Source organism: Tenrec ecaudatus, chromosome 5 (assembly GCF_050624435.1).
Source record: "Tenrec ecaudatus isolate mTenEca1 chromosome 5, mTenEca1.hap1, whole genome shotgun sequence".
NCBI lineage: Eukaryota > Metazoa > Chordata > Mammalia > Afrosoricida > Tenrecidae > Tenrec > Tenrec ecaudatus.
This window is the reverse complement of record NC_134534.1, coordinates 80,760,107-80,904,285: the sequence shown is the minus strand read 5'-3', so window position 1 is coordinate 80,904,285 and position 144,179 is coordinate 80,760,107. Positions and strand designations below refer to the sequence as shown.

The following is a 144,179-nucleotide window of genomic DNA, read 5'->3' as shown; positions in this document are numbered from 1 at the left end:
AAGATAAATGAAAGTCACAAAATAATAGAGCTTCATTCCTTTCGTAGAGAAGATAAGCACGCTCTATGGCTCTTGAAATGATCAGCGGTACAAGTTTACGGTCACGACGTCAGGAGTGCCTTCGCTGGTCAAACTCGTGAGAACGGGGAAGAAGACAAAGGAGATCATTGCCCACCTGGTTCTGCAGGGGACATGGATAGGCCAAGTTCCTTGACCTTTGTGTCAGCTCTAGTTATCCCACCTGCCCTTCCGGAAGAGAGACTGCCCTTCAAGCTCTCCTGCAGTTATCAGGGGGTTGTTCCTGGTCACAGCCTGGGGCATGCTTTCTCACAGTTTGAGCCATTCCCTTTGGCGGTTGGATGGTCAGAGTGTGTAAAGTACTCAGGGTGGTGCCTGGATTTATGTCAAGGTTCATGTTGACATAAGGGTTCTGATTGTGGCCATCGCTGTAGGTTTCAGACTCCAAAGTACCAAAAGCAATACTACTCACATCTCAGTGCGAGTAAGTACACAGGCTCTCTCAGAGGCAGGCATTCTGGCAAGTGCTTGTGTGTTTCACAGCTACAATCTCTACTTGGAACAGCATCACAGCATGTGTGGCCACAATAATAAATTCCCTTTCACCAGAGTCAACTCCAAGTACATGCGTGTTCCAGCCTTTTCTTGACATAGTAAGATCATTATTTTTGCTGCCCCCCCTAAACTTGACCAAACATTATCACTCCAAACATTAGCTGACTAAGGTTATCAAGTATCTCAACACCTGTAGAAAACATTCTCAATAAAAAGTATTAAAGTCAACAAAGAGGTCACCATATTAAACTTTGATGAAGACTGCAGAGAATTTGATTTAATATTTTAATATAAATATTAAATATTTACATGGGGCATGTAAATACATACAAATATATTTATATGGGGCATGTAAATTTATATAAGTAAATATTTATCATGACTTAAAGTAATAACTATCTTTTTTTTTCTGTGACCTTTTATTTTTTTATTGAATTTTTTTAAATTTATTTATTTATTTACATTTTATTAGGGGCTCATACAACTCTTATCACAATCCATACATATACATATACATACATCAATTGTATAAAGCACATCCGTACATTCTTTGCCCTAATCATTTTCTTTTGTTTTTTAATCTTTTTATTGGGGCTCATAAGGCTCTTATCACAATCTGTACATACATCAAATGAGCAAAGCACCCTTATACATTCGTTGCACTCATCACTCTCATAATTCACCTTCCACTTGGGTTCCTGGAATCAGCTCGGTTTCCCTTTTTTTCCCCCCATCCCCCTCCCTCCCCGATCCCACCCCTGGTCCCTTGATAATTTATAAATAATTATTATATCTTATCTTACACTCCCCGGCGTCTCCCCTCACCCGCCTCCCCCTTGACAATCTCCCAGAGAGGAGGTTACACATAGATCTCCGAGATCGGTTCTCCCTTTCTACATGCCCTTCCCTCCTGGTGTCGCCACTCCTACCGCTGGTGTTGAAGGGTTCGTCTGTCCTAGATTCCCTGTGCCTCCAGATCCCCACTGCACCGCTGTACATCCTCTGGTACAACCAGGTCCGCAAGGCAAGGTAGGATTGGGGTCATGATGATTGGGAGGGGAGGAAGCGTTCAGGAACTAGAAGAAGGTTTTGAGTTTCATTGTTGTTACACTGAACCCTGTGTGGCCCATCTCCTCCTCACTACCCCTCTGGAAGGGGTGTTCAGCTCTCTACAGGTGGGCATTGGGTCCCCATCATGCACTCCCCCTCTTTCACGGTGATGTGTTTCTCACCACCACCCCATCTTTGATGTTGGAGACCTGGTCTCCTCTGTCCTTCATGGTCACCTATGTTGGTGTGCTGCTTCCGTGTGGGCTCGGTTGCTTCTGGGCTAGATGGCCGCTTGTTTGCTTTCAAGCCTTTAAGTCCCCAGACGCTATATCTCTCAGTAGCCGGGCACCATCCACCTTCTTCACCACACTTGCTTATGCACACTTTCGTCTTCAGCCATTATGTGAGGAAGGTGATCACACAATGATTGTTTTTTTCCTTTGTATCTGCTACATGGTCCATTCAACACCTTGTGTTCGCTTAGGCCGTGTGCTTCTTCTCTGTGGGCTTTGTTGCTTCTGAGCTAGATGGCCGCTTATTTGCCTTCAAGCCTTTAAGACACCAGACGCTATATCTTTTTTTGATAGCCGGGCACCATCAGCTTTCTTCACCACATTTGCTTACACACACGGCTGTCTTCAGTGATCATGTCGGGAAGATGGGTATCCTGCAATGGCTGCTTAGCAGGGCGAGGTGCTATTGTATTGGGGGATTATGCATGAGGAGGCCCAGTGTCCATCTGCTACCCTACTACTGAACCTATAAATATATGCATATAAATCTATTGCCCCCATAAACATAAATATATTTACATATGTACATGTCTGTATTTAGGGTTCTCTGTATGCACTTTGCCCCCTACTTCTTTCCTCTATTTCCTTTCGCTTTCCTCCCGACCCATTACCATGTTTGGCCTTCATTCTGGATTCAGTAATTCCTCTCAGTTACCTTGCTCTTGGTCACTCCCTTCCAGTCCTCCCCTCCCCTCCCTCCTCTGGTTTAGAACCATTCGCTGTTCCCTTGTTCCTGTGTTGGGCGACACCTCCTCCCTTCCCCTACCTCCCACGCTCTCATGTCCCTCCAGGACCGTTGGTCCTGTTGTTTTCTTCTCTCATTATTTGTCCAGCCTATCTTGTCTAGGTGGACCTGCTGACATAGTAATATGTGCATACAAATGGATATGACTTTGACTGCACCCAAGTGGCCCATAAGAATATGGCTTTGACAGAAGCAACATCGACACGCTGATAAGCAGAAAAGCCACTATCATACAAAATTTACAAGGTAAAAAACAAAACAAATTAAAAAAGACTAAGCAAAAAGATAGCAAATATTAAAAGAAAAATTGCTAGTAGTTCAAGGTCCTTTCATTGGCCTGTAGGCCATCCTTTATACTCCCTCGGGCTCCCTTTGCTCTGCTTCCTTCCCTGCTCCATTGCACGCCCCCAGTGTTTGCCTCAGTGTGGTGGGGTCAGCTCAGTCGCCCATCCCCCATTGTGTCTCAGGTGCTGTCCCATGTAGGGCCATGTGTTGGTGCAGGATGTCGTATCTCGTAGTGTGGTCAGCTGAATGGTCCTCTCTGTATGACGGGCCCTTCTAGCTGGTCTATCGACTTTGGGCTTGGTGGACCCAGGTGTACTCCACTACGTCCTTTCTCCTTCTTTTGTTTCAGCTTCCTTCTGGATGTGGTGTGGTGGGTCAGTTCCTTTCCCACTCCAGACGATCTATTTTTGTTTTCTGTGGTATTCCCTTCGAGTGTGGGGGTCGGCCTAATTCTGGTTTGGGCCGGCTTGTCATCCAGCCTCTTTGTGTAGACCTCTGTACTTTGCGTTGCCCTCCTTGTTTGGTGTGTCGTGTTGGGGTCCGTATGCATGTTCCAGATCTGTGGGGACACAACTGATACTCTCCCCTGGGTGGGTTAGTACCCTGCCTCCCCCCCATACCATCCATTCAGATTCTCCCCCTCCCGGTTCTCCCTCTCTCTACCCCACTACTCATTCTTTATGCTGGGCTCTCATGTGCCTCCCTAGGTGTGGCCTGTCCTCCCTCCAACTATCTATGCTTCCTCCCGTTTATTGTGGGATGGATGTTTATTCTTCTATTTCTGTCATGCTGATTGTACTTACCTCAGGGGACTCATGGTGTATCTGTCCCTTTGGGTCTGGCTTACCTCACTTAACATAATTCCTTCCAGCTCTTCCCATGAAATAACGTGTTTCATGTGCTCATCGGTGCTTTTCAGTGCTGCATAATACTCCATTGTGTGTATGTGCCAAAGTTTGCTAATCCACTCGTCTATCGATGGAAACTTACGCTGTTTCCAAGTCTTTGCTATTGTGAATTGTGCTGCAATAAACATTGGAGCGCATATGACTGGTCGTGTTTTATTTGCTGCTTCAACCGGGTATATGCCCAGTAGAGGGATGGCTGGGTCGTAAGGTAGATCAATTTCCATTTTCTTTAGGTATCGCCAGATTGCTTTCCACAGTGTCTGTACAAATCTGCACGACCACCAGCAGTGGAGGAGGGTTCCTACTTCACCACAGCCCCTCCAACACTTGTTGCTCTCTGATTTACTGATCTGGGCTAGCCTCAGGGGTGTTAGGTGGTATCTCATGGTTGTTTTGATTTGCATTTCTCTTATGGCAAGGGACTTCGAGCACTTTCTCATCTATTTATTGGCCATATTGATCTCCTCTCTAGTGAAAGTTCTTCTCATTTCTTTTGCCCACTTCCTTAGGGGGTTAACTGTTTTCCTCTTTTTGCAGGTCATGATGGTGTTGTAGATTTTAGTAATGAGCCCTTTGTCTGACGTGTCATTACTAAAAATCTTCTCCCAGTCTGTGGGTTGCCTTGTCACCCTCTTGGCAAAGTCTTTCGAGGTACACAGGTGTTTTATTCTTATTAGATCCCATTTGTCGATTTCCAGATCACCTGTGTGTGTCCCCTTCCCTGTTGCAGTGAGCCTATGTGTTCCCTGGGCCAGTGCTCTGAGATTAGTCCCGATTCCCTCCTTAATGGTCCTGATGGTTTGGGGTTTGACTTCTAGATCTGTGATCCACCTTGAGTGTATTCTTGTGCATGGGGTGAGGTAGACGTCTTGTTTCAACTTTCTACATGTGGATATCCATTGTTTCCAGCACCACTTATTAAAGAGGGCAAGTAATAACTATCTTAAAATATTTTCAGATGCTAACCTTTCAGTTAGTAGTAGTCAACTACTTAACTGTTTGCACCAACCAAGGACTCTGAAACAAGCCAGTGTAAGGAAATATTGCCCTGTTCCCCCTTGGAGAATTACATTATTTTTTTAATCATTTTATTGGGGGCTCTTATCACAACTCTTATCACAATCTATAATCCATCCATTGTGTCAAGCACATTTGTACATTTGTTGCCATGATCATTGGTAAAATATTTGCTTTCTGCTTGAGCCCTTAGTATCAGCTTGGAGAATTACTTGCATGCAAAGGCTTTGATTAAACCTGGAACACTTGACAGCTTGAATGTGCCAGGAACTTGGCGCCAACACTGAGGGAAAAGGAAATTCCTTGTTGCAAGCGAAAAGAAATCCTCCCTTAGGTCAGAAGGTGTTTCTGAATGTATGTACGTGTGAGGATGTTTTGATGGTTTCAGAACATCCTGAGCCTGAAATTGTGTTCGAATATATTTCCCACATTTGAAACTTTGCACGCTTCCTCCTTTGGTATCTCAATAAAGTCAACAAGCATAGAGGCTCCAGCGGAGTTTTTTCTCTCTCCTGAGCTTCTCTCCCTTTCCCTCATGACTCAGTCTTGTGTCTTAAGTCTTTAGTCAGGTCTCAGGGAGCTCCAAGCGGCTGGGGTGCTACATATCAGTGTTAGTGAACTGTTTAAAGATATTCATTACAAACTGATTAAAGTATATGAATATATAGTAAGAAGAATGATCCTGATTATGCTATTTTAATCTTCAGAATACCAACTGCACATAATATTGTTATTATTCCTTTTTAGAAATCATTTTAATGTAATTATGTTATGGTTCTAATAGTATAAAAAGGCCAATAAACTGATAGTTCAAAAATGATAACTAACCCACGGGTTGGGTGTTAAGTGGACGTTGGCCATCAAGTCCTGAGTCCATTGCCTTGTGGGACCTTTCGCATGTATATACTTCAGTGTTCCTTTTCTGAGACTTGCCCTGTCTGCTAAGGACGCTCAGGATGCTCCACTTTCTTCATTTCACCCTCATTAAGATGTTGAGAAAGAGGAAGAAGCGATTCCACTTGTTTTATCTTCAAACATTCAAAAGATCTGTCTTGATACTATTATCTTTAATACTGTTTATTATCATATTATTATTAATTATCTTAAGTACTGCATTCTCTGACAAAACAATGTATGTTTAAGTTTTAAACAAAATGTCCTAACATTTCTTAGTTTGTAATTGTTTGTTATATTAATTATTATATTCACTGAAAAGCAAATCAAACTTACTGCCATCGAATAAATGCTGATTCATTGCGATCCCCTGTGGGTTTCTAAGACTGTAACTGTTTATAGGAGTAGAAAGCCCAGTCTTTCTCCAAAGGAGCTGCTGGTAGTAGTTCTGAACTGTCAACCATGTGGATCAGAGCCCACCATGTAACCACTACACCACGAGGGCTCCTAAACACTATCCAATTCCTTAGGTGGAAAAGAAATCCATAAGGGAGCACTAAATTTCTCTTACACTTTTCTGTTAGATTTGTTTAGATTGGTATCGGACATATAGGCTAATCTTGAATTTAGGGACTTGATTTCGACTGGGTTGGAATTTTTTTTATGTACAAGTACTCTTTATAGAAAGCTCTTTCTTTTTTTTTTTCTCTCGGGTCTTTTTATTTATTTATTTTTTAATTTTAACAATTTATTAGGGGCTCATACAATTCTTATCACAGTTCATACATATACATACATCAATTGTATAAAGCACATCTGTACAGTCCCTGCCCTAATCATTTTTTTCTCCTCTTTTCTTTTTTTACATTTTATTAGGGACCCATACAACTCTTATCACCATCCATACATATACATACATCAATTGTATAAAGCACATCCATACATTCCCTGCCCCAATCATTCTCAAAGCATTTGCTCTCCACTTAAGCCCCTTGCATCAGGTCCTCTTTTTTTTCCCCTCCCTCCCCTTTTCCCCCTCCCTCATGTGCCCTTGGTAATTTATACCTCGTTATTTTGTCATATCTTGCCCTATCCGGAGTCTCCCTTCCCCCCTTCTCTGCTGTCCCTCTCCCAGGGAAGAGGTCACATGTGGATCCTTGTAATCAGTTCCCCCCTTCCAACCCACTCACCCTCCACTCTCCCAGCATCGCCCCTCACACCCTTGGTCCTGAAGGTATCATCCACCCTGGATTCCCTGTACCTCCAGCCCTCATATGTACCAGTGTACAGCCTCTGCCCTATCCAGTCCTGCAAGGTAGAATTCGGATCATGGTAGTTGGGGGGAGGAAGCATCCAGGATCTGGGGGAAAGCTGTGTTCTTCATCGGTACTACCTCGCACCCTAATTAACCCATCTCCTCTCCTAAACCCCTCTATGAGGGGATCTCCATTGGCCGACACTTGGGCCTTGGGTCTCCACTCTGCATTTCCCCCTTCATTTAATATGGTATATATATACATATACATATACACATATATACACACACTTATATCGTTGTTGTTTTTTGCATGATGCCTTATACCTGGTCCCTTGGCACCTCGTGATCGCACTGGCCGGTGTGCTTCTTCCATGTGGGCTTTTTTGCTTCTGAGCTAGATGGCTGCTTGTTCACCTTCAAGCCTTTAAGACCCCAGACACTATCTCTTTTGATAGCCGGGCACCATCAGCTTTCTTCACCACATTTGCTTATGCACCCATTTGTCTTCAGCGATCCTATCATGGAGGTGTGCAGTCAATGATATGATTTTTTGTTCTTTGATGACTGGTAACTGATCCCTTTGGGACCACTCGATCACACAGGCTGGTGTGTTCTTCCATGTGGACTTTGTTGCTTCTGAGCTAGATGGCCGTTTGTTTATCTTCAAGCCTTTAAACCCCAGTCACTATCTCTTTTGATAGCCGGGCACCATCAGCTTTCTTCACCACATTTACTTGTTCACCCACTTTGGCTCCAGCCGTTGTGTCGGGAGAGTGAGCATCATAGAGTTCCAATTTAATAAAAGAAGGTATTCATGCATTGAGGGAGTGTTTGAGTAGAGGCCCAAGGTCCTTCCACCACCTTAATACTTGACCTATAAATATAGACACATAGATCTATTTCCCCATCTTCCTATATATATTTGCATGTACATGTCTTTGTCTAGACCTCCATGAATGCCCTTTGACTCCTAGCTCTTTCCTCCATCTCCCTTGACTTTCCTCCTGCCCTACTACCATGCTTCATTGCCACCTGGGCTAGAGTATACCTCTTCTCTAAGCAACCTTACCCTTGATCATTTCCCACCATGCCTGCCACTCCCCCTTCTCTACCATTTGGGGTCCCATGTTTTTCCCTTGTCCCTGGGTTTGTTAACCCCACTTCCTTACCCCCCCTTCCCCCCCACCCCAAGTCCCCCCGGAACTGTCGGTCCCGTTGTTTTTCATCCAGATAGTTCATCCAGCCTGTCCTATTCAGACAGACCTGTGGAGTCACTAACATGCACGAAAAAAAGACAGAGGAAAACAAAGCAACAGCATACAACCAGACAACAAAACAACAAAAACAAACCACTGAAAAAGAACAGAACAAAACAGTTCACAAGAGAAAAGCTTGTAGTTAGTTCAGGGATCGTCTGCCGGCCCCCAGGAGAGTTTTCCAGTCCAGTCTGTTGGGGCACCACGCCCTGGCCCCAAAGTCCACCCTCAGCATTTCCTGGGGACCTTGCCACTCCATTCCCCCGCTGTTCCGCTGCACTCCCCCAGTGATCTGCCTCGGTGTGGTGGGATCAGGTCGGGTGCAATTCCCACACTGTGTCTCCGGTGCTGTCCCCCGTATCGCCCCCAGTCACCGAGGGGCACCATGTCTCACAGTAGGGCCAGCCATGTTGTTCTCTCTGTGGACTGGCTGCTCTACTCAGGAACATCCTCATCACGGCCTGGTGGGCCAGGCTGTGCTCCACTCTCTCCTCCTGCCCCTTCATCTGCTCCCATGTGCTCTGATCAGATATGTCCATCTCCCGGAGCTGCAGAGTCAATGTCGTTCTTTGGAACACATTCAGAAAGCTCTTTCTTATACACATAGGAGCGCCTCTGGATTTGTTTCTCTAGTCTACCCGGAAGAACCCGGCCTGAGATCTCGTCTGATTATTTAGGAGTTATTGTTCAAAATTTAAAAAGGTGATAAACCACTAAGCACTTCAATTCTACAAGATGGGACCAGATGAATTGAAAGAAATATAAACAGGCTCAAGGATGTTCCGTATAATTCCGTGTTCTTCTCTGTGCCTGTTTGGTGAAGCACTAGCCCTCCCCCTGGCTTCTTCAGAGAAGCTCTGCTTGTGGTCCACGCAGCCCACCCACCAGCAGTCACAGGGCTCCGCCCACTGCTCTCTGGGAGACAGGCAGCACTGGGGAAAGCTCAGAGTGTCTGACTCTCTACAGCTGTATTTGTTCATAAGTAACAATGGAGAAAGCTTGTTTGGCGCTCCCTGCTAATATTAAAATAGAAGGCCTGGTTTGAGAGGTTAAAACAATCAGTGATCTGATAGATTGTTTATTTTGCTTTGATCCTAACACAAAGTAACATCTGTTTTCCCATATCATTTAAGTATCATACATTATGCCGATAAACTAATTAAAAGCGAACTCAATCCGTGCATTGATATTAATTTGCATAAATATATTATTCATTATGGTGTAATATTTTATGACATACAGAGAAAGGCTATCCTAGATTTAAATCCTGGCTCTGATACTTAGAATCTGCATAGTTCACCACAATTTGCTTAATCTCTGGAATCTCTAGAAAACTCTCTGCACCATTTAAGAGTATGCTTGGTTACATTAAAAAATATAAAATGATTCAAAAGGACAGTGGCCTAAACAAGATAAACATGTATTTCTGTCATATTTGAACTCCACAAATAAACTCAGTGGTGAAGTTTTCTTTATGTTCTTCTCACTCTCAACTTTTGAGTCTAGTGGTTTCTGTCTTTAAGATTACCTCTTGGTGTAAGATGTACCCGGAGCTACAGCCATTACTGTCATTGTTTAAAAGGCAGAAAGAATAAAAAAGCAAAATCAGCATTCCCACTAAGGCATTTTAATAATTCCAAAGCAGCCTGGAGGGCCATATCTGACCTCCTCTGACTTCCCTGCTGCCAGGAGTCAGAGGTCATACATGCCTCCCTCTCAATCCCACCTCAATCTCACCTCCATCTTTCTTGAACTCATTTGACACCAACTCTTCCACACACAACAGTTTACTCCTCAGCTGCGCTAATTAATTGGACGCGGTGGCCACACAGAACTTACAGACACCACTCACAACTTAAGGGTTTATCAGGGAATTGAACAGGTTCCGCAGGTCAGGTTAAGTAAACATGGGTCCAGAGCAATACCTCTCCTCCGCCAGTAGCCACATCTCTCTCTAGCCCTGAGCCTCTCAGCTGTGTGGTTCCTTGACCTCTGCCTCTGTGGTCCAGGAAGTAAGCCCACTGCTCTATCTCAGTCTCATCGGCCAGTCGTTGTGCTGCTCCTGTGTTCTATTTCATCATGGTCTCCTAGTTTCAGCCCTTGTCTCTGCACTGCTCCCTGGTTCTGCCTCACGGGTCCCACACTGCAGCTTCTGGCGCCTCTCGTCCCAGCCTCTGTCACTGCATACACAGATCGCAAAGGGGCTCTAATTCCGATGGTCCTGGGATTCGTCTCCAAGTCCTGCTTCTCATATGGCCCTTATACATGGGATAAGGACTTTAATGGAGGTGGGGTCATCTTTCAGCAAACCTACCTCAAGGAAACAAAGGGTGGTAAATTGCTTCACACCCTATACCAGGTGGAAACTCAATACCACCTTAATTTTGTCTAGCACCAAAGCCATGAACTCCTCCAAAAGGAGATGCTAGCCATCAGCATCGAGGGCAGCACGAACAGTACAACAGATAAAGGATTCAAGGTAGAAGGCAGTCGTATTTGACTACTTCTCAAACATCCTTCCCCGGAGTCCCAACAGCACTTTCGCTTACATGTCAGGGACGAGAATTTAGCATGCGGTATTATTTAGCTGTGAGAAGATAGAAATTTAATTTCTTTAAAGATATTGCTGGCTATAGATATAATAGTAATTATGCTCTGAAGAAGGAGAGAATGGATATTGCATGGCAGCTCTAACATTGTATTTTTAATATGTTTTGTATTTATTTGTTTTGAGATGAAAAATTATATCTGTGAAATAACCTTAGTACCTAAATAGTAACTATTACATTTTACCCTTTGAAAATGAAGATTGTCACCTAATATCCAATACCTGACCTAAACAATGTTCAGTTGACCAAGACAATAGTTGATAACCGTAAGAATCATTACTAGAACAGAATGTATGCATTCTGTATTTGATGTACCAACATGAAATTGAATTAACCGTGAGGAAACAAATGGACAAATCTGGAAATTAGGACAGTCAATGAAAAAAATAGGTCTGAGTCTGTCCCATAGTCAAAGTCATGAAAGACTAAGAAAGAGAGAGATAATCATCCACCAAGGAGACCCTGGTGAATTTAAAAATATCAGTTGCAAATCTTCTACTATCACAACAATTGGCAAGTCACCACAGTACAACAAAGTACCAGGTAGGAGATGGGGGTTGTTACTAGGCCCGAAGGGAACCTGAATGCCTGATGATAAATCATCACGTGAATTTGAAAACAAAGGTGCCTCTTATAAATAGATGATATCTGACCCACAAAGCCAAGTCAGACATGTGCTGCAGCAGTTTACTATCAAAGAGAAAATTCATTTAAGGGATCGTGTCAAAGTAGGTCTTAAAGGTATACATTATACAGCAAGGGGGATGTGGTAACCTTTACCCTACTCCTATTGCTTTGCCCCTTCACCTCAGTCCATACCATACTATAGTTTCATGGTTTAAAAAAATTAAAAGAAAATCCCATTATACTGAGTTGACTCAGACCCATAGAAACCCTATATACAATTTTTGAGGCTGTAAATATTAGTGGGAGCAGATAGCCTCGTAAGCCCTGCACAAGACCTCTTTAGAGTAAAAGTTGGGGATTGAATAAGGAACCCAATGGATGGATTTGACTTGTGGTGCTGGCGAAGGCTATTGAAATCTGCATGGACTGCTGAACGGACTGAGACCTATCTTGGAAGGAGTACAGCCATAATGCTCCTTATAGGCAGAGCCAGCAAGGCTTCACCTTACATGTTTTGGACATGTCGTCAGGAGACACCCGTCTCTGGAGGACAACATTGTGTTTGGAGAATGGAGGGGCAGCAACAAGGAAAAAGGCTCTCAGTGAGATAGCTTGGCACAGCGGCTGCCAGGATGGGTTCAGGTATAGGAACGATTGTGAGGCTGGTGCAGGCCCAAGCAATGTTTTGTTCTGTTGTGCACAGAGTTGCTTTGGGTCAGAACTGACTTGATGGCACTTAACAAGGACAATAACCACTTAGTAATAGTGTACAATCAGGTCAATGTATGCGTCTCTGTCTTCCTTGTTTTCTTATCTATAAAGTTGAGGCAATTAAAACCAGACCAAGCCCTCTCTCATGGAGCTGATGGTACCATGCATGGTCCCTGCGGCTGTCCTCGACGGAAACAGACAGCCTCATTTTCTCCTGAGGCCCTAAATCCAGTAGAATTACCTGGCAAAAGTTCACTGCAACAGATGTTTGGAAGTCACTAGGCAGCAGTGAAGAAATTCAAGATGCCTTTTCCATTATAGAAGACGATTCATCTCTGAAACATCTATTTCAGTTGATGGTGAAACGAATGACTGCTTCTCACTGAACCGCACACTCTCAGGCTAACTCAGAGTGACTCACTGTCACCATGTCTATTACAACCCCTACAGGGTGACCCTATGGGCTGATGCTTTCTAAATGCATACGGGAACAGAGAGCCTCATCGTTCTCCCTCAGACCAGCTGGTGGAACGGCTGATGTTGGTTAACAGGCCAGCGCTTACTAGCAGTGCCGAGGTAGTCATCCTGTTCTTGGGGGTGTGTTTCGCCTTTCTTCTTTGTTTCTTTGCTCTGGGAAGCTCCTGATCTTGCAGAAAGCGCATGTGATAGCAGTCACCAGTGCCAACCATACACCCTTGTCCTTCTGTAGGGCCCTACCTAAGTGGGCTTCAGTCCTTGCTGCATCCCCTTTGCAGAGATCTGATCTGTTCAACCTCTCCTGATAACTCAGCCATGCACAATTTGTCCTGAATGGATTGGGCTCCTTTCTACTGGGGCACCCATGACCACTTGCCGGGAAGCTCAAATGAGACTCCCTCCTGACCCAGGGAGCCTAGAGGATGCAGATCTCAGACCTGTTCCAAACTACCTGCAGGTATGCTAGGCTTCACCAAGGAATGCATGCTCCTGGGCCATGACAACATTCTGCCTAGCTTTCCTGACCCCATCATTTCAGGGTGTCTACTTCCTCCCATGCACATCCCCCACCACCTGCCCCCAAAAAATGCATTAAAAGGCCTAGGAAGGAAATCAGGACACTGCTGCTTTGTAGAAAGGGGTAGCAGGAAAGCCTAAGAAGGCTTTCCAATTACTTTGTGCTGTTGGAATTTTCTATTACATATATTTCCTTTACTAAATGGTAAAGATGAGTGGAATTATGAGTTGTTTTTGCTTTCTTGTGATTTGTTTTCCTACTAAACAATTGTCTCCTGGAGTGTCCAAGCAGCCCTTGTAGCATAGTGGACTACACCGTGGGCTGCAAGTTCAAGCCCAACCAGCACTCCTCGGGAGAAAGATGAGGCTTTTTGACCCTGTGGAGATTTATAGCCTTGGAAAATGAGATGGACAGTGTTCCTCTGCCCTACAGGGTCTCTGTGAGTCAAGAATGGATCAATGACAGTGAATCTGTAGTTCTATTTTGCTTGACTGTCCTTGGTGTTTGTTCTGCAGCAACCTAGGCCAGCCACTGGCCTAAAGAAGCATAAGAGAAAAACACACTGAGAAAAGTAAGACTAGTCTCTACTCCACTAATTGTGGAATTTGTCACAGGAAAACAATGGTGCAGGGTAGGAGAGAAAAGAGTGGTGCAGGTTTATATTACATGAGATGTCCTTTCAATTTATTGTACAAAATTCTAGGAAGCATTATTTATTATAAGCATTTGCATGAAAGATAATGTCGTTTAATTGGTAGAAAGCAGAATGTGGCTAGGGAGTTTGCAGACAAAAAATAAAAGAACGGACTGAATAAAAGAATTGACTAATTACCATGCATGCAGATTATCATCCTTCTTGGAGCACAAACAGAAAAAGAACTGGTTATTATTAACAAAAGTCAAATTATGATTTAAATGCATTAATTTAGTCAATCAAATGTATACATGTGATTAAAATGCAATATTGTAGTGATTATAATGCAATCAGCAAATTATTAAATGGCAATCAAAATGTAAACAAGTGTGTCTGCCAGAAGCCCCATTATGTCATTATTTTAACGGAGTCTATAAACTAGTTTTGGTAAACAAACTGCCTTATATTTCAGCTGTCACACATTTTTCCCCCTTTTAATTGTTGAACTGAAAGAAAATATCAAAGGGATAATGTTGAAGAATGTAGTAGCTCTTTCCAAGCGTAATTAAAATAAATATAAACCAGGATTTATACATATTATTGTATAAATTTTGTTCTAAATAAAATAAATTTAAATATGTCTCCCACATGTTTATAACATAAGAATTAAACAACATGTTACTGGGTGAAAAATTTAACATTATTTTCACAATTGGAAAATTGATTTACAAATAAATTTTACAAGGTAACACTATATAGATATACTTTTGACTTCAGCACTAACATCAGATGCAGCCACACTTTTAAGATATTTTAACATAGATAATTTTAGGTGGTCTAAGTATATAAAAATGTAATTGTCCAGACAACGTGTTGTATTTAAAACACAGAATCCACAGCTCTAGTTTTCTGTTCTTGAATCATATAATAGATGGGAATACTCAAATATTTCTTTGAACTAGCCCCAGTTCATATCCCTAAAAGGAAATCTAAAGTATTTTTCACCAATAATAGTCTAGGATCAGTTTTAACTTGACAGTATAGTGCCTGCTATTCCATACGAGCCGTTTTCTCTGTTTCCCAAGATTCTCGTCGTCTAAGCTTAATAAAATGTTGCACTTCATTGAAAAATCTTGCTGCAGATACTAGCTCCAGGTGTGGTGTAATAATACAGGTGGGTTGGGTTTCCTCCCAAAGGTTGAGACACAAAGAGCTATTTCATTTAAACAACATAATGGGAGTCTGGGACCTGGTTGTCTGGAGGCGATTATGGGGTTTGAGGATTTGCTTTTAAACCACCTTTTTGTTGGGAACAAGAATTGACAGCCTCTATGACTGGAAGGGCTTAGCCTCATCTGAACACTGACTGGATTGTTCAAAGGGTTGCTTGTTCTCTTTAAGGAACTTTCCTTTAAATTATAGTCTACAAGGTTTTCAGAAAGAATAAAATACAACTGTTAAAAATTAGGCTTCAGTCATCAAATATATTTTAAATTGATGTAAAATATTATGAAGTATTTATTCTATTTTGTATCATTTCATACAAAAAAATCATTAATCCACTGTGTCCCTGTTTGCTTTTCTTAAGTTGCTGATATATCTTCCTATATTCATTCATATATCCACATAAAATATTTTCCATTAAACAGTTCTGATATGTACAGTTTATTGACATTACTTAGGTTCATAATAGTGTACAATAATCACAACTATCTTCCCATCACCCTTAACAGAAAGTCAAATCCTCTTAAGCAATCATTTCCCATTTCTCCCATCCTCCCTCCCCTAGTAACTACTAATGAATGTGGGCTTGTATGCACCTATCTTTTCTAGACATTGCATGTAAGTGAGATCAGAGAAGAGTTGTCCTTTGGTGACTGATGACTCAGCAAACTTTTTTCGAGGATCATTCACCATGTAGCATTTAGTAGGACTGCTTTTTCATGTTCTAGTAATATTCCATAGTATATATATATGCCTTTAATCAGTGGTGTGTTTGTGAGAGAGAGAGAGAGAGAGACCACATCTGACATTATCTGGCTACACTGGGGAAAAGGAGAGTCTACTGCACACCAACTCAAGGCAGATTGCTATAAATCAGCTATATGTCAAAGGTCAACTAGGCCTCCACCCTCTCTCCTTTTTTCTCCCAATTCTGACACCAATCATCTCTCCCATGACACTCCACTTCTCATGATTATGAGGGTCTATTAGGGAAGTTAACCGGTTACCAAAAGTCAGGATCATAAAACATCAAGGATACTATCTCTGGTCCACAGTAACATCTCTCCTCAGGCAGGAGGCAAGTCTCTCTCTGAACCTCTGCCTCTCAACTACCTGGTCCCTTCACCTTTGCCTTGCTCCATGGGCCAGAAAACTCACTCACTTCTCTCAGACTCTCAGTCTCATGATCTCGGGTCTCAGTGCTGCGCTTCCTCTGCTCTGGGGCCTATGAAATTGAAACGCCATGGCCTCTGGCTCTTCCACCATTTCAGAAAGGGATTTCAAAAGACTGCGTCATTGCTGGCTCTTCTTCCTTGGTCTGGCATTTCCTCCCTGCTCCTGAGATGGCTGTCTTACACACAGATCAAATAACCTCCTCTTTTACTGTTTCACTTTGTTTGCATATTCCCACCTAATCATTTTGTGGGAGTTACAGAGACACGAATAGATGAACCATAATAAAAAATTCCACTTCACCTCAAGCACATTGTGTTATGTTCGTCTGTGATTGGCATTATGCCGTTTCCATCTTTTGTCTGTTATGAATCGTACTGCTATGGACATTGTTGTACAGGTATCTGCTGGTACCCCTGTTTTCAGTTTTGAAGGGCCAGTAGGCATATGCCTAGAAGTGGAATTGATAGGTCACATAGCAATTCTGTATTTAACTTTAAGGAATGATCAAAGTTGTTTCCACAGTAATTGTACCTTTTTACAATCTCTATAACAATGAATGAGTTTACCAATTGCTTGTTAACATTTGTTTTCTATTTTTTTTAATACAGCCATCCTATGTGGTGCACACTCTCAGTGTTTCGCCTCGGTGTGGTGGGGTCAGATTGGGCACAATTCCTGCACTGTGTCTCCAGTGTTGCCCCCAATAGCGCTATGGGTCAGTGAGGGTCGTTGGATCTCGTGGTGGGGCCGAGCCTATGGTCCTCTCTGGGCACTGGCTTCTCTGAGCAGAAATGTGGTCCTCAGGACTTGCTGGGCCAGGATGTGCTCCACTCTCTCTCCCTCCCCCTTCGTTTACTCCTGTGAGCTCTGATCAGACATGTCCCTCTCCCAGTATGTAAATGAATGAATGAATTAATAATAAGGACATTGGTTTCTGGCAGAAAAGGCCTTGCAGGAAAGGAAGCAGCATGTATAACCGTGTGGAAATGTAGTGCTACTGGGTCCCAGGAAAGAGAGAAAGTTTGTTGAGCATAGAAACATAAAGTGGATCAAGCTATAAAGTGCTTCCTACACTTTGTGTTGTCAGTGCCTGCCACTAGTTGAACTTCCTAGATGCAAAAGTGTGAGGGATTTTGTTGATGTAATTAATTTGCAAGCCTCCTGGGCCAGGGAACAGAACAGAGAGCAAATTGCGAGGAACAAAAGGGAAGATTCAGCTAAAGAGAACCCTCTTTCATGGGAAAAATATATATTTCAATGAATATCTTGAGATAGATGGAAAAATTCCAAAAGCATGCTCAAGAAACCAAAAGTCCTCATCACTAAATGTGGCCCTTTAAGAATATTTACTGGGCCCCTGAGAAAGAGAGGAGAAAGGAAGAGATAAGTCACTGTATCCATTGTCCACAGTGTAACCTTTCCTAAGAAGCATAAACCATCAGCAAGAGGACACATTGCTTCAGTAACTGTATCTGCTTTTTCTCTGTAAAACTCATGAAATCACTCTCACATTTGGAGCTGTACAGAGCTAGGTCTCACGGGAACAGGAATATGGCCACAGAGAAACCCTGAAATGCCACATCTCTTCTGATAGCTGCCAGTTTTGCATGTGTGATGAAATTACCAGTGTTTTGCCTATTTGGATACATTTTACAGTTTCAAAGGATTTTGAGTCACACATCTTGACAAGTTTAGAATTTGTTCTTTAAGTTGCTGTCAAAATAAGGCAAATCCAGGCGGTAGCCATCCAGAAGGTACCCTGGAAAGGAAAGATGTTTACGGCAACGTGCCCACTTAAGAGGCTCTTCAAATAATTCAGACAAGAGAGACACAATTCTAAACCACAACAAAGCCCCCAAGTGTACTCTTGGATTTTTCTTGAATGTGCATTGTTCCAAAGTTAGGCTTTTAGGAAGGCTATCACGTGTCCTAAAATGACTTGTAGTTGATATTGTTTCAGATGTTCTTTATCCTCAGGCTGCCTCATTAAAAATGTGCCACGTATTCAGCTACCGGGAGTCATTTTCGCTGCACATTTTCCATGGTTTTCTCTCTCCAACTTATTTCTAAGAGAGTAACAACTTTCTTCTCTCCCCTCACTGTGACACTTCTTGAGATCTTTTCTTCCATACACACGCCTCACTATCTCTTGCTCTCATGAACTAAACTTCTATATAGCTTTTTATTGTAATTTTGGTGAAAGTTTACAGAGAAAATTGGTTGTTCATTAAACACTTTACACATGTTTTGTTTCATGACATTGATCGCCATCCCAGAATATAACAGCCATGTCCCCACTTCCTCCCTGCATTTCCTGTTTTGAATTAACCACTGTATTGTACGATGGGTGCACCTTGGTATTAAAAAAGGAAGTATAAAGGGTATGTTATGTTACACTGGAAGCCAGAAAGACAAGTTTACTTTTGTTTATTTAGATTTTACTAAATGCCACTCATTTTCTTTAGAAAAAAAATTCTTCAAGAAAACAACTGTTGACCTTTCATTAGTGTCATATTATTCTTTATTTTCAACTAAGGTACCAATCAGACATGGTAAATTTGGGCATTTTTACAGGGTCAATTCTTTCATAATTCTATTTCCAGTACCAATATTCCTTGTATACAAACACTACTGTTCTACACACTCGAAAGTCATGACTAAGAGAGGAATGTCAAGATTTACAAGGTCATTGCTGCTGGCAGAGACAATATCCTAAATCCTCTAGTTCTGCTTCCTGTAATTCTTTTTTAGAGAACCATGATTTTTAATAGACATAATCTTTACTTTTGGCACTTCTTCTTTCTGAATTACACGAATAATTTTCTAATGTTTACACAAGGAAAAGGTTATGAATAAGCCTCAGATAAGAGTCATCTACAAGTACTATCATATTTATCAACCAAAAAGAAACAAAAACAAAGCACACTTTTTTGTTCTTTAACTTACTCTGTAGCTAAAAGAATTCATATTGTATTGCATAAACCATCATGCATTTTCCATTATTTCTGGTAGTATATAACAGGTTAAGATGTTATTGTATGTATATGATGTGTTGTAAAATGATTGAATAAAATGCCTGTATACAAATTTTACTTATTGCCTAAGGCATGTTCACCTCCTAACAAATGAACATTTTTTGAAATACCTGCGCTTGGGTTTCTAGAACCTCTAAATTGTTTCTGAGTTGTTTATAAGGCTGAAAAACGATATAGGATTCTAATGTGATATGAAGGATTAGGAAAGAAATACCAAATAAAGGGATCCTAAGATTCCTGCATGTTCCACTCAAAGAGCATGGGTTTTACCGGTAAGAATCCTGAATTGCTGTTACTTAAGACAGTCTTTTGTCCTCATTTAATCTAAAAGTATAAGAAATAAAAAATCTCCGATAGTTCATTCAATTTAAGTCACAAAGTATTTTAAAAGTTAGTAATTGGACTGCAACTTAATAAGGAACTACTCTCATGTTTCTCAAAGTGAAAAGTCTAATGTTTCTCAAAGTATAAACCTCAGGATACCTACCTGAGAATTTTATAAGATATTTATAAAAATAATTTCTTAAATGGCTTAGGGTGGATTCTCTAGAGAAGCAAAACCAGTGAAGTTTACATGTAAATGTTTTCTATACAGAAAGATTTTCCCCAAGGAAATGGCTCACATGGTTGTAGAGGCAGGTAAATTCCAAGTCCGTTTCAGGCTGCAGGTTTCTCCTGACTCACATGACTGCAGAGGCTGAGGGACCCATGATTGGCAGGTCAGCTGGCAGGCTTCTGGCTGCAAAGGCAAATGCATCCAACATTGGAGGGTAAGATGGCAGACATTGATGACTCCCAGAATCAGCAGGCCAAAAAAGCCAGGAGGCCAATGGCTCAGACCTAAGGACTGGAGGCTAGATGACACACTCAGCAAAGATATAAGATCCAGACCCAGCAAACACCAAGCAGGCTTTCCACAGTGTCCATTTATGTGGAAAGAAGCCTCTACACCCTCTTGGATTATATTAGATATCCTCACAGACATTGTGTTAAATGCCAAAGCACTGAAAATGAGGGCTCAGTCAAATTAACACAAAGCCTTACCCATCACACTCAAAGTGTAAGAAATTTCTCGATATCCTTGGACCTCCATAGCTTGGACTCCTGGGCACTGCCATGTAACAGTACGTCCTTTACTTTTGCAAATCGGGCCTTGATACACTGCTATAAAAAACATACGGTACTAATCAAACCATGGAACACCTCATTACATGCTTAGACCTGGAAACCATCATACTGAGTGATGCTAGTCAGTTGCTGCCATATAACCTTATACTAAAGTCACCCCAAATCAACAGTCCTGCAAGAATGATAAGTGAACCTTAGTGGAAATTCAAGCCAAATTGGAGGAAGAGGGCCATGTATATCAAGGAGAGGGCAATTTCATTTTTGTTGGTGGGTGTGTTAGTCCAGGTTGACTAGAGAAACAAATTCATAGACACTCGGGTGCATAAGAGAGAACTTTATATTAAAGACCAATTGTAAGTTAAGAAAACATCCCAGCTCAGTCCAGGTTAAACCCAATGTTAGCTCATATGTCTGTTACCAGTCTATAAATTCTTCTTCAGACTCATGCAGCACATGCAATGACACTGAATGCAGGAAGAAAGGTCACAGACCAGCGTACAAACTCAAGTATACAAGTGGTTTTCTCGTTTTAAAAAGGGTGAAATATCCATGGATGACAAACCTCTTTCTGGAGGTCTGTCAACTTCTGAAGCAGACGAAAACGTCAGCAAAATTCACGCACTGTTCACGAAGACTGATGACGGACCATTGAAGAAATGGGAAAGTTATTTGGACTCTCTTAGAGGTGGGTTCAGTGAATTTTAATGGAAGATTTGAGAATGAGAAGGGCTAAATTTGTGCCTTGGGTTCTGACTGACCAGCACAAAGCGCATCCAGTGGAAGCATGCCATGCTTTGAAAGAACAGCTTCAAAGCGACCCAGACCTTTGTTCCCAAGGTCATTACTGGTGTGATTCTTACAACCCTGAAAGCAAACATCAGTCAAGCCAGTGGAAGACACCATCGTCACTTCACATAAAAAAGCCTGTCAAGTGAAATAAAAAATTAAGACAATGCTCGTTTGTTCTTTTGATGTGAGGGGGGTGGTGCATTTGGAGTCTGTTCCACCAGGTCAGACTGCTAATCAAGTTTCTTATGTAGAGGTTCTGAAAAGATTGCGTAATAGTGTGTAACCAGAAAGGCTTGATTTGTGGCAGAAAGAGGGCTAGTGTTGCCACCACTCAGTCATCCCGAGTGCACCAGTTTTGGGCAAAAACCCAGCAGGCTTCTATTGCTCCACCCGCCTTACTCACCTGACCTCGCTTGTGCAATTTCTTTTTGTTTGCACAAACGCAGAGGGACATGCAAGGGCAGGTATTTGAAAATGTAGAAGAGCTGAAGAAAAAAACGAGGGAGGTGCTGTCAGTTCTCAAAAGAAGATCAGTTTGAAAAATGTTCCAAGAATGGAATTGCAGATTTGACAAGTATATTAAGTGCAATGGAAAGAACTTTGAAGGTGAGATGATTGTTTTGTTAAAAACTTTAAATACAAAGCTTTGGGGGGAAATTCTTTTTTTTGGTGCCCCTCCAGGCACCTAACAACAGAGACACATGATAAAATTGTACAGCAGCATGCACACACATTATGCAATGTGAAGTTCTAGGTTTTGATATTATGTGGCACAAAATATAATTTTAAATAGATATCAGTATGTACGAGATATCATTGTGGTCAAATGGGTGAAGGTTAAATGGAATCTCTTTATATTATCTTTACAGAGTCTGTTTATTACACAACAAAAAGTGACTTACAAAATAATTAACCTTGGCTTAAAAGAAACACTATCTCTTTAAATCTGGTTTTCTTTACAAATGGCCTTTCTTGAGTAATCTAGAGCAAAGCTTCTTAAGCTTTTTCTGCTTGTGATTCCTTTTCAACCATAAAATTTTTATGCAACTCTGGGTATGTAAGTATATAAAATAGGCATACAAATCATTTACTGATAATACATCATAAAAATTTTGTTTTAAAACTTCTATAATGCGTATAATTTTAATATTTTCCCTTCCCACCCCAACTTTAATAGTTATTAAAGATAAACAAGTATGCACACTGATGAGATTAATGTGTTTGTTTTTACATAAATCTGGCAAAATATTTGATATGTAGGACATAAAACATCTTCAATGTTTCTCAGAGTTGATTAGTATTTTGATTTTACAATACTTTGTTTTGAGAATGCCAATTAACATAAATGCATAATACAAAATGGTAGATGTATGTTTAGGACCATTTCAGAACTTGTTGGCAATTCTGTCCTGATTCCCAGCTGATATTTATTTATTTCAGAGAAACTCAAGTTTTACATTTCTGAAACTTGACAATTTCACAAATTCTTTTTAAACTTTAAGGTGGATGACTGACATTTTTTATTTCAATTGAGATGATAAGTTCACTTAGTTTTTTAGAATTAAAATTTGAAGGGATGTATTTTCTGTGTACCCATGCACTTTAATAACAAATTATAATTCTTACAATGAAATCTTTGGAAAGTTTATTTTCAATTATAAAATCATCTGTAGCTGTAAATATTTCTTTTTTACTGTTTTCAACTTTTATTATTTATTAAATTTATTTCAAAATGTTTTTATTTCGAGCAAATAGATATCATCTCTTTCCACAGTTTAATCACATCAAGCAGTATTGCATAATTGCTACCACAATTAGTTTCAAAACGATTTCTTCCTTCTTGAACTCCTTGAGATTAGCTCCCTGTAAACATTTCTAAAGAACCACTTTCCACCTTATTTGTCCATATATTACCTTTAGTAAACCATTCAATTTTATCTTTTGATATAAACATTACAATTTCCCCCTTACAGTGACAGGTTTAAATCATTGAGTTTTGTATATTTTAAAATATACAACAAATAACACAGTCTTGGAAGCCATAAGTCTTTATGAAAAAATGAACAAAAATCGGATATATGCTCAGTGAAAACTACACCAACTTAAGCTTTTTATTATTAACATCATCAGAATCAAAGAATCTTAAACCACAGTTTGCTCTTGATTTTTCCTCCCACCGTTAATTTTCTCATTTAATGACAAAGCTTTAACGGCTCTTATACTGACTTTCAGAAGTGTTTTCAGTCCCTCAGAAAGTCATCAATACCAAGAATGTGATTAAACAGGAAGACAGTTGCGAAGTAACTTTGCTATTTTATACATTTAAGCTTCACAATCTCACCAAGAAACAGTGCCATTGATACTTGGTTGTTTATCTAAACATCTGCAGTTAAGATTTGTAATCCTCATATCCTGCTCTACTCTTTTCAGTAAATTATGAAACTGCATACTCCTCTGCAGATACGAGGATATGAACAGCAAAGGAGGATGCAAAGCAGTGACCTGCACCACTTCCCAGCTGGATGGTTGATATTGGCGCAGAAGACTTCCAATGCCCCCCCCACCCCCACCCCCGCCCCTGCCCCTGCAATGATGATTAAAAGCAGGAGTCCATTGATTGCTTGGAATGCTGAGCTGAAGGCCTGTTGTCCCAGAAAGTCACCTGACAACTAAAGCTCTGCTCTGCTGAGCCACAGATTTCCTGTCAATTGTTAAAGCAGCACTAACCTATTTACATTGCTTTATTACCATGACTTGTATCAGAAGAGTGAAAGGAAAAACTATTCATGATTACATGAAGATAACAGTCATAAATTGAGACTGTTGATAAAACTAGGCTTTATAATCACCTTAAGTATGTGGTATAGAACAGTATAGGTGTTGAGAGCACATGGCCACCAGTCAGCTCTCTCTGATGTTCCTTAGCAGCGGGCTAAAATGTGACAGTTAGGACCTCAGCAGATTGTACACGTTTTAGAGAGAAAGGGATCATAGGAGCGCTATACAGTGTATGCTGTAACAAAAACTTTAGACAAACTAAAGCTATGGTTTTTTAGTCAAATTGATTTTTTTTCTCTGAGTTCCTATTCGATGAACTGCTGAGAAACTTTGAGTTATATTTTCAATTGTCCCATTCTTTTTTTAAATATCATTTTATTGGGGACTCATACAACTCCTATCACAATCCATACATATATCATTTGTGTCAAGTGCATTTGTATATTCATTGCCCTCATCATTCTTAAAACATTTGCTCTCCACTTAAGCCCCTGGCATCAGGTCCTCATTTTTCCCCTTCCCTCCCTACTCTCCCCTCCCTCATGAACCCTTGATAATTTATAAATTATTATTTTGTCATATCTTGCCCTGTCCCACATCTCCCTTCACCCACTTTTCTGTTGTCCATCCCCCAGGGAGGTCACATGTAGATCCTTGAAATCGGTTCCCCTTTTCCAGCCCACTCTCCCTAGGCCCTCCTAGTATCGCCACTCTCACCACTGGTCCTGAGGGGATAATCTGCCCTGGATTCCCTGTGTTCCAGTTCGTATCTGTACCAGTGTACTTCCTCTTCTTAAGAGGGCTCAAAGTTTCTAGGGTCTGGTATAAGGTCAAACCGTTGGGGAAGCTCTCTGTCAGTCAGGCGTTACGTTATCTGTTCAGTGTTTTTCGCTGAGGTGCTGATTGTCCCAGTTGACGCAGACGTGTCAGTGGTTCTCTGGACTCTGCTGCACATTTGGTGAAGGGGAAAATGCAGTAATCTTCTACTGAAATTACAACAAAAATGAAATAGAGTAAGTGGACTCTCACAGGAGCTAAACCCAGACGACAAACTGCAACCCAGTTTTGGTGGTTCAGTAGATTTGATGCCAGACAATGGGGACCTGAATTTTAATATTCATTTTTATTTATGTGTAATTGATTTAATTGCTTTACATAATTATTAATCCGAGGGCCACCCTTTTGAGAGTTGGTCTCAATGGTTTATAATATAAATGAAGCTACAACTTTTATATATAATTTTTAGTTCAAGTAGAAGCAATGACATTGTAATTTCAATGAAGCAGATTACTAGTTCATTTATTTGATATGCCACTTGGTGGGTTCCAACCCCCAACCTTCAGGGTAGCAGTTGAGTGAAAATTGACTGTGCCACTAAGGGACCCCGGGTATGGTTGTAAGAGAAGTAAATATAATATAGAAATAGTCATACTAGAGAATAAAAAGGATTGATTACCGTGGTCTGTATGAACTGGAGAATGAGATGTATGTTATGTGTCTATTTTCTGTCCCTTCCATTGTCTACTCTCCCTCTCATGTCTTCCTCTGCCTCCTTCCCTTTCTTCCTTCTGCCTTTTCTTCTTAGCAGAAATGTAACATCTTTCCTACAGAAAGTAATTCTGCAGGTCATAGGACATAGGAAGTGCAGCAGTGGCTGTCCTGGCAGTATTCCCCCACTCTCCTCCATTCACAGTAAGTTGCGGTGGTGCAGCGGTTACAGCATTTAGCTGAACACTGAAAGTGCCACAGTTCAAACCCACTCGTTTTCAGGACAGATAGGTGCCAGTCACTTCTCTAGAGATCTACAGTCTGAGAAATCCTGTGGTGCAGTTTGCCTCTGCCCTGTACGGTTGCTATGAGTCAGAATCAACTTGACAGCAATATGCTTAACTTTTAAGTAGTAAAAGATTTATCTTACCAAATTTGAGCATATGATCTACTAGGTTGGGCTCTATTACTACCCCTAACCAGAAGTGTCTAGTTGACATAACCTCTAACCATCAGAAACTACCCCTTGTCAACTTTAAAACTATATACAACTCTTTAACCATTCACAACCGTCAAAGACAGTAAGAAAATCATACTTGTGCCTAACATTATACAACAAATATGCATTCTATAGAAAATGCACTAACCTATTTTCATCTTATATTTTATACATGAACAAACAAAATATTTGGTGCATACATACAATTAGAAAATGCTCATAATGATTACAATACTCATTTCTACAGCTGGTCATGTTGATGTAGCTGGTATTTAGAACTACCTATACAGAATTTTCTTTGCACTTAGCAAAGTAACTCAGCTGGTGTGGTTCTTTGTCTGCTGGGGTGATCCAAACTTTCAGTGCTGAAGCGTCTCAGCTCTTAGTGGCAGTGTCAGAATTGGGGTGCTGTAGCTTGCCCTTTACTTTCATCATAGGAAGTGGAAGAGGCAAGGAATCTCATGGATTCCAGACATATTATGTTTTAACTCTATTCTGCAATACTAATCCCATTTCCTTTTGATAATAACACCACTCAATACAGCAATGCCCTGTTGAGCTAGAGGCATGAGAAATCCAAAATGTCCAGGAAGCATGCTTAGCTCCCAGTTCTAAGGAATCAGTGCTCTGTCTCTAGGTGGGAGTATTCCCTGTTTTGGAACTAAGACCTCCAGAGCAGAAGAGCAGAGGGTTACAAGAACAAGAAGCAAAAATGTGGTGAGTGGGTCACTACCAGTAATGGGGAATGGTGCCACTCTCATTTCCATCCCTTGGCTTCTGAACACATGGGTCCTGGCTATTGGAGAACCAGCACCATATATTGGCTGCTGGTTTAGACTCAGCAGGGGTCCTCAAACTTTTTAAACAGGGGGCCAGTTCACTGTCCCTCAGATCCGTTGGCGGGCTGGACTATAGTTTAAAAAAAAAAGTATGAACAAATTCCTATGCACACTGCACATATCTTATTTTGAAGTAAAAAAAAACAAAACGGGACAAAAACACCCAGCGGGCCGGATAAATGTCCTCGGTGGGCCGCATGTGGCCCACGGGCCATAGTTTGAGGACGCCTGGTTTAGAGCATATAAGGGTGCCTGGAGAATACTGCCCCAAATTTTCAAGGTGTAATCACCGTTGGCACCATACTTGTGTCTCTGGAAGGCCCTTCCATAGTTCTATAAAACCAGCTGCTTCAGGATGATGGGGAACATAGTAAGACCAGTGAATTCCATTAGCTTGGACCCATTACCATACTTCATTTGAAACGAGTCCCTTGATGCGAGGTCATAGTGTGAGGGATGAGACATTCATTCTGTAAGTCCACGAATGGTAGATTTGGCTGAAACATCGTGTGCAGAAAGCAAATCTATATCCAGACTAAGTGCCTGTTCTAGTAGGACAGAAACACTGCCCTTTCCATGAAGAAAGTGGTCCTGTGTAATCCACCTGCCACCAAGTTGCTTGTTGATCCTCCTGAGGAATGATTCCATACCTTGGACTGTATCGGTCTTTGCTGCTGGCATCTGGTGCACGGAGCAGTGGCAGCGGCCAGGTCAACCTTGGTGAGTGCAAGTCCATGTTGCTGAGCCCCGGCATAGCTTCTTTCTGGGCCACTATAGCCACATTGCTCATGAACCCACTGGGCAAGGACAGGAGTGGCTGGGGAAAGAGGATGACTGCTGGCCACATAATGTGTCATTCTATCCACTTGGTTGGTGAACCTTTGTTCTGCAGAGGCAACCCTTTGGTAACCCGTGCTTCAGCAAACCAACCCAATAAGCTATCCGATACTTTAACCTAACCTCTATAGCGGAAACACTTATGAAGAATCTGTAGTGGTCCCATATCGATAAACTCAGACTGATCAAGCTTACATTCCTTATTCCATTATCCCACATCCTTCATCATTGTTTGCACATATATTCTCCATGTTTTTCTCTATAAATATCAGAGAACTCTAGCAGTTCTTCAGGAGTATAGCATACTTCTTTTTGGGTGGTCATCTGGACTTCAACTTCACCTTTGGGGACACACTTATGTCTAGTTAGTCATAAAGGCAATAGTATGTGGGGAGGGTGTTTGCTGGGAACCTGAAGCTGTACCTTGTAAGGCACCTGCCTCAGGGAATCTCCAGATGTAATTATCAGCCTGTATAGTTGGGCTAATCTTCTCCAGTGTGGTGGTGGATGGTTTTACTGAGAGTGGAGTAATCTTTTCAGATGGGAGGGGTGGTACTCATGGCTGGGAGTGGTTCATTGGCATCTTGGGGCTCAATGTCTCCATCTTCCGTGTATAGGACTGGATCTCCCCATCCCCAATCTCAGAGTCCCACTTCTTTCCAATCAGTGCTCTCACTTTTAATATCAAACACCTTTAAACCTTCTAGGTTGAGAATTAAGCTATTTCCCAGGTCAACAGTTTGAAACCACCTGGGAGAAAGATGAGCCTTTTTATTGCTGAGGAGATTAAAGTCTTCCACAGGGGCAGTGGGAATTGAGTTTATGGGACTGTGAATTCACTAGGGTGGTGCAAGTAGTTTGTATTTTTGTGTCAGTTTAATAAGCATTTATTATATGTTGTATGCATTCAAATAACAGAGCATTTCTGTTCTGACAAGGGTTTTTCTCTTTCAGTATTGTGAACTGAGAGCTAAGCATTTCTATCATGTTTAGGGCATTTTCTGCCTAATAAGAAGAAAGGAGTTACCGTCGGTGCAGTGGGTTAAGCATTGGTCTGCTATCCACAAGGTTGGTGGTTCAAACCTACCAGCTGGAGGATGTCTTCTGCTCTTGTAGAGATTTATTGCTTCTAATCCTATGGAACAGTTCTACTCTGACCTACAAAGTATTATTTGGAATCCAGTCAACAGCAGTGGGTTGTTGTTTAGTATGAATAATTAAGATATAATTGTATATGTTAATGTTGCCAGGACTTGTCTTGCTACAGCAATGGACCATGAATTCCAGGAGTAAACGTCTAATATTAGTAAAAGCTTAGTACATGTCTGAATAATTGTAGATGTTTAAATTAAATAAAATTTAAACCATTTATTCAACAAATGCAGAGTACCAATGTTGTACTAGACATTGAAGCAGGCTCTGGACAGCATAGAAGGAAGTTGGCCACACAAGCAAATTAGAGTGAAATGTGGGCAAAATAGGAAGTGGTTGCTATGGGGCGGCTCCAGGAGTTTGAGCACATTATGAAGATAGAGAGCTGATGGCTTAGCTACTTTAATAGCACTTGGTCCTCGTTATCAATAAAGTCCTATTAAAATGATTCAATTTGAACTTTAATGTAGTGAAAAGACATCTAGAACTTTAGAATTTTCCTAGGGGAGAAAGGAGAAAGGTAAAGACCACTGCAGAAAGACCCTTACAGTTGAATGGTTTTGGTTATTTCTCATTCCCATTTCTGTTTATCTTTTATCTTGTAAAATATTTGCATGTGCACATTTGCTGCTTGGGCTAGTGTTGCTAAGAGGAGGCGCAGTTTCAGGCACCTCTACTCCTTGGTTCTTATTCTGCTTATAAGAAAGATTTTACGTAAGGGACAAAATTCAGAGGAGAGTCAGAGAAAACATGTGAACAGAAAGAGTGAGTTTATGGATGGAGGGTTGATACTTTGGAAAAGAAGTCCAAAGGACCCTTAGCTAGTCTAAACAAAAAACCAAATTCACTGCCATTGAGTCAGTGATGATTCATACCGACCCCCTTGTGGGTTTCCATTATTGTAACTGTTTATGGAAGTAGAAAGCCCATTCTTTCTCCTGAGGAGCTCCTGGTGGTGGTTTCAAACTACCAACCATGCAGCTCACAGCCGACTCATAACCACAACACTAGCAGGGCTCAGCACCAGGTAAAATGTTATGCTGGACCTTATATTGGTTAATGGTGGCCTTGACACCAGAGGCTGGCTTTCTGGCGGATCTTCTACTATTGGCTGATCCTCTGTAGCATCACCCCCCTTTCAAGTGTGCATTTTCTGGCACTCTATAAACCTAGTACCTCAGAGTTACTCAGACCAGAAACTCAAGAGTCTATTCAGTCACTGTGGGGATTGTGTGAATATTCAGTCTTTCTTCCCTGGCCAGTTCATTATCTCCCAAAAGCTCTGATCTCTTCCATTGATAAAGAAATATTTCCTATTCTGCCCTCCACTTTCTTTTGTGCTGATGAGGTGTGAGGAATCTTGTGGTGACCTCTTTTGTATTTAAAATTCCTACCCGTTTCTTTCTGCTTCCTACCTCTTCTATCCTTGCCACTTTCTGGTTAGCTAACAGATAGCAAAAGCTAAATCCTCTAAGATTGGATCCGATCAAAATTAGTACTTTTGGTTCGGGGATAAAGCCAAAGTCAAAGTTAATGACTCCATAACCCATGACCAAATTCCAGCAAGCAGGTGGATAGAGATTTTGCATCGTTCAGAGGCAAATGTACACTAGGGATGAATTCCTTCCTTAAACCTGCATATCATGACGTTGTGGACTCAACAGGCAGATAACCTTAACCGCAACTGTATTCTTTTTTCTTTCAAGCAGCAACTGTATTCTTGTTTAGAAGTTCTTAATTCGGAATTTCAACTTTGACCTCGCTGGCACTTTTTTCACCCAGATATTTAAACCATTTTTGCGTATAACTATCTAAAGTGCAAACAGTAATCTGGACACTAAGGATGGTCTCACGTTGTTTACCTTTGTTAATATGTAAGAGTAGTTGATAGTAAGTGTTAACACACTTGAAAATTGAAAACCGGACAGTATTCAAGGAATGCTGGGCGGCGGGGGAGGATAAAGAGTGAATGGGAGAGAACACGGAGACAAAAGTTATTTCGGAGGAGAAAGACTGTCTTTTACTAGGGGGCGGGTCTTGAACATATTGTTTATTGACTACCCTGTCACCTGATGCTACGACTCTCCTCTTGTCCACGTCCCGCCGGCTGGGTCCAGTTTTCACCGGAGCAGGAACTCGGAGGGTGGAAAGCCCACTTTCACAAGGTCTCGAGTCAGCCTTCGCCCTCAGGGTCTGCAGGGGCTTGAGGACCCCAGGCCCGGGACGGGCGACATCAGAAGGCGGCGCGCACACGGGCCGGGGAGGCACGATCTGCAGAGATTTTTGGTTGTTCGCACGATCTGCAGAGATTTTTGGTTGTTCAGGGTCACGAGGAATGACCCTCCGCAGAGGGCTCTGGCGAGCCGCCCACAGCACGGAGGTCGCGTCCCAGAGCAGAGCTGCCCCCGAAGCCCCTCCAGCATCGAGCCGGGCCCACTGGGCCGCCTCGGGGTCACAGAGGCGGCCCGCGGGGAGCGAGGGGCCGGGGAGTCGCGGCCCGGCCTCCGCGAGATCTCCACCCCCCGCCGCGGTCCCCAGACTCTCGTTAAGGCATCGCGTGGCTTGGGCCTGGGGGCAGAGCGAGCGCCCAGCGGGCGGAGCGGATTCGGCGCGCGGGGGGCGGGGGGGCGCCCCGGCTTGTTGACTTCGGCGGCCTCGGCCTTGTGCGCATGCCCAGTGCCCCGACGGCGCCGCAGCCGACGGTCGGGCTTCCCCGGCCGCGGGTTCCGGGCTCCGCCCCTCCGGCGTCGGCCCCCGCGGAGCGTGGTGGTTGGGCAGCCGGCGTCGTTGGGACTCGAGAGCCCGAGCGCCTGGACCTGCGCACCTCTGCGGCTGAGCCGACGGACCGCCGGGTTGCAGGTAACGTTGCCCCTCGCAGACTCCGGGTCTTGCGGGCCGGAGTGCCGGGCGCCTCGGAGCCAGAGGAACCGGGGAGCTGAGGGGGCTGAGGCCGGGGTGGGGGTGCGGGTGGGGTGGGGAGAGAAGTTGGGGGGTGGAGGGCCGGCAGCGGGGAGGGTCCGGGAACTGAGGGGGCCTGGTGGCCGGGGGTGGGGGGCAGGTCGTTGAGGGGCGACCCGAGGGCAGCGGGGGTCCCGCGGGAGTGGGGGCGGGCGAGAGCTGTGGGTCGGGGGCGCCGCGTCCGGGGACCCAGTCGGGGGCCTGTGCGACCACTGTCTTCGGGACTGTCCCCTCCGGACAGACGCCCGCAGGCCTCCGGGGGCTTTCACGTTCTCTCGGGACTTTCTGTTTTGCTTTTAAAGGACGAGATCGGATCTAGGCTGGCTGGGGACGCAAGGGGTGGGAAGAGATTTGAGGTTAGAGAGGAGCGCCAACGTTTTTCTGTTGTTGTTTGAGCGTCTACTACTGTTAGTTCTAACTGCCTTGCCTGCTCTGGTCCCACTGGTTTTTCAGAAAACGCCTTAGAGAGGACCCATGAGTAGAAACGGACGGACTCATTTTGCATAACAATTTTTTTTAACTTCCCTCTCTTGTTTTTGTATGGCCTTTGTTTGAAAAAAAAAGATAAATCATAGCCATGTCTTCTTAAAAATTACAAGTTTAATGAATTTGCGTATGGAGGGAAAGTGCGCTTCCAGCAGTTATTACACTCCCACCGGTTTTATTTTATTACTAAAGTAGTAGGTGCTCTTTAAGAAAAAGAATTGAGTCAAACAATGAAAACACCTGCCCCCGACCACTTACCTCCCCCATTTTTCCTGTTACTATCCTGGGTAACTGGGCTATAAATGTGTATAGTCATTTAGATTTGTTTTTTTTATGCATATAATGAAAATGTTTAAAAAGAAAAATTGGGATTATATTTTTATTAGTTATATATATCAACAATAATTACCATTTGGTTATGTAGCTCTTTCATTTTAAAGGCTGCATAACTATGTGCTTAATTATCTCCTTTTCTCTTTCTTGCTGAACATTATCCGAAAATTTTGAGTAATCATTAGCTTTTAAAAAGAGGTACAGACCAGAAATTTAAAACATAGTGTAACCAGACAGACAAAACAAGCCCCAAAGTATTGTAAACCTTTCAGAATGTCAAGGGCCAGATGGAAATACTTTCATATTAAGTTGAGCAATATATTTGCACAGAACCTAATGGTAATTTACATGAGACTTGGATGACTTCATAAAGCAATACATATATAATGCATTTTTCAACGTAAATTTAAATGTCCTCTTTGACCCCCAGACACGATTCCTTAAACATGGACTGGCTACTGTCATATGAAGAAAAGGTAAGGTAGAAGGCCAGTAGCCAAGAACTTTGTATTCTACAACAGCCAGGGTTTAAACACATATAAGACTTAAGTAGAAGGATGATCTTTGACTCAGAAAATTCAAACTTACTGCCATGAAATCAGACACAGTCACCATGTAGGACAGGGTAGAACTGCCCTGTTGAGTTTCCAAGACTGTAACTGTTTGGGGGAGTAGAAAGCCTCATCTTTCTCCTGTGGAGTGACTGGTTGTTTTGAACTGCTGATCTTGTGGGTAGCAGCCCAATGCAGAACCACAGTACCATCAGGACTTTTTTCTCAAAACCAAAAATCAAACTCATGCCATCCAGTTGATGCCAAATCACAGTGACCCTGTAGGACCCAGTGGAACTGCCCCTGCAAGTTTCTGAGGCTGTAACTCTGTGCTAGAATAGAAAGCTCACTTAACTACTAAGAGGAGCGCTGGTGGCGTATGAATTATGTCCCAGGCTGCTAACTACAACAAAAGCTGTTGAAAACCTTGAGCTGCTGCTTAGGAGAAAGATATTTTCTACTCCCATAAAGATTAACAGTCTCAGAAACCCACAGGGACAGTTCTACTGCCCTATAAGGTTCCTAGGAGTTAGAATCTACTTGATGACAGTTAGTTGCAAGAAGCTAGCAAATCCTCATTATACTTTATGCAGAAAAGCTGGAGGCTTTGTTGATTTAATCACTGCCCTGCACTTATTCAGAAATACTGTGTGTTCATCTGGTGGTAACTAGCCTCCAGGGAAAACAAAGCTAGTAAGATAATCACAAAGAAGAGTTTGGCTTCTAAATCTTAAGCTAGATTATATAGCATTTTATTATTTTAGGAACTGTGCTTAAAAGAACCTAGAACTATCAATGCTATTATCCTTAACAGTACCCAACCCCCCCCCCCCTCCAAAATTGTGGTGTTTTGGTTTTTAGGGCTTTTCTTTGGTTATGTGGGTTGCTGATTCAGAAAATTGCATTGGCTGGATGACATCAGCTGTAGTGTTTTAGATATGGTGGTCCATATTTTCAGCTATTAAGTTACACTAACATAATTATCATCCTGGTTTTAAATATGAGAAGAATTCAGACCCACAAATTAGAGGATAAGACAAGAAAGTGTGAGAAATACTTAAAAAAGAATTAGGTATTAAACACTTCCTAGGGAAGCGGTCTGTATAACCATAGTGGCTAATTGGTTATGCATTGAGCTGCAGAGCATAAGGCCAGTGGTTGAAACCCACCCGTCACTCTACAACTTTTAAAATATTTCAAGTTTTGTATACCTAAAGGGGGCAGTTCTTCTTTGCCCAATAGGGTTGCTCTGAGTTAGAATCTATTCGATGGCAGCAGATGTTTCTCTTTTATATGAGAGGCTGTGCAATTTAGACAGAGACTACGAATTCAATATTTCAAAGCCAGCGCCTGATGGAGAAGAGAAGAAAAGAAAAAAGAAAATTGAAATGACACATACATAGAAGTGTGACAGCAATTTAGAGTGTTGAGAGTGTAAGACTTCATAGCAATTTCCATAAAGTCTTTTGAAGCTCTAAATTTTTCTTCTTTGAATTATACAGTAAACATTTCAGGACACATTTTAATATATAGAAGTCAATGGAAATTCATGTTAAACGTTTCAGAGGTGAGGTAGACTCAAAGCTTTTTTATAAGAAAAATTCTAACTTTCAAAGAGTTGCTGTGCACAGGGGGAGATGCCATTTTATAATGAGACTGGAACATTTTAATTTTAATAAAGGAGTTTGAATTCTTGACATTACATTTTTGGTTTCAGAACGTTTGAATGCCAAAACCAAACTTACTGCCATCAAATCAATTTTGATTCCTAGTGGGCATAACAAGTTGAAGCACCAGAAAGTTGAACATGTTGAGCTATATTAACCTTATGCTATTACAGGAAATAGGAACAGGGAAGGATTTAATGCTGTGTGTGTGCGTCCATACTCAAAAATGAGAATGATTTTATTGCTGATGAGGAGAAATCGACATTTTTTGTGTTTCTAGTTTAACCTGAAACCACTTGGGAAATGCCGGAAAGAAGGGCTTGAACACATTAAGTTTTAGTCTTACAGGTTAGTGGTTTCAGAGTCTGAATTCACGGCACTAGTTTTGGGGAAGGGTTTCTCTCTATCTTGGCTGATCCTTGTCTCTTCAGCTTCTGTTTCCTGGTTTTTGAAGATGTGCATGTGGATTGACATCTCTCATATCCCATTTCTGCTACACTCACTCACTTTTAAAATCTTATTTGTATATCCAAAGAGATTGACTCAAGATACATTGCACACTAATCCTGCTTCATAACTTAACAAAGATAACACATACCCAAACGGGCATGCCACATGCCACAATTCAATCCAGAACAGAACTTCCTAGAATTAATTAGTTTCTATGCCTAAGACAAAGAGTGAGGGCTATTCTTTGAAGGGTTTTAGTTTTAAAGACTATTGTGTGTATGAAATAACTTGTATAAGTACATAAAGGAGTTCTCTGGTTTTTCTGTTTTCTTATCTTGGGATGCTCTCCTGAAGAAGGAAAAATCATCCTGCAGGTCTCAGTTCAAGCACTGTTAATTCTATGAATCTGTTTTGACTCATTTCCTTATTCCCCAATATGTCTTCTATGGTCATTATAATATTGCAGCATAGGTACTTGTGTGTTTTCTTACTTGATTTTAGTTTATTGAGGACTGAGGGCGTGCTTTTCCTGTACCCCCCCTTTTTTTTAAGTTTTATTATTTTTTTCCTGTACCCTTTTGTCTGCTAGCATGTGACTTGGGTTTTATTGGACTTATACATGCATGTATTGAAAAAACTTTGTGACTATCAAATGTATATGGAACAGTGCTAACTTTTTAGTGAAAGTACTGGTGAAAAACTGGATTAGTTTGAATATGTTCACTTTGTTCATAGGTCATATGCTTATTATCACATATCATATCCTTATCACATTTCCTTAGAGATTGTATTCAATGAGAGTATGTTACCATCACAAACTCAATCTCTACCATCAGGTTATAGTCTACTACTTGGAAAAGATCTCTGATCTATTTTAAGTTTTGTAAATATTGTGTATAAAGGTGATAATTCAAACATTATGTATTTGCCCAATTAGGGAATTATAGAAAGGAGAATTGCAGACAACCAAGATCTCTTGGCTTACTATTTAGGAGTGAAAGAAGAGAGCAGTTAGTAGAGCTGAAAGTGAAAGCAGACAATGCATTGTGACCTGACTGCATCTGCCGGAACCCACTCTACAGTGCTGTCTGATAGCATGGCTAATCAATTTTGCACTTTTATGTCAGAGGGAGGTCCCCCGAGGCTTCAGTCATGTGTGGACCATTTAGTAGATTTGGGGCTTCCAGTGTCATGTCATCCAGAGCCTTTTGCAAACTGGGATTAAGACTTCGGAAAAATCTCTTTGACCATAGACCAGGAATAGGAATAGACTTGCTCATGTAGAGTGCATTGGAAAGTAGATTATTGCAGATACAGTTAAGTTGAAATTTAACACCTTATCATTTAATCTCCCTTTTGGCCCATTTTAAAATTTGTTTTTGTTTTTGACATTTCATGTTTCCCTTTTGATTGAGGTTTTTTTCTGTCTGTTTTACTTTGTTTTGATAATAGTTTTCTGTGTATAAAATCAAGATAGGCAAATCTATAGAGCCAGCACCACTTGTGTCAGTTTATTGTTCTGTGGTGGTTTGTGTGTTAGTTACTGTGATGCGGGGTAATTAATGCCAGCAGGGTAATCCAAAGTGAACAGGTTTTAGGGGAACTTCTAGATTCACAACAGACAATGGAGATGACTCATCTTGCTACTTCAGAGGAAGAAGCAGGTAAAAACTGCAAAGCTCCGAAGCATTTTCAAATACTGAAAGCTTAAACAAAAGAAACAACATTATTGGTGACACTGCCAGCAAGTGGGGCCATCAGGTCCAACCAAGGCCACTCGAAATATGACGGCAGAAGAAATGATTTCTTAAAGGGGAGTCAGCCATGGTAATGTGAGTGCCTTAACTCCTGTGGGAGTGAAGCTCTCAGGGTCTTCGTTTGCTGAAGGGGCAAGACTCAAGGTAAAGAGAAACAGCTGCAAAAATCTTCTAATGATTGGAACTTGGAGTGTGCGAAATAGGAATTTAGGAAAATTGGAAGGGATCAAAAATGGAATGGAACACGTGAAGATTTGTGTCCTAGGCATTGGTGAACTAAAATGGACTGGTATTGACCATTTTGAATCAGAAAAGCTTGAGTTGCTATTTTGGGATTAACATAGTCAAGAGGAGTGACGTGACATTCACTATCATTAGGGGTCTTGTTAAATTCATGTTGAAGTACAATGGTGGTATAGGATCATATCTATCCACCTTCAAGGAAATCCAATTAATAACACTATTATGCACTAACCACAAGAGCTAGTGATGAGGAAATCGAAGAAGTCTACCAATAATTTCCATCAGAAATTGACCCAATATGCAATCAAAATGTATTGGTAGTTATTTGGTGATTGGAATGCAAAAGGTGGAAACAAAGAGGAAGGAGCAGTAGTTGGAAAATAAGGTGTTGGTGATAGAATGGATGCTGGAGATCAAATGACAGTATGTTGCAAAATCAGTCACTTTTTCATAGCAAATACCTTGTTTCAACAACACAAAAAGGCAACCATACATATAACCTTCCCCAGATGGAATACATAGAAATCAAATTGAATATATCTGTGAAGACAAGATAACAAAGCTCAATAACAGTAATTAAAATCAGGCCAGGGACTGACTGTGGAAGAAACCACCAGTTACTCATATACGTTTAGGATCAAGCTGAAGAAAATGAAAACATGTCCACTAGAGCCAAAGACAACCTTGAGTCTATCTCACCTGAATTTCAAGAGTATCTCAAAAACAGATTTGCTGCATAGAACACTAACGACAGAAGACTTGATGAATTGTGAGAGGGCTTTAAGACCATTTATGAAGAAAGCAAAAGGTCATTAAGAAAAAAAAAACAGGAAAGAAAAGATCAAAGTGGATGACACAAGAAAGTGAAACTTGTGGTTAAATTATAGAGTAACCAAAGCAAATGGAAGGAAGGGTGAAGTCAAAGAGTTGAATAAAAACTTTCAAAGGGCAAGACAGAACCAAATAATATAATGAAGTGTGTTGAGACTTAGAAAACCAAAGGGAAAGAACAAACATGCTCAGAATATATCTTAACCTGAAAGAACTGAAGAAAAAACTCAAGCCTCTAGTTGTAATTTTGAATGCGTCTATGGGCAAAATATTGAAGATTTCAGGAATCATGCAAAGAAGATGGAAATGCAGTTACTGTACCAAAAAGCAAAACCAAAAAAACAAGAACAAAAAACCCTAGTGTACAGTGCACCATTTCAGGAGATAACATATTAACAAGAATCAATGGTGTTGAAGGAAGTAGTTCAAATGGCCCTGAAAGCATTTGCCAAAAACAAGGCTCTAGGAATTGATGGAATACACATTTAAATGTTTGTTTCAGCAAACTTCTGATGCACTGGAAGCACTCACTCATCTATACCAGGATACTTGGAAGACAGCTAGTTGACCATCTGACTGGAAGAGATCCATACTTGTGCTCATTCCAAAGATAGGCGACCCAACAGAATGCTCAAGCTGTAGAACACTATCATTGATATTGCATGCAAGTAAAATTTTGCTGAAGGCCTTCTAATAAAGATTGAAGTAGTACATTAACAGAACTGCCAGATGTGTTCAGGCTGGATTCAGAAGAGGACATGGAATAAGGGTTATCACTGCTGATGTCTGATCATTCTTGGTTGAAAGCAAAGAATACCATAGAAAGGTGTTTGTTTATGTTTTGTTGACTATGCAAAGGCATTGCATTGTGTGAATAATAATAAACTTTGGATAACCTTGAGAAGAATGGGGATTCCAGAATATTTCACTGTGCTCATGCACAACACAAGCCAAGATGCAGTTTGTTTGAACAGAACCAGGGAATACTGCATGGTTTAAAATCAGGAGTGGTGTGTGGCAGGGTTGTGTACTCGGCTTATTTGTCCAGTTTGTATCCTGAACAAACAGAGCTACTTATATGAAGAAGAATGTGAAATCAGGACCGGGGGAAAGTTTATTAAGAACCTTTAGTATGCAGATGGCACATCCTTGCTTGTTGAAAGTGAGGAGGACTTGAAGTACTTGAAGAAGATCCAGGATTGTAGCCTTCATATGGATTATAGCTCAGTGCAAGGAAGACCGAAATCCTTACAACTGGACTAATAGGTAATCTGATATGACATGGAGAAAAGGTTGAAGTTGTTAAGGATTTTGTCTTCTTAGATCCACAATCAATGCTCATGGAAGCAGCAGTCAAGAGATCAAAAGATTAATTGCATTAGGTAAATCTGCTGAACGAGACATCTTTAGAGTATTGAACAAAGATGTTGCTTTGAGGACTAAGGTACACCTAATCCAAGCCATGTCATTCTCCTTTGAAGCATGTGCATGTGAAGTTGGACAATGAGTAAGGAAGACTGTAGAAGAATGGATGCATTCGAATTGTGCTAGAGAAGAATATTGAACATATCCTGAACTGCTAAAAGGAGTAATCAATCTATATTGGAAGAAGTAAGCAAAGAGTCCTCCTTCGAGGTAAGGATGGCAAGACTTCATCCGACATGCTTTGGATATAGTGTCAGGAGAGACCAGTCTCTGGAGAAGGACATCGTATTTGGTAAAGTGAAGGGGCAGTGATAAAGAGGAAGGCTCTTAACAAGATAGATTGACACAGTGGCTGTATCAATGGGCTCAGGCATAGGAATAGTTGTGAATTGTGAGGATGACGCAGAACAGTGCAATGTGTTCTTGTGCTTAGGGTGGCTATAGGTCGGAGCCTGTTGCATGTCACCTAATAACAACAACAATGAGACAATAACTGACGTAATGATTTCTTGGGGGTATGGCGGGGATGATTGTATGGAAATGGTGAGTTAATAGCAGTGAATACAAGCGAGAAGAAAAGTTCTAAAATCGATTGATTGACAACTTGATATGATTTAACTGTTGTTTATGTGAATTATAAACCAATATAACTTTTTAACCTATAATGCCTCGATTTTTAATTTCAGGAAAATATTTTTGTTTCTATTCTTTACTTTCATAGTCATCCATGTATATTAATATATACATTTGATTAAATGTTACAAAAACCTGTGCTCGGCGTTGTAGAGTTAAAAAAATCATTGGGGGCTCGTACAGCTCTTATCACAATCCATACATCCATCCATTGTGTCAAACACATTTGTACATTTGTTGCTATCATCATTATCCAAGCATTTTCTTTCTACATGCGCTCTTTGTATCAGCTCCTCATTTTTTCCCCTCCCTCCCTCATGAACCCAATGAATGTAACTTTGAAAAGTGAAAGAATGGAAAGGAGAAATTTTGAGAATAGGTTGTTAAGCACAGCAAAAGGAAAGTGAGTAATCCCTTTACTTAATGTGTGAATGGATAAAACAAGGATGATAAAAGTTTGATAAATATATATGTGTACATATATACATATGTATGTATATATAGGAGATGGTAATGGAATTTTTTTCAAAGATAAGTATTTAAATTTTTTTTGTAAAACGTTATCGCCTTCAAAATACTCTCCATTACACTTAATACATTTGTAAAATCTGTGCTTCTGTTCTTGGAAACATTTTTCAGAGTTATCTGTTTGGATGGCTGACAGCACCTCCCTCGTTTTTTCTTCACCTCTTCTACGTCATCAAATCACTGTCCTTTCATGTCTCTGCATTTGCAAAAATGAAAAGAATTCACACACAGTGAGGTTGAATAAGTAAAGTGTGTGCAACAAGGGAGACATGCTATTTTTTTGCCAAAAACTGATAACACTGAGATGACTGCGTGAGCAGGTGCATAGTGATGGTGGCAAAACTGTTCCCCGTCCACCACAAATTAGGCCTTTTTGGTAGCACATTGTTACGTAATCTTTTCAGAACTTCTAAATAGAAAGCTTGATTAACAGTCTGACCTGGTGGAATGAACCCCAAATGCACTACGAGTCGACCATTTTGTTCATTCAGAAGTTGACGGATGCCAGAATGAGGGTTGTCATCACTTTATATTTCATGTTTTTTGGAATGAGACAACCACTGGTACACTTGAGTTTTATGCACAGTGCTGTCCCTGTCAGCTATGTTAAACATCACAAAGTTTCTGCAGCGTTTTTCTTGAGCAGGAAACAAAAGTTCACAGCTGCACACTGTTTTCTTAAATCTGCCATCACAAAAAACAAGGTTATGGAAAAACTGCTTTTACGGAAAAAATTCACTGTGACAAGAGAGAAAGTTCCCAGGTGATGCCACTGGGTTCACTAACTCAGAGTGAGTTGTCTGATGCTTGCTTAGCAAGAAAAATGGCATACTACGAAAGCTCTGTTCTGCCCAACACAGTTCTTAGGTATCCCCTCATGCATGTCTATGTAATTTTATGGATTTTACTGTGTTAGCTGTGCAGGGCTTCCAGTTGAGTTGGCATGCTTAATGCTTTTCAGTAACCATCAAGTGCTTATAAACAGTGTAGTGATAATCACATGGTCATACAGCCAATTCAGTTTGTAATCTGGAGTTATAATGACCATTTGAATACTGGAAGATTAAGTGTGGTGAGGTTTTCATCCTTTGTTCTCAGGTGACTTTTCTGTCTCAACGCATTTGGTCATTTTCTCATCTTACCTCTTTTTTAAAATTGATTTTTTTTATCATTTTGGGGGTTCTTACAGCTCTTATAACAATCTATATATCAATTGTATCAATCACATTTGTGCAAATATTGCCATGATCAGTGTCAAAGCATTTTTTTTTTTTACGTGAGCCCTTGGTACCAGCTCCGTCGTCTTACCTCTTAAAGTTGGTTGTTTTAGGTTTAGTTTTCTTCAGTTGATTTTTTTCCATACCCGATTCCACCCAACACATTGGTTTCAGCTATCTCGTCCTCTTTACTGGAGCTACCAATTCTACTTTGTTTTATTATTTTGAATCAGCATTCAAATTTGTGTTCCTGTTTCACACATTAATTATTTTCTCATTCACGTGCTTATATTAATGACTTTCATATTCTCTTAGTCATCTAGACTCCAAGTCAAAAGATCCTTGTGTATGTTCCTTTAAATGGCCTTTTGCCTTGGTTCTTTGTAAAAACATCTTGAGAGATTTTCTCCTTTAGCCTGGATGAGTTATCTTTGCCCTCGTTTTCTACTCCAGAGAGTTGGCTACTTTTGTCCAGATGGACTGACATTTCCTGGGTAAAACTAGAGAGCGTGGATTGATACTTTTTGGTTGGTCTTGGACTGCGGCCTGCACTGTGATTGATGTGTACCTGGTAGGAATTGGTCAAAGGATGTGTAAATGGGATGACAATAGCTCACTAAGCAAATGAACTGTCTGGTTTATTGAGAGGAATTGATCAGTTTGTGGCCCAGCTGAGAGGAGCCAGGCCTTGAAATACAAAGAATTGTGTGTATTTGTAACCAGCTCCAGAGTTTGTTTGTTTTTCAGAAAGAGAAGCAGGAAGAAGAAAGTAAAAGCAGAGAGAAAGAAAGCAAAAGAGCTGTAACTCCTAAAAGAACTGTAACACGGAACAAAGACTGTAACATTGAAGACAGACAGTTCTGGAAGGGATCCAGGAGAGAGCCAATGGCAACATGCCTAGAAAGGGCCCAACAGCACAGCTGGTGGCAACAGATGGTAGAGCCAAAAGGAGTTTGTTTTGAGTGGGAGGAGTGGAGTCTGTCTTCAGGGACATGAGGTAGGACTGCATGACTAAGAGAAACAGTTGTCTTCACTGAAGACATGCTTCCTGATTCTCATCCTGAGTTGTACCCTATTCCTGTATAGACTTGTGTGTAAGCCAATTTTTCAGCACATTTTCTGTGTGGTTTTTGTGGTAAAATTAAGTGCCTTGACTGATATTCGGGTCCGCTTATACTCCAGTGTATACGGTACTTCCTTAATAAACCATTTAGTTTGTGAGTTCTTTGTTGTCATTGTTGTGAATTATCAAATAGAAAGTAGTAGCTGTGTGTTGAAGAAAAGAGGTATTTCTGATTTCCACCTCAACAGGATTAGTTTTGGGACTGATCCTGGTCACGATCTCCCTGGACTATTAATAATACTACTGTCACCTTCACCACTTTACAGCCTCTTTGATTCTTTTCCTGTTTTCTTCTTTTGTCATTTTGTTTGGCATGTTCCTAATTTCCTGTGTCTCAACAGTTATCAACAAGACACATCTCTCGTGTGGGTCTTATCTTACCATTCATCATGCTTCTGCTATCCAAGCAGTTGTCTTAGAGCAGGGCTTCTCAACCTTCCTAATGTGAGACCCTTCAATACAGTTCTGATGTTGTGGTGACCGCCCAACCGTAATGCTACTTCATAACTAATTTTGCTACTGTTATGATCGGGGTCCCCTGTGAAAGGGTCGTTTGACCATTCCACCCTCCAAAGGGATTGTGACCCACAGGTTGAGAACCGCTGCCCTAGAGTAAACCCCGATTGCATTGTTATCCCTGGTGATAGAATCAACTGAACAAATAAAATACTGAAATGTAGAGTGTTTCTATGTCACTGCAGATTACTTTGTTCTTTAGGCCTTGTAATAATTTTACATGAGTAGATTCTGGTACCTTACCTCCATTGTTAGATGTTAGGAGTTGAACAAAACACTGCCTGGCCCTACAGCCATCCTCACAGTTGTTAATTTGAGTCCACTGTTAATAGCCATTATGCCAATCCACCTCATTACAGGTCTTCCTCTTTTTCACATACTTTATCAATGCATGATGTTCTTATCCAGGGACTGGCTTTTTGAGAACATTTTATTTCTGGCTTCTAATATCAGAAAATTGAGAATTGATCAACATGAAGTAGTTCCCAGTGGCTGTAAAAGCTAGGATTTGCATCTGAAGCATATCTTGATTGCAAGTCTGTCTTCTTAATTACCATGCCTCCCCTAAGCTCTGGTAGCATAATGGGTTATATATGAATTTCAAGATCAGCAGTTCAAAACCACCTGCCACTCCACGGGAGAAAGACAAGGTGTTCTACTCCCGTGAAGAGTTACACTCTTGGAAATTCACAGGGGTAATTCTAAACCTTGTTCAATAGGGTCACTGTAAGTCTGAATCTATTTGCCAACTTTGAGTTGCGTTTAACCCACAGGGGGCAGTTATATGGTGTACCACTAGTTCATTATGATTTGGAATAGACTCAATGGCAGTGAGGTTGGTTTTGCTTTGTAATTCAGGTACATTGGCTGGGAATTGAACTAAGGTTCCCTTCATGGAAAGGAGTCCTGGTGGGGTAGTGGGTTATGCAATTAGAACTGTTAGCCAGAAAGCTTTCTACTTCAATAAAGATTACAGTCTGGGAAACCCACAGGGGCATTTCTACTCTGTCCTATGAGTAGGAATTGACTCCAGTGAGTTTATTGAGTTTCTGGCATGAAAGGTAGAGAATTATGTCACTAAACTACTATTGGCCCTCTTTTAAACTTATTTCTCGTTTTATCCAAATTAAAGTTTCCATTGCCCTGGAACACATTTGACTAATTTTTTAGTTTTCATGTATTTCTTTTTTTTTTTTTTTTTAGAATGCTGTCCCTTCCACTTTTATTTCTAGAAGTCTTCTGCTAAAGGCTGTTTTTTATGCCATGTTTTCCTAGAGCCTTCTTGGTATCTGTTTGGGTAGAGGTGTTTATTGCTGTTCATTAGTACAACTGCTTGACCTCTCAAAGATATTTTCTAAACTCAATTTGTTTTTTAATATTCTTACTGCTATCATATAGGGTACTAGAGCCTTGGAAATGCTATTTAGGGTTGATATCAGCTGTAATTAAATGAATGGCATGGCAGACGGTTTAAAAGCAGAAACTATGTCTTATTCCTTGTTTCTGCCAATGGGTGCTCAGGAAATGTGTCTGAATAAATATAAAAATGGTCACTGGTAGACAGCAATTGTAAATGGCATTTAAGTAGTATTTGATCTTAAGTGGTAAATGTTCTTTCCCCCAACACACAAACCCTAGTTTATTAGAGTTTTATGCTTCAGAATTTACTCCATAGCTTCACTGATCTATATGTTTTCCAGGGACAAAACTGGAGACACAGTGTGGGAATTGTGCGGGGTCTGACCCCACCACACCAGGGTAAACCACTAAGGGCGTACAACAGAGCAGCAAGGAGAGCAATGCCACGAAGTCCCCAAGGAATACTAAAAATAGAATTTGGGGACTTAGCCTGGGATTCCATCAGACTTAACCGGAAAACACTTCTAAAGGTCAACAAACAAACTATTTATAGGCTTTTCTTTTTTTGTCCTTTTTGTTTTGTTTTGTTTTGCTCTGTCTTGTTTTTGTGCTTGTCTATCTAGATAGATAGCGGGATAAATAATTTGGAGGAGAAAACAAGGGGACCAATGCTTGGGACAGGCATAGACACAGGAAGGGGGTGTCTGCAAACCCAGGGAAAAGGGAACAACAAGAAATCTAAAATCGATGATGGTGAGGGCATAGGATGTCTGGTGGGCTTTGATCAAGGGCAGTATAGCCTAGAGGAATTATTGAAATCCGAATGAAGGCTGAACATGATAGTGGGACAAGAAGAAGGTAAAAGGAAATAGAGGAAAGAACTAGGAGACAAAGGGCATTTAGAGAGATCTAAATACAGGCATGCATATATGTAAATATATTTATAAAGACGATGGGCAAATCTGTGTACATATATAAGTTTAATATTAAGGTAGCAGATGGACATTGAGCCTCTACTCAAGTGCTCCCTCAATGCAAGAACACTTTGTTCTAAAAACCTGGCCTTCTGTGATACTTGTGATACTTTCTAGACATGATTGCTGAAGACAAATGGGTGCATGAGCAAATGTGAAAAAAGCTGATGGTGTCTGGCTATCAAAAGATACAGGGTCTGGGATCTTAAAGGCTTGAAGATAAACAAGCAGCCATCTAGCTGAGAAGCAACAAAGCCCACATTGAAGAAACACACCAGCCTATGTGACCATGATGTGTCGATGGGATCAGGTATCAGACATCAAAGACCCAGAACAAAAAGTCTTATCATTGTGAATGAGAGGGAGTGCGGATTGGAGACTGGAGGGTTACAAGGAAGAGGCAAGCCAGTCATGGTGCAGTATAGCACTGATGAAACATACAACTTACCACTAGTTCAGTGATTCTCAACCTGTGGGTCGTGACCCCTTTGGGGGTTGAATGACCCTTTCACAGGGGTTGCCCAATTCATAAAATAGCAAAATTACAGTTATAAAGTATCAGTGAAAATCGGTTTGTGGTTGGGGGTGTCACCACAGCCTGAGGAGCTGTATTAAAGGGCTGCAGCATTAGGAAGGTTGAGACCCACTGCAGTAGTTTGATGTTTCCTACCCCCAGCATCATGACCCTGGCTCTGCCTTACAAATCCGACTGGACCAGAGCATGCACACTGGTACAGATAGAGCTGGAAGCACAGGGAATCCAGGGCAGATGACCCCTCAGGTTTATCTGATAGTAGCGATACCAGGAGGGGAAGGGGGAGGGGGAGGAACCAGTCACAATGATCTACATAGGGGGATGGACAACAGAAAAGTGGGTGAAGGGAGACTTTGGTCAGTGTAAGACATGAACAAATAATAAGTTATCAGGGTTTCATGAGGAAGGGAGTGGGGGAATGAGCTGATACTATGGACTCAAGAAGAAAGAAAATGTTTAGAAAATGATGGCAACATGTGTACAAATGTGCTTGACACAATGTATGTATGAATTATAAGACATGTAAGGGCCCCCAATAAAATGATTTTTAAAAAAAGAATTTACTCCATAGCAGTGAGGTTGGTATTTTGGATGTATGTAATAACCTAATTTTCCTGTGCAAGCTACTCCATTTTCAAATTGATTATTAGGTAATTATGTTAAGCGTAAGAGTTGTAGGGTTTTTCTATGCGTGTGCATTTGCAATACTGATATTTGTTATTAACAGTTCTTAAAATTAATGTTTTGACTAATGAATTCTTTTCCATGCTAATGAGATGGGTGTGTATTCTAAGGAGCAGATAATATTCTCATAAGGTCTCTGACTACGCAGTGTTTTCATGTTATTGTAGATCATAAAACATGGAGTAAATCCGTGCCTATGTTACTTTATTCATTTTTGATGATAGTGTTGTTTCATTTTTACGTGATGAGCTTTATTATAGATTATTATGCTACGTTATGGATACCTAAAATGTTCATGTGAAAATTTCAGATTTATTCAAATAATATATGAAGGATGTAGAACAAGGGATATTATTGCTGACATCAGATGGCTCTTGACTGGAAGCAGAGAATTCCAGAAAGGTTTTACTTGCATTTCATTGACTATGCAAAGACATTTTACTATATGGCTCATAACAAACTATGGATAGCCTTGAGAAGAACGAGAATTCCAAAACACTTTAGTGTGCTTCTGCAGAACCTGTATATGGATCAGGAGACAATTTTGCAAACAGAGCAAGAGAAAATTGCATGGTTCAAAATCAGGAAAGGTGTGCATCAGGGTTGTGCCCACTTACTTTTATGGGATTTTTATGCTGAGCAAATAAAGAAGCTGGATGATATGAGGAAGAATTTGGAATTAGTATTGGAGGAAAGTATATTAACATGCAGTATGCAGATAACACAACCTTGCTTGCTGAAGGTTTAGAGGGCTTAAGTACTTGCTGATGATGATCAAGGATTGCAGCCTCAGTACGGATTATAACTCAATGTAAAGAAAACAAAAATTCTCACAACTTAACCAATAGGTAGTATCAAGGTAAATAAACAATTGTAGCTGCTAGGGATTTCATTTTGCTTGGATTCACAATCATTGCTTGGAAACAGCAGTCCAGAGATCAAACAACAGATTGCATGGGTAAATGCACAAGACGTCTTTAAAGTGTTGAAGCAAGGGTTACTTTGAGGACTAAGATGTACCAGGTGCAAGCCAGGGTATTTTCAATAGCCTCAAATGCATGTTAAAGTTGGATTGCATGTGAATAGGGAAGACCACTTAGAAGTTGAAGCATTTGAATTATGATGCAGGGAAAGAAGATTGAAAGTTCTATGGACTATCAAAAGAACAAATAGATAGTAGTTGGAAGAAGTACAGCCAGAATGCTCCTTAGAGGCAAACTGGCCATTGAATAGGGAAGACCAATTAAGAGTTGATGCATTTGAATTATGGTGCAGGTGAAGAACATTGAAAGTACCATGGACTGCGAAAAGGACAAACTGATGTGTCATGGAAGAAGTACAGCCTGAGTGCTCTTAGGTGCAAGGATGGTAAGACTTTGTCTTACATACTACTTTGGGCATGTTGTCAGGAGAGTCAGCCCTTGGGGAAGGATGTCATGCTTTGGTAAAGTGAAGAGACAGCACAAAAGAGGAAACCTTCCACAAGACGGATTATCATAGTGGCTACAACCACGGGCTCAGGCAGAGGAACCCTTGAGAGGATGGTGCAGGACCAAGCAGTAGTTCATTCTGTTATGCACGAGGTTGGTGTGGGTGGGGACCAATTGATGATACCTAACAGCACCAACAGTATCTTTTCTTTGTCATTTTCTTCCTGATCATTCTATCCTAAATTACAGAGTTTGAATTATCTTCCAATCAGAGGTATCAATATATCATTTTTAGATACTGCCTAAAAATATGGTGAACCTAGGTCTGATTCCATTATGCCTAGAGCTGACATAGTATGAGCAAAATAATTAAAAGGTTATCAGTTAAAAGCAGAAGTTTGTTGCAGAAAGATTAGACAATATGGATGAACAAAGGAAGAAACAGATAATCAGAAATAGTACTTTCCAAGGATGATATGGCCTTTTATTTAGCCTGAGGGACTTCTGTGTTACTTCGATTACCAGATAGAAGAGCCCAACTCTTTCTGTTGCCTTGAGAGGTGATTTGATTTGGTGATAAAAACATGGAAAATGTCAGTGCCTCAGTTTCCTCTCCAGCCTACTTGTATGCTAGGGAGTGGTACTTTGGTAAACAAGGTTGTGGCTGGGGGTGGTTTTAGCATGTTAACAACTACAGTGCTTGCTAGTATAGCTGTTGGTGATAGGGGATTCCTAGGTCGATTAGGTGGATGGATCAGTGAGGGCACTTTTGCTGGTAACTATTTCACAGCTTTTTTGGTGCTATATCATTGTGGCTTTGTAGTTCATCTTTAAAATAGCGGACCATAAGTTTATTCGAAAGGAATGTTTTAGCTTAATAGGAGAGAAAGACGGCTTATTTTGTTGATTCCTATAAATCCTGGTACTCTCAATTCTCATGTTTTTATTTAGTTTCCTAAGGACTGAAGAAATCCCTGCCTAGTGTGAAATCCCTGGGTGGCACAAACAGTTGAGTGCTTGTCCATTAGATGAAAATTTGGTTGTTCCAACTCACTCAGAGATACTTTGGAAGACAGACCCTGTGAGTATCTGCACATGAAAGATCACATCCTTGTTTATTTGACCTATTTCCCACATTGCAGAAAACAATAACTCAGCACCCTTAGTGCAATGAAAAACTTTGTAATATAGCTCATAGTCGAGGACCTACATTTGCAGGCCCTCTGGATTGTTGCAGAGTTCTCTAAGGGGTGGTATCTCCCACTTTGGAAAGCACTGCTTTGCAGTTTTCTAGCGTGAGTTTTATAACTCATTCATGCAATTTATTTTAAAGGAGAGAATCACCGTGGAATTAGAGTAATTGTTGTTTATGATAAAAGGACGATACACTTTCTTTTTATTAAGGACTTATTCAATTATCATTGCTTAGTTACTGATCATTGATTTTATTGTGCCTAGATAGCACTTAATAAAACGAATGTGTCTGGATAGCATGTATTGAGTTCAGTGTATATTAATAAACCTGTGTGTATACAAATAAACATATACATGGATATTTAGTGCATAGCTTGAGGAAGTATCATTTATATGAGCACAATGGAATTTCCTAATTTTTTTCAGTGACTAACTCTTTTTATAAAAAAATCATTTTATTGGAGTTTATACAACTCTGTCACAATCCATACATACATCAAATGTATAAAGCACATTTGTACATTTGTTACCCTCAGCATTCTCAAAACATTTGCTCTCCACCTAAGCCCCTGGCATCAGATCCCCCCTTTCCCCCCCCTTCCCCATCCCCCCCATGAACCCTTGATAATTTATAAATTATTATTTTGTTATATCTTAAACTGTCCAACGTCTCTCTTTACCCACTTTCTGTTGTCCATCCCCCAGGGAGGAGGTTATATGTAGATCCCTGTAATTGGTTCCTCCTGTCTACCCCACCCTCCTTCCACCCTCCCAGTATCACTACTCTCACCACAGGTCCTGAAAGGATCATCCGCTCTGGATTCCCTGTGTTTCCAGTTCCTATCTGTACCAGTGTACATCCTCTGGTCTAGCCAGAATTGTAAGGTAGAATTGGGATCATGATAGTGGAGGGAGGAAGCATTTAAGAACTAGAGGAGAGTTATATGTTTCATCATTGCTACATCGCACCCTGACTGGCTGTCTCCTCCCTTTCTGTAAGGGGATGTCCAGTTGCCTATAGATGGGCTTTGAGTCCCCACTCAGCACTCCCCTTCATTCACAATGATAACAAGATTTTTTGTTCTTTGATGCCTGATACCCGATCCCTTCGACACCTTGTGATCACACAGGCTGGTGTGTTTCTTCCATGTGGGCTTTGTTGCTTGGCATTTCCTATATTTATGGTATTTCCTGTATTCAGGAAAATTCACAGTTTTCTGTGTAAATAATGTATCTTGATATTCTGTAATTTAAGAGCCTGACATGTTTGGTGTTTCTGTTTCATGTAACACTTCCATTTATTGAATCTTCACAACATTGTTGATAAGGAAGCAGGTAAGTGTTACTCATGTTTTATAGATGCCTAGACCAGGACATTTTCCAGACTCTGTTCTCTTTGCTGTAAAATGCTACTCTATTTAGTTATCAATTCAATAAAATTAAAATAAGATTTAATTTGAAGAAGATAAGGTTGATTTAGATCTCAGTCCCAGTTCTGTCTCCTAGTACCTGTGAAAGCTTAAATAAATTCTTAATCTCCTTTCTTGGTTTCAATCCAAGGCTTGTTTCTTGAGCAGAGTGTGGCAAAGGTTGCAGCATTTCTGATGTTATATATTATTGGGAAAAAGTCTGTCTACATATAAGTTTCAACCTCAAAGGAATGTTAGGGCCCAGTCCTTCCTAATTCCTCTCTTTGATATCAGTGGTGTTTTTGAGGGGTTTATTATTAAACAAGACAGCCATTATTTCTTTAAACAATATGTTCCTATTGCTAATTCTTGAGTACCCACAACCCACTTTAAGTGGCCTCTGACTCATAATTATCCTATTGAACAGAAAAGCACTGTCTAAAAGAGTTTCTAGGCTGTAAATCTCATGGAAGCTAACTTCCCCATCCTTATGATGTGGTTGTTAAAACTGCCAACCCTTCAAGTAGCAGAATGCTTTAACCACTGGGCCATGAAGACTTCTTTGATAGTAGCCATATCAAACCAGAAGATTGATGGTTTTATTTGTTGTGTTCTCATTTGATACTTAAATTGAGTTTCAAGCTCTTTATAATTTTTTGTACTGCTTTTTCTTATATCATACTTGTTTATATTAGAGGACTTGGGGCTATCTTAAGAATGTGGTCATTTATATTACTTTCTGATTTGGGTACATTAATCAATTAATTATGTTGAATAGGATTTCCAGTGTAATATTGAATAGTTCTCACTGCCAGTAAATTGATTCCAACTCATAATGACACTGTAAGACAGAGTAGAACTGCATCTGTGAGTTTCTGAGACTGTAACTCTTTACAGTAACAGAAAGCCTCATCTGTTTCCCTAGGAGTGGCTGGTGGGCTTGAACTGCTGACCTGGTGGTTAGCAGCCCAGCGCCCCTTTCCCCACTAAAGAAAAATCATTCCATTTGAATTAAGGTGTTAGTGAAGTATATTGAAAGTATCATTGACTGCCAAAAAACAAACATCTGTTTGGGAATAAGTACAGCCAGAATGACCCTTAGAGCCAAGGATGACAAGACTTCCTCTCATGCACTTTGGACATGTAATAAGGACAGACTAGTCCCTGGAGAAAGACATCAGGTTGGGTAAAATAGAGAGTGGGCAGCAGAAAAAGAGGAAGACCTATGATGAGGTGAATTGACAATATGGCAGCATTAATGGACTAAAACATAAAACGTTTCTGAGGATGGCACAGGACTAGGCACTGTTCTGTGCTGTTGCACATGGGTTCACTATGGATCTGATGCGACCGGAGGGCACCTAGCAACCACCACAACAGAAGTACCAGTCTTGGTTCTTAACTTTGGAGAACAATTCCAGTCTGCCATCATGGAGTATACTGATTAAAAAAAAAAAATTCCCTTTACCATGTTGAAGAATTTTCCTTCTTTCTTATTTGCTACTAATTGTCTTTATTGTGAAAAGGTGTTGAATTTTCCCCCAATTCCTTTTCTGCATCAATCGAATTAATGATGTGTTTTTATTCCCCTTATTCTATTAATTTGTTTTAATGGTGAACCACCCATATTTTCCTGGAGTGTGGGGGGCATTACTTGTTACATGCACTGAATTTTGGGATTCTAGTCGTTTCTTAAGGTGCGTTATCTCTGTATACATGACAAACTGGTGAGTGATTTTCTTTTCTGTGCTGTCTGACCTGTTAATGGTATTGGGATAGTTGCTCTGCTGGAGTGAGTTAGAAAGTGTTTGCTTTTCTATTTTTGGAAGTATTTGAACAGGATTGGTGTTAATTCTACTTTAGGTGTTTGTTAGAATAACCTGGAGAAGTCACCTGATCCTGGGGTTTTTGATAACCAATTCAGTGATTTACATATCAAAAAATCCCTTGAGATTTTAATTTTGTTCTTAGAAAAAGTTTATAAGGTTCTAGGGATTTGTATAATTCATTTAAATTATTTAATTTCTTTTTTTCTTAACTGTTCGAATTAGGCTTACCATTTTGTTCCCCTGTAGTCATCTATAATGTACTCTGTGTGTAAGCAGTTTGTTCTTATCGCTCCCTAAAGTATAGCGGGAACTACCAACGGAGCGTATTTCCTATGTAGATCTCACAGATGTTTCTTTGGCTCCCACTGCCATCCATCGCCTCTGCAAAACAGAATCTCACAGTTTGGGCTCCGAGACTATTTCCTTGTTGAGCTTCGGATTATATGATTTCCATAGATTGTTTAATTTCCTGCTGTACAGTTGTTAATAGTAATCTCTTACCGTTTTATTTTTCTGTATGTAATGTCCTTATTTACTTGTGCTTTTACTTTTTTTGTTCTGTGAGTAGCTAAAGGCATGCATAGTTTCCAATTCCTATAATTTATTACAATGTATAATATTTTAAGCATTTGTAGGCACCATAGATTGTGCCAATAAAAATACTTCCCCCATTAAGATTTTTCTTAAAAGGGATTTCTTTTAAAATTGTACTAAAAAGATTTAAAACTCAGCATTTGCCAATACAGTATTTTTCCATGTACAGTTTAATTGCTTTAATCACGAGCAACCATCACCCATCATCCTTATTAAATTTTTCATTGCCATTAAAGGACACTCAGGGACTCCTAAAGGATGATTCCCCCTTTCCTTCTCTCATCTGGCTCTGGTGCAACCACTAATAAACTTTGTTTGAGATTCTTCATATTAGTAGTAGCATATAATAATTGTCCTCCTTTTTGTCTGACTTATTTCAATCAGCTTAATATTTTTATCGTGTTGGCACAAATTCAGCTTTGTACATTGTGTATTCAGTAATATAAATTTATAAGTATTTTGTGCATATATGTCTTTTCAATCTTGTACGTAATGAGGAAGCTCATGGTGGCTCAAACCGTTGTATATTTCACAAGTAGCTGAAAGTTGGCAGTTTGAAATAAATCCTGTTGATTTACTTTTGAAAGGTTATAAAAAACTTGACAGCTCATAGTAACCGCACAGGACAGGGCAGAAATACCCCTGTGGGTTTTCGAGACTTAACACTTTACAGGCGTATAAAGCCCCGTGTTTCTCCCTTGGAGCTGCTGGTGGTTTTGAACTTAAGATCTTTCTATGTGCAGCCAAATTTGTAACCACTGTGCCTTGAAAATCGTATGGAGCAGTTCTGTGCTGCATATATAGGTGGGGCTACCGTGAGTCAGAATTGACTTGATGGCAACTAACAACACAGCAATGCATAATGAATTACAAGCTAAAAATAATAGTGATTTTTTTACTTGCTCTGAAATTTATTTGCATATATAGATCTTTCTTTGCTATTGAATTCTTTCATTCCAACTTGAAGGAATCTGTTTGACATTTTTTTGAAGGGCAGACATAATGATTTTGAACTTTCATAGGTTTTGTTTACCAGGACATATCTTCATTTTTTGCTTTGTATATCAAGATTTTGCCAGATACCAAATTCTTGGTTGATTTTTTTTTCTAAAATTTTCTTCCCAATAAAAAAATTCTGTGTAATTTCAAACAGCATTATTTACATAATTACAAATAGTCACATTTATACTTTCAAAACACTTTTTAAAGGACACCAATTAACAGTTCATACACACACACACCCTAGGTGCCTCAACTGATATTCAGGTCAGCTTATACTCAAGTATATACGTTATATAATTTTTAATTTTATTGGGGCTCTTACAGCTCTTATCACAATCCATGCATACATCCATTGTGTCAAACACATCTGTACCTATGTTACCATCTTTTTCAAAACCACTCAGGACCAAAAAGAGGAGCAGCAGTACTAGGAGGGTAAGGGTGAGGGGCAGGGAATAAGATTGTCACAATAATCTACGTATGGCCCCCCTCCCAGGGCGATGGACAGCAGAAAAGTGGGTTAAAGGTGACAGCGCTTGGTGTAAGACATTGGGGGTGAAAAAGAAGAATTTATAAATTATCAAGGGGCCATGGGGCAGGGAGGGGGAAAAATGAGGAGCTGTACCAGGGGCTCAAGTAGAAAGCAAATGTTCTAAAATTTTAATTGATTTTTCAGGAGAAAATGTCCTTAAGAGTTATTTCTCTTTTGCTACTTTGAAGATTCTTTTATCTTTGGTTTTTAACCATTTAATTATAATAAACTAGTGTGGGTCTCTGTGGATTTATACTACTTGGAATCCCTTGCATTTCTTGGATATGTAGATTCATGTCTTTCATCATGTTTAAGAAGTTTCCTGCCATAATTTCTTCAAATATTCTTTCCTCTCTTTCTCTCTTGTCCTTCTGAGACTCTTGGATTGTATGTGTTGCTCCACTTGGTGATATCACTAAAGTCCTTTAGACAAGTACTTAGTATACTTTTTCCACTCGGAACCTCTTTTTGACTGAGACATTTTTGTGCAGCCCAGGTATGTAAGTACACAAAATAGGCACCCAAATCAAAGACTTCCTGATTATGATTCATAATTTATTTTAAAATAGTTCTTGGGCATACATATAATTTTATCATTAAAAATTAAAAGCCAGTTTGCATATTTATGAATTTTATTTTAACATTATTAAATCTTGGCAGAATATTTGATACTGAAGGACATAGAGCATCTTCAACATTTCTGTAAAAATTTTTTTAAAATCATTTTATTGGGTGCTCATACAGCTGTTATCACAATCCATACATACATCCACTGTGTCAAACACATTTGTACCTTTGTTGCCATCATTTTCAATACATTTTCTTTCTGCTTGAGCCCTTGATATCAGTTCCTTATTTTTTTCTCCTCTCTCCCTCATGAACCCTTAATCCAAGTAATAGATTATTATGTTTTCATGTCTTACACAGACCAAAGTCTCCCTTCACCCACTTTTCTGTTGTCTGTCCCCCAGGGAAGTGGTTATATGTAGATCATCATGATCGGTTTCCCCTTTCTTCCCCCATCTTCCCCTTACCCTCCTGGTGTGGCTACTCTCATTATTGGTCCTGAGGGGTTTGTCTGTCTTGGATTGCCTGTGTTTCCAGCTCTTATCTGTACCCGTGTACATGCTGTGGTCTAGCCAGATTTGTAAGGTAGAATTGGGGTCATGATAGTCGGGAGGGGGGGGGGAAGGGCAGGGAGGAAGCATTAAAGAACTAGAGGAAAATTGTATGCTTCATTGTTGCTATACTGCACCCTGACTGGCTCCTCTCCTCTCCCCACAACCCTTCTGTAAGGGGATGTCCACTTGTCTGAAGATGCTCCTTTTGTTGATTGCAGTATTTTGTATGTTTGGTATTAAGGTGCCGTTTTAGGGTTTTAGTTTAATGCTCTCCAGCTAAAACTTTATTATAACTTATGCAAACGGTTTATCCATACCATTATCATTATTAGAAGTAAATCCACATTGTAGAAATAAGCCAACATATTTTCTTTTACTTTGTCAATTTTAGTTTTACTCTAGCCTGGTAGTGAATACTATGCTGCATTATCTGAAGTATTTTTACCTCTTCTGTCTGGTGTAGTGGTTATGCATTGCGTTGTTGATTGCAAAGTTAGCAGTTCAAAAACCACCAGTTTCTTCCTGGGAGAGAGATGGAGCTGTCTGCTGTACAGAGTTAACAATCTCAGAAACCTGCCAGGGCAGTCCTGTGCTGTCCTGTATGTTCACTGTGAGTCAGATTTGACTAGATGACAGTGAATGTAAATTTAGCCTCATATAGTCAGTATGAAAAATATTTTTGTCCTAAAATTATTAACATAAATAATAAATACTAGCTTTAATTTGTGAGATCACATTTATATCATTAATTTTAAAATTATGTTCACACTTAGACATGGTGGTGATGGGGGAATAGTAAAGGGGTTCTTGTTACTTACTGCACTTGCAGTTATGTAATTCTTGTTACTTACTGCACTTGCAGCTATATAAAAGAAGAAGATAAGTGCAATTTTAAAATAAATAACTGATAGAAAAATGAACCAAGCCGAAACATGGGTATCAAGCAACAGGCTTTATTGCAGTGGTTCTCAACGGGTAGGTCGCCACCCCTTTGGGGGGTGTCTAAGGAACCTTTCACAGGAGTCCCCTTGGACCATTGGGAAACATTTCCGATGGTCTTAGGAACCAAGACACGCTCCTTTACCGCCTCTCCAGGCCGGTCCTCCCACATGCAGATATGCCCATATATGAGTACCAGTGGTAAAGACTGTTACCCATGCTACATCATTCTTCAAGACAACATTTCATTTCTTTGTAATTAGAAATAAATATTTCAAAATACATAATTATATATTGTTTTTTTGATTAATCACTATGATTTAATTATGTTCAATTTGTAACAATGAAAATATATCCTGCATATCAGATATTTACAAGATGATTTATAACAGTATCAAAATGATAGTTATGAAATAGCGAAGATAATTTTATGGTTGGAGGTCACCACAACATGAGTAATTGTATTAAAGGATTATGGTATTAGGAAGGTTGAGAACCACTGCTTTATTGGAAAGTGCTACCTGCAGGTCTACTCTGAGGATGGGAAGAGTAGTGCAGGTGGGAAGAAAGTCATAGACAAATAGTACCCTCGGGGGATGGAGACTTTGTGACTGGGGTTGAGAGAGCATCCTGTATATTCCTAATTGGTAAGCTCGAATGAAGGCAGTGGCGTGGCCTGTGACACTTTTAGCGTGTAGGAAAGTGTGTGGGGTGGAAAGGGTGTGAGCAAGAAGCATGGGAGCAATACATCTAGAATGTAGTGTAAAACAGATGTATGTTTTACACTTAGCTGGACCCATCACTAGCACATCTAATCAAAAGATAACACTAATGTGATACTTAACATGCGGAGGAATGATGGTAAAGCCTATAGTAAAAGTTTTTGTTTTCTGTAAACTATTATGTTTCTGTAAGAGCAGAAAATTGTATATACACACTAAAAGTACTGCAATTTTTAATACACAGCGGGCTTGAAGCTGAGCTGAAATGTTTTTGGCTGTGTTCCTTTTTGTTGAGTGATAGTCAGCTTAATGCAAAGTGGGCATATTGTGTATTCAGCACCAGTACTGTAGTAAAGTTGTGCACTTGTGCGATGCGACACAGGTAAGTGCTGCCAGAAACAATCTGTGCCAGAAACACCTTGAATTCTTTTGGTTTTTAATTAATTGTATTAAATGTATTTGATTTTTAATTAATCTTTAGTCATTGTATTCACAAATCCTTTAATGTTGCCAATTTTTGGTGTACACCCCCTCCCTATTTAGTTACAGTTGAGGTTTTAAGAAGCTTTATTTTCGAATGCCTGAATGTCCCTAAGGAGCTCTCTCCCTTTCTTTCTAGCCCTTAGGGATCTGTTGCAGTGCTCAGTTGCATTCTAGCCCCATGCTTCTCTAGGCAGTTGGGGCCTTGCTTGTAAATTTTTGCTCTGAAGAACCTCTGCAATAGGCCTTGTAGAGTTTTTATTTACAGAAAAATAGAAATTGGGGTGGGGACAGGGGCAGGAATCAGAGATTGAAAATAATTTGTGAACTTTTCATGTGATGAAAGTGATTATCTTCTATCAGAAAATAAGTATAAAAACACTTAAGATGATTTTAGCCCTTAGACTTTTATTATTATCTATTCTGTCATAATTTGTTTTTTAATCATATTTTCCCCTTAAATTTGTTATGTTGGCATGAGTTTAGTTTTCTTGATAATAGTTACTATCAATAACTAAATCATGAAAGTGAAAAAAACGGAAGTAAATAGGAATATAATATATTATTTCTGAAAGAATCATTGTGGTCGCTTAGCTTTAAAACTAAACAAAAGCAGCAGCAATCAAGTTATCAGGCAGTGTTGCATTGGACAAAGCTACTGCAAAATATCTTTTAAGAATAATAAATTAAAAAATGTCTAACCAAAACCATGGTATTTTGAGTTGCCTCACATGCATGTGGAAACTGGACAGTATATCTGGAGGACCAAAGAATTGATGCCTCTGAATTACGGTGTTGGTAAAGAACATCATCAATGATAAGTAAAAGAAAATGAGGAAGACCTTTTGTGTGCTAGGTTAACACAGTGGCTAAAAGAAATGGGCTCAAGTAGCAATTTTGTGAATGGTGTAGAACTAAGCAATATTTCATTCTGTTGTAAATGGAGTCAGTATGAGTTGGACTAGACAGCATCTAATAATACTAACAAAAGAAAGGAATATTTTAGGTGTTTTTGACTTTGCGTTCATATGCCTTAATTCTTAAATAGATTTTGTTGTTGCAGAATATTATAAAATGAAGTGTTTCATTTGATCTCTTTCTGACTTAACCTTGGCCAGGGTAAAAGTTGGGCTCAGATTTATTATCTATGCAACAACTTGATCTTTTCTGGGATTCTTTATTAGAAAATTATTTAAGTTGAATGTAATTTCTGAAGTGTAGTCCTCCTTGCCTGCCATATTTCCTGATACATAAATCAGTGATTACTTAAGCAATGAGGAAATTATCAAATCACATTTTTATGTGTAAAACACATAGAAGTGAAATATAAAGATAATTGTTTTACGTAACTTTATGCAAGCATATTTGTTACTTTAAAATATATTAAAATATTTCTGCTCCTACCATTTGTCTATAATATTTTGAAGACTTGTTCAACTAGTGTGAAATAATTATGCTATTGTCAGTAATTTAAGTTTAATTTTCTATTAGTTAATTTCCATCAATTCAAATAAAATTTTAAACATTTTTATGAAAAAAATACTTGCTATTTTAAGAGACTACGTTCCTTTACCAAAGACTGTCTCTGAACTAAAGATATTTTTTGAGATTCTCTCTTTAGTGGCTCTGTCATATGCTACTTGCTTTAAAAACTGATGTTTCTCATGGCCACCTAGTCATTTCTGACACATTGAAGTTATTAAATGCAGTCTGGGAGCAGGTGCGGAGTTATGGCTTAAAGACTCTCACAAACATTTCGTTTGTTTCATTTGGAAAGTGTTTTCTAAACGAGTTTATTGATTCAAGGAACTGTTACATATTAATCATTTACATTTAACACTTTGGAGCCCATAAGATTATGAACTTCTGATGATAATTTATTTTAAATCTCCTAATTTATTTTCACTATCAAAAATATATTTTCCCGGAGAAGTAAAATAAACTTAAACTAAAAATGTATTAACATCTTTTTAGTGTGCATTTCTAAAGGGCATTAGAAAGGTAGTAAATATTGTTAGTGGGACATAACAGGTTGTTGTTAGTTGTCAATTCCAGCTCTTCGTGACCCTCTGTACACAGAAGGAAACACTTCCTGCTCCTGTGCTATCCTCACAATGGCTCCTATGTTTAACCCATTGTTGGGACCACAGCGTCAATGCATTTCGTCAAGGTGGTTCCTCTTTTTCACTACCCCTCTACAAAGCATGATGCCATATTCCAGGAACTGGTCGCTTCTGAGAATATTACCAAAGTAACTGAGACAGAATCTTGCCATCTTTGCTTCTAAGTACCATTCTTACTATACTGTTTCCAAATGTCTTTGGTGGTTCTTCAGTAGTCCATGGTACTTGCAATGTACATCTCACATGCATCAATTCTTCAGTGTCCAAATTTCCATGTGTATGAGGCGATTGAAAATCCGTGGCTTGGGTTGGTTGGTGCACTTTAGTCGTCCTCAAAGTTACATCCTTACTTTCCAAGATTTAATGCCTGTGTAGCATATTTACCCAATGCAGTGTATCATTGATCTCTGCACTACTGCTTCCATGAGCATCCTTTGAGCATCCAAACAAAATGAAACAGAATGTGTCATCCTCTATCCAATTTATTGTTAAAACCCTCGTCAGAAGTAACCCTTTGGTGAGCATTCATAGGGGACACAAATATCTTCACTTTTTTTGACCCACTCAGAGAGGTATATCCTTATACCTCTTCTCCAAATCTCGTGACCATTTTTGCAATCATGTTCCTTCCAAATACCTCACCCTCCAACCAAATCATTGGCTGTAGTCCATGATTAGTGTATAGTTGCACATTTGCCCACTTCTTCCAGACAGACTGACCAAAGAGATATACGCCTTGAAGTTCTGCCCATTGAGAGGCTTTTCCTTCACCACCGACCTTTATGAGTGTCCAAGAAAGGGGCTCTGATACCGTTGCTATTTAGTTTCAAGTGGTACCTGCACATTGTGCAGAACCATTGGTAAGCCAAGCACGGGTTTTCTGTAGCCCAGTAAACTACCATAAGGAACTCTTAGGATATCAGGAGGCCATAGGTGCAGGAAGTCACTGACAAGAGCAGAGACCATAGACATTTGGGCCACTTGTCATGCAGCCTGCTTATACCTTCAAGTCCTTCCCATCTTATATATACAACTTCCATTTAATGATGAGTGCTGCTGTGTGCATCCAACTTTGTGGTTCTGTGAGTCAGACAGACAGCAAGTTCATGATGGGTAGTTCAAACTGCATGGTAACTTGGTGGCCTGTGGTAAAGTGTTCAGTCTCCATTAAGGCTCATTAACAAGCCAAAAGCTGTTTTTCAAAAGGTGAGTAGTTGTCTGCAGAGGATTGCAGAGTTTTGCTCCAAAATCCTAAGGATCTGCATTGTGATTCCACACTGCATCTGCTTGCATGAAAGCCTGAACCTGTTGAAACACCTTTTGTTCTGGGCCCTCACTCAAAGCTGGGCAGCTTCCGAAGTCATTTGATTATATGGGCAGAGTAGCAAACCCAAATTAAGGATGATGTTGCCCCCCCAAATCCAAAGAGGCCCACCAGGCATTGTGCCTTTTTTAATTTTGTGGGGGAGGGATGCAGTAACTTAAGTTGCACTTTTGTAGAGTATCTTTTTATGCTCTATTCCTCTGGACCCCCAGAAATTTCACTGAGGTGCAAGTAGCCTGATTTTTTGTCACTAATTTTCCATTTTCTAGCAAGCAGGTGTTTTAACAACAGTGAGTCTAACCATCATTGATATTTCTCGTTTACTAGGTTCAGTCAGCATAATGTCATCAATGTAATGGACCAGTATGACAGTTTATGGTCGGGAAAGGTGATCAAGATCCCTGTGGACTAAATTACTGTATAGTTCCAGAGAGTTACCATAACTCTGGGGGAGAGTTGTGAAATTCTAACATTGCCCTTGACAGATGAAAGTAAATCATTTCTGGTGGTTCTTTGAAGATAAATTGAGAAAAAGACCCTGGCAATATCAAGAGCTGTATACCAGGCACCAGGAGCGCTATTAATGTACTCAAAACAACTGAAACCACATCTGGAACAGGAATTGAAATTAGAGTCACTGCTTGGTTAAGTTTAAGATAATCCACTCTATTCCCCAAGATTCATTTGATTTTTGCACAGGGCAAATAGTTTAAAGGGGGTGGAAATTAACACTCCTGTGTGCTTCAACTCCTTGATGGGGCACTAATCTTTGAAATCCTTCCAGGAAGGTAGTATTACTTTGATTTATTATTTTCTTAGGCAGGACTGCTTGAATGGCTTCTGGTTAGCTCTTCCTACCATAATACCCTTTATTTCACATTTCACAGATTGAATGTCAGGGTTCTACATTTTTAAGTATGTTTATTCTAATAATATATATTTGTTCCAATAATGTATTATTGAAGTAGGGAAATTACTATAGAATGAGCTCGGGGACTCATGGTGAGACAGACCTAAGCTAAGTCTCCATTAATAATAACCTCCATATGCTACCCACCTGACTGGTGGGCCTTCAGGTTGTTTGGGGTCTTCTGGGAATAATGTCATTTCAGGGTCCAGTGTCTAGTAATATCAGAAAAGTCTGATTACTTCCTTTTTCCTAATGAAAAAAGTCTGATTATTTTCCTTTTTCCTGCAAAAGGCTGCAAGATGCCTTTGGGGAAGATAAGCAGAAAGACTAACAGTATGAACCTATAATGGTGTACTAGGCCCCTTCCTTAAAGGGACATGGCCTTCCTTTTATTTAAGTGGTTGTGGTTCTCTAAAGTGGCTCAAGTCTGGGGCTTGAGTGACCAATCATGACTCTACTCTGGTGATTTGAGTTAGGCAGACAGCAGTCATTTCCTGATCTAAAATTTCTCTGTATATGTCTAGCAAATATTTAGTGGGTTTTCCATCTGTTTTACTCTTATAGACACCATGCTTACATTGCCAAAGTCTGTAGGAATCAGACTATTTTGATTACTATTGTCCATTATGATAAATAGCCCCACCTTGCCCAATCAGCTCCATTGCATGCAAGTACCTTAACTCACTTAGGGCATTATAACATACTTTAAATTGTTCTATTAATGCCATATATACTCACGAATAAGCCGAATTTTCAGTACTTTTTGTTTTTTTGTTTTGCTTAGCACATTTTTAATGCAGTTTTTCTGGTAAAATTAGGTATCTCGGCTGATACTTGGATCGGCTTATACTCGAGTATATACAGTATATACTTTATATATATACTTAATTATTCAGTCATGAAAATTTGTGCAGTCATCACCACAATTAATTTTAGAACATTTTGTTCTTGTACTCATTGTGAGCTCCCCATTTCCCCCTATTCTCAGTCAATCCAGTTACTGTGTATCCAGATCTATCTATCTTGGATTTTATATATAGAAAATCATACAAAACACAAGCATGAAACAAAAAAAACCACAAAAAAACAAAAATTGCTAGATAAAACAAACACCTCAATAAAAAAGAAAGCTGAGAACATAAAAAATGAAATAACTCTAAAATGGTCCAAAAGGGAGATAAAATGATAGGGTATTATATTTTAACCTAACTACATCTGCCATAATCGACTTTATAATATTCTCTGTCCAATAACAGGGCTATCTACATCCATGGACCATGTTCAAAGGGGACTCACTGGAAGCTTAGTCCATGTGGGCACCCTGCAAATAGAATTTGAGCTTGCACGGTAATTCATAGACTTCTGCAATCTAGGTGTTCACAATTTAAGCTTTAATATCATTCTCTTCTTCAGTGTGGATTCTATTATTTACAATCCTTGAATCACACAGGCTCGTGTGCTTCTTCCAGGTGAACTTAATTGACATCTTACTGAGTTGGCTGCTTATTTGAAGACAAGCATTTAAGACCACAGATGTTATTCTTTCTGATTGCCAGGTACTATCTGGTTTCTTCGCCACCCTGCTATAAAACCCATATCCTCAGTGATTTCTTTTTGAGGATGAGCATGTCATCAGAAGTAACTGTTCTTAAATTGGGGTTAGAATCAAGTGTGAACCTCAAAACCATTAATATACCTATTGTTTGTTTATGACTCTGGTTATCACTTTATGATAGAGAGCATTAGAAATTATCCTCCCTCCCCCAGGGCGTTTCAACAAAATTAATTCCTCAAGGCAGAACCATGTCTTACTAGACTCAAACATGCCGTAAGAAGGCAAACCAGTGCTGACTTACAGTAAGCATTTAGGACAGAGCAGAACTGCCCCTATGGGCTTGCAAGGCTAACTCTTTACGGGAGTAGAAAGCCTTAACTTCTGGTGGTTTTGAACTGATGACCTTCCGGATCGCAGCCCAATGCATAACCACGGTCCCACCAGGGCTCCTATAAGAAGGGAAGGAGGGCAAAAAAGAGTAAAGATATGGTAGTTCCAGGCCACCATTCACTGAACACCAGTGCAGCCTGAACTGCAAGGGAGTATGCTTGTTCCTTACATTTGCTACCAGTGCGTTTGAGGTCAAGCCCAGTTCACTTAGGTTTCCATATCAGCTCCTTTGCTGTGGCCTATGAAGGATTTTAGCCACCAACAGAAATTTAATTGCCTTCAATGGGGCACACATGCCCCTTTCTGCGCATCTTGAGTTTTGAGTGAGGATTGCTTATCACTCTGTCAGGAGTTGACTTGGGGGTGACCTTTTAGCACAAGATTTTATGGCAGCAGTGGAATGATCATCTCGGTCTCATTTTGATAAACTCGCCCCCAGCGGAAGTGAGATCTTTGTTAAAGTAGTTTATAAGATGTGCATATACAGGAGGTGATAAATGTTCCTGAGCACTGGATGGCTCTACCTCATTGCTTGGGAGAGACAAAGCCTGCCTGCATCTTGGTGTTTATTCTTATAGGACTGGACTCATATAATATTTGTCTTTCGTGACTGTTATTTCTTTGTTAAAGATTTTTTTCGCAGTTTGTAGGCTCCTGTTTTACTCTTTTGATGAAGTCTTTTGATGTGCATAAGTATTTTTATTTTTTCATATCATTGTGAATGAGGGGAGAGCAAATTGGAATCGAACAGTCAGGGTGCAGTGTAGCAATGATGAAACATGCAAGTTTACTCTAGTTCTTAAATGCTTCCTCCCTTCCCCCTGCCCCCCCCATCTCCTCCCCACTATCATGATCCCAAGTCTACCTTGCAAATCCAGCTAGACCAGAGGATGTGCACTGGTAACAGATAGGAACTGGAAACACAGGGAATCCAGGGCAGATAATCCCTTCAGGACCAGTGGTGAGAGTGGTGGTACCGGGAGGGTGGAAGGAAGGTGGAGTAGAAAGGGGGAACAGATTACAAGGACAACAGAAAAGTGGGTGAGTGTAAGATATGACAAAATAATAATTTATAAATTATCAAGGGTTCATGAGGGAGGGAAGGGAAAATGAGCTGATACCAAGGGCTCAAGTAGAAAGCAAATGTTATGAGAATGATGATGGCAACAAATGTACTTGACTCAATGGATATATGTATGGCTTGTGATAAAAGTTTTACGAGCTCCCAATAAAATGATTTTTAAAAGTATTTTATTTTTAAGAGGTTCCAGTTTTTATTTTTTCACTTGTGTGTGCTACTTTTATTATATTTGCTAGTCCATGTGTGCCTTGCAATAAGGCCCTTAAATTTGTTCCAATTTTTCCCTTAATGATCCTTATGGCTTTGGAGTTCACATTCAGGTCTCTAATCATCTTGAGTTCATTTTTATGAGTTCTATTTTATCTGTCAAAAGAGATTCAGTATTTCCAACATCCTTCGTTGTGTGGGTCTCTTTTGATTTCTTGTCATAATGGTCTTTATGTTTCTTTCGTTTGTTTTGTTCCTGTAGGAATTTCCTTTTTTGCCTGGTGATTGTAAATGGTATGTTCTGTATTGTATTGATGTCTTTTTTGGAGCTTTCTTCACTTGTATGTAGGAATCAAACAGTATGCTTTAAAGAACATGGGGTGCATATGTCTATGTGAGTTGTTTCATTTCTTTAGGATACATACCTAACAGAGGTATTTCTGGGTCATAGAGGATTTCTGTTTCCAGTTTTTAAAGTAGCACCATATTACTTTCCAAATGGGAAAATAAAAAACCTTTGATACAATGTTGGTGGGTTTGCACATGATTACAAGCCCACCAACATTGTATAAGAGTTGCATGTACTTTTCAGTATGTGTTATTTTCTCCTTTTTTAGTCAGGCTATCGTGGGTATAAGGTGATATCGTGGTATTTGATTTATATCCTGGATGCCTAGGGCATATTTGAATATTTTGTGTTATACATCCTTTAACTATATTCACCCATAGAGACAATAGTCCTCTTGAAATTTGGAAAGATGTTTTATAAGGCTAATAAATCGTAGCTACTTATTTTCTTTATGTAGTAAACTCTGTGGAAGTTCTTACAGAACCCATCAAATTGGTAACTTTATCTTTGCTTTGTTCTGGAAAATTAAAAAACTAAATACATAACAATTTTCTTAGTCTTAGTGTGTGGCAGGGCTAGTCTTGCATACCATGGTACACTAGTGTGCGCAAACAAGTGTGTGTAACTTTGATATTTTCCCGTGTGTGAGGTTTATTTTATGACAGGTAGCCAATATAGATCATGTTAAGTGATGGGTAGGTCCCTAGTAATTAATTTTTACTTTGGAATATCCTTACTTTTATATTTGAATATTTGTCTTTGTGGATTTATACCTTTTCAAATAAAATAAACATGACACAGAGGAACCGAAAATATGTGTGTTTCCTCTCATGCTTTCTAACAGGTTTAACGGATTCCAACCAGAATGCTAGCTACCGTTTCCGCATCTTGGTCCAGGGTTTCATTGACGTAGAGCAGGTGGGCAGGTGACTTTGCTTTAAGTGTTTTGCTTTCTTCCCTCCTCTGCTGCAGCTTATTAAGGACACCATAAAAGATAAGAGCTAAGGATGGTTACCTTGTTTCTTGAAAAATGGAGAATTTTTAAGCAGTAATAATTCAATCTGAGATTATCTGGTCTTCCAAAACTGAAGATTATCTTTTAGCTCAAAAGATAATACTATATTTACAGTTAGAGTTTTTCTTAGAAATGGAGTATGCATTGCAACTCATGTGTTGAGAGACTATTTACTCAGCTGTTTGAGTAAAAGCAGGGGGGAGAAACATTTTTGGGGTACTTGAAATCCTATCACTTTAAAAATAATAATAAAAATGTTCAGGTGAACTACCCCATAACATGCCCTTAAATTTTTTATATTATGCTATCGCCTAATATCCTATTTAAAAAAACTGAATAGTCCCCCTACCTGTTGTTTTTCCATCTTTGAGTCCACTTTATTCATTGTTTCCCCAGGCAAGGAAAATAGGAAAATTAAAACAATGAGGGAGAATATCAAAGAAAAGACATAGAAAGCAATGTTGAAATAGTAAAATTGAGAATATAGCTGGAAAGATTATACCTGTGAATACTGTATTTTTAAAAAAACTGTACTTTCACATTTGTTTGCCAACTGTACTCTCCCCTTATGAGGTGTTTTCATAGTGCCGCTGTGCCCCCCCCCCCATGTTTGATTTAAAAGAAAACATAGCACAGTTGTGCTCATGAAAACATCTCTTGGAAGGGTGATGATGGCACACACGTAGACTGTATGCATTATGAATGTGAAAACATGGTCTACCATGTTTGAGCTGCCATTGAGTTGGTTCCGACCAATCAGAGCCCTATAGAACAGAGTGGAAGTGCCACATACACTTTCCAACATTTTAAATCTTTACAGAACAAACTGCCATATCTTCCCCATGGAACAGGAACCAGCTGGTAGATTCCAACTGTTCACTTCTCCGGTTAGCAGCCAAGTGTGCCATCCAAGTGCTTGTTTGTGAATATAAAACTTAAAACTCGCTGTCACTGAGTCGATTCTGACTCATAAATGATTCTGTGTAATCTGGTAAATATTTTGGGAGTACTTAGTCTTTCCCAGGCAGTTCCTGGTGGGTTTAAACTAACCTGTGCTTATTAGAAGACCGATACCTAACGCACATTGCCACTCATAAAAGTGTACTATCTTACTACACTTTTTATGCACGTAGGCATATTAAGACATTCTACATTAGTCTGGGTACTTTAGAGAAACAAACCCACAGAAACTCATATGTATAAGAGAGAGTTTTATATAAAGGGTTAAGTGCACATCAAGAAAACATCCCAACCCAGGACTGCCCAAACCCACAAGGCCCGCATTAGCCCTACATTAACCCTTATGTTCCAACACCAATTCACAAAGTCCTCCATCTCACATGTACTGATATCGCCTGCTGGAGGAAATCCGAGTCAGTGAACGTGTAAGCATCTCAGCACTGGCAGGGGTCTCAGCACCCAGGGCTGCATTGGGGAAAGTCCATGTGGCTTCCCCTCAGGAATGTCTTATAGGAAGTGAGACTTGCCAGCTGAAGCAGGGAACTGGCTAAGGCAGCAGCACTGCACCCTGGTCCCACCATCACAAAGAAGAGACCCAAGAGGTAGAAAGGCAAGGCTCACCGAGCCATTTATCCCTCAGCCCTTCAATTAGCCCCCACATGTATTTATCAGCCAGGTTGGCACAATCAACTAACTCACATGCCAAATACCAAAATGTGTAACACAAAGGTCTTTCAGAAAGCCTGTGGGAAAATGAAATTTTAAACTAATGGATTTTCCAGGACCTTATTGAGTTCTTGTATGTTTGCCTCCCCTAAAACTATTTTATTACTGTACATTTTTTGGGTAGCATTGAATTGGAATGGTGAAAGTTAATCTCATATATTTTTCGAAACACTGGCTTATTGATTGGATGACATTTCCATAGTTTCAGGGACTATAGAGGGGAAAATACTCCCGCACTTTGCTGTAGCTATCTGATGAAGTCAAATTTGTAAGACTAATCACACTGGCAAGAAAGACTTAATTGTAGCATTTTATACTTAGTCAACAATTATTTATCAAATGCTTACTAAATATTTGTAATTACGAGAGCTGCACTACTCAGTGAAAGTAATTACATTCACCATGCTGTGCAGTCCTTTGCCATTATCTTCTTGCGAAACTTTTCATTACCTCAAATTCAAACTAAGTACTTCTTCACTAGCAGCCCCCTAGTTTTCCTTCCCCTAACCCCTGATAACCCCTAAACTCTTACCTCTGCAGTTTTCTTACTCTATATATTTTATACATGTGGGATAATACAATATTTGCCGTTTTATGTTTGGCATGTTATACTCAGCTTATTGTTTTCAAGACATTAGGGTGCATCCAGATGTCATTTCTCATTATGGACGCATATTATCCTATTATATTTATGAGAGGATATTTGCACACACACACAAAACACACACACACACACACACACACACACACACACACACACACACACACACACACACACACACACACACCTTCCCCCATCCCACCCGCAATTGCACCGAGCAGAGCAGAGCTTTCATAGTAAGAATTTTTCCTGCTAGGCAAGCATCTAGAAACTCAGTTTGAGTTAGTGCACCAATGGCGTCCTCTGAAAACGTTCTCTCTGGTCACAGTGGATTTTTTTCCTAGATGCAGTTTTGTTTGAACCTCTTTTGTGTGATGGATGATTTAAGAGAACACATGTGGCTGTGAAATTTTGTTTCCTGCACCAGGAAACATGGCTGCAGAAACGATTGAGATGTTGAACACAGCTTACAAGGACAGTGCTGTGGGAGAAACTCAAGTATATGAGTTGATTTTCTCATTTCAAAAAAGGTGAAATATCGGTTGTTGACAAACCTCATTCTGGAAGTCCATCAGCTTCCCTAATGTACGAAAATGTTGATTCATAGTGCGTTTGGAGTTCATTCCACCAGGTCAGACTGTTAATCAAGCTTTCTATTTAGATGGTCTGAAAAGATTGTGTACCAGTACGCAACAAAAAGGCCTGATTGGTGGTAGATGGGACTGGTTTTGCCACCACGGCAATGTACCTGCTCAGGCAGCCATCAGTGTGCCAGTTTTTGGCAAAAAATAGCATGCCTCTCTTGCTCCACGCACCTTACTCATCTTACCTCACTGCGTGCAACTTCTTTTTGTTTCTGCAAATGAAGAGGGACATGAAAGGACAGTGATTTGATGATGTAGAAGAGGTGATGAAAAAACGAGGGAGGTGCTGTTAGCCACCAAACAGATAGTTTGAAAAATGCTTCCAAGACTGAAATTTCAGATTTGACAAACATTTTAAGTGTAATAGATAGTGCTTTGAAGATGATAAGGTTGTTCTGCTAAAAAGATTTAAATACACAGCTTTGAAAAAAAAGCCATTTGGTGGGGGATACTCCCGTGTATGTATCACATTTTGCTTGTCCATTTACTTGTTTATGGATAATATTTCTGCCCTTTGACTATTGGCAAATAGTGGACAAGTAGAGTGCAGATGGCGTTCTTTTGAGAATTTAATTGGGAGTGGAATTGTGTCACATTGATACTTTTATTTTAGCTATTTAAGGAGATACCACATGGTTTTCCATCGCAGTGGTATCATTTTATATTACCATCAGTGGTGTATGAGGGTTTCATTTTTTTTCACATCCTTGCCAGTATTTGGTGCTTTCTGTCATTATAGTGTGTACGAAATGACACCTCTTCACAGATGACTATCTTTTTATCTTCTTACATTTGTAACTACTTTGAAAAAAAATTATAGTTGGTACCACTGATGGTCAGTGCTCCTTGTAAGTCTGGCCAGACCAGTGTGCCCTCCATGGGCCACCGTGAATGCTATACCAGAAGCTCTGGCGAGGAAGGGCGACATGAGAGATGGCAGTTAGCTGGTGGCTAAGACCCCCTTCTCTTGTTTGTCGACAACATCTTGCTCTACTCTCAGGAGGTGCGGATAATGGCCAGAGGACATGCGGTCAGGAGCTGGAAGGGGAAAGCATGAAAAGGCTTGCCAGAAAGGATGTAGGGGGCAGTCAGAAGTGGGGGAGGGAAAGAGCACGATGTGAAGCTCCAGAGCCAGGTGGACATAAGGAAAGTATGATCTCTCTCTCTCCCTACAGTGTGTCTTGGGCAACAGTAAGCAGAGGAAAATGGGTTCACCAAGGGTGAGTGGCAGGTGGTAGGCAGCTGCTATAACCACCACCACCACCACCACCACCACCCTAGTCCCATGTACGTGACTGTAATGGGTAAGGGCATCCACGTACACCATACATTCAGGAAGGTAAGGTGTGGCATCCCACTTGGAATGATTGAGCTGACGAGAGGGGGCAAGACAACTGGTGCTGAAGATGGGGCACAACCCCTGCCTCTTACATAATAACCTGTCCTTTGGAACTGAACTACATTGTAAAGGAGGACTGGGCTTAATGACCTTGAGCTTCTTTGCAATATGACTCTTAGAAGCCATTCATGTATCTTAACTAACATTATGTTTGTCTTTCGTGATTACAAGAAGACTAATTAAATTTTGCTAATTTTAACATGTATTTTGTTAGAGTAAAAAAAGACTATTTAGCAAAGGCAGAAGTTAGCTATTCAGAAGGATCTCTTATTGCCAGAGGGATGTTCGGCACCTTCCTGCTACTGGCGCTCTCAAGCTGATGCTACTATGTATATATTTTTAAATTAACTGTGTTTTTTCAATCAACTTTTGTGCGATTGTATATATTCCTCTCTTTGCTTCTTTGTACACTTTTCTTTGTTCTTCCTTCCTTTTGACCTAACACTAGGTATTTACATTTTCACTTTTCATTTTCTTCTAAGTTTTATTTTGCTGTTGCTGAAAATGTGTACAAAAAAAGCACAGCGCTTCAGCAGTTCCTGTGTCTGCATTTTCATGACTTGGGTTGCATTCTTTGAGCTGTACAACCATCCTCACCTTCCTCTTCCTAGTTGTGCTCTTCTCAGCGTCAACGCACTGCTCCCTAAGCTTCTTGCCTAATCTCTTCTAAGTTGCTTTTGCCAAATTGATCTCATATACATAGTTCTTAAAAGAGCGTAAGGCTCAATGTGAACCTTTATTAAATAGTTAAATTATTTTGTTCAGTGGTAACATGACTTCAGGACATATGGCTAAGATATAAAGATTATTTAAAGAAAAATTGTTCAGAGGTTCATACATCCTCCTGGGCTCTAGGAAGTCTAGAGCCCATGAGAATTAAAAATTTTCATGTGTATGTATGTGGTTTTATTTATTTACTTTTTGGCCCCCCTTTGAACAGGATTCTTTTGTTATCAAAATGTCCAGAAACGGCCAGGTACCATCCAGTTCTTCTAGTCTTATGGCAAAGGCATGGAAGCAGTTAGCTCTCACATGTCTTAATCCTCTCCCTGTTCCTGACTCAGCTTCTTTTTCTGTTGCTCCAGGTGAATTGAGACCACTTGTTGTGCCTTGTGAATAGCCACTTACAAGCATTTAAGACTGACAGCCAGTCTTCAGTATAGTAAGAACTAAACATACTATTATGCCACATAACTAATGGCCCTAAATATCCAAACCAAGGAACCAAATTCCATGAGGTATTTAGTTGTACATAAACAGTTTCAGCCACTCCTTCCCTCATTATTGTCAATATATCTATTGCACAAGTTTTTCCAATTCGACTTTTTATAGATATGCAACTTACAGACACCAGTTAAAGCTGTCAATTGTGCCACCCTACCCTTAGTTACCATTAGTCCAGTTTTTCCATTGGCTACCCACCCTTTTCGAACTTCCTCTAGTCCCTAGTAACCACTAATATACTTTGTAGACAGACTATTTGTTTGCTTTTATGAAACATTTTATATAAGTGAGATTCATAGAGTTATTTTACCTTTTTCTGATAGATTTAATTCACTCAGCTTATGTTCAGGATTTATGCCTCCTGTAGCATTATGTCTCACAACTCCATGTCTCCCACTGACACTGCAGCATTATTCACAATTTCCAACAGGTAGAAAGAACTTAAGTGTTCATCAACAGATGACTAAATGGACACAAAGAAGAGTATCCAAAGATGCACTAATACCACTCAGCCAGTAGGAGATATGAGGTCATGATCACATGATAGTTTTCTTTTTAAAGTAGTCACTAAGTAGTGACATGTCAATTGCAGAAATGACTTCCCTTCCCCTTTCAGAGATTTGTTCTTAAAAATGAACATTTTGAGTATGCTCATTTTGTTATAGAATTGAGGGAAAGCTGGCAATTAGTGTGCATTTGTATATTAGGCGCTTATCTGCATCTGGTTATTTAATATTCATGTTGCTAATTGTGTCCTATATTACTCCCATATAAAAATAAGGGAATTGAAGATCATAGGTTAAATACTTTGCCTGAGATAGCACGGCTATCAGAATTTTTTTCTCTGCTACTTCATTTTTCCTTAGCATCTCAATCCTTCCTGTGGAGTAGAGTAAGAAATACAGGGGATAAAGAGAAAATTGGAAGTTGAGAAAGAGAGGGAGACATGAATCAAACATGTTTTCAACTAAGAGTTCAGAAAGTTTACTTTTGCATTATGAGTCAGGAACCTGTGTCTCCATTGGTCTGTTTCAAAGCTTGAGTGTGGCTTAGCTTCTAAAGAGCTGTTAACTCTTCCCTGGATGTTGGTCTCTACCTCAGTAAAATGAAATCAGTGTTTTTATTTATAGGGGAATTGAGAAAGTGGACCTGGGACCACATCAGACCTCCTCTGACTGTACTGGAAAGAAGGAAATTCGAGGGGGTACCCCCCCAAACGGAATTTTTTTTTCTTTTAAAATCATTTTATTAGAGGCTCATGTAACTCTTAATCACAGTACACACATACATCAATTGTGTGAAGTACATTTGTATATTAATTGCCCTCATCATTCTCAAAACATTTGCTCTCCACTTAAGCCCCTGGCATCAGGTCCTCATTTTTCCCCTCCTTCCCTACTCCCCCATCCCTCATGAGCCCTAGATAATTTATAAATTATTATTTTGTCATTTCTTGCCCTGTCCGACATCTCCCTTCACCCACTTTTCTGTTGTCTGTCCCCCAGGGAAGAGGTAACATGTAGATCCTTGTAATCGGTTCCCCCTTTCCAACCCACCCTCCCTCCAGGCTGCCAGTATCGCCACTCACACCACTGGTCCTGAAGGGATCATCAGCCCTGAATGCCCTGTGTTTCCAGTTCCTATCTCTACCAGGGTACATCCTCTGGTCTAGCCAGACTTGCAAGGTAGAATTGGGATCGTGCTCATGGGGAGTAGGGGAGGAGGAAGCATTTAGGAACTAGAGGAAAGTTGTATTTTTCATCGTTGCTACATCACACCCTGACTGGCTCGTCTCCTCCCTGAGCTCCTTCTGTAAGGGGATGTCCAGTGACCTACAAATGGGCTTTGGGTCTCAACTTCCCCTCCTCTTTCACTATGGTAATATTTTTTTGTTCTGATGATGCCTGATACCTGATCCCTTTGACACCTTGTGATCTCACAGGCTGGTGTACTTCTTCCATGTGGGCTTTGTTGCTTCTGAGCTAGATAGCCACTTGTTTACCTTCAAGATTTAGCTCTCCAGACTCTATATCTTTTGATAGCTGGGCACCATCAGCTTTTTTCGCCACATTTGCTTATGCACCCATTTATCCTCAGCAATCGTATTATGGAGGTGAGTACAGAATATGATTTTTTTATTCTTTGATGCCTGATAACTGATCCCTTTGGCACCTCGTGATCACACAGGCTGGTGTGCGTCTTCCATGTGGGCTTTGTTGCTTCTGAGCTAGATGGCCGCTTGTTTACCTTCAAGCCTTTAAGACCCCAGACACAATCTCTTGATAGCCGGACACAATCAGCTTCCTTCACCACATTTGCTTATTCACCTGCTTTGTCATCAGCAGTTGTGTCAGGTAGGTAAGCATCATAGAATTTCAACTTAATAGAAAAGTGTATTCTTGCATTGAGGGAGCACTTGAGTGGAGGCCCAATGTCCTTCTGCTACCTTAATACTAAACCTATAAATATATGTACATAGATCTATTTCCCCATCATCATATATAAATATATTTACATGTGTACATATGTACTTATATAAATGCCCTTTGCCTCCCAGCTCTTTCCTCTATTTCCTTTGATTTTCCTCCTGTCCCACTATCATGCTCAGTCCCCACCAGTGTTTCAGCAATTCCTCTTGGTTACATTACCCTTGAACATGCCCTACCAGGCCTCCCACCCCTTCCTCACTACCGATTTGGGTCACTTGTTCCCTTGTCCCTGGGTTTTTTAACACCACTTCCTTTCCCCCCTTATCCCCTTCTCCCATGTCCCCCAGGAACTGTCAGTCCCGCTGTTTTCTTCTCCAGATTGTTCATCCAGCCTATCTTATTAAAACAGATCTGGGAAGATAATGACATACACAAAAAAAGAGCAAAACCAAGCAACAATATTCAGCAAAACAACATCAAACTAAAGACAATAAAATACAACACAACAAGAAAGAAAAGCTTATAGTTCAAGGATTGTTTGTTGGCCTTTAGGGGTGTTTTCCATTCCAGTCTGTTGGGGCACCATGCCTTGGCCCCAAAGTCCACCTTGAACATTCCCTGGGGACCTCACGGTTCCATTCCCTTGTTATTCTGTTACACCCCTTTAGTGTTTTGCCTTGGTGTGGTGGGATCAGATCGGCTGCAATTCCCACACTGTCTCTGGTGTTGTTCCCTGTAGGACTATGGGTCAGTGAGGAGCTTCATGTCTCATAGTGCGGCCGGCCATGTGGTCCTCTCTGTGGACTGGCTGCTGTAATTGGGAACATCATTCTCACAGCCTGGTGGGCCAGGATACTCCACTCTCTCCTCCTCCCCCTTCATCTGCTCCCATGTGATCTAATCAGATGTAACCTTCTTCAGGAGCTGCTGATTCAATGCCGTCCTTTGAAATAAATTCTTCTAGGAGGGAAGAGCACTTGTCTACTTAGCAGTTGGTATTGGGGTCGGCCCCCAGACCTCTCTACTGATTTCTCTACTCCACACTGACATGTTGCATTCACTTCTTGGAGCACTGGATTGAAGTCTGGTCCCTCTTTCCCTGTGGAGATATAAACAATATCCTCCCCTTAGGTGGGTTAGTGCCCTGTGCCCCTGCTACCCATTTCTTTTCTATGTTTATTTTCCCTTTCCCTGTCTCCATTGTCTGCCATGTATATCCCTGTATTTGATCTGGTCCCTGCCATATTACCTGCTCCTCACCCCAGGAATGTATATATCCAGGAGCTTTATCTCTGTGCCCCTTTTGCATTTTTATTTTAAAAGCTTACCTCAGCGGACTCATGTTGTACTTGTCCTTTTGTGCCTAACTTACTTTGCTTAGCATGATTTCCTCTGGTTCTTCCCATGCAGTGATGTGCTTCATATGTTCATCACTGCTTTTTAGCGATGCGTAGTACTCCATTGTATGTATGTACCACAGCTTTTTAATCCAGTCGTCTGTTGATGGAAATTTGGGTTGTTTCCAAATTCTTGCAATTGTGAACTGTGCCGCAATGAACATTGGAGCACAGATGGCTGCTCTTGGCTTGTTTCTTGCCTCTGGGTATATGCCAGTAGGGGGATTTCTGGGTCGTATGGTAACTCGATTTCCATCTTTTTTAGATAGCGCCAGATCGATTTCCATAGTGGCTAGACATACTTACAGGTCCACCAGCAGTGGATGAGAGTTCCTGTCTCCCCACAGCCCCTTCAACACTTGTTACTTTCTGATTTTTTGAATTGGGCTACCTGTGAGGGTGTTAGATAGTACCTCATTGTTGTTTTAATTTGCATTTCTCTTATGGCTAAAGATCGGGAAAATTTTTCATATGTTTGTTGGTCGTTCGGATTTCTGCCCCTGTGAAACTCCGTTCAGGTCCTTTGCCCACCTCCTTGGTGCAATTAGTTTTCTTCTTTTTGGAAGCTAGCAGGGTATTGTAGATTTTAGTAATAAGGCCTCTGATGTATCATTGCTAAAGATGTTTTCCCAGTCCGTAGACTCGCTTATTACTCTCTTGGTGAATTCTTTCTATGTACACAGGTGTTTTATCTTCAGTATATCCAATTTGTCAGTTTGTGCCTCCTCTGTGTGTGTGTCCTTCCCTATTTCTGATAGCCTGTGTATTCCCTGTGCCAAAGTTTTCAAGTTGGTCCCATTTTCCTCACTGATGGCCTTAATTGTTTGATGTTTAACTTCTAGGTCTGAGATCCACCTTGCTTTTATTCTTGTGCACGGAGTGAGAGAATGGTCTTGCTTCATTTTTCTGCAGCTAGATGTCCATTTTTTTCCAGCTCCACTTGTTAAAGGAGGCATCTACTTTGCATTGGATATTTTTTGGACCCCTATCAAAGATCAGTTGTCTGTATGCTGATGATTTTATTTCTGGGTTTTCAGTTCTTTTCCATTAGTCTAAGTATTTGTCATTGTACCAGTACCAGGTGGTTTTGACAACTGTGGCTGTATAGTATGTGTTAAAGTCAGGTAAAGCACGCCCTCCCACGGTGTCCTTCTTTAGGCGTTCTCTGCTAATTCTGTGCTTCTTCCCTCTCCATATGAAGTTGGTATTCAGTTTTTCCGTTTCTTTGAAAAAAGATGAGGGTAATTGTATTGGGATTGCATTAACTTTATATAAAGCCTTTGGCAGGACTGACATCTTGACTATATTGAGTTTCTCAATCCACGAGTATGGGATAGTCTTGCAGTTGTTGAAGTTGCTCTTGGATTTTTATAATAGTGTTCTGTATTCCCCGTATAGATCTTTGTTTTAGTCAGGTAGCTCCCTAGATATTTCAATTTGTGCTTGGCTATTGTGAAGGGTACCATCTTTTTGATCTCCTCTTCTGTGGTCTTATCTGATGTGTGTAACAGTCCGATGGCCTTCTGTTTGTTGATCTTGTATCCTGCCACTCTGCCAAGCTCCTCTATTGCTTTCAGTACTCCCGTTGTGGAGCCTTTGGGATTTTCCATGTCTAAAATCATGTCATCTGTAAATAACCATAGTTTCACCTCTTTCTTCCCCAGACGAATACCTTTGATGTCTTCTCTTTGCCTTATGCTGTTAGCTAAAACCTCCAGCAAGAATTTAAATAAAAGTGGGGACACTGGGCATCCTTGTCTGGTCCCCTTTTTCAGTAGGATTGTGTTAGTCTTTTCTCTATTGACTACCACCTTGGCTGTTGGTTTTTCATATGTAGCATGTATTGTCGTGAGGAATTTTCCTTCCATTCCTATCTTCTCAAGTGGCTTAAACAGGAATTGGTGTTGGATGTTGTCGAATGCTTTTTCTGCATCCATCAATATTATCATGTGGTTCTTACAGTTTTTCATGTCAATAAGATGAGTAATATTAATGGTCTTTTGTATGTTGAACCATCCCTACATCCCTGGTATGAATCTCACTTGGTCATGGTGAATTGTTTGTTTTATATGCTTTTGTATTTTGTTGGATAGTGTTTTGTTAAGGATTTTTGCATCAATGTTCATTAGAGATATTTGTCTGTAGTTCTCTATTCTTGTGGGACCCTTGCCTGGTTTTGGTATCATAGTTATACTAGCTTCATAGAAGGAGTTTGGGAGTTTGCCGTCTTTTTTTGTGTTTTGGAAGAGTGTGTGTAGGGTTGGTGTTAGGTTTTCCCTAAATGCTTGGTAGAATTCTCCAGTGAAGCCATCTGGTCCAGGGGATATTTTGTTGGTAATCCCTTGATAACCTTTTCTATTTCTTCTATTGCTATGGGTCTGTTGGGATTCTTGATGTTCATTGAGGATAGTCTAGGGAGGGATTGTTTTTCTAAGAATTTGTCCATGTCTTCCAAATTGTTGAATTCATCGGAGTACAATCGTTTGTAGTACTTTGTAATTATCCTTTTTATTTCATTAGGGTCTGTTGTAATGTCTCCTCTTACATCCCTTATTCTTTTTTTTCATGATATTTTAAAAATCACTTTATTGGGGGCTTGTACAATTTTTTTTTTATCATCATCTTTCATATATTTTGTACAAATAAAAAGGAGGTAGAAAAGAGGTCAGGTTCATCTGAGGGAGAATCTCTGGTTTTGGACAGGCCAGTACATTCATATCGGTTGTCTTATCAATGGCAGCAGCTGCACTTGTCCGATGCCCCTTTGCAGATGCAGCCCTGGGCACACTTGGCACAGCCCACAGGGCAGCAGGAGCAGCAGCTCTTCTTGCAGGACGTGCATCTGCAGTCTTTGCACCTGCAGGACTCAGAGCAGCCACAGGAGCCACCGGTGGCGCAGGAGCAGTTGGGGTCCATTTGGAGGAGACGAGGCTGGCGGTCCCAGGTCAAGTGTGAAAGGATGCTGGAAGGTGGAAGGCTTCGCTTGTACAATTCTTATCACAATCCATACATCCATCCATTGTGCCAAGAACATATGTACATTTGTTGCCATCATCATTCTCAAAACATTTGCCTTCTACTTAAGCCCTTAATATCTGATGCTCATTTTCCCACACCCTGCCCACTACCTCATGAATTCTTCATAATTCATGAATTATTATTTTGTCATATATTACACTGTCTGACATCTTCCCCCGCTTTCTTCTCTGCTGTTCATCCCTTAGGAAGGAGGCTATACATAGATTTTTGTAATCAGTTCTCCCTTTCTACCCCACATTCTTTCCATTCTCAAGGCATTGTCACTTTCACCACTGGTCCTGGAAGAGTCATCTGTCCTGGATTCCCTGTGTTTCCAGTTGCTATATGTACCTGTGTACATCCTCTGGTCTAGCCAGATTTTTAAGGGAGAATTGGGATCATGATAGTGGGGGAAAGCAAGCATTTAAGAACCAGAGGAAAGTTATATGTTTCATCGTTGCTACCCTGCATCCTGACTGGCTCATCTCTTCCCCACAACCCTTCAGTAAAGGGTGTCCAGTTGGCTACCAATGGGCCTTGAGTCTTCACTCTGCACTCACCCACATTTTCAGTGATGTGCTTTTTTGTTCATTGATGCTTGATACCTGATACCTTTGACAGCTTGAGGTCACACAGGCTGGTGTGTTTCTTCCATGTGGGCTTTGTTGCTTCTGACCTAGATGCCCACTTGTTTATCCTCAAGCCTTTAAGAGACCAGATGCTATATCTTTTGATAGCTGGGCACCATCAGTTTTGTTCACCGCATGTGCTTATGCACACGTTTGTCTTCATTGATTGTATCAGGGAGGTCTCTACCCATTGATAAGATTTTTAGTACTTTGATGTCTGATAACTGGACCCTTCTGCACTTTGTCATCAGGCAGGCTGGTGTCCTTCTTCCATGTGGGCTTTGATGCTTCTCAGCTACATGGCCACTTGTTTATCTTCAAGCCTTTAAGACCCCACATGCTATGTATTTTGATAGCATCTTACATGTGGGCTTTGATGCTTCTCAGGTAGATGGGCGCTTGTTTATCCATCCCTTATTCTTGCTATTGAAAATTTCCCCTCCTTTTTTGGTTACGTTTGCCAGCTGTCTGTCGATTCTCTATCCTTTCAAGGAACCAACTTTTAGCAGCATTAATTTTTTTCCTTAGTTTTCTTATTTCCCTTCTCCTGAATTTCAACCCTGATTTTTATAATTTCTTCTCTTTTTCTACTAATAGGATTGTCCTGCTGACTCTGCTCTAGTTGTAAATTTTGTGCCAGCATATCAATCATACGTCTCTCTTCCTTTCTCAGGTGTGCATGTGTTGTGATGAAACTTCCTCTGATGACTGCCTTTGCTGTGTCCCATAAGTTTTGGTATGTTGTGCGTTTATTTTCATTGGTTTCTTGAAATTTCCTAATTTGATCTCTAATCTGTGCCAGTACGCACTCCTTTTGCAGTAGAGCTATTCATCCTGCAATTGTTTGTTCTGGGTTTCATCGTCTTCCTTTGTTTGATTTCCAGCCTTATGGCACAGTGGTCAGAGAACGAGATTTGTATAATACCAGTATGCTTAAATTTCTGTAGATTCGCCTTATGGCCCAGCATGTTGTCTATCTTCGAATATGTGCCATGTGGTCTTGAGAAGAATGTGAATTAATTTTGTATTTGGATGAAAATCTCTAAATATCAGGTCAAATTGTCTAACTCTAATGTTTAGATCTCTAGCCTCCTTGTTGAGTTTCTTTTCCTGTGATCTATCTTTCTCAGAGAGCGGTGTATTGAAGTCACCCACTATAATTGTTGAGGCTCTGATTTCTTTTTTCATCTTTTGGAGTGTTTGGTTGACATATTCAGCATGTCTCTCATTTGGGGAATATGTTTACAATGCTTACTGGTTCTTTGTGTACCATTCCCATGAGCATTATATAGTGTCCCTCCTTATCTCTCTTTATGGTTTGCACTTTGAGGTCAATTTTATCCGAGACTCTGATTGCATCCACTGCTGTTTTTGAATTGTTGTTTGCTTTATATTCCTTTCTCCAGTATTTGATTCTCAGTCTATTTTGGTCTGTAGCCTTGAGCTGTGTCTCCTGTAGGCAGCAGATTGATGGGTTGTGTTTTCTAAGCCAGTCTGCTAGTCTCAGTCTTTTAATGCCTGAGTTCAGGCCCTTGATATTCAGGGTTATCATCTCCATCTTCCGACTCTGATGTCATCTTATACCTTGTGTGTTGGGTGTTTTCCTACTTTCTTAATAGTTTAGCCAGTGCTATCTTGGGGTTTGTTTTCTCTTTGTTGCCCTCTGGGTGAAGTTGTTCTATGGGCCAGTCTCTTATTTTAACTTGGTGGGTGTGCAACCATTTTTTGTAGGGCTGGGTTTCTTCTAACGTATTCTTTGAGTTTTTCTTTGTCTGGGAAGACTCTTACTTCTCTATCTTGGGCAATAATTTGGTTGGGTAGAATATTCTTGGGTTTGTGTTGTTTTCCTTCTATTTTTGGAATATGTTACTCCACTCTCCTCTTCTTCATAGTTTCTGCTGAAAAGTCTGATATTATTCTTATATGGGAATCTTTATATGTGATTGCTTGTTTTTCCCTGCTGCTCTCTTGCAAAGTTGGATAGTTTTAACTATTATCTGCCTTGGTGACTTCTTCAGATTCAGTGTAGCTGGTGTTCTTTCAGCCTCCTGAATGGTTGCCTGGTTTTCATTCATTAACTGGGGAAGTTTTCCTCCATGAATTCCCTTACTGTTGTTGCAGATGACTTCTTTGTGTGTCTTCCTCCAGTAAGAAAATTATTCTAATGTTGTTTCACCTCATAGCATCAGATAAAGCTCTTAAGTTTTTTCAACTCCTTTGATGATCTTATTAGATTTTTTGTTCGCGTTTGTTAAAGTCTGCTTGGCTGTTCTCCAAGTCACTGATGCGAGTCTCTGCTTTCTGCAGTTGTTTTTCGTGGTCCGTGTTTCTGCTACTGGTTTTCGTTATCTCCTTCCTAAGCTCCTGTATTTCCCTTTGGTGTATGGCCTTTATCTCCTCTATCATTTCATCCTTTTTTTGTATTTTTTCCCTCATATCCTATATGATACCATGCAGCATTCTGAAAATTTCTTTCTTTGGCAACTCAATGTCTGCTTTTTCCATTCATGTTGTTATGTTCGGGCTATCTTCTGCCATTGTCTTTTGTTTGTCCTGTTTTTTTTTTTTCCGTTGAGGTCGTTGGGTCTGATGGCGCTGTTTGAGGAGACGGATCATTTTACAGGCAGTTGAAGAGCACTGACTCTGTCTGGGAGATTTGCAGGAATGCTTTGAACTGCCTACAGCTAATTTCGCTATGGAATTAACCTACTCCCTTTATCCTCCTGTGGTTTCCCTCTCAGGGGAGGGCCCTAAAAGGCTGGTGGGTTGCCTGTTTTGGTGTTACTGTGGTTGGGCAGAGGTTCCTGCAGCAGCTTGAAATGTTGATGAGTGTTGGTTGAGCTGCCTTTGGGTCCTAGACACACAGGCAGGAATTCCCTAGAGGTTGGGCAGTGCTGTGGAGGTCAGCAGGGCTTACCCTAGACTCAGGCTAGCTACACAGGGTAGACATCACCTAGCTGGTTGTGGCACAGGCATAAATTCCCTAGGCTAAGGGAAGTGGTCTGGAGGTCAACAGTGGATCGTGAGATAACAGGAAAGAGACAAAGAGGAGAAAATATAAGTAAAAAGTAAGCCCCCTGATCCTGTGTGGGGGGTTAACAATAGCAACAATGTAGTTGAATCCTGATCCCCGCCAGTGGAGCTGCAAGGGTTTAGTCCCTGCCCAAAGGTGGTGGCCACAAGTTGTGGCCCTGTTGAGAAAAAGCCCCTCCCCAGCCCTCCAAGACTGTTTGGGAACAGAGAGAAGAGATGCAAACAAAACCAACAATGTAGCTGAACCCTGATCCCTTCCCGTGGAGCCACAAAGGTCTAGTCCCTGCCCCGAGGTAGACGGCGGCAAACCATCACTGTGTGGAGACCAAGCTCCCTCACGGGCTCCAAATGGTCCCATCTCCGTTACAGACAGTGGCGGGGCCACGGTCAAGCCCCATCTGGCTTTCACTGAGGTAGGCCAAAAGCCCCCAGCCCTTAAAACCCTGTTGTTCTGTGCCTACTTGCCTTTATGATGCTCCTGTGGTCCAGCAGTGTTGAATTTCCCTCTAAGAAACTCTCCTGTACTGAATTCTGCGGAGTCCCTCTGGTATGTGTCACTGTCGCCATCTTCTGGGAACCTTGGAATTTTCTTTTTAAGAAATGTATTTAAAAAAATTTTTTTAAATACAACCATATCACCTTCAAAGTGTACTCTTCATTACACTTAATACATGTGTCAAATCTGTTATTTCACTCTTGGAAATATTTTTCAAGCTCATCTGTTTGGATGCCTGACAGCACCTCCCTCATTTTTCTTCACCTCTTCTAAGGCAACAAATCGCCTCTTCACGGAAAAAAAGAGTTGCATGCAGCGAGATCAGATCTGTAAGGTGCATGGGGCAGGAGAGGCATGCTCTTTTTTGATAAAAACTGGTGGACTGAGATGGCTGCACAAGCAGGTGAATGTCATGGTGGCAAAACCAGTCCCATCTGCCATAAATCAGGCCACTTTTATTGCACACTATGTACAATTTTTTCAGAACTCCTAAATAGAAAGCTTGATTAACAGTGTGACCTATGGACAAACTCCAAATGCACTATCCCCCTCACATCAAAATATAAATGAGTACTGTCTTAATCTTTGATTTAACTTGACAGGCTTTTTGGGGTAAGATGATAAGGGTGTCTTCCACCTCTCATCACCAGGAATGACTTTTAAGGAAAATCTGGGTCACGTTGGAGCTGTTCTTTCCAAGCACAGCACATTTCCAGTTCTCACTCTTTTTTGCTGGTCAGTCAGAAACTGAGGCGTAAATTTTGCAGCTACTCTTCCCATTCCAAAATCTTCCCTTAAAATTCACTGACCTCCAAGTTAGTCCAGATTACTTCGCCATCTCTTCAGTGGTCCTTCATCAGTTTTCAAGCTCAAGCACTCTAATTTTGTCAACATTTTCGTCCGATCAGTAAGTTGATGGGGTCCAGAAAGAGGATTGTCATCAATAGATATTTCACATTTTTGAAACGAGCAAACCACTCTTACATTGTTCTTATAAGCTGTGTTCAACATGACAGTTTCTTCAGCATCTCTCCGGAGCAGGAAACGCAATTTCACAATTCTCTTAAGTCAGCCATCCCCCAAAATGAGAATCATGTGAAACTTCTTTTACAAAAAAAATTCCCGGTGACCAGAGAGAACCTTCTCAGGCAACCCCACTAGTGCACTAACTCAGAGTTGCTAGATGCTTGCCTAGCCAGAAAAATACATACTACAAACTCGGCCCAGCAGGGGTTTTTTTATTTTTGTGTTTTTTTTCTTTGAGGGGTGGGGTTTTGGGGGTATACCCCTTCATACATCTCCACAGCAGCCTGAGGCCAATTGCCATAAGTCACAGATCAGACAGGCCTCTACTTTCCATCCTAATTCACTCTATTCTGACACTAATTATTCCTTCCACAAGCTCTCTGTCTGCTGGGTTTGATAATCTCTTGGAGTGGCTACAGACGATACACAGGCAATACAGATTACAACAAGTCAGGATCAGAAACCATGAAGGATACTGTCTGGTTCACAGCAGCACCTCCGCTCAGTCAGCAACCAAGTATTTTTCTTGTCCTCAGCCTCTCAGTCACACATTCCTTTGGCTTCTGTGGTCCAGGAAGGCTGCCTGCTACTCTGCTTTGTTGCCTTATGGTTTCAGGGTCACAGCTCCTTTACTGCTCCTACCACTTTAGTCAGTGTTCTTGTACGTTCTCTGCTCGTAGCTCTTCTCCGTTGGCAGTCACAGAAATCTTGTCCTGCTTCTGAGCTGGCTCTCTTAATACCCAAGGGAATGACAAAACTGATCATTCCCTGAGTTAGAGTCCTCTATACCTTGTTTGCATTGTTCCACCAATCATTTAATGGGAGTTAGAGAGAAATAGTGGGAAGAGCTGTAAGTAAATACTTTATTACAGATGTGGTGAGGCATAAAAGCCCAGTGCCTATGTTGTGGTAGGTACTTTGGAAATTGCTCTTATTTTTCATTGTTTTATTAAAAGTGAATAACTGAAGTTTATATATTACTACCCTTGGCAACTTTTAAAAATTTAATAGAGAAACCTTAAAAAATCAGTTTAAGATTGACTTTGTTGTTATTACCATGCAAGATGAGAATTCCTCAACAACTAGAACAGTGGTTCTCAACCTTCCTAAGGCCATATCCCTTTAATACAGTTCCTCATGTTGTAAGGACTCCTAACCATAAAATTGTTTTAGTTTCTACTTCATAACTGTAATGTTGGCTACTGTTATGAATCGGGCGACTCCTGTGAAAGGGTCACTCAACCCAAAAAAGGGTCGTGACCCGCAGAACTAGAGCCTTCCATTCACTGATGGGATTAGTTTTACATAAGAATCTTTTAAATTCCTGAAATCTCATTATTGATCATTTTTTCATTTATGCTTCAAGTATATGTCAGGCACCGACTATGCCAGTCACTGTTCTGCCTTCTGGGGATACAGCTGTGAAACAAATGTGACACATTTTCCTCCGTCTTGTATCATAGACGTCAGTGACAACTTATCCTTTCCTTGTCGTTGCCCGTTCCTTCCCTGCCCTTCTTTCATAGCTCTATATTTATATATTATTGTAGTTATCATCCTCATCATTGAGAAAAATATTTTCCACTATAGTGCTAAACCCAGAGCAACCTTGTTCCATCATGCCCATCAAAGGATCTTTGAATGCATAAGAAACTTCCTTTTCTTTGTGGTCTTCAGTGTTGTCCCCTCAAGATCACTAGACTTAACTTGCCTCTCTCCTAAACTCTGGGTGAATTTCATCCTCATCTCAGCCAAAAAAAGAGCAGCAATATATTATTGTAGTTATCATCCTCATCATTGAGAAAAATATTTTCCACTATAGTGCTAAACCCAGAGCAACCTTGTTCCATCATGCCCATCAAAGGATCTTTGAATGCATAAGAAACTTCCTTTTCTTTGTGGTCTTCAGTGTTGTCCTCTCAAGATCACTAGACTTAACTTGCCTCTCTCCTAAACTCTGGGTGAATTTCATCCTCATCTCAGCCAAAAAAAGAGCAGCAAGGAAGAAGTGGCTGCTTGCCAGCAGTTCCTAGGAGGGAATTCACTTTGTTCTCTTCCCACATTCTGTTTCCTTTGACTAGTCAGTTCTTACCCTCCACAAAACATTCCTAACATGCCCAAAAGTCACCGTAATAGTGAGCTTTTTTTGAAGCCAAATATGTTTAAGGCTTAAACCTAAATTTTAAAAGAACAGAAAGCAATTTTTGGAACACTTCTCAAATACTTCAGGTGTGCATATGTCAATGTACCTTAGACACACTCTACACAGCTCGTGCGTGCACCCCCCACTCACCCCACCCACCCCCATCCTCCACACACACCCCAGACACACAGTTTAGCCAAGGAGTGAAAAGGTTAGAGGACTGTGGTAACTACTACTTCTCAAACAGACGTGATTATTTAAGCTGTTTGGTTCATTATTCTACCAGTCTCTCCTGCCTTTTACTTTCTTCTTTCCATCAGATTACTGTTATACTATCATTTTAATGTAGAACTTAAACACCCTACATTGATTTCTTCTCTGTTGTTGAAAAAATGATGAGAGTGGGCAATAAAAGATGGGGCCAACCTAACAGTGTGCTGGAGCTTGCTTGACTTATATCTAGTAACACCCTGAGCCTCATGTAAATACAGTAGCAAGGAATAAGATCCTCTGGGGAACCTTTCAAAACCAAACTCACTGCCATTGATTTGATGCTGACTCAAAAAAGTGACCCTATAGGACATGGTAGAACCACTCCTGTGAGTTTCTGAGACTTGTTTATAGGAGTAGAAAGCCTTGTCTCTCTCTTTCAGATTGACTGCTGGTCTTAATATGTTGACCTTGCATACCACAGTCTAATAGGTAACCACTGTGCTACGAGGGCTCTTCTGGGAAACATCTTGGAATTTAGCTGCTGCTTTGAACAGGTGACGGTATCAAGTTCTGGAGAGTTACTCAGAGCCATGCAGTTAAGTTAGGTTTTCAAGGGAGCAGAGACCCGAAGTTGAGTCTCTTGACTTGTATTTGGTATTTTCCATGATTGAGATGGGACTATTTCAAAGTTAAATGATATTTTCATGACTTAACTCTATACTGACATTTTAAATATTATTTGCTTTCTAAAACATGATGTAAAATATTTTAAAGTAAGGTTTTTTGTTGAATTATTAAAATATCCAATACAGAAATTCTGGTCTTTAAATAGTAAGCTCTCCAGTTACACATAAAAATTATGATCATGTCTACCAAAAGCTCAAGTAGAAAGAAAATGTTTTTGAGAAAGATGATGACAACAAATGTATAAATGTGCTTGACACAATGGATGTATATGTGGATTGTGATAAGCGTTGTATGAGCCCCCAAGAAAATGATTTAAAAAATGATTAGGTCACAGCCCCAATGTGCTAAATTTAGGGTGCTGAAGGTGCATTTAAGTGGTAGGATATTAGGCTTCTAGATTTGGCTAGAGAAAATGGTTTTTTAAAAAGTAGGTGTCATCTGCATATCACAGGTTTTTATTAAGTCTTCCTCCAATCCTGATGCTACATTCTTCCTATAATCCAGCTTCTCTGAGTATTGCTCAGGAAATGGACTGAATAAGTATGTTCAAAGGATACAACCCTGACACATGCCTTTCCTGCTTTTAACCACGTAGTATTCTCTTGTTCTGTGCCCCAACTGCCTCTTGACCCATGTAAAAGTTTCTCATGAATACCGTGAAATGTCCTGGAATTCCCGTTCTGAAGTTTATAGTTTGTTGTGTTCCACAAAGTCAAATGCCTTGTTATAGTCAGTAAAACACAAGTAAATATCTTATGGATATTCTTGGCGTTGAGCGAAGATCTCTCTGATACTGTTATTCACTACCCTTTCCTGACAGTGCGATCTTTTTCTATCTTCCTGTGTACCAGGTTTGGGGATCTACTAGAGTAGCTTTGAAATGGGTCTTTCTGTACACAGATTATGCCACATAGGATGTACTTCCAAGATCAAATTGTAATTTTCCTTTCACTGTTAAAATCACTGACTGCTAAAATATCTGGCTTTCTCTTATTTGCAGTAAAAACCCAAACTCACTGCCATCAAGTTGCTTGAGACTCATAGGGTCACTGTGTTTACATGCAATAGTTGATATTTAATCAGTGTAGACTTGTACATCTCTAGGGTCTCAGGAGCCTTCTGAAATTGCCCAGTTGTTAATATTTTTTAGTAGTCATTTAAAATAACAACTAACTGCTATTGAGTGGATACTGACTCATAGCGACCCTCCAAGGTGGGGGAGAATTGCCCCGTGAGTTTTCCGAGGCTGTACCTCTTTATGGGAGTAGGAACCCTGTCACTTCTCCCGCTGGTGGTGGATTTGAGCTGTCTGCCTCGCTGTAGCTGCCCAACTCGTAATCAGTGCATCATCAGTGCTCCTTCTGATAGTGATAGGAGGATCTGTACATTGTTCAGATTCTCAACAGGGTCTACGCAGGTCAGCGGCACTCAGCCTGTGAGTCACGTGTTGAACGACCCTGTCAACAGGGGTCGCCTGATTCATAACGGAAGCAAAATTACAGTTATGAAGTAGCAGTGAAAATCATTTTATGTTTGGGGGGGTCACCACAACATGAGGAACTTGAGAACCACTGGTCTAGGTTAATAAAAAATCAGAAAATTACTGTTTTATAGGATGAAATTTCCTTGCATGCTCAGCTTTGTATAATTTCTCAAAAAGCTCCCTTTGCTTTCTTACTAGCTGATCTTCCACCTCAAGTTCTGTTTTTTAAAATATTACATAGTTTGTGCATTCTTGATTTCTATATCTAATCTTCTTCTTTGAGGTCCTCTAGGCTCCTGTCATAGTTGACTTCAGCCTGGGAGCCCTCCATTGCTTTACAGATGTTTTCTCACCTAGGTATGGATATGTTAATGCCTTTCTCAGAGGTGTATTTTACTCTTTAATTGTGTAATGAACGGAGAAAGTTTGGTAGTGTCAATTAACAAATGGTGATCATTTTTGTTAATTTGATTCATCAACTTACCTTTCTTTCTAAGGATATGGGCTTGTTAGGTCACAAACTCCGTTTCTTCTTAAACTCTAGAGTGTATATGAAGGAAATACTATTTCTAAGTCATAATGTATATTTATCATAGTTACTTGTGTAGTAAGGATTTGTCTTGTAAAATTTTAGGCAGTTGGTAGACTGAAGAGGATAGACTATTGCCCAGTAAGTGTACCCATGTTTTCTTCCATCTTTAGCACAACTTCACTGTTGTGTGTTTATAATATTTCCTCTATTCAGAAACTTTTTAAGGAAATTCAGAGGAAATGGTGACTGAGGCAAAGACAAAAATGATGTGACTGTCTCTGGTGAGGCTACTGCCTAGTATAGCATGTGGGCAGCAGTGACGGGACTGGGGGACACCTAAAAGTGCTTGAGCCTCTGATATATCTTCTAAAGCCAGCCTTGTTTGGGGTAGTTCCCCAACTTGTTTTTGGTCATTGGTATTTCATGTCTCACTTTCTTTCCATCCTGATTTTAAAGTTGGAACATTTAAGTGTTAATGTAACACTTAAGTTGTGTAGTTAGTACTCAGTATTGAAATTGCTGGTATCGAGCTCTAATAGTGGGTACTGCTTGGGCTGTTATAAGGGAAAGGTTAGCCGTTTGAAACCACCTACCACTCCACAGAAGGAAGTTGAAACTTAATGCTTCCACAAAAATTTGCAGCCTTGGGAACCCATGGGGTCAGTTCTCTAGAGTTGCTGAGTTGAAAACTACTTGATAACCGAGGCTTGAAATTGCTGTTTAATTTATTTGCATTGTGCTTCTGTTTGCATAGGAAGATGGTGAGCTTGAGGAGTTTGAGAAGTACATACTGTGTGTGTGTGTGTGTGACAAACATTGCAGTGCTTATACTAACACGTGGCTGTGCTTTTACATTTTGTGTTCAGTGTTTGGGTATATTATCCGTCATCTGAACAATTTGAATTTATGTAGTGCATTTGGAATTGTAAGTGGATATTACACTTCAGGAATTTTAATCCATCATATAACTCATACATATTAAACTAAGATTATTATAAAGCAATCTACATGGCTTAGTTACTGAGTCAAAGTACTGTGAGACCTCCCATGTTATGACATGATACCTGCTACTACGTGTAGCTAGGTAGTTTTGGAAATGTGGCTAGGAGCCCAGTGCAGTGGTTAAGCACTTAGCGACAAACCTAAACAGCTAATTTAAAATTTTATTTGTTATCCATTTTAAGCCTTAACTAGTCATATGTGGTTAATGGCTATGATAATGAACTAGAAGACTTCTATGTACCTCAGTTTTTCCAACTGAGAAGAGAAGATAAAGTTTAATAAAGCTTAAGTTGTGTAAGTAGTAGTAAGTACTGAAATTGCCGGTATTGAGCTCTCATAGAGGATGCTAGTTGGGCAACTTCACAGGGTTGTTATAAGAATTGGATAACATAATATATGTGGAGGTTTCCATTAAAGTGGGAAATGTAGTGAAAAGCTGATGGAATTTTCCCATGAACTTTTTGAAGTCCCCTCATACTTAAGGAAGGAACTGAATATAATGCCACTCTGTTGCAGTGGGCTTGGGAATGTTTGATTTTCTTTAGCACAATACGTGACACAGCCTATGCCCTTGAATACTGGTAGCTAATCGTAATGACTACTGCATATTTAATGTACTAGAATTAATTTTTCCCCCCAAATTAAACATCTTTGTTTTTATTCTTTCCTTCCAGGATTAATGTATTTTTGGACATCAAGTGCATTATTGAGAGGAAAACAAGTCACATCATTGTTGAAGCCATTTCTTGTTATTTTATTTTATTTGTAATTTATGATTTGATTTGAATGCAGTAATGGGGGGAGCTGTGAGTGCTGGAGAAGATAATGATGACTTAATCGATAACTTAAAAGAAGCTCAGTATATCCGCACGGAAAGAGTGGAACAAGCCTTCAGAGCTATTGACCGCGGAGATTACTATTTGGAAGGCTACAGAGACAATGCTTACAAAGACTTGGCCTGGAAGCATGGCAACATTCACTTATCAGCCCCATGCATTTATTCTGAAGTTATGGAAGCATTGCAACTTCAACCAGGATTGTCTTTTCTTAACCTGGGAAGTGGAACCGGATATTTAAGTACAATGGTGGGCTTGATTTTAGGTAATTTTATTTTTGTAAAATTTTATTTTCAAGTAGTTTTAGCGGTTTATATTTCTGTATATGATTTATAGGGTATATCGCTTTGTATATCTTCAAGTGTGTGTGTTCACAACAGTAATCTTTCTTAAATGTGGAAACACAAGGTAATACTCTTCTCGTCCCAGCCCTCATTTTGGTAGTAATACTTAGGTCCTGCAGATCATTCGAAACTTACAGCAGCTCTTAGAACTGTTCTTTGATCTTCAGTTATTATCTCTATTTGCACAGCTAGCTGATAGGCAGGCAGCTCAGAACTGTTACATAATCTGTTTCAGAAAAAATGTTCTGACTGCTCGCTAGAAAGTTCGATAGTTCACAATGACTCATTTTAAATAAGAGGATTGTGCTGGTTCTTTGTTGGAGAGATGGGTGTATGGTAAAATCAGAGTGTAGTGTTGGTGGGGCAAAGAACAGGGAGAAAATTACAAGGAAGAGAGCAGAGCAGCTTCACTAAACAGTTAGTGTATTTATCGATTATCTGCCCTATCAGGCATTGTTCAAGGAGCTGGGCAGCAAGCAGGGACAAAGGTCTCTGACCTCATGGAGCTTATTGGATGTCACCCACTACATGGTTTGAAACACAACGTCGAGTTATTCTTCCTAATAATCCTTGAACATGTATACTACTATTACTTCTATTACATAGGTTAAACTGAGCACAGAGAGCTTCAAATAACTCAACTAAGGCCTGATAGCAAGGGGATGATATCTGGGAACAGAGGGGATGTGAGTGGTTGCAGGTAGGTGGAAGGAAATCTGCTACAAGACATGATGCTGAGTGGAGAATGAATACCATGGATTTTATTATGCTGTTTTATCAGTTAATCTACCATATTTACTGAGTGCTAATGTGTACCACCGGGCGCCCTGGTAGCATACTGGTTATGTGATGAGCTTCTAACTTCAAGGTCAGTAGTTCAAATCCACCAGCCCCTTAGAGGGAGGAAGATAGGGCTTTCTACTCCCATAAAGTTATAGTCTTTGGAACTCCCAGGTGCTGTTCTATCCTGTCATATCCAAAAAGCTCTCTGCCATTGAGTCAATACTGACTCATAGTGATCCCCTGTGGGTTTCCGGAACTGTAACTGTTTACAGGAGTAGAAAGGTCAGTCTTTCTCCTGCAGAGCTGCTGGTGGTTTCAAAGTGCAGCCCCACACATAACCACTACAGAGTCACTATAAGTCAGCCTTGGCGTTATGGCTGTGAGTTTAGTTTCCTTTTTTTGAGACTGTATCAACGGAGACTTGGTGGCACAGTGGTTAAGATCTCATCTGCTAATGAAATGTCAGCCTTTGACCCTACAGATTGCTAAAACTGTGGCAGTCTGCTACTCTGAAAATAACAGCCTTAGAACCCCTGTGAGTTAGTCTTACTCTGCCCTATAGAGACTAGAGAGCAAGAGAGAATAGTCCGTGGAAAAGGGCATCATGCTTGGTAGAGTGTCCACAAACAAAGAGTAAGCCTATCAAGGAGATGGATGGTGTGACGCAGTGGCTACAACAAAGGGCTCAACCATAACCATTGTGAGACTGAGGCAAGATAGGCAGTGTTTTGTAGCTGTGAGTTGGAAATGCTGCAGCAGCATCTAAGAGCAATAAAGGTATCATGAGTTGGAATAAAATACTGTTGTGTTTTAGGATTTTGTTTTTTGTTTTTGAGTGTGTGTCAAATATTAAGATAGAGCAGTGAGGCCCATAACATTGACTCTTGCGCTTGAATTTGCCTCCTAGTGGAGTGAAAGTGAGGTGGGAAGAGAGGACAACATAAGACAATCCATGTGCTATCATTCAAGTATCCCCTCAAGATACAAACATAGGCTAGGATTTAACATTTGTCCTAAGTGGTACATATGAAGGGTTTTAATAGAGAAATGGCATACCGTCTTGCAGGGTGACCCTGTGCCCCACTTTGCTGAGACAGTCCTGATTTATCCCTATTGCCCTAGCATCAGAATTCATGGTATCCCTTTTTATTCTCGAAATGATCCCAGTTTGGAGAATTTATCATCAAGTTTAACTTCTTAAGGCATTTTCAGGCTCGACATTCCCCATTCCTGTACATTAGTAGCCCTTTATTCTTTTAGGCATAGAATTTGTGATATTTCACGTGTGTACGTAGACATACACATGCAGTCCTCTTTCAGTCCATAGTTGGTTCTGCTTTTGTTACATAGTAACTTCTTGAAAATGGCAATGATTATTAATTTTTATTAGTGAAGAGAAATTTAGATGATTACATTTAAATATGATTGATGCCTATCCTTTTCACTAAGAACTTTTCTCAGCAGGTTGGAATAATGTTTTGAGCTTGATCCTTGATGTATTTAGAATGTATTACTAGTTTGTTATTTTTTAATACTAAATAATACTCTGTTGTATGGATATATACATTTTGTCAATTTCCTAGTTGTTGAGCATTTGAATTGTTTCCACTTTTTGCTATGATGAATATTGCTGCTATAAACATTCGCTTACAAGTCTTTGTGTGGACATCGTGTTTTATTTCTCTTGGTGAATTCCCAGTAGTAGAATTGCTGGGTAGTGTGGCTAATTTGGAGCCCTGGTGGCTTAGTGGTTACTCATTGGTCTGCTAATTTGCAAGGTCAGCGTTTTGAAACTACCAGCTGCTCTTTGAGAGAGAGATGGGGCTTTCCACTCTCATCAAGAGTTGCAGTCTCAGAAAATCCAAGGGCAGTTCTACCCTGCCCTATAAGGTTGATAGGAGTTGGCATCAACCTGATGGTGGTGAGTTTGGTTGTAATGGCTAATTTATATTTTTAAAATTATCAAATTGTTTTCAGAAGTTGCTGTACTGTTTAATTGCAAATAATGCATGAGATTTCAATTTCTCCAAATCCTCATTGACATTATTTTCCCTGTGTGTGTATATATTGTACCTTTCTGTATTTAACAGTCATTTTAACTGTGTGAAGCGATCTCGCTAAGGAGATCTGATGGCACCGAGGTCTGTAAGACAGTGTGTTTCTAAACAAAAGATTGGCAGTTTAAACCTCCCAGCTGCTCTGCAGCAGGAAGATCAGGCTGTCTGCTCTTTTAAAGAGTTATAGTCTTGAGAACTCTATGTAAAGTTGGTGTGATTTGGAATCAACTGTGACTGGATTTTTTTTTGGTGAGGTTTTAATGTATGTCAAAGGAGCCCTGGCCATTGGTGGTCAAGAGCATATCTACTAGCTTAGAAGTTGGCATTTTAAACCTGCCAGCTGCTTCTCAAGAGACGTCTGTTTCAATAAAGATTATACTTTTGGAACCTTACGGGTTTCTGCTCTGCCTTAAGGGTACACGATGTGGTTGAATCATCTCAGTGACGATGGGTTTGCTTTGGGGAAGGACTAGTGATAATTGAGTATGTATACATGTGCTCATTAGCCATTCTTATGTTTCCTTTGAAAAATGGATATTCAAATTACCCAAGTCAGAAATTTGAATTTCAGTCTGTGTGTTTGTTTTTCCTCAAACACCCAGTAGTATGAAGCAGCATACATACTTGAAAGCTTTCCATTTTCTACCTCTTTCGAGGTTGCATTTCCATTTCAGGAATAACATAAATAGATCCAGCCATAGATAACTGATTCATTGTGTGACATTCACTATAAATAGGAATGGTTATTGATTGAAGTCACAAGAGGTTTTTAGGTAGCAAGGATACTATGTACTGTAATTTAGAAATCCATAGCCAACTCAAATTAATAGGTATTTTGAATGGAGTCTAAAATTTTCTTGTGAGAGTACTCCCATTCCATGGTGATACATACATTACCCTAAATTGATGTTTTAAATGTATTTAAATCTTTTTACAAAACAACCTTAACCACCTTCAAAGTACTCTCCATTATACTTAGCACATTTGTCAGATTTGGAAACATTTTTCAAGCTCATCTGTTTGGATGGCTGACAGCACATGCCTCATTTTTCTTCACCTCTTCTACATCATCAAATCACTGTCCTTTTATGTTCCTCTGTGTTCATGGAAACAAAAAGAAGTTGCATGGAGCAAGGTCATTGGAATAAGATGAATGAGGCAAGATAAACATGCTGTTTTTTGCCAAAAGCTGGTGCACTGAAATGGCTACATGAGCAGGTGCATTGTCGTGATGGCAAAACCAATCCCCCATCTACCACAAATCAGATGTTTTTTATCGCACACTGTTATGCAGTCTTTTCAGAACCTTTAAATTCAGACTGGTGCAGCAAACTACAAATGTACTATCCCCCTCACGTCCCAAAACAAATGAGCGTCATCTTGATCTATGATTTCACTTGATAAGATTTTTAGGGGTGAGGTGCTGGTGATGTCTTGCTTGATGTTTGCTTTCAGGGTCATAAGACTAGTACCATGTCCTGTCACCTTTAATGACCTTGGGAAAAAGGTCTAGGTGTCACTGTGAAACTGTTGTATCAAAGCACAGCATGTTTCCAGTTGATGCTCTTTTCCTGGTGAAGCACAAAGTTTGCAGCAACCATTGGCGTTCCCAAATCTTCCATTAAAATTCATTGAACTGAGCTCCAAGATAGTTCAGATAACTTTGCCTTCTCTTCAATGGTCTGCCAATGGTCTTCGAGCACACGTGCTCACATTTTGTTGAGCTTTTTGTCTGTTTGAGAAGTTTATGGACATCCACAAAAAGGTTTGTCATCAGTTGACATTTTATCTTTTGTGAAATGAGAAAACCACTCATACACTTGAGTGGTGTAAGCTGTGTTCACAACAGTTTCTGCAGCATTTTTCCCCAAGCAGGAAACAAAATTGCACAGTCACATGCTGTTCTCTTAAATCAGCCATCCTCTAAAATGAGGTAAAGCGAACTTGCTTTTATGAAATAATTCTCTGTGACCAGAGAGAACCTTCCCAGGCAATGCTACTGTGTTCACTAACTCAGAGGGAGTTGCTATTAGATGCCCTCCTAGTGGGGGGGGGGGGGGGGGGCGGGGATGCGTATTATGAAAGCTCTGCTGGGCTTTTCTCCATATTTTTGGGGGGATGTTGTTACCTCTTCTTATGCTTATTATTTTATTGTCAGTATGCTTTATTTTAAAATTAAATACATACATATTTGTTGTGCTTTTCATGCCATCTGCCTACATCTTTGAATAGAAACCTTTGGAATTGTAGCTATATTTACATTTTTTATTATTTGATCAGAGAGAATTATCTCAGAAACTGCCAACTGTGGAGAGGACACAACAATGTAAGACACATTCTGCCTTTGAGGTTGTACGTGCCCTTCATAATCTGAAGTAGTGTGTCATTTATCTTAATTGGCTGTTATTTGTTTGCCTCATAGTATTTATTGAGTACTTGCAGGGATCATTGAACATGCTGGCCTCAGTCTCCCATATTTCACAAATAAGTATGCATGAGGACAAAAGAGTTGATAAGAATGATTTCAGGTAAATGGCTTCCATTAAAAATAATTTAGATGAGGATTTGAAATACTTAAACCAGCTTTTTAAAAATTTCATATTGACCTAAGATTTAAAAATCATACATAAAATCATTACTACTATTCTCCACTTCTGTCTTGTATTTTATTATTTTTAATCCTTGTATCACCCAAGCTGGTATCTTTGTATGTTATTGACTTAGTTTAGTGTCACTTAGATGACTGCTTGTTTTAAGACACACCTTTAAGTCCCTAAATGCTATTCTTTCTGCTATCCAGGCACCATCTGATACCATTATCACACTTTCTTATAGCACCCATATTTTCAGTGATCTCTTCATGATGGCAAATATTCAGTATGTGTATGTTATAAGGAAGGACTATTTATTAATATATTAGGGCTATGGTTAAGCATGAGCACAAAATACATTCATGTAGCTATGATTTATATATATATATATATACGTAGTTCATTATCCTTTTATTGAGGAACATAAATTATCTCAAGGATTTCAAATACTGCTCATAAAAGGAAAATCTATGTTTATAGAATAGGTTTTTAAAATCAAAATGCATGGATTGTTGACCTATCCAGTTCAAATACTCAAGTGATTAGACACTACACAAATAATGAGGGTTGTAGATAGAGCAGAATTTTCATTAATGTTCAAAACAAAGGCAGAACCATGCCTGCTAGACGGAGATGTGTCCTGAAAAAGTAAAGAAACAGTGACTAGCAATTGTATGGTAATCCCGACCTGCCTTTCCTGGGCATCTTCAAAGGAAAAGATCTGAAGCAAAGTGCAACCGCCTCTAGCTCTGTAACCTTGCTAGAGCAGTCATCTGGTTCTCACACTAGGGCATTTCAGCCTTAAGTCCAAGGAATAGTTCGATTCCTTATATCTGCTGCACATCAGTGTAAGGTAAAAACCAGTTTGCATAGTCGGGTTTCCAAATTGCATTATTTTGGTGTGGCCTATGAAGAATGCTGTGCACCTCAAAAAAGACGGATGGAAAGTTTTGGTGGACATTAGCACATGGCTTGTGTCACCTAGGGCTGGTAGAAACTAGGTCAAAAGTGCCCATTTAGGAAGATAATCCCAGGCTTACTCTCCCCTATGTGTCTGTATAAGTGAGAGGTCATCCCAGCTAGTTTACCCACCAACAGCAGTATAACCACCTTCTTAAAGACAGAACTTCCTCCCTCTACCATTGGACTTGGATTTCCATTAAAGTTCACTGCTCCCCCTTTTAGAAGTGTCTCTTGATATATGGTGACTGTAGAATAATGTTAGTTGGAAGGAACTGATTGGTCTTCTCACAGCATCAGAAAACTGACTCCCGCCTAGGTAAGGTCTCAGTGGTTATTACATGAGGGAGTTCCCCTTAAAAAACAGATTTTTTTTAAAGCTGTGTATTAAAATTTTTTTTACAAAACCTTGTCACTTTGAAAATACTTTCCATTACACTTAATATGTTTGTCAAATCTGCAATTCCAGTCTTGGAAATATTTTTCAAACTCATCTGTTTGGATGGCTGACAGCTCCTCCCTCGTTTTTGTTTTTTTTTATAACCACCTCTTTCTTAGTTGTCAAATCGCTGTCTTTCAGGTCCTTCTGCATTTGCAGAAACAAAAAGAAGTCACACTGAGTGGGGTCAGGTGAGTAAGGTGTGTGGGCAAGAGAGTCATGCTGCTCTTTTACCCCAAACTGGCACACTAAACTCAAAATGTACTGCACGTGGACATTTTTGTTTGTTTTGAGAAGTTGACGGATGCCCAGAAAAAGGTCATCAACTGACATTTCACCCTTTTTGAAATGAGAAAAACACTTGTACATTTGAGTTTTTTCCATAGCGCTGTTTTTGTAAGCTGTATTCAACATCATGACATTTTCTGCCACATTTTTCTCAAGCAGAAGCAAAATTTCACAGCCACACAAAAAATGACCATCACAAAAAATGAGGTTCAAGCGAAATTTTATGAAAAAATTCCCTATGATTAGAGAATCTTCCCAGGCTACGCCACTGGGTGCACTAACTCAAAAGAGTGAGTTGCTAGGTGCTCACTAACTGGGGGAAAATGTGTACTATGAAAGCTTCGCTAGGTGTAGCTTTTTCTGTTTTTTTTCAGGGGGAGAGGTTTACCCCCTTGTATACCCAACAGAGATGCTGCTGGGCCATATGGGATTTCTATTGCCAGTTGTTTTAGGTTGTGTCATATTGCTCTAAACCAGCAGTTCTCAACCTGTGGTTCGCAACCCCTTTGGGTGTCGAAAACCCTTGTACAGGGTTGCCCGATTCATAATAGTAACAAAATTACAGCTAAGAAGTAGCAATGAAAATCATTTTATGGTTGGGGGGTCATCACAACACAAGGAACTGTATTAAAAGGTCGCGGCATTTGGAAGGTTGAGAACCGCTGCTCTAAACAATGGTTATATGTGTTTGTAAAGCTCACCAGCAGTATACAAGTGTTCCAATCTCCACACCCTAGCCAGCATTTTGTTTGTGTGTTTGTTTGATTTTGAATTAGGGTATTGTGGGTATAAAGTGATCTTTCATTGTTATTTTGATAGGCATTTCCTGGGTGGCTAGTGACTGAGAATGAGCGCTTTTTCTTTTTTTCCTTGTCATGAGCACCTTTTCATTGGTTAGCCATTGTGTGTCATCTTTGATGAAGTGTCCAGGTCTTGTCCATTTTTAAATTGGATTGCATGTTTTATCTTATTGAAGTGTTGCAGAAATGTATAGTTTTTAGCAATTCGTGTTTTGCCCATTGGGTTGTGGCTACAGATGTTTTCCCAGTTCAGGAGCTTTCTTTATACTCTTCTGATGAAGTCATTTGATGTGGTGCCTTTTTTTTAGTAGACGTCAGTTATCTATTTTGTCTTTTATTGTGTGTGCTTCCTTTGTTATATTTGGTAGCATGTATATGCCCTTGCAATAGGGCCTTAAGTTTGCCCCAATTTACTCACAGATGATCCTTATAGATCTGAGATTTTAAATTAGCTTTTAAAATACTATTCTCTGTTACAAAGTTGAAAACATTTTCTTAGTTTATTGAACTTGCTTTGTTAGAAACTATTTTGGTACTCTATTTTAATGTCCCAGTGTAGAGTCAGACGTAATTCGAAAGTTGGTCTGGTTACATTTTGTTTGAATATTATCAGTCAGTTTGTTGGAAATAGGTAAATCAATTGATTATGATATCAGTTCTTGATACTTAGACACCTAATTACTTTATGTCTTGGGTCCTATATCTTTGCAACTGTTCACACCAGCATTTGAAGACCTTGTTTGAACTTTTTCCCAGATTGAGATATAATGGAAGAGAATAGGATTGTCAAGAGAGGACTTCAGAAAGGTCACAGAGACCTTCCATTATCCCATGGTTACATTTTTCCCCACAAACTGTGTGAAACTCGGTCATGTAACTGTAAAGGAGGAGTCTGAAAGACTAGAATTGGGTTCTCTTAAATGCTCAGTCTCTTTTCCTAAGCCTACAGAGTGGGGAAAAATAATCCTCCAATCTTCGGTTTATCTAGCTAGCTATGTCTTCTTGAGCCATAGATAATTACCATATATACTCGAATATAAGCCAACCCAAGTATAACCTGAGGTACCTAATTATTACCTGGAAAACCAGAAAAGCTGATCGACTCAGGTATAAGCCTAGGGTGGAAAATGCAGAAGCTATTGGTGAGTTTCAATAATCAAAACAAATGAAAATAAAATTACTAAAAATTGAGACTTCAGTGAGGTAATGTATTTAAATATTTATTTTAAATAAAATGAAATAAAAGGGCAAGTGATTTAACATTAGTAAACCAGCACCGTAAGTGGGAAATAGGTTCAACAAAAACAATAAGGTATCAACAATGATACCTTAAGAGTACTATTCCCTGAGCTCAATCAGCAACCAAGCTAAAATGTAAAGAGTTAAAATCTTTCAAAACTGGATTCCTCATCATCATCCTTATCCCAATGCAGAGCTCCAGCTGGTGTGAAGTCATCATAGACGCTGTCCTCACTGAGATCGCCGTCATCACCATCACTGCTGTCATTTTCACACACAGTGCAGTCTTCACTGCCATCCATAGCATTACTAATACTACATTTCTGGAAGGCACGTCGCACCATGTCTTCTGGAATGTCTTCCCATGCATCTCGAACCCACTTTGCTATTAACTATGTCAGACTTCATGAGATTTCCTCCTTTTGTTAGTCCATTCATGCCACATCCTTCGTACACGGTCTTTAAAAGGCTTATTCAAAGATATATGTCACAGGACAGCTCTGATTGGTTAGATGTGAGCAAACAAACATTCTAAGCCCTGCAGTGTCAGCAGGGCTTTGAATGAACAGCAGAGAAACGCAGTCAGCTGTGAGATAACGGGCGCTCCTTGTGTTACCTTGAGGGGGCGGGGCAGCGAGATGTTACACCTCCCTGGGGGACCACTGACCCATGTATAAGCCGAACCCATTTTTCAGCACATTTTTTTGTGCTGAAAAACTCGGTTTATACACGAGTATAAACGATAAGTATAATAAATTTTATTAAGAGACAATAGATTAGATTCTTTTTATTATCTAGTGAATACCTAACCTCTTGCTGATTCCTTTTTCCCCGTTCATTTACTTTTCAGTGGTTTTCTTTGTCTGTAACATCAAAGATACTTTATACAGGATATTTAGGGAAGGAAAGAAACCCATTGCTGTCTACTTTTCATTTGTGACTTTACTTGACTACTTTTAAAGTTACTTAAAATTCTTCCCAAAGCCAACTTTCTAAAAACGAAATAACTAATAATATGTCACTTGATTTTACTAGTTTGTACACACACACACACACATATAAATAAAATTCACCTCCTCCTCCTTGTGGTAAATATTTAGTTTTATATCATCTTACTTACTCTTCCTAATTCCTGATACTAGTTTACCAAAGGGAACTTAAAAATCTCAAATAGATGGGGTTTGCAAAAATTAGAAGATTTGGTTAAGTTTGGATTGCCTGTAGAGCCTCCAACATAGTCCTAGAGACTGTATGCAGATCATGAGACACACCCCTAGAGACTCTCCTCACTTGTTTGAGGTGGGACCTAAGCATTGAAAGTTTAAATCAACATAGATTTTAATAGGCTTTTAAACTTAATCCACTTTTAAAAGAAAAGAGAAATGTTCTGGGGTTATTATTCTAATACACAGTCAATATTGAAAACATAGTTCTAATCTTACCAGTCAAGTAACCAATTATATGAGGGGGCTTCAAAAAATTTGGGGAAAATGGAATTAAAAGATAAAATTTCCCAAGTGCTTTTTGACACCCCAGTATATTGGGATAGGTAACATAATTTATAACAACAATTTGCCTCCATATTATAGTTTATAGTGTGTGAAATACTTTCATATGAGATTTTCCTAAGTACCCTGAAAGGCAGGTAAGGATAGAGATCTTCTCTATTTTATAGATTACATAATGGTGTTCAAACATTTGTAACAGATGTTTGCCAACTATAAGTTAATTGATCTTTGCAGGACATTCATTTACATGAGTAATTTTTGCCTGTGGCCCAGTTCTCTAAATTAGCCTGCCACAAAATCCTGAAGGCACAGAGCTTGCTTCAAGCGCACAGTGAAGCTCTCCGGTTTCCCTGGCTTACCTTAGGCTAGGCGTCTTACAGAGCCTTATTGGGAAGACTTGATAGCATAAGTGCCAGGTATCACATGCCTGAGCATCAATGTAAATTAGAAATAGAGCTGGTTGGTTTTTTTGGTTTCGTTTTCTATCAAGAGATTGGTTGTATCCTCTAGTGAATTTCTTTTTAATTACTTTCATTATGTTAGTGTGATATATTTAAATAATGAAGTAATGATAATCAGATATGATGGTAAGTAAAAAAGTACTGCGCCCCAGTTAGCAAACAATACCTTAGGAACAACTAGGGAATTAAAATCAACAATGAGGAGGATGTAGAGATCCTGGGCATGTTGGGGCAACAGCAGAAGAAGGCCACGCACGATGGTGGGGCAGGAAAAAGGTAAAAGGAAACAGGAAAGATCTAGGAAGCAAAGCTATGGATAGAGGTAGAAACACAGGTTCGTACATATGTAAATACAGTAATTCATGAAAATAGAAGTATTGCCTTTGTACATATATTTACATGGCAATACACTGAGGTACTGGACTGACTGGGCCTCTCCTCAAGCCCTGCCTCAATGCAAGAACACTTTGTTCTAACAACCTGACATTCTGAGATGCTCACACTCCTGGCACAATCACTGAAGACAAAATGGGTGTATGAACAAATGTGAAGAAAGCAGATGGTGCCTGGGTATAATGTCTAGGGAGTGGAAGGCTTGAAGTTAAACAAGTAGCCTTCTAGCAGAGAAGCAGAAAGACCACAGGGAAGAAGCACACCAGCCTGTGCGATCATGAGATGTCGATGGGATCAGGTAAAAGGCACCAGAAGACCACAAACAAACAAACACAAAAAATCATTGTTTAGAACAAGGGGGGTCAGAGCAGAGACCCAAAACCCATCTGTAGATAGTGGGGCAGCCCCTCACAGAAGGGTCCCAAGGAAGGCATGAGTCAACCAGGGTGCAGTGTAGCATAGATAAAACAATATTATTCTGGTTCCTTGAGACTTCCCTACCCCCACTATCATTGAACCCAGTCCTGCCTTGGATTACGCTTGTGCACAGGTACAAGTAAGAGTTACGTGCTCAAAACAAATGAAATCCAGGAACAGGAATGGGAGTAGTGATACCAGAAGGGTAGGGAGAACATGGGGAAGAGGAGGGGAGGAAGGGGGAACTGATGGCAATGGTTGACACATAATCCCATGCACCTCATGGGGATAAACAACAGAAATGTCATAATTTATTAAGGGATCATGGGGCGGGGGAGCGAAAAAAGCTGTTCTCAAGTGCTCACATAAAAAATGTTTAAACAGTGATGGCAACATATGTACAAATATGCTTGATATAGTTGATGTATGGATTGTTATAAGAGCTGTAAGAGCTCCTAATAAATGATGTTTTAATAATACATAAGTAAATACTGCACCCAAAATCATAGATATATGTACTTGATAACAAAATCTAACAATAACTGGCCTTCATTTTCAAGTGGTGATTGTTGACTAACTGGTGGGTAATAAGTTAGATTAGTAGATTTAAGTAATGAAAATTAGATTGTGAAGCATAGTCAAAAGTATTGCTCCAAAAATTATAGAGACTTGTTATACAGAAACATCGCATTGTAAAATTTTTGATTTTCTTCATATCTCTAAGTAGACCAGTAGCCTTCTAAAGAAGGCGGTTCCATCTCCCCAACCCTCCCTGATCAATTCTGTGAGCTTTTGCTTACACCGGTCAAGACAGTAGCTTTGGCATCATCAAGGTACTCTAGTTTGTGTATATTATATGTTTGTGTTCGCGACAAAAGAAGCCTGCAGGGAGAGGTGAAGGGTTGTAAGGTAGTTTTCACAATAAAATTTGCGTAGGATAGTTAATCCTCACTACTTTCAAAGAATGAGTTGGTGTAATGTTAGGATGCAAACCTATTTTTTTCTAGTGTAAATTTCCTTGCCTTTTTCTTATCAAGGTAGTTTTCCATTTTCTTAGAGTTTTTCATAATAAATCCCTGTGATTGACCAATATCCTTTGAGAAAAGCTACCAAGATTGCCCCTTTGGAGTCCCGAAAACTTCCTATTACCTAAGTTGACCTCTGTGTTTGAATTTAACTGAACCAGCAGGTCCCCTCACCACTGTTTATTTGGACCAATTTTTTCTTTAAAGGCACCCTAGTAAGACTAAGACAGGTTTATTACTACTTAAACAAATTGCTTGTAGCTGTCCAGTGATTAGAGACATGTGGAAGCATTTTGTGTGGAATAAACTCAATGCGCATATGAACTGGAAGTCTTGTAGCAATACTTTTTGACTCCCTAATGCTTTTATATTTAAGTTAAAATCATTCCATTTATTTAACATAATCAAATGACCGCTTTCCTTAGATATTAGTGCATAGTATTATTCTATATGATATTTATCATGTTAAGCAAATCTTTCACATGTTAATAATGGAATTGTATTGTGTATCATAATCATCTTATAGCAAGCTTGTTATTTGAAAAAATATCTTTGATTTTATAAACTTCCAACCCTAATTTTAATTTTAAATATTTCCACTATCTAATCACTTTTAATTTAGATGCTGAAATACCTCAGTGAATAAGCAGTGTGAAATATTGAATACAAGTCTTTCATTTTTCAAGTCTTTAACACATTTATTTTTGTGCTTGTGCATTCAATCTTACAGGGAATAATTCTAGTAATTTTTTATTGATATTTTCTCTGTAGTCCTAGTTGTCTTAGCTCCTTAAAATCATTGATTACAATGAATAAATTCTTAATGGATATTGATAATATATTTTAAAATTTAAGTTTACTTTCAATAGGATATCTAAAAGAGACTCATTTTGTAGACCAATGTTTTCCTTATTTTGTCCCTAAAGTTAAGTCACCATAGTCTAATTTGAATTTTTTAACTGAGGAAACTATCATTCAATTTTTCATAACATTTTCTGTTTTAAACCCTATGAAAAGTCAAGTTCTCAAAATACATTTAACATTAAATTAAAACATGTCACACTACATGCTTCTGTGTAATTTCCCTCCCCACTTTTATTTACTTTTTAGAAAAAGATGGTGTTTCATTTACATGCAGTGCATGTGGTGGCAAGGGGTCATCGCTAGTACTGAGCAGAGATCCTAGTGTCCGAGTACAGTTCAAGATAAGGAAACAAGAAATGAGAAGCGGAACATTTTGAAACATCAATTAGAACAATTTTATTTTTTTAAGTATGGAAAAATTGCCAAGGAAGTTAATTCTATGTGCTTTAGTTTAACGAAAACCTGAACCTTTATCTACTCTTCTATCCAAATATAGTTTCCAAGGACAGTTGGGTCGTTTTTGTTGTTTTGTTTTGAAGGGAGTATCAATCAAAGAGATAGACCAAAGCAGTTATGGTAGGTTACAGTTTGTCTTTAGCTGATTGCATCTTGAAGACCGTAGTTAATCATTTTGATTTGTGTTATAAATAGAATATTTCGTAGCTCATAAAACGTTTTATGTGACATTTGAATGTTTAAGCATTCTCATTTATAGTCATGATTTGTTGTTACTTGAAAATGCTTTGTATATTTAATGACAAACTAGGGGCCACATCAGTTATTAGTTTCCAGAAGACTACAGAAAATCATATGCACTCATTTTTTTTGAGAGATCAGCCTCATAGTAAAACAAACGTGCAGCAAAAATGTTGACAGAAAAACTTGATTCTGAATTTCAGAAGTTAAAGAAACTTGATGAGATTATAATGTTCACATGAGGCATGTGACTGGCAGATAGTATTTACTATATGTAGCATTGGGAAATGATCAGTGAGTTGATACCAGGGTAGGAAACTATCTGAAGAGCATTTGAGGCAGTTCTTGGACCATGTGCAGGAAGCAAGTGTGAGAAGGGAGAAATTAAGTGGGATTCATAGTAAAATCGACGGGGGATAATTTCAGTTTGCAATCTGCTGGGTAGGCGTACCTTCCAAAACAGAGTATAGTTGTGGTACCTGATGAATTTAGTATTTATTGGGAAAGGCAGGGGTAACATATATGTAACCTATGTAAGTCCATGATTTCCCACACCTTAGAATTATTGAAATTTTAGCTGATGAAAAGTGGAGCTATATTGGTAAGGAATTTAAAATTAGCATAGACGTATGATTTTATTCCCTTGGCAGTAGTGTTCTACCAGATAAGCTACTCCTTTGAGAGGATGCTGCAGGTGACAACATTGTGCACAGTCGAACATTTTGACAGGGGAAACTCTTGGGAACTTTTATCTTTAAAAAGCAACGTCAATAGTAAGATTTCCATTCAACTTCAGTTATATGTTCACCTATATCTTGCCTCCCCAAAATTGTCCTGTGGTAGATAAAATGAGCAGAAATTAAGAGAGCTCTGTAAGGGCACATTATTAATATTTTATAAAAATACTGCTGCTACGATTGCAGGTCCTTTTGGAATAAATCATGGGATTGAGCTTCATTCAGATGTGGTCGAATATGCCAAGGAAAAGCTGGAGAGCTTCATCAGAAATAGTGATAGCTTTGATAAGTAAGTATATTTGTAGCTTTGGTTGAAAGTACTTGAACAATTATATGTCTTAACATCTGTTTCTCTACACCATTAATTTATTAATTACCCTGAATTGTTAATTTGAACATAGCAAAATTAAGTATGCTATAAAAATGAAAGAAATAAGTTAGGAAAAGTATGCTATGTTATACTTTCATTTTATGTAAATATAGTAAATTATAAGTAAATGAAATGACCTTTGCAGTTTTGTGTTACCATACTTTATGAGTAGAGTAAGACTCATTCAGTAAACATCATACAGGTTTTAGTTTGTGAGTGTGTGTGTGTGTGTGTGTTTGTTTTATTTTTATTTAATATATAATGGGTAAGGGTTTTTATAATTAGAATATGTGTCTGGAACTGGCTTTATATTTTGGCATAATAATTTAATAGCTCTACTCTATTGGTGAAATAAAGATGATACCTATTGACATGAAAAGGACTTTTTAAAAAATAGTCATTTTATATGTTCAAGAAAAAGAACATAGAAATACATTTGAAGCAGCTTATGGTAGGATTGTGTTTGAGAACTATTTATAAAGGCATTTTTAAAATCAATGTGCTTTCCTTTAGAAAAAGTACTGCATAGGATTTGGCTCTTGGCCTGGCAGAGAAAATGTGTTTTGTGTGCAGTATGACTAGAATTCAGTGTGGTATAGTCCTATGGCGAGCACTCTTGGCAAAGGCCATGGATTTCATGAAATAAAATTTGGAGGTTTTATAGCTCTCGTTTTTTGTGTGTTAATCATTCTTTCAAAAGTAGAAAGCCTTAAGCCTAGGTAGCACAGGTTTAACATATTGTCAGTTTTCACAAGAAAGCTTCAGTGCAAAACACATTCAAACTTCCAAGTTTGATTTGCCAGGAGAAAACCCTCAGTCTTCCCTAAGGCTTGCCGTGGACCTTTAAGGTGAAACCATGGCAGTAGTTCGGTCTAGAGATGAGGATTTCCTCTGGAGACCTTAGAATGGAGGACGGCAACAAGAGAGAGGAGCCCAAGTAACCCTGCAGACTTGTGTTTTCCTTTTTCCTCCCTTTGTCCATCCTCACTCTTTCCCCCTTGCTTTGCCTTTTCTTTCATTCTGTTTACCATTACCATTTGGTATACCTTCTTGCAAACTGACATTTGCATGGTTAAAGACAGAACAATGCTGTTGTGTTGATGGGAAGAAAGAAGATTGAAGCAAAGCCTGTAGTTGCAAAGCCAGGGCCCCTTAGGGGTGCCTAGGCGGACTTGTGATTAGTTATATCAAGGATCAAAGCAGGAAATTAGGTGAATGGAGAAATACTTCAGTTTTATTTATTCTATAGTTGATGGTTATGGATTTGAGCAAGACACTAGACTATGTCATACTCATTTGTTTAATGCCTCCCATTATCTTTTCTTTAGGGAAAAATCATAATTCATATTTTCAAACAGTTGTATTCTTTAGGGAAAAATGAATATTTTAAAACATTTTTAAAGTGTTTTCCATGTGGTTCATATTGTTTCCCAAACAACATGTTTGATAGAGTAAATAGGTTTTAGCACAAATTATTTAATAGGAAATTTGGGTTCAGATTAAATATCTTTTTGTATATTGTTTGTCTTATGAATAGTAATAAGATCAGTACTTAAGATATAAATATGGACAGTCTTAGGTAATTTACTAACAATATATAGTTTCATTGAATTTAAAAGTATTTTAAGAATTTTATGTTGAAACTTAATGAACCCATAGAGATCTTTTAATATAGAAATTTGAATATTGAATATAGAAAATATAAAAGTAATATTTGTAAAAGCAAATGTTTAGTGTCTAAGATCTATTGTGTTATGTGCTGCTGGGTCATATATTAGATATTGCTACATTTTATGTTTTAATTCTGTTTAAATCTTGAATTCACAGAATATACAGTTTGAATCAGTAACTTGGGCAGCACAGAGTCAAAAAGTATTTTAAATCACAAACATATTTCTGTATGTCATATTTAAAGCATTTCTATATCATTTCAAGATAAGCATTGAACAGTCCATAAAACAAATCAGTTTGAAAACTATAAGTATTAAAATGTCCCAATTAAAAAAATCGTTTTATTAGGGGCTCATACAACTCATCACAAGCCATACGTACATCAGTTGTGAAAGCACATTTTTATATTCATTGATCTAATCATTCTCAAAACATTTGCTCTCTACCCAAGCCCCTGGCATCAGCTCCTCATTTTCCCCCTTTTCCCTCCTCCCTCCTCCCTCATGAACCCTTGATAATTTTTTTATAGTTTATAAATTATTATTTTGTCTTATCTTGCCCTGTCTGACGTCTCCACTTTTCTGTTGTCCGTCCCCCAGGGAGGAGGTTATATGTAGATCCTTGTAATCAGTTCCCTCTTTCCAACCACCCTCCCTCTACCCTCCCAGTATCGCCACTCACACCACTGGTCATGAAGGGATCATCCGCCCTGGATTCCCTTTGTTTCCAGTTCCTATCTGTATCAGTGTACATCCTCTGGTCTAGCCAGATTTTAAGGTAGAATTGGGATCATGATAGTGGGGGTGGGTGGGTGGGAGGAAGCATGTAGGAACTAGAGGAGAGTTGTATGTTTCATTGTTGCTACATCGCTCCCTGACTGGCTCGTCTCCTCCCTGAGACCCTTCTGTAAGGGGGTGTCCATTGGCCTACCAAAGGCTTTCAGTCTCTACTCCGCACTACTCGCAACCCCCATTCACTGTGGTAAAATGTATTGTTCTGATGATGCCTGATACATGATCCCTTCGACACCTTGTCATCGCACAGGCTGGTGTGCTTCTTCCATGTGGGCTTTGTTGCTTCTGAGCTAGATGGCCGCTTGTTTACCTGCAAGTCTTTAAGACCCCAGATGCTCTATCTTTTGATAGCCGGGCACCATCAGCTTTTTTCGCCACCCATTAGTCTTATGCACCCATTAGTCTTCAGCAACTGAATCATGGAGGTAAGCACACAATGATACGATTTTTTTTGTTCTTTGATGCCTGATAACTGATCCCTTCGTCACCTCATGGTCACACAGGCTGGTGTGCTTCTTCCATGTGGGCTTTGTTCCTTCTGCTTGTTTGCCTTTAAGACCCCAGATGCTATGTCTTTTCATAGCTGGGCACCATCAGCTTTCTTCACCACACTTGCTTATTCATTTGTTTTGTCTTCAGCAATTGTGTTGGGAAGGTGAGCATCATAGAATATCAATTTAATAGAACAAAATATTCTTGCATTGAGGGAGTACTTGAGTGGAGGCCCAGTGTCCTTCTGCTACCTTAATAGTAAACCTATAAATATATGCACATAGATCTATTTCCCCTTCCTCATTAAATGTTCTAATTTAAAGAAAAATTTTAATTTTTTTTGACACGAGTTATGTTCTATTTTCGTTAATCATACAAACAATTTCATATAGTATCCCAGGGCAAACCGGAGAATTTGTTAGTTCCTTTGGAGACCCAGAGGCTGGTGGGTTCACAGTGCAGCTTGTCACTCAAGCCCATCTTGCAAGTGACTCTTTCTCCACATCAGTCTGGTAGATGATGGAGGGGGTGAATCCTACAGGATTAGGAGATTTCACTGCGCTTCTGCTGCTCAGTGGTCTCTTTGGTCGGCAGGGCGTTCTCCTGCATCTCTGTTTTCTTCAGCTTGGCCTGAATCAGAGCTGGCAGTTTCTCCCATGCCTGGCTTGTCTGCCTTTTTCTTAAAGTACTCCCCAGCTTCTGGCTCCCAGATGAGCTCCGGAGATCCCACTCTGCGCCGCAGCAAGAGACCTTAAATTTGTTTTCATGAACTTGTACAATAAAAGGAAATTTGCTTGTAGTTTTTTTGTTTGTTTTGTTACCATTTTAACAGTGAAATAACGGACCTAATTATGTTTGAATGATATTGTTATGTTAATTGTTACAGTTATCAGCCAAACTTTATTAAATACTTGTTTCTGAAGTTTATAACTTATTTTGAAGCAGTGTCAGTTTAATAAGATAGTCTGGAAATATTGTTGTTAGCTGTTATCAAGTCAGTTCTGACCTGTGGCAACAGAATGAAATTCAGTCCTGTCTTGTATGATCCTCAAATTTGTTCTTATTTTTCAGCCCTTTGTTGGCAGCCACCCTTGTTGAGGGACTTCCTCTTTTTCACTGCCCCTCTCATTTACAAAGCATTATGTCCTCCAGGGTCTGGTGTCTTCTGTCAATGTGTCCAATGTCCTTGAAGTGAAGTCTCACCATACTGTTCCTTTTTTTTTTTTGTAGTCCCACAAAGAATTAGTCCTGAAAACCCACAGGGGCTGGTCTCCCCTGCTCTGTAGAGTAACCATGGGTCAGGATCTACTTGATGGCTGTGAGTGAGTGCTTTTCTATCATCAGTCTTTGTTTTACAATAGAGAGTGAGAGAGAGAGAGAGAGAGAGAGAGAGAGAGAGAGTACGCGCGAGCGAGAGAGAGAGAGTACGCGCGAGCGAGAGAGAGAATGAGAATGAACTGAAGATCAGTATTGGTAACAAATTCCCCTTTGAAAAGCACTTGGAGTTCTCCTTCCCTCCCTCCCAACACAGGCTTCCAAGGAACCTTGGGCCAGAGAAGCACAGGAAACAATCCCTCTGTCATAAATGATGCGATACTCTGCCCAGTTCTTCTTCTTTTAGCAATCATTTTATTGGGGGCTCTTAAAGCTCTTATAACATTCCCTGCATCTTTTAGATTCCTTGGGTGGGAAATACCTAGATTATTGGCTTAGCATGAGAAAGAAATTCATGCCAAAGCCTGCTTTATGATCCAAGTGGGTTTTTATAAAGGACTGAAGAAGTTTCAGGTTTTACAGTTAACTGAACACTGGACTGCACCTCACACATGTGGCGACCTGAGTGGGGGTGGGGAGAGAGACAGAGACCCACTGAGACCACAATACTGACCTGCAGAAGGCCGAAGAGCCTTGGGGAAAAGCCACCATTGTTTTAAGCAGTATTTTGGCACTACGTCTTCTAGGACATATTTCTTTGTTTTTTGGCAGTACATGATACTCTCAAGATCCTTGGCTGATCCCATCATTCAAACGAATTGATTTTTCTGAGCATCGGTTTTGGGAATTTTATCTATTCCAGTTTCCAAGGAGACCTGGTGACACTGTGAACCAGGTGTTGGGCAACTAACCACAGAGTCATCAATTTAAAACTACCAGTCACTCATACAGGAGCAGGATAAGGCTGACTGCCCCATAATGACGTATAGTCTGGAATTCTATATAGAGAGTCATTATGCTTTGGAATCCACTTGAGTGTGTGTGTGTGTGTGTGTGTGTGTGTGTGTGTTTCCCCCCATAAGATAGTGAGTACCAGCAAGTTTAGTAATCAAAATTGATGAAGGGTCATGCAATGGCTCTTTTTTTGTCTTTTGTTATTCAGTTTTGTGGCAGAAATTATAAAAAACTTTTTCTCCCCAGTTACCTTGTGTTTTCATGATTTTGTAATCTGGCTTGATAAACAGATAATTTTTCTGCTTGTGTTCAACTTTTTAAAGTAAACTGAGAGAAAACCTAACAAATGGCAAAGTGATTTTTAAATTCCATTTTTAAGTGAACTCATCTTTTGTATGACTCTTTAAAATAGATATTTTAATTAAGATGTATTGAAATGAATTTATCTTTATGTATTCTTTAACCCTGCTTACTTTTAATTGTGTATATCATAGAATAGATAGTGGATATCTGATAAAAATTCATCAAATCTTGTTTATTGTTTTGGATCTTTATCATATCCTATTTTCCAAAGTATTTTCATGTCATTTATGATTTCAGTTGCATCTTTATTGTTTTCTTACATCTATTGAGGATCATAAGTGAACTTCCAACTATGATACAAAGTAGGAAAGGCAATAAACTAATCACCCTTGAACGATATAATGTTCGCCGACCTTTTAAAAAGTACATGTTTGTGTTTTTGTGTGTATAACTAAGGTCTACATCTTGAAAATAATGTGTCTTCCTTATAGAGGAGCTATCCTTGTTTGCTGGGGCTTCAAAAAGTTCATAGGAGAAGAAAATCATTATCTTAAAGTTGCATTTTTCTACAAACTCTTTGAAGTCCTTTCATACATATTTTAAAATATTATTTCTATGTCATATCTCTGTACCAGAGATGAAGTAATTTGGAGACGCTTCTCTGAATTTCCTGCATTTGAATAAAGGAGGGATGGAGCTGCTATTGCTTTTTTAAGTTGTCATTTGATTTCAAGGGCACTATAAAGCTTCACCAAACTTTCTCCATTAAGGACCATATAGTAAATATTTTTTTATAAGCGAAATGGGTCTTTGTTGCTATTTAACAGCACCCTGGTGACACTCTGGGTTAAGTCAATGGACTGCATACTGCAAGATTGGCAGTTCTAATCCACCAACTGCTGTGGGGATAAGACGAGGCAATCTGTTTCTATAAAGACAAATAGCCTAGGTAACCCACGGGGCAGTTCTGCTTTGCCCTGTAGGGTTGCTACGAGTCGAAATGTGTTCACAACTACTCTGCTCATAGTATGACAGGAAACCGTAGGCAATAGTGTAAATAGATTGGACATAGAGCATTCTAGTAGCAGGTGACAATCTGCACTTAGCACATGGGTCATAGTTTGCACTCCTTTTCCAGTTTTCTGAGAATGAGTCAGTAATTAGTAGAGCTTTGGTGGTGTAATAGTTACAGGTTGGGCTGATAGCCACAAGGTCAGCAGTCCAAAACTACCAGCTGATCCTTGAGAGAAAGATGAGGCTTTCTCCTCCCATAATGCTCTACGGTCTCTGAAACCCACAGAGACAGTTCTCTATGGTCACGGTCATATGGTCACTATGAGTCGGAATTGACTCAGTAGTGATGTTTCAAAAATAGTATATATATGTATGTATATATATAGACCTTCATAGATCTAAATATGTATATATATTAATATATATATTAATTACATATGCTTGTAGTTGACTTGCCTTCTAGAATGCATGCTGTAGGGGGATCTGTCATTCCTTTGACCTTCATAAATCTAGCTGTGGTTTTGGAAGTAACAGATTAGTAGTCTAACAAGTGCTATATAGTCTGATTTATTGCCAGTTTTCTTTCTGCGTAAATGTAGAATAGGACAGTTGTTTCTACATGGTTTCTATATTGTATGTCATACAGAGGGGTATTGATGTGATTGAGATAAACAGTCAGAAAAGGGTCAAAAATAATAGTATCTAATGTTTTATATATTCACTAAGTGACCCTGTACTTTATCAACAAGGTAACATTGGTGTCTATAACATTTCTTTGTTCAAAAATTGGAGCATAACCTGAACTGTCCAGCCTTTCTATAGAACTTAGATATAATCTGGTTCAGATAATCTGTTCTTATATTTCTTCCCACACAAGTGAGCAGCATGAATTTAATCTCACAATTTAGCTGTAGATATGAAAGTCAAAGCAGCATTTTTATAGTTGACTTCCTTCAGATTAAAGGTATGGTGTGCTGTTGTAGTGCTTATGGGCAGTGTACATTTTTAAAAGTACTCAGCCCTGTTCATTAAGGAGAATTACCTGATGTGGGTGAATGGACAATGAATTCCTGTAATTGAGCTGAGTTATAATAATAATTTAAATTACATTGAGATAAAATAGGTGTTTTTCATTAGATTTTAATGTGTTTATTCATAACACTTTAATTTGAATAGGGTTTGCATAATTTTGAGATGAATTTTGATGCAGTTGGAAGGGAAAATACTTGAAAAGGTAAAGTCTCACTGTCTTATTTTAATGGTTTAATTATTGCTCACAAGAGTTAAATGGTATTAATTCTCTTGGAGATAAAAAAGATCATCAGTTCATTTCCCTTGATTCTTTTCACAAAGAAAGATTGTAAAATTTTGTCTTGTTTTAGTGGAGTCTATAGCTCTTTAAACTCATAGCATATATTACGGCAAATTGTTTTAAGGAAAAGAAGCTTTTGTGGTTAATTTTGCAGATGTTTGGATAAGATTTAAGAACCAGGTAGGATTCTTTCTTGTGTCCTTGAAATTGCTTTATTCCATTGGAATAATTGTCTAAAATTTCAATGGCATCATCCTGTGGCACATGATAAATTAAATGTGCAAATTATCAGTCCCACTTCCACAGTGTATTCAAGGGGCATGTTGTTTTTTCTACTCTCAGTCAGCTCCTAGACCTAGACTATCTGTCTAAGAGGGAAGCTGCAGGTCAAGGCTAGGTCACCCTGATCTCCTAGCAGCTTATCAAAAGAATTATGTGGGCAAGTTGGCAAGGTCCCTGCTGTGAAGAACACATCTGTCCATCCCATGAAGAAGATACTCCAGCATGCACCTTTCAAGAAGCACAGTGTTCAGGTAAGCGATGAGAGTCCTATGTTATGTTGGGCAAGAGTGTTCATGATTATCAACCAAATGGTATGCGTGTGTGTGTGTGTGTGTGTGTGTGTGTGTGAAACATTTTCTTATAAATGATTTCCAAAGTACATTTTAATATAGGTATATCAAATAATTTTGCCTCTTTGCATAAGGGAAAGTCTTAAACTCAGTTTTTTGATTTTCAGGATTAAATCAGTATGAGTACAAACCTAAAATCAGTGAATTTTGTGTTCATTATATACAAAATGTAGGACTTTTTTCTGTACATATGTAAAACATCTTGTGATTTAGGAGTGTGAATCATGTCTGAGAAATATTGTTTTAAGAATCTTTAAAAAAATAAGATGATTGCTAGTTTTCATTTTATTTACAGATGTAAAAATTTAATAAACTCTTATAAAGCAAATGTAAGACTAAGGAAAGACTGAATCCAATTTTGTAAGTAAAATTAAAACCCCATAATATGTATCATTTTGGTAGACTTCTTGCCAGTCTTTCTTCTTGGATTTAATTTAGTGGAAGGTTGATGTGAAGAGGTAGACTCAGATTTTCTCCCTCACTATTTCTAACAGATTTTTATGTATAAATATGTAATTTCTATATTATGATGTAGTAACCTGAAGTCTTCCTGATTGCACAGAGATTGCATTTGTGCTTTAAAATACATCTTTTGCCTATAGCACTTTGTGGAAACCTAACTAAAAACAGTCATAACCTTTACGAAAGAAAATGCTTTATTCTCTAGCTCAGAGTAATGAAAATAAGTTGTAATTTACTTTGTTTGATAGCATAGTAGCTACCATCTCAGTGTAGGATTACTCATTAATTATTCATATCCATAAGCATTTATTGTAAAAGTTTTAATTCAATTTTTGAAGGGTTAATGTAAATTGAATGTTGGTTTTTCTATATCCTGATTGGTATGAATTATGTACATCAAACACTATTGAAATATTAGTATCAAATAGAATACAATTGTGTCAGTAATATTTTTAACAATTTCTTGACCCCAGTTCTCCCTTACCAGTCCAGCTAGACCAGGGCATGTGCACTGGTACAGATCAGTGCTCTCGACAGAGTCCAGGACAGACCCCTTCAGGAGCAATGGGAGTAGGGAAACCATGCACATAGGGGGCAGGTTGTGGGGAGAACGTGGGAACTGATCACAGTGATCTAGGTATAACCCTGCCCCACCACACCCCACCCCACCCCAGGGTGAAGAACAACAGAAACATGGGTGAATGGACACTATAAGATATGAAAATAATAATAGTTTATAATTAATTTATCAAGGGTTCAAGAGGGTGGGGAAGGGAGGGAAAAAATGAGCTGATACCAAGGGCTCCAAGTAGAAGTGTTTTGAAAATGATGATGGCAACATATGTATAAATGTGTTTGACACATGGATGTATGGATTGTTATACGAGCTGTAAGAGCCCCCAATAAATGATATATTAACAATTAAAGAATACATTTTTGTTAAGAGAGATAGGTTATGACCCATATAAATTGTATAAGAAATACATGGGTTTTGTTTTAGTTTTTTAGTAATTGTGTCTTCATGTATGATGGCTGAAAAGGCCGGACCATAGTTAGAAGTATAACAATTCCCAGATATAATAATATCTCTCGTAGACAGTTTTATTTAACTGCTAAATTGATACTGTTACAGCATTATGTAAACTACTTGGTATATGAATTCTTTATGATATTTTAGATGTTTTAGGGTAAACAGTAAGAAAATAATAGCTTTTCCCCAGTTTTAAATCCATGAGTTTTTATGATTTTCATATGTGGAAATAATCCAATCCTTTTAGAATATTGTTGTATAAGCCCTGGGATATTGTTTATAAGCCAGGTTCATATTAATTTTGATTTCTGGTAGGAAAGATGAACTATAAAATGAAAGATTATATTATAGGTGCATGTTCTAGATCTCATTTTTTAATACAACACTATTTTGAAGTACTAAATAGGTAGATATAGATATACTTGTTCTTGTTCCTTTCAGAAGAGCCATATTCATGATATATCTTCCTATATTTCCTAATAGTCAAGTTAAGGTAGCTTTTTAAAAATTTCAAGAAAGACGAAAAAATGCCTTACAATGATAGGACAGGTGATTTATTCATTAAAGGAAAGTTCTTGTATTTGTTTTTGGCATGCTGAAAAAATCATATATTTTGCATATATTTTGTTACTGGATATCAGGTTATTATTAGAATCAGCTTAGTCGAACATTAACCATCATATTAATACATAAATTGTAAGAGGCATGTGCTTTTTATATAACTATTTCAGTGCCCTGTTGTCATAATGGTTACATATTCAGCTGCTAACTGCAAGATCAGTAGTTCAAAACCGTCAGCCCTGGTGAGGGAGGAAGTTGAGGCTATCTGCTCCGCACAGAGGTCTGGTTTTGGACGCACACAGGGGTAGTTCTGCCTGCCCTGTAGGCTTGCTGTGAGTCAGGGTGACGCCGTGGCACTGAGATTTTCTAGGAAATTTAGTTTTTCCCTTAGCTCTGAAAGTTTGTGATTAGCATATTCAATTTGTCAAATTTGAATTGATCTTGAAAGTTGGTAAGTCAGGCAAAGCATTTTGACTTATTAGCAAATGTATTTTGAGAATTGTTATAGGAGATAGAGATGCAATTAGAATTTAGAGGAAATCCTTTTGAAAGGTAGCAAGAAACCCAAGGAGGATGTAAGGAAAGATTGTGAACTTTTAAAAAACATTATTAAAACTTCTATTTACTTATAGTGGAACAGTGTATTACTATTTTAAATTTATGTGGCTGTTGAAACAACTTTGTTTTTATATAAAGCAGGGAAAATTGAAATGTTTTATATTTTTATTACTGTTGTTGCTAAGCCTCTGAAGTTCTTTGTGAATTTTCAAACTATAACAAACCTCCGTTGGAAGTAGCCCGAATTCAGGGATTCGTTACCCACATGTAGTTAAGGTCTACTGTATTGTCTAGTGGAGCACTTGTGGTTCAACATAGACCCTTTGCCTCTAGAACGTTGTGGAAGGGTTTGTTTCCTCTCAGCCTGAAAGACTATACTCCCTTCTTTTGACATTTATCACAAATACAAATTACATTTTAGTTTGTAAGGTTGTTTTATGCTTTCTTTGTAGGCGCCATGAATATTGTATTCCCAATACACAGCTGGTGCTCAATAAGTACTTGAAGTGAATGAACAGTGCTAATTACGAGCATGTGATGACTTGCCCAGAGTCACATTTGATTTTAGAATCAGGCACTAACTTACTTCTAATTCAATTTGCTGGATATGAGAAGTATATGTTTGAATTCGGTTCTCTAATAATGTTTTCCTAGGTTATATTATAAACTATCTTGCATTTGTAATTTGTTTAGAAGCTTTTAAAGTGATAGGTACTTTTTTTTTAGTTGATTTAACAGACCCACTGAAGAAGGAGAGAACTTTGGTGAAGCAACAGTTAAGCACATAGTTGTTAACTGGAAGGTTGGTGGTTTGAATCATCAAATGACTCCTTGGGGAAAAGACCAGATGATTGGCTCCTCAAAAGATCACAGCCTATCTTAAAAAAAAAAAAAGATTACGGCTTTACAAAGACTGTGGGGTTCCATCTGCTCTTGTTACTTGGGATCACTGCGAGTCAAAATCAACTTGACAGCCCAGTGATATAAAAGAGGTTTCCAAATTTAGAACTTACTTGATTACTTAAATTTCCTTATCACATTGATCTCAAAGTCTCTGAAGATAAGAATGACTCATTATAAAACTACTACATTATTTAAAGTGAAGTTTTATAAGATTTTAGAGAGATTTTATTAAAATATCCTTAATACTTTCCTTATGAGGGTTATTTAACTGGGAATTTGATAAAAAAATAATCAAACTATTATGTAATACTTAAAAATCAAAAACACTTTTGCACCAAGTTTAGACAGAATGTGCAATAAAAGATAAATAAAACATGATCCCTAACCTGGATCTGTGTTGTACGGTGGAGTGAATGAGAGACCTGATAGGAGTTGGGAAAGACTTCATTGGAACCTATATTTGCACTGCATATTGAAGGCCACGGACTAAACCCTGTGGGTTTCTTGACACTGCAACTCTTTATGGGAGTCGAAAGACTTGGCTTTCTCCTGGAACGGCTCATGGATTTGAACTTCTGGCCTTCAGTTTAGTACCGCAGTGTATAACCACATCAGGACTCCTTTAGCAAGGAAAGAAGAGGGAGAAGGGTATTTTAGAGGAACAGTGCAAACAGCTAGAGTGTTTCAGGACAGCTTGTTATACTTGCCTCTTAGGAACTAAAAGTCAGTGCTTTCCTGTGGTTACAGCATGGTGTGTGCGGTTAAGAACCCAGTATTATGGGTCTGTAAAGACAGTTTGGTATATATAGTGAGCCCACAAGAAATTTACAGAAGTTTGAAGGTAGTCCAGTGAGGTAGGGATCATATACATGAAAGAGATCTGAACACTGTGAACAGCGAGGAGGTGGTTAGTGAAAGAAATAATAGACAAGAAGCCCTGGGTGGCACTGTTGGGTACACACTAGTCTATTTGCTAACTTGGCAGTTCAAACCCACCAGCCACTGCACAAGAAAAATGAGGCTTTCATAAACAAGCTGCCAGATAGCTGAGAAGCAACAAAGGCCGCATGGAAGAAGCACCTGAGCCTGTGGGATCGTGAGGTGTCAATGGGATCAGGTGTCAGGCATTACAGACCCCAAACTAAAAGTCTTAACCACATGAATGATGGGGAGCACGCAGTGGAGACCCAAAGCCCATCTGTAGACAAGTGGACATCCCCTTACAGAAGGGTCACAAGGAAGAGAAGAGCCAGTCAGGGTGCAATATAGCATCAATGAAACATACAACTTTCCACTAATTCTTTAATGTTTCTTCCCTCCAGCCCCCCACTATCATGACCTCAGTTCTACCTGACAAATCTGGCTAGATCAGAGTATGTATACTGATACAGATAAGAGCTTGCAACATAGGGGATCCAGGACAGATAAACCCATAAGGACCAATAATGAGAGTAGTGATCCATGAGGGTAAGGGTAAGGTGGGGGTGAAAGGGGGAAATGATCACAATGATGTACATACAACCTCCCAGGGGGATGGACAACAGAAAAGTGGGTAAAAGGAGACAGTGATTGGTGTAAGTCATGGGAAAAATAAATTATCAAGGGTTCATGAGGGAGGGAGGGTGCTTGAGGTAGGGAAATGAGCTGATATCAAGGGCTCAAGCAGAAAGAAAAAGTGTCTTGAAAATGATGATGGCAACACATGTATAAAAGAGCTTGACACGATGGATGTATGGATTGTGATAAGAACTGTAAGAGCCCCCAATAAAATGATCTTTTTAATGAGGCTTTCTGCTCCTATACGGGTGTACTGTGTTGGGAGCCGTGCAGGTTCACCGTGAGTCAGAGTCTATTGGATGGAAGTAGCTTGGGCTACCTTAGTGCAAGTTGTAGCGTCACGAATCCTGGGCATATCCGTGTACTCCATACTTACACCCCTGCCAGGATGGGGAGAAACTGAGCACCGGGCATAATTCAAATACACTAAATAAGTGTTCATGGTCTATTTGTGGTTCAGTAATTATGAGCGAATAGGGCATATTTTACAAAGTACAAAATGATTGTCATTCAAACAGTTGTCATTTTTCACTGCATGCCAAAACTTCATTTGAATTATTTCATCTTCAATTGATAGCCTGATTTTGTTATATGACCATATTAACTTAAAGGTGAAAGAATATTAAATGAATTTAAAAGATCACATTTTATAATATATTGCATTAGTTTTAATTGTTATATATTAGCAGTTGCTTTCAGCTTTATCAGAATTTTTCAAAGTAGAAGTCTAGACAGAATTTAGTAAAGTAGAAGTCTTAATAGGACACTGTAAAAAAAACCTAAACATCATGACCAACACTGTAACCAAAAAAGAGTGGTTTGGCTAAAATACCATTTCTTAGAAAACATTTCTTTTGTTGGTTAGGAAAGATCACAAAAGCCAAAGCAACAATGGAAAAAAGACAAAATTCTGATCTCAGTCTCAATCCTATAAATTCCACATCCAAAATCTATTAGGAAAATGTTCTTGAGCTTAGTATTTGTAAGTGATTGAATATAGTTCAGGTCACTTGACCTTTCTTGATAAAACTTCCCCATTATCATTGTCAACAGCGTAACACTCAAAGGAGTATTGCACAAGCCTCGACTACATACACTGGTTCATCATTTTTTGGAAAGGATGGGAACATGCTGTTGCTTTTCATTTGTTTGATCCTTGCAAGCTCATATTAGCACAGTTCATTTTAGCATGATCAAGACATTGATGGTAGTGAACATTTCCATATTTTAAAAAAGTCATTTTATTGGGGACTCTTACAGCTCTTATCACAGTCCATACATATGTCCATTTTGTCAAACACATTTGTACGTATGTTGTCATCATCTTTTCCAAAACATTTTCTACTTGAGCCCCTGCCATCAGCTCCTCATTTTTCATCCACTCTCCGCCAGCCATGCCCCCTGATAATTTATAAGTTATGTTTGCCCCATGCCTTACACCTGCTGCTGTCTCATTTCTCCCACTTTTCTGTTGTTTGTCCCCCTGGGATGGGGCCATACGATCATTGTGATGGGTATGTTTTCTAAGAAAAGGTATTTTAGCCAAGCCATATTCTTTTTTTAAAGCATAAGCAAGGCTTCAATGTGGCAGAAAAGGAGTTGATATTTAAAAAATAGTAAAATAATATATTTGACCAGTATTAACTGTCAAGTTTTATAATATTTTATTCTTACAATTTATTTAGGTAATTTTAGTATTTCAAAGAACTGACTCATTAATTTTCCTAGACATGATTGTTTAAATTATCTAAAACACTGGTTTTTCCTTGCAGATTTGAGTTTTGTGAACCTGCCTTTGTTGTTGGAAATTGCCTCCAGATAGCATCTGACAGCCAACAATATGATAGAATATACTGTGGAGCTGGAGTTCAGAAAGACCATGAAAACTACATGAAAATACTACTGAAAGTTGGTGGCATTCTAGTCATGCCTATAGAGGATCAGGTAGCTTTCATTTTCCTTTTGCGTGGGTTACAGGAAGCAAATATATTGGTCTTTAATATCTTTGCTTCATTAAAAACTGTTGTATCCAACGACACAGTGGTGCAGTAACTGGCATAGAGGTGGACATATCTGACCGCCTCTCTAGCTTCCTATTGCCACAAGGCCATAGTCAGACATTTCTCACAGTCCGTCCATCTTTACCTATTCTGACACCAACCATTTATCTCAGGTCATTCTACATCTGTGCTAGGTGTGATAATTCATTGCAGTGGCCACACAGAACTCTCAGACAATTTCATGATTGGAGGAGTATATTAGAGAAGTTAATCAGATGCTACAAGTCAGAACCAGTAAACAGCAAGGATATAGGCGTTGGTCCAATAGTAATACCTCTCCACAGCCAGAAACTAAGTCTCTTTGGTCCTCAGCCACATGGTAGGATATAGTCATTGGTCCTCGGCAACACCCTCAGCCAGCAGTCAAGTCTCCCTTTGATCCTCAGCTCTCAGCTGTGTGGTCCCTCTGCGGCTTCCTCTGGGGAGAGGAAGCTAGCCCACTTGACACTCTTTCACAGTTTAGTAGTCTCAGGCCATATGGAAGAAAATGCCCTATAGTTTGGGCATTACCCTGCTGAGGCTCAATACCACCGTTTCTTGTGCATCTGGTTTGTTGACCTCTACCACTTCAGACAGAGATCTTGGACATACTTTTTCAAAAGAGCCTTCAATTTCTCTCTCTGTCCCAGATGGCTCTTGTACACTGAGGAGTGGCTTTGATGGAGGTGTAGTTTGCTTTTAACCAAGAAATGATGGTGTCTGAAGGCACACCTTCTAGTAAAGTGGAATCCAAGAAATAAAAAGCATGACTTGGTTCACACACTTTACTAAAACCAAAAAATCTCACTGCCCCTGAGTCAATTTCCACTCATAGTGATCCTATAGAACTACCTGTGACTGAGTTTAGGAGAGTATAGCTTTTTAGGAGAGTAGAAAGCTCCATCTTTCTCCCAAAGCAGCCAGTGGTCTTGAACTTCTGAGCTTGTGGATCACAGCTCAATACGTACCCACTGTGCCACCAGGATTCCTACCCTCTACTGAAATAAGATCTTAATCCTACCCTAGTACCCAAGTCTAAGTACAGTAGAGAAGGCCTTTCAAATGACAATTAACAGCCGTAAGCATAGGGTCCAGAACCTAGCAGTGTTTCGTTCTGTGGTGCATAGTGTTGCAATGAGTTAGAACTGACTCGATGGTACCCAACAACAACCACAATTAATGTTGGCCTGGGGCTACCCTATATCTTCTATTTGAAAAAACCTTCTAGCTTTTTGATTACATGTATTATCCTGGTAAACATGGTTCGGCATTTGTGAAAAGGTGTTAATAAAAGTTTCCCTGTATCACCAATCCCCCATTGTTAGATAATGGCTTTTGAGAGCCATAGGTGTGGATTGGAGTGATAACTGGACACTGTCTTACCTCAAATCTAACATTATCCAATTGACCGTATTTAGGCATTTTCATTGCATTGACATTCCCATCTTGAATTGAAAATAGACTTAATTTTATCTGTGTTATTTTATAGTAGATATCTCCATGGAGACAATGTTACTGCCTTCAAATTTTTGTCTACCTCTCTGGCATCTGTTTTAAATGAATATTAGACTAAAAGTCATCATATTTTCGGGACTAAACTGTTCTGTTATTTTTTTTTCTCTGAACAGTTAACGCAAATTATGCGAACTGGACAAGACACTTGGGAAAGTGAAAGTATTCTTGCTGTTTCATTTGCTCCACTTGTGCAGCCAAGTAAGAATGACAATGGTAAACCAGATTCAGTGGGACTCCGTAAGTAATTCTTGATTCTTTTTGATTTCACTATGATATATAGTTTTTAACTCATATACTTATAGTTTGTACTCTATATAAATAGGAAGAATTAAAATGCGGTATTATAGTTCATGGATTTTCTTAACATTAAACAAAGAGATAATGCCCATACTTTATACCAGACACTGTTAGTGCCTTCATGGAAGCATAACAAGTTCAGGACAGCAATTCTGTTCGTCATGTGAAAATCTCTGGTTGTGCAAAGTGTATGTTGTTTCGGTATGGTGGTAACAAGTCTTTCTACTGAGGTAGCATTTTAATCATGCCTGGGATGATAAAGGGCCAGGCATGCCAAGATTGGATGGTAGTGTTTTCTGTTAAGAAGAGTGGACCATGCAAGATCTTTCAATGGAGAAGGGGTGGGGTGGGGGTGGGTGGGGGTTGCTTCCAAGACCAAGGAATAGGTCTCATTAACTGGGTTGTGTAGCGTGGACAAAATGAAGAGCAGAAAGGCCAGGAGGGTGTTCTGTTGTTCATCTTTAATAGTGAAGAAGAGAGTGTAGGGTGTGGATAGAGTTCTTTGAAGGTAGAGTATTAGTGGGCAAATTCAATCTACCAGCTATAAGTAGACTGGGTGTGGGAGGGTAAAAGTGAGGAATAAGATGAATTAAAACATTCTGCATTGAGTGGCTGACTGAGTGATGGTACACTTACTGCTATTTAAAAGTCTAGAATTGAAATCGTTTGGAAGTCTCACTTTAACTCACTGCTGCCAAGTCATTGGTATTCATAGTGACCCTATAGGACATGGTAGAACTGTCCCATTTCTGAGACTGAATTTGCAAGATTAACTTTTAATGGGAGTAGAAAGTCCTATTTCTCTCCCAAAGAGCTGCTGGTGTTTTCAAACTGCTGATCTTGCAATTAGCAGCCAAATGTGTAACTACTATGCCACCAGGACTCCAGTTTGGAAATAGGTGTAAGGAAATCATATATTTTGGCTGCATTTGAGTTGATGATTTGCCTGCAAATATCAGATAGTCAAATGGATAAACCTATATATAAGAGCTATAAATGTAGAATCTTCACAGAAAATATAATGGAATCTTTCATGTAAAGAATTAAAATCTTAAATGTTTGATGAGTTTATGAAAGGAGTATGAATGTTAATACAGAGAAGAGATACTAGGGTTGGACCTGCTGACTACCATTGAAATTAGGCACATTAGCAAAGGAAAGTGAAGAGGTGGGGCCAGAGTAATGGGAGGAAACCAGCGTGCTCCATGTGTTCAAAACCAAAAGAGACAGGTGTTTCCAGAAAGTGAGAGTGAGCAATTTATTGGGAGCTACAGATACAGTGAGAATAAAAAGGAGGTGATTAATTTTACATCTGTAAGGGTCATTAAACTCTTCAAAAATGAACTTTTTCTATTTTTAATTAAAACATAACGGACCTCTTGTCCTAGTATGCATCTTACATGGCTTCCTCCACCGTCAGAAGAAATTAGCTTTATAAACGTTTTTAATTTTTAGTGTTTCTTTTGAGCTCTATGACTTTTTGAAGGTTATAGGAAGTAGCAATGCAAAGTTCTTGAGACATTACCTCACATATAATAATTGGTTAATAAAAAATAGTTATCGGGGGTTTTAAGGAGGTCTCCTGGTAAGCATTCTAGAATCTGCTAACTCAAAGGTTACTGGTTTGAACCCACCAGCTACATTGTGAGATAAAGATTGACACTTTGTTTCCATATTTAATAGAGTCAGTATTCAGAGGTCGGACAGCTAAGTATTGAAATGCCAGATTTATTACCAAAGTAGATTGAAGAGTAGGGCACAGGTCTGCATCCTTACATTAGACTGATCTACCACTAGGTGTAGACACCATTGGTAATCCCTCTGCCCTCGCCATGGCAGTTGCCTCTGTAAGTACATAGGTGAGCAGAGTCCAAGCATGCGTCCTTCTACGGAGGCAAATTCAAGGGAGGAGAAGGGAAAATCAGAGGCACAGGTCAACTGTTTCTTATGACAAACTAATAAACTCTGTAAGCCACTTTTACTACCTTGTGAATGAGCGAGTGAGGTAGAATGGAAAGGCCAAGAGTGCTGATAACCATGAAGGGCTCGTCACCTGGGCCCAGGGAAGTAGTTAAGAACTTTAACCTCTAATAGAAGCTTTCATCAAAGCAGTCTGTCGACACTTCTTTTCAGGGATTTATAATCAGGCAAAGGATTCATTTGATCTCATTTATAAATAAATTAGGCACTCCTAAAAGTTTTTTTTCACCTTCATAATTCAAAAATTGTCATAAATTCCCCCCTCCTCCCCAAATAAGCTTGCTGTTTATAATTACTGCTAGGATTCCTGTTCATACATGCAAAGGTTTATTCTGAACAAAATGTGTCTCTGTAACCACTGATGAGCACAGACAAATTCTGTCAGTAATACACCTGTCTAAGTCTTGTTTAAAAAATGGCCTCATCAAAACACTGCTGAAATTCTGAATGCACCCGTGGAACCACATTCATTCAAAGCCAAGAGGTAAGCTCAAAGTTTTAGTGACAGGTTTTCTTTTTTTCAGTTTCCCTTAGGGAAATCTTGATAGATTTTTTCCCCCGAAGGACACAACATAGCATCTTATTATGAAGTGTTTAAACAATAAAACCAGAAAACTACATTGGCTGGAAAAGTTGTGCGGAGTAAGTTTTCCTTCTGGCAGTGTGCCTGTTCATTGTTCAATGGTAGCACAGGCTGACCTATGAGAATCTCATTGGGAAACTGTAGCACACTCACCCTACAACCCTGATTTTGCTCCCGCATAATTCTATTTCTTCCCCAAACAGCGAAAAGTAACGCAATTTGAACCCTTGAGGATCCCAACAAGGCTATTTTAATGTGATGTAGGCAGAAGAGCACAGAGTTCTTCAGGGAAGGGGCAGAGAAATGGAAAAACCACCTTCAGAAGTATGTAGCCATAGATAGAGAACTTGTCAAACAGTAGTATCACATTTTGATATGTTTATTAAAAATTTCTATGATTTTATAACAGTACTGTATTAGGCTGGATGTCTAGAGAAACAGATCCACTGTCACATATCTATTTATAAGAAAGAGCTTTATATCAAGATGTAATTATATCAAGAAGGCATCCCAGTTCAACTCAAGCCCCTAAGTCCCTCTTCAGACTTAGACAGCTGCAGTCTGCTGATGTCGAATGGCGACCCGGGAAGCAGGAAGGTCACAGGCCAGTGGGCACATAGTGGTGCGGATCCAAAGTTGGTGGAAACATGAGAAGGTACGGACAGTTCTCAAGTTCAGTGGCAGAGTCCCAGAAAGCAGGAAGGTGAAGTCACAGAGAGAGTGGGAGTGGGAGGTTCCCAGTTTCTTCTCATAAGCAGGCCACACCCCTAAGGAGACATCATGAGGCTGTGATCTGATTGACAGATTGGACTCTACACTTTCAGAAAAAGTCAAGTTGATGTGAAATCATCTAATAAGTACTGTTTTACTGTACTGCATATACTTTTGCAGCTTACAAACAAAAAGGATTTTAAAACGAAAATAAGACAAGTTTTAAAGGAGTGAAAAAAAGCAAGACTCCTATTAGAAATATGAAACTACTGCACTGAAATGTTAAGTGTAAACTTCTTTCTAGTCCAGCTTTAAAAAGATACATGCCCTGTGTCATCTGACGCCACAAGGACCTTCTGTATAGCAACAGGATGAAGCAAATGTCATAGCTTGCAAATGCCTTAACAGTTATTTCAACAGGTACTGTCTGCTGTTTATTAGCTTAGTCTTTTAATTGTTGGATACCTAATAAGTTAATAATTATTGGGTAACTAATCTCCTTGCTAATCGCAACAAATAGAACAAAGTAAAATTACTTTACCTCTCCCATTAGAAGTTCACTGTTCACTTATGAAAAATGCTGCTTAAATGATATCATAACTCAATAGACAGTAAGAAAAAGATTGAAAAATTTCCATGAGAGAATTTGACTTTGCCAATGGCATGTGCATCATCGAGAAGTAGATTTATGTTCAGCAGCTGTATAAGGGTTTCTACTTCATAATGGACACTTTTCATATCTTTAGAATTCTAGTAGTCATGCCTATTTTTTATCAATAGTGTTCCTAGCTTACTGTCCTATAGGAGAGTCTTGATTGTAAATTTTGTTTTCTAAGAAGGTAATTTAGGAATGATATGGATTGCTCTAAATGAGAAATTTTTATTCTCACTTTAAGGATGTCAATATAAATACATGGAGGCAGTTATTAAAATTGTCATTTATTGGAAGAGTGACAATTACAACTGTTTAATAATTTGAATAAATTTAATGTGGTATAGGTAAATTTAAAAGAAATAGTGCTTTAAAAAGAGCCATCATAAAAAAAAACCATCATAGCTCTGAAATAAATACAGAAAAAATAATAGGTTATCTAGCATTTTTTCTTCAAACTTTAGGGATGGAGATTGATGGGAGATTTGATAAAACAAGATTAACTACGAGTTAATACGAGTTAACTACAAGTTGATAATTAGAGAAGCTGGGTGATAAGTCTCGAGTGTTCATTATACCCTCCTTTAGCATATGCCCTGAAGTTCTATAATAAAAATAAAAAATTACTAAGAAATAAGACCAGTTGAGTTTCTAAACAATAAAAGCTTTATTTGAGAATGTTTTCATACAGTAAAACATTTTTAAAAATTAGTATTTAAAATTTAACATGCTATATGGAGAATGTAAACAGTTCAAGTAAGTTTAAATGACTTAGTGTTCTGGAACATCATTAATTATAGGGAGTTAAATATGAAAATGTTCTTACCAAAAACAACCCCCAAAATAATACGTTTGAAAATCCTTTGCCTATTTTATTGTGTAGTTATAAAATAACATATCAAACAGCTTACTAAAAATACAGTTTTGTCTCTTAAATTTATCACCAGTTTTATTTCACTCAGAAGTTATGTTCTTGTGCTATATAATACATTTAAAAAGTAAGGGTGCATTACTTAAAGTTTAAATTAAGCACTTTAGAAGACACCGAAAAGGCTTCATTAATTGTGAAACCAACAGCCTGAGCTATATAAAAAGAATTTTTAAAATTTTAATTGAGGAATATTTGAATAGTGCTTTTTTAAAATAGTGATCCTTTTTTTAAATCATTGAGAAACACGTTGGGATGCTTTTCTTGGCCTGAGAATTGAAAGCTACTGAAATAAACTTTTGAACACTTTATCCACTCTAGGCCTAGTAGATACTTCATACAACTCAGGGATGCATCTTACTGTTTTGTTTCAAAGGGCTTTACTCTTCTCGCAGTGCTCCTGGAGTAGCAGACTGGTGACAGGGAAAGGATGTAAGGCCACTGATGAATAAAAAGACCAGTAATGTGAGCGAGAGTCTAAAGCAATAACCAAATGAAAAGACACTCTAGAGTCTATAACTTGTTCATTCTTTGCCCTCCCTCTGTTAGAGCTCACTCAAGCATGAGCCTCTTCATTTCTCTTTGTTCTCTTTCTCATCCAGCTTATCTCACATCACTTATGGACAGATGACTCTCAGAAATGTATCTCCCATGTCATTAATTTTAGATTCTCTCGTGATGCCTCTCATTCCAGATTCATACTTAAAAAACCAGTCAGATGTCAGGTTGAAATGCCATCCTGGTCACTTCTAATCTCTGTGACCCTGAAGAAGTTCTTTAAGCTTCCTCTACATCAGTATATTGTTTTAGCACTGTTTAAGTGAACTGTTGTTTACTTATAAGCAGTTAAAATCACCTCACTGCCATCACATCAATTTCAATTCAATTTGATCCTTTATGACAGGGTAGAATGGCCCTTTGGGGTTTCCCAGGCTATAAATCTTTACAGGAGCAGAATTTTTCTCCTGTGGAACAGCTAGCTGATGGGACCCATCATATCTTCAAAATATAGTTCACCTTTATTCGGGCTCTGTATTACCACCCTTCATTGCACTATAGTTCTATTTCATGTATACTACAGAGTATCCCAATTGATGTTCCTTAGTACAACTCTACAAAGGCATTATTGCATGGTAATTGTAACCCCTGCCTTCTTAAAACTTTTGATTACCTGCTCAGAAAATAAAATCCACATTCACTGTCATAACCTGAGCCCATGCATGACAAGATCCTCTGCCACTCTGCTTCAAATAACTACATTAGCCCTTTTTTGGGCTCCTTGAACCAGGTAAGCTCAGTGACCATTTAGACCCAGGTTGGGGAATATATAAGTCCCACAAAATCATCAGCTAACATCACATCAAATATAAGCCGGTCCAACCATCAAATTAGGGGTGAATTTTTTAAATGTGTAACCAATATGGCCTTTGAATGGTGTTGTAAATATCCAAATAGCCAAGAAAATGTTCTCCCCCCCTCGGCCCCCTTTATTAACTTCCTTCCTGTACCCAAACATCTAAGACGTAGTTCTAAGACATAGGCTCCCCAAATTACTAGGACTACCATTGCCTTTTCAGGGAAAAAAATTACTGCCCCTCTGGAAATTAAAAAATTAAAAATTTTAATTAAAAAATTACTGGCTGCAGCCCACTCTCGAGGTTAAAGTTTAAGGTATCTGTATTTGTATCTGCGGCGGTTACATAATCTGTCAACTTGTGAAGGGGTGGAGTCTAGCCTGTCAATCAGGTTTCAGCTTGATGACCTCATATGGGGGCGCGAAGGTTATAAATAGCTCACTGGAGGCCAGATACAGTCTCTGCTTGTCTCCGTGTGAGGCATTGCTGTTGACAAGCCACATGGAGCTTTGCTGATGCAGCCACTATAAATACTATAAATACTGAGGGCTGGACCTACTGCACCTGGTGGACTTGTAGCAGGTCACAGCCTGATGACGCCTCCTTGAGAGTGTGATCTCTTTATAAGAAAGTGAGAACTCTCTTTGTGCTGCTTTGCCCTCCCTGCTTGCTGTAATAATGTGCCTGCTTCCAGGGGTGCCCCATGTGGACCCCCGACCCTGCCAATTGTAGCACCTTGCCATATGTACATCAACCTTGGATCTGTGTGACTGCACCCACCGGCCTATGATCTCCTTGTGTCCTGCTTTACCTTTCTGCTTCATTGGCCTGGAGCCGCGTAAGTGAGGAAAGCTCCAGCACGTATCAAACCCGTGGATTTGAGTTGGACTGGGCAAGGATACCTTCTTGATACAGAATTACTTATCGATATAAAGTTCTTTCTTACACACATACGCACTAGTTTTATTTGTTGATATAAAGTTCTTTCTTACACATATATGAACTAGTTTTATTTCTCTAGACAACCCAGTAACACAAGGAACATTGTGATAAATGGGGAAAAGATTGCAGTTGTCAAGGTCCGTTTTGCTTGGGGCCACAATCAGTGCTCGTGGAAGCAACAGTCAAGAGCTCAAACAATGCATTGCACTGGGTAAATCAGCTGAAAAGCAGGGATGCTATTTTGAGGGCTAAGGTGTGCTTGACCCAAACTATGGCGTTTTCAATTACCTCATATGCATGTGAAGTTTGGACATTGAATAAGGAAGACCTAAGAAGAACTGAATTTTTAACTGTGGTACTGGAGAAGAATATTTAAAGTACTATGGACTGTCAATAGAACAAAACAAATTATATTGCTAGAAGTACAGGGTGAATGTTCCTTAGACGCAAGGATGGTAAGATTTGTCTTACATAATTTTGACACATTACCAGAATAGACCAGTCCCTGGAGAAGGACATCCATCGTGCTTGGTAAAGTAGAGAGGCAGCAAAAAGGAAGGCCTTTGACAAGATGGTTTGACACAGTGACTGCAACAGTGGGCTCAAATGTAAGAACAATTGTGAAGTTGGCACAAGACTGAGCAGTATTTCATCCTTCTGTACATATAGGGTCACTCTGAATCTGAACTGACTCACTGGCACCTACAAAAGCTCTAAGATAGGTAAATGGCTGTTAACTTTATGTCTATCAGATCCTAACTTAAATATGAACGATTCAGCAACCCCATTAAAAGTAATCATACCATGTTACTCTGTAGCTTTTCATTGTTTCTGATACCCTGTTTTATCATAATTTTTAAAATCAGGATCAAAATTGGTTCTGTTTTTAAACCAGTTTTATGTGTTTATGATGTCAGTCTGCATACCTGGTGTATGCTCGGCCTCTGGGTATTCCGAACATGAAGCAGCCTTAGCGCTTCCTTCTTGGAGCACCCAATTTAATGGCCATTTGCAAACAACTACAGGAGAAAGGATTTTAAATGTTTTATTAAAACATTATTTTAAAAAGCACCAAAACTGGAGAGATAGAAAAAGAAACTCTGGTGGACATTTATTCCTATTGAGTCTCTTCTCCAGAAGATAACTCGTTATAAATGTCCGAGAGAAATAGAGTAGCTTTGTGCTCACCCTGTGCAAGTCAAAAGGGTGGATCGTTCCACTACTGACACTTGAAAAAAAAGAAACTATGATAACTAAGGCAAAGGAAGACACTGGGAGGGACACAAATGCTAAAGCCAACAAAGGTAAATACAACTACATACACAATCCTTTAGTAACAGTGATGACAAACCATGGACAATATAGGTAGACATGTAGGCTGAACAGATAGGGCAAGGGGAATGGAAATAGTCCCATGGACTTGGTAGAGGAAATTTGCACTTGCTGAAAATGCAACTGAGCATAAAGTAGAGTAGACAGAGGCAAGGTTATGAAATTTCATAGAACCAAACGCCTTGAGTAAATGCGTCACTGGGCTTAGGGATTTCAGAACCATACTCTTGGTGGACCTAGGTCAGTTGACAAAACACAATCCACAATGACCTGCATCCTAGTGATTGGGATCTTCCAAGCTTGTTAGCAGCCATATCGGGTGCAATAAATGATCTCTCTTCCTGCCCAAAGCAAAAAAGAATAAAAAAATGAATGAGGTATTCCATTACCATAACCAACTGCTGTATCTTGAGATCACAGTAGTAGGTGATGGATGGAATGGAAGAAAATGGAACAAAATTCAAAATCATAAAAAAGACCAGGCTTGCTGGTCCGATAGAGACTGGTGACACCACTACGATTTGGGTCCTTAGAGACATGCTAACCTGGAGTTGAAGCCCCCACCACTTTTCACTGACACAATCATTCACTGCCATGGAGTCAATTCCAACTCAATAGTGGCCCTGTAGGACAGAGTAGAACTGCCCCTGAGTTTCCAAGACTAACTTTTTAAAAGAGTAGAAAGCCCAGACTGTCCCGCAGAGCCACTGGAAGTCTCAAACTGCTGACCTTGTGGTTGGCAGCCCAACTCAGAACAGCTATGCCTCCGGGCCCCTCAGTCACACAGTAGATGGACCTGTGAAGTTAACAGCGATGCCTGTGAAGAATATAATCCTCAGAACAGTCAGTCGTACAGGAGCTTAAGAACGGCATTTGCCTAATAAAGCTCAGAAGTCAAAAATGGTAGGAAAGAAAGACAAACGGGGACCCCAGGAAGGAAGTGGGAAGAGTCCTGTTGCAGGAATTGTGGCAGGTGTCATGAAACAAAAAGTGTATAAATCGTTAGATGAAAAACGAATTTGCTCTGTAAACTTTAACCTAAGCCACAAAAATATAAAACTAAAATATTTCATACTGTTTCCCTCAGAAGGGTTTTGTGTTTGTTTAATATTGAGCATGTCCTTGATAATTGTTTTATTTCTAAGTGGTGTAGTGGTTATACAATGGACTGATAACTCAAGAACAGCAGTTTGAAACCACCAGCTGCTATATGGGAGAAAGATGAGGCTTTGTACTCCCGTAAAGAGTAACAGCCTCGGAAACCCACAGGGACAGTTCTGCCCTGCCCTATAGGGTCACTATAAGTCAGAATTGATCTGATGGCAGTGACTTAGAGTTTAAAACTGGAAGAGGCTACAAAGAAAAGTTTTTCTGTAATAGGGTTTTTGTATTTATGTACCTTCATGAAATAAGAATGAAATATGATGTATGTAAGATGTACTTGCTAGTATATTAAGTAAATATCAGTAATTTAAAGAAACTCATGGTGTTTCTTCTTTGAGTTGGTAAAATCATGGTATGTCTTTATAATAATATTTTATTAAAATTTTATTGGAGACTTGTACAACTTACGACAATTCATCCATCCATCCCTCCATTGTGTCAAGCACATTTTATTAAAATATTAAAACAAAACAAAAACAAAATAAAAAAATTGAAGTGACATACCTATGTAAAACAGATGAAAATATCTGCTCTATTGTTAAAAGTAGCAATAACGGTTCACAGCAAGTTGTTAACAAATGGTAATTACTGTTACTATCATGAAGATGCCAAGTAAATTTTTAAAGATTCTACAATAAATGATACTCCACAGATTTTTTTAAAATCACACAATGTCATAAATATATAAAATTTAAAAAATGAAATCAAATCACACTGTCTTCTGATAGCCCCTTACCTGTGGACCAGATCTGCCTGCTCCAGAGCATGCACATTCACTGTAGAAATCACATTGAGACAGCCTTTCAAATGTCTCTTAAGGAGACCCAAGGCCCAAGTGTCGGCCAATGGAGATCCCCTCATAGAGGGGTTTAGGAGAGGAGATGGGTTAATTAGGGTGTGAGGTAGTATCGATGAAGAACACAGCTTTCCCCCAGATCCTGGATGCTTCCTCCCCCCAACTACCATGATCTGAATTCTACCTTGCAGGGCTGGATAGGACAGAGGCTGTACACTGGTACATATGAGGGTTGGAGGTACAGGGAATCCAGGGTGGATGATACCTTCAGGACCAAGGGTGTGAGGGACGATGCTGGGAGAGTGGAGGGTGAGTGGGTTGGAAAGGGGGAACTGATTACAAGGATCCACATGTGACCTCTTCCCTGGGAGAGGGACAGCAGAGAAGGGGGGAAGGGAGACTCCGGATAGGGCAAGATATGACAAAATAACGATGTATAAATTACCAAGGGCATATGAGGGAGGGGGGAATGGGGAGGGAGGGGGGGGGGGAAAAGAGGACCTGATGCAAGGGGCTTACGTGGAGAGCAAATGCCTTGAGAATGATTGGGGCAGGGAATGTATGGATGTGCTTTATATAATTGATGTATGTATATGTATGGATTGTGGTAAGAGTTGTTTGAGTCCCTAATAAAATGTAAAAGAAGAAAAGAGAAAAAAATGATTAGGGCAAAGACTGTACAGATGTGCTTTATACAATTGATGTATGTATATGTATGAACTGTGAAAAGAATTGTATCAGCCCCAATAAATTGCTAAAAAAAAAAATTTTAGAGAGTGCATTCATTCGTGCGTTTAAAAAAAATTATTGCGTATATATAAGGATATGTAGTGTAAAACCTCCCCTATCCTGTGCTTTAGTTCATCTGCACCGTAATTCTAAATTTTGATTTATCCAGCCAGAGAACTTTCATGCATACCTAGTGCTATATATTATATGCATTCCTTGTTAAGGAGATCTAGTGGTGCTCTGTTTTCAAACAAATAATAACCATAAGTGTATTATCCAGTGCCATGTTGGCAAATATTACCCTAGATATGTAGTCTGTCACTTGTTACTCCCAGTCTCTCCAGTCCCCAAGCGCACCCTCACCCACATACTCTTTTGAGATTTAGCTACACACGAGGCGCTTTAGTTTTCATTTTATAACTATGACCTTCTATTTGAAACGTTTGATAATTATTCCTTTAGCCCTTTATTGATACATAACTACTCAAAGCCGTTTCTGATCACAGTATGCTTTATGTGGAACATGAATACATATTCAACTGTGTTCACATTAAAATAGTCTTTTCTTCCACGTGTATGTGTGTGTGTGTGTGTGTGTGTGTGTCCTCTCCTTCCTTTGGGGTGGAGGTGGGGGTGGCTCACAATCATGAAGTGTAGGGAAGAGGGATGCGCGGCGATACCATCAGGTGGTAAAGCAAGTTTTACACAGAATCTGGCTCTTCTCCAGGAGACGCTCTGAGGCTAGGCTAGAGTTTAGGAACTTGAGGGACGCTTCACTGAAAATTTTGGCTCATGAGCAATTTGTTTCTGACTGACCACTGGGGACGAGCAGCTTACTTACTCATTTAAGACACAAGGGATAGAAATTTGGTTATTTTGTCCTGATTGTGCTTAGGAAAACAAGGGTGCCTACACATCTGTGGAAGGGCAGTAATTTGCAGCAAGCTATTTTCCAAATTCACAGGCTGAGCGGATTTCTTAGCGACTTAGAGTATTTTGGTTTTTTTTTTTAAAAGATCATTTTATTTGGGTCTCTTAAAGCTCTTACAACAATTCATATATCAATTATATCAAGCATATTTGTACATATGTTGTCATCATCATTTTCTAAACATTTCTTTCTACTTGAGCCCTGGTATCAGCTCCTCTTCCTTCCTGCCACCCCTCTTTTCATTCTTTATTCCTTTTGTTTTTGAGACTTCTGTTTTCTATTATCACTTGAGTTCAAGTAAAATTCAATATTAACAGTACTGTTTATAGTTTCTTACATTCTCGGGGAAGTTAACATTTTATCTTTTGAAGAAGTGAGCAAATATAATTATTATTTTTTTCCCTCCATTTAGCTCCGTGTGCTGTCAGGAACCTACAGGATCTGGCTCGCATTTACATCCGCCGTACTCTTAGAAATGTCATCAATGACGAGATAAAGGCCAAGGGGCTTCCGCCCAGAGCTCCCCCAAAAAGGAAAAGAAAGAGAGTTAAACAGATTGTTAACTCCAACTCTTATGTGTTTGTGGGTAATCAGTTCTTTCCTCGGCTTCCAAATAGGGAGGAAGATGAAAAAATGGAAGAAGACAGCAAAGAGGAGGAGGAGAAAGGTCACAGTGAGGCCATGAAGCCAGAAGAGCCTCCTCAAAACCTGCTGAGAGAAAGAATCATGAAGTTGCCTCTTCCTGAATCTTTAAAAGCGTACTTGACATATTTTAGAGACAAATAACTTAAACCAAGGAGGAATGCCTACTCATAGTTCTCTACTCTTGAAAATGTAGCATTTGTTAGGAATTAAAAAGAGAACATTTCTTTCATCAGAGCAAATTACAGTGGAAAGAAGTATAACTTGTTTTTGTCACAGTAACAAAAATGATGTATTAAGTGATTAAAAAGAACCCTTTTATAAAATCTATTTTTCTTTAAATCTTGGGAAAATGCTGTTTTAACTGAGTGATTTCAAAATGGACTGCAATAGTCAAGACTGTAATGTAAATATTTTTCTGATTCCCTACGGATTTGTAGTGCTGATGGTTAAATTTAATTTTATATAAGGTTAATTGATAAACATATATAATCTAAGTTATAGTTGTTTGCATTTCCTCTAGAAAAACTTTCTTATGTAATAAGGAAATCAAACACTTTGTAGACCTATTTACATGAATTTTGTTGCAATCACTATTGCTGTGTTGCGAATAGATATATTCCGGGCAATATATGAGTGCAATAACAATACAGATACTGAATAATTTAGCTTTAAAAAAGGGGGGCAAACTTCATGGAATTCAAGAGCCCTGCTACTTTTGCTTTTAAACCTGTTGCCAAAAGATATGGGGAAATAACTGCTTCTCTCATAGAGATTCTAAGAGCACATCAAAGTGAATGTTAAAGTTAAAGGTATATACTTCGTAAAACTCTCACTTTCTATGAACCTTTAAATTTTCAGTGTTTTTAAATAACGAAATTATCTTACTCTGGAGTTTGAAAAGATGGGATATTTAGGATTTTTTCAAATGTTCCTCTTTCTCGCACCTGCTGAGAGTGGGAAGCACAAGTAGCTCCTGCTGTTGTGGACACCGATCAGTAGCAGGGCCCAGCAGAGCCACTCAGCACATCGACGTTAGCAAATGAAACTTCCGTTTCATCGGAGTTTTTATTTTTGACATGGTAGTTGAGTGATTGCCATCACTTCAGAAATTCATCTTTTCATAGTATAAGAAATATTCATAATAATTTTATGTAGACATTGTTTTTGTTTGAATATCAATTCAGAGTCATAATGTAATCTTTGGGACCTACTTTCTGCTTGTTTAACTTCTTCCCATGTTTTCTTTCCTAAGTTTCTTTTGGTAAAATTACACTGGTTTTCATTTTTTGCTTAATAACACATACGTCTACTCTTTATCATTTGAAATTTGATTTTAGTTTAGCAGAAGTTAAACTGTTAATTAATGCTATAATTAGTCTGCTTTCACTTTTGCTTTTCAAGGGAAAGCCTGAAAACAGTCATTCCTTGTAGAAAAATAAAATGAACACTGTAACTTATTTACTACTTAGTTACATCAGTTACATATTTTAAGAGGAAAAAATATAAAGTGTCACTTATGACCACCAGCACCACTGTTACAATAGTTGATAAAATTAGCTTAAGGAGGCCTTATGTACCATGAAAGGAGTATTCTCTCTGCAATATTCAAATACTGGTCATAAATGGGTTATTTTAAAGCTCTCAACTCTAGTAATTCCACACATCAAAAACAAGTATGAAGAAAAATATGTTTGAAATATTCTAAGCATCAAGTATTGTAGGTAAATGAGGATATTTTAGGAATTGGAAAATAAATTCATGGCAAAGCTGCATCATGCTGCCATGTAGGGGTCACCACACATGTCTTGGATGATTTAATAAGCCATTACTATGGAGAGATGCTCGGTGTAATTTCTACTGAGAAAAGATAAAGTCATTGTTTCAGTTGTTTTTAACAATGACCATCTATTTAAATGTTGTTTTAATTTAAATGCTTTTGAAGTTTAGTTTGTAATTCCTGTTACCCACATATATTTATTTAGAAACATGAGGAAACTTAACCTGCCCACTCCTACTCCCCACCTTTTGTATTGGAACAGGTGTCTAGAAATACAAAACAGTACATTCTTCAGTGATGACTCCACTCTTTAGCAGTTAAGAGTATGTTTGAAGGTTGATATTCCATGTCATCTTTCATTTTCTTGACTTTGGCAAATTGAAATGTACAGTAGATATGAATGATGATTGTATTTTTTGATCACTGAAATGTATCGTGTGTTTTTAAATGTGTTCTTTTTACAGTTATGACTATTGATTTTAAATAAAGAAGTAAAAATGAAAATTCACATGAAAGGCTTTTTACCTATTGGTGCGCCGGCGATATAGTAGAAACACTAAAATTATTTTGGACTTTTGTTTAATTTTTAGTGATTCCATGTTTACTTAAAGCAAAGGGGGGAATTATGCTTTGTGGATAGAGAAATAGCCGATAAAAGTGCAGTAAAATTAAACGAAAACGATAGGAAATTTTTGAAATTTTACAGTCAAGTAAAACAATTGAAAACCTCTAGATCTTTATTTTGCAGATCAGAAATAGGTCTAAAGAGGTTGCTTAAATCATATAGCCTGAAATAGCATACAGTAACAATTGAGTCCCAAGGAGCTGCCCGCATCACCATAGCTGCTAGCAAGAAGGTAATTTCTATAAATCTTGCTTATTGGTTGAGGTACTTGGTCTTAGTATTAATGAAAAACTATATAAATATGGGTAAATATAAAACACAAAGTTTAAGTTTTGCCTTCTGTCTCAACTGCTAAATGTAGCAAAGCCTGTTGTATCTAATTTATTGAATGAATAGCTGTATGTAATTACTATCATTCTCTGATGGTCTGGCTTTTTTGTTCTTTTAAACTTGGATGATCTCAATCCACTTAGGTGTATAGAGCTTAAATTTTGGTATATAGTCTATATTTGGTCATCTCACTTTTCATAATATCTATAAATAGTTTTAAAATTAATTATTAAATATTAGTAAACTAGCAAAGTACAAATAATACCATGGACCTACTAGTAGGTGTGAGGAAAGTAAACAGCATTACTGTCATGTGTGTGTCCTCCCAATCTCTCATAAACCTTTTCTCTTGCTTAAATCTTGCTTTTTGTTGAAACTTTTGACTTTTCTACTTGCTGCCATTGTGTCAATGCTGACTCATGGTGACCACTTGTGGGCTTCTGAGACTGTAATTGTTTATGGGAGTAGAAAACCTTGTCTTTTTCCCCTGAAGCTGCTTGTTGTTTTGAACTGTCGACCATGTATATCACAGCCCAGTGTATACCACTACATGATAAAGCTGCAACAGGGAGCCCTGGTGGTATAATGGTGCTGCTCCTTTACCCAATCAGTGTATCCTTTGATGGCCTTACTGTGAGCATAGGTATATATAAATTGATTAACAAAATCTAAGAGACTAGATGCAGAGTCATAGCATATGGAAATTTATGATAGTTGAAAGAAAGAGGAATTCTAGAAAATGGTGCTGGAAGAAATGATTATGTATGAACAAAGGGGTGTGGGAGAAGAACATGGCCCATGATTTCTTAATGATAAATAACAGTTCCAGGTATGTTTCATACAAATGTGAAAGGTGAGAAACCATAGGGCTTTTATAAGAGAAGAAACACCTATTTTTATGACCTTGAAATTGGGGGTGGGGAAAAGATGAATCAGAGAACAAGATATATCTATAAACATAAAAAATTTTTCAACAAGTGACAATGGATTAAAAATCAGAAGACAATCAGTTTTAGAACTATCCAATAAAAAATTTATAAAAGATTCAAATAGGCTGCACAATAAATAAAAATTCAAACACTTAAAATTATGTGAAAACCTGCATAATACGTAATAAAGCCCCTATATATCATGCAAACATGGCAGTCAAGAGGCATTGATAGTTATTGGTGATTGGGATGCAAAAGTTGAAAATACAGGAAGAAACTAGTTGGGAAATAATGGACTTGGTGATAGAAATAAAGCTGGAGATCACAATGACTTGTTCATAGCAAATACCTTTTTCCAACAGTGCAAAAGGAAGCTGTACACAAGGACTTTCCCAAATGGAATACATAGAAAGCAAATTGACTACATCTGTGATAAGACAACCTGGAGAAGCTCAGTCTCAACAGCTAAAACCTGAATGTGTCCACTATGGAGCTAATCATCATTGCTCATATGTAAGTTCAGGATAAAGCTGAAGAAAATTCTAAGTTTTCAGGAGCTAAAATATGACCTTGAGGCAATTCCACATGAATATTGAGAACACCTCAAGAACAGATTTGACACATTGTACACTAATGACAGAAGACCAGATGAGACCATCTAGCTAGGAAGCAACATAGCCCACATGGAAGAAGCACACCAGCCTGTGTGGTCATGAGGTATTGATGGGATCAGGTATTAGGTAGAAGACCCAGAACAAACAATCATATCGATGCAATTGGGGCAGGGCAGAGTTGAGACCCAAAGCCCATGTTTAGACCTTTGGGCATCCCTCATAGAAGTGTCACAAGGAAGGAACGAGCCAGCCAGGGTGCAGTCTAGCAACAATGAAAGATCCATTTCTCTAGTTCTTTAATGCTTCCTTCCCGCCACTGTCACAACCCCAATTCTACCATACAAGTTCGGCAAGACTGGAGCATGTGCACGGGTAGAGATAAGAGCTCTCGACACCCAATCCAGAACAGATAAACCCCTTAGGAACAATAATAGGAGTAGCGATACCATGAGGGTAGGGTGAAGGTAGAGGGAGAAGGGGAGCCGATCACAATGATTGACATATAATACACACCCACCCACGAAGGGGATGAACAACTATGGGTGAAGGGACACAGCGGTCAGTGTAAGAGTTTCATAATTTATAAACAAGGGTACCTGAGGGAGGAAGGGAAAAAATGAGATAATGCCAAGGTCTCAAGTAGAAAATGTTTTGAAAAGGCCGATGGCAACATGTGCATAATTGTGCTTTGCACAGTGGCTGTATGGATTGCTATAAATAAAAGCCCCCGATAAACTGATTTTTTTAAAAAAGGCCAGATGAGCTGTGGGAGGTCATCAAAACCATCATTCATGAAGAAAGCAAAAGTTCTTTAAAAAGACAGGAAAGAAAAGATCAAAGTGATTGTCAGACTGACACTTGCTCTTTAAAGAAAGGATGAAGTCAAGGAACTGAATAGAAAATTTCAAAGGACAGCTCAGGAAGACAAAGTCAGATATAATGAAATGTGCAAGGATCAGGGATGGAAATAGCGATACCAGGAGGGTAGGGAAAAGGTAGGGAAGGGGAGGGAGGGGGAATCGATTGCAGTGATCAACACATACTCCCTCACAAGGGGGGCAAAAAGCTGTGGGGGAAGGGAGATAGTGGTCAGTGTAAGATATGAAAATAATTTATCAAGGGGTCACGGGGCAGGGGTGGAACAGCTGATACCAAGGACTCAGTAATTTAAAAAAAAATTAAAAACCAAAAGGGAAGAACATGAACAGTATATCTGAAACTGAAAGAACTCTTAAGAAAAATATTCAAGCCTCGAATTGCAATCTTCCACAAGGTATTAAATAATGACTTTATACACTACTAAAATAGTAATGAGATCATTGCCTTTTTAAAGGGTTAAGTAAACCTAAAGCCGACCTCTTGGCTAGTTCATAACTATGAACAGTTCAAATAACTGTTAATTAAGTAAATTTGGTCAATAGTAAAGTTAAGGAAAGATTATCCATTAACTCCCATAATTTCTTAATTATACACCTGAGAACAGAAGGATTAATCATTTAAGTTTGATACATAGGAAACTCTCAAATATACTTTAAAATTGTTCCTATGGTCTGAAATTAGTTCTGACCTTTAATTGACCTGGTTGGCTTTGCATTGGTCAAGAATTCCCCATTCAAGCCCGCCCCCTCCCCCACACGCACACACACCACCCCTCCCAAATTGTTTACCCATGGCCATCTCAATTTTTGTTATCAGCAGATAAGCGTTGCTTTTTGGACCTGCTAAGACATTTCAAAATTTTCTACAATGAGAGACGTGTACTGGATATGTACAAAGGACTAATTCCCAGAATTTAAGACAACAGCAGTTCTCAACCTATGGGTCGTGACCCCTTTGGGGGGGTCAAATGATCCTATCACAGGGGTCGCCGGATTCCTAACAGTAGCAAAATTACAGTTATGAAGTAGCAATGAACATTTTATGGTTGGGGTCACCACAACATAAGGAACTGTATTAAAGGGTCCCGGCATTAGGAAGGTTGAGAACCACTATCTTAGACGCAATCAACATTTCTATGCTCTGGAAGATAATAGGGCTCATGAATTACAACTGAATCAAGAAGTCAGCTTAAATTGATTAAACGTTACTTTAAATTCTTTATGTAGGAATACTGTGGACATTG

The 144,179-nt window shown here is 39.2% G+C and overlaps 1 protein-coding gene, 1 non-coding gene and 1 pseudogene across 5 annotated transcripts; 2 read left to right on the top strand and 1 right to left on the bottom strand.

The window, feature by feature from the left end:
- Nucleotides 1-31,448: 31,448 nt before the first annotated feature.
- On the top strand, nucleotides 31,449-140,046 carry PCMTD1 (protein-L-isoaspartate (D-aspartate) O-methyltransferase domain containing 1). Of its 4 annotated transcripts, XM_075549655.1 has the most exons (7): nucleotides 31,520-31,658; nucleotides 42,626-42,875; nucleotides 91,592-92,018; nucleotides 107,542-107,644; nucleotides 122,956-123,127; nucleotides 124,851-124,974; nucleotides 137,550-140,046. In XM_075549655.1, the coding sequence occupies exons 3-7, from the start codon at nucleotides 91,712-91,714 to the stop codon at nucleotides 137,921-137,923; spliced, it is 1,080 nt and encodes a 359-aa protein (XP_075405770.1). In that variant the 5' UTR covers nucleotides 31,520-31,658; nucleotides 42,626-42,875; nucleotides 91,592-91,711; the 3' UTR covers nucleotides 137,924-140,046. The 4 variants fall into 4 exon arrangements, with proteins under 4 accessions (XP_075405771.1, XP_075405773.1, XP_075405769.1 ...); XM_075549658.1 differs by lacking the exon at nucleotides 42,626-42,875 and having other exon boundaries at nucleotides 31,519-31,658; nucleotides 137,755-140,046; XM_075549654.1 differs by lacking the exon at nucleotides 42,626-42,875 and having other exon boundaries at nucleotides 31,519-31,658.
- Nucleotides 79,357-79,629, bottom strand: LOC142448808 (metallothionein-2A pseudogene; annotated as a pseudogene).
- Nucleotides 133,290-133,416, top strand: LOC142449681 (small Cajal body-specific RNA 24). The gene has a single exon (XR_012784804.1).
- Nucleotides 140,047-144,179: the final 4,133 nt, after the last annotated feature.

Coding starts and splice junctions, on each gene's coding strand:
- PCMTD1 (XM_075549654.1), top strand. CDS start 91,712: ATGGGGGGAGCTGTGAGTGCTGGAGAAGATAATGATGACTTAATCGAT. Junction 123,128..124,850: donor TCATGCCTATAGAGGATCAG/GTAGCTTTCATT, acceptor TTCTCTGAACAG/TTAACGCAAATTATGCGAAC. Junction 124,975..137,549: donor ACCAGATTCAGTGGGACTCC/GTAAGTAATTCT, acceptor CCCTCCATTTAG/CTCCGTGTGCTGTCAGGAAC.